The sequence below is a fragment of the Phycodurus eques genome, chromosome 1, assembly GCF_024500275.1.
Source record: "Phycodurus eques isolate BA_2022a chromosome 1, UOR_Pequ_1.1, whole genome shotgun sequence".
NCBI lineage: Eukaryota > Metazoa > Chordata > Actinopteri > Syngnathiformes > Syngnathidae > Phycodurus > Phycodurus eques.
In genome coordinates, this window is record NC_084525.1 from 3013983 (window position 1) to 3155000 (window position 141018).

General features: G+C 41.3%; 4 protein-coding genes across 10 annotated transcripts in view; all 4 read left to right on the forward strand.

Annotated features, from left to right (window-relative positions):
* Positions 1-1191: 1191 nt before the first annotated feature.
* Positions 1192-5993, forward strand: LOC133415414 (E3 ubiquitin-protein ligase TRIM13-like). Its single transcript, XM_061701856.1, has 3 exons — positions 1192-2018; positions 2619-2981; positions 5367-5993. The coding sequence occupies exons 2-3, from the start codon at positions 2622-2624 to the stop codon at positions 5415-5417; spliced, it is 411 nt and encodes a 136-aa protein (XP_061557840.1). The 5' UTR covers positions 1192-2018; positions 2619-2621; the 3' UTR covers positions 5418-5993.
* A 5196-nt stretch (positions 5994-11189) lies between these two features.
* On the forward strand, positions 11190-18271 carry LOC133400184 (E3 ubiquitin-protein ligase TRIM39-like). The gene is made up of 4 exons (XM_061672596.1): positions 11190-11805; positions 12667-12806; positions 16796-16963; positions 17173-18271. Exons 1-4 carry the CDS (start codon positions 11332-11334, stop codon positions 17879-17881), a joined length of 1491 nt encoding a protein of 496 aa, XP_061528580.1. The 5' UTR covers positions 11190-11331; the 3' UTR covers positions 17882-18271.
* Positions 18272-18364: 93 nt separating this feature from the next.
* LOC133400191 (MICOS complex subunit mic25a-like) lies at positions 18365-57501 on the forward strand. 6 transcript variants are annotated; one of them, XM_061672626.1, is made up of 9 exons: positions 21818-22052; positions 22419-22491; positions 22987-23107; positions 23778-23916; positions 35112-35195; positions 39277-39347; positions 47414-47549; positions 47925-47976; positions 48075-49756. In XM_061672626.1, the coding sequence occupies exons 1-8, from the start codon at positions 21951-21953 to the stop codon at positions 47934-47936; spliced, it is 738 nt and encodes a 245-aa protein (XP_061528610.1). In that variant the 5' UTR covers positions 21818-21950; the 3' UTR covers positions 47937-47976; positions 48075-49756. The 6 variants fall into 6 exon arrangements, with proteins under 6 accessions (XP_061528618.1, XP_061528636.1, XP_061528610.1 ...); XM_061672617.1 differs by lacking the exon at positions 48075-49756 and adding an exon at positions 56917-57501 and having other exon boundaries at positions 21819-22052; XM_061672634.1 differs by lacking the exons at positions 21818-22052; positions 47925-47976; positions 48075-49756 and adding exons at positions 18365-18820; positions 56917-57501.
* A 59499-nt stretch (positions 57502-117000) lies between these two features.
* Positions 117001-141018, forward strand: part of LOC133400220 (plexin-A1-like) — a 187461-nt gene continuing 163443 nt past the window's right edge. The window contains exons 1-2 of one of the 2 annotated variants that reach the window (XM_061672672.1): positions 117001-118179; positions 139583-139765. In XM_061672672.1, the coding sequence (XP_061528656.1) occupies positions 117016-118179; positions 139583-139765 (1347 nt within the window). In that variant the 5' untranslated portion in view covers positions 117001-117015. Of the gene's footprint in view, positions 118180-139581; positions 139766-141018 lie in introns of those variants that run through there. The other variant, XM_061672665.1, reaches the window with a different exon arrangement.

Here is a 141018-nt window from a genome sequence, read left to right on the forward strand (position 1 = left end):
CATCCCTCACCGTTGGTGTCCACCAACGGGTTCTGGGATGGCCGCCACGACAGGCACCAACCACCTTAGCCACAGCTCCGGTCGGCCGCCTCAGCAATGGAGGTGCGGAACATGGTGCACTCGGACTCGATGTCCGCCGCCTCCCCCGGAACATGAGCAAAGTTCTGCAAGTGGCGGGAGTTGAAACTCCTTCTGACAGGAGATTCCGCCAGACGTTCCCGCCAGACCCTCACAATACGTTTGGGCCTGCCACGCATCTTCCCCCACCATCGGAGCCAGCTCACCACCAGGTGGTGATCAGTTGACAGCTCCGCCCCTCTCTTCACGCGAGTGTCCAAGACATGCGGCCGCAAGTCCGATGACACGACCACAAAGTCGATCATCAAACGCCGACCTCGGGTGTCCTGGTGCCAAGTGCACGTGTGGACACCCTTATGCCTGAACATGGTGTTCGTTATGGACAATCCATGGTGAGCACAAAAGTCTAATAACAGAACACCACTCGGGTTCTGATCGGAGGGGCCGTTCCTCCCAATCACGTCCTTCCAGGTCTCAGTGTCATTGCCCACGTGAGCATTGAAGTCCCCCAGCAGAACGATGGCTGTGCCCGGCCGGGCCCCATGGGTGAAGGCCTGGCCACCAGGCGCTCGCCTTCGAGCCCCACCTCCAGGCCTGGCTCCAGAGGATGGCCCCGGTGACCGGCGTCCGGGCAAGGGAAACCTCGATCCACTTATATTTTTCATCATAAGAGTCTTTTAGCCGTGCTTTGTCTGGTCCCTCACCGACGGGCCTGTTTGCCATGGCTTGAAGCCCCAGACAACTTAGCTCCGAGGATCATTGGGACACACAAACCCCTCCACCACGATAAGGTGCCACCAAATATTAAATGTTATACACTTTGTTCATTTAATAATGTCTTTTCCGATTCTTTTGCTCACTTGAAATGTGGGTGGCTTCAAACAAAAGGTGCACTGACCTGAGTTGATTAACACATGTAGATATAAATACCATGAAACGAAAGCTGGAATTCTGAACTTTTATCTCATATTCACCTGTTGATCTGAAACCCAAATGTCTTCAGTATACACCAAAAACAAAGGAATTGACCTTGCCGTTCCAATACTTTTGGAGGGGACTGTATCCTCTCGCTCAAAGCCATTTTAGTGCACAGAGGATCCAGAGGGAGTACAATTCGTCTTGAAAGAACCGAAATCTGTGTTGCATATTTTTTACCGTGATGGTGCAGTGGATTTCCCGTAGCTCAGGAAAGGAATGTTGTTATTCTTGGTGTACAAGTACATGTAATGTCTATCAAATGACAACATAGGGTAAGTGGCATTTTCATTTTCTTGTTGGGCTTACATGCAGCCTTGCCTGGACAGTCTCAGAACAAAGCCTGCTGCTGGTGGTGGAATAGGAAGAGTCCCAGTGGGTTATAGAAGGGCGACCTAGGACGAGATATCAGCACTCTTTAGCAAAAGACCCTTTTCTGCACCTTCCGTCATGAGTTTTTCCATGCAAAATGAGCTCAGTTGTCCTATCTACCTTCAGTTCTACTTGGACCCCGTGGTCCTCCCTTGCGGCCACAACTTCTGTCAGGTCTGCATCTTTCAGCTGCCTTGTGTCAACCGTCGAGACCTTCAAGTTCCTGGGAATTACAATCTCTCAGGACCTGAAGTGGGCGAACAACATCAACTCCGTCCTCAAAAAGGCCCAGCAGAGGATGTACTTCCTGCGGCTTCTGAGAAAGCACGGCCTGCCACCGGAGCTGCTGAGACAGTTCTACACAGCGGTCATCGAATCGGTCCTGTGTTCTTCCATCACAGTCTGGTTTGGTGCTGCTACAAAAAAGGACAAACTCCGACTGCAACGGACAATCAAAACTGCTGAAAGGATTGTCGGTACCCCCCTACCCACCATTGAGGACTTGCACGCTGCCAGAACTAAGACAAGGGCGTGCAAAATCCTCTCGGACCGTCTGCACCCCGGTCACCAGCTCTTCCAGCTCCTTCCCTCAGGTAGGCGCTACCGATCAACGCTAACTAGAACTAGTAGACATTCCAACAGCTTCTTCCCTCTTGCGATCAACTTCTTAAACACCTAACCTATAATTCCATTACAACAAGCTGGCAATTTTTTGACTTGAGTTCGTTGTCACATTTCTGTGGGGCCAATTATTTATTACTTGTGCACTCACTGTAGTTGTCTCGCCATGCTGCACTATTTGCATATACCGGCCACTCGTGCCAGAGTAGCATCTGCTCCATTTGCACACTGATTGAGGAGTATCTGTAACATTTGCACAACCGACATTGTCCCAGATGATCGCACTACTTGTCACTTTAAACCGCATACACTCCTTGAAGTCTCAGCGCCCTTTGCACAATGGTCATTGCACCGGACTATTGCAATATTAGTCGTTCGAACTGCTCTAAGTGCTAGAGGACTCTGCATCTTTTTGCACAATTGTTTTTTGTCAATGTCTTTATGTCCCCAAAGTGTTCTGTAAATTGACTGTTTGTTGTACTAGAGCGGCTCCAACTACCGGAGACAAATTCCTTGTGTGTTTTGGACATACTTGGCAAATAAAGATGATTCTGATTCTGATTCTGATTCAGACCATGGAGAGCACCGATCAGGCCCTGATATGCCCGGAGTGTCGTCAGGGGTTTCAGGGCGTTGAGTCCCTACAGAAGAACTTGAAACTAGGTAGCATCATCAACAGCTACAGAGCAACTTCATCAAAGTACGACGCTCAACCGGAGAACCGGCAGAATTCAAACCACCATTCTGCGGTGAAGGCATCGCAGACGCGGAACGAGTGCGACATCCACTGTCGTCCCCTTGAGTACTTTGGCTCCACCGACATGAGCTTGCTGTGCTCCAAGTGTTTCACGGAGGGCCGACACCAGCACCATGACGTTCTCACCTTCACCCTTGCTGAGGGGGAGATGAGGCATGCCCTGGAGGTTCGCAGCAAGGTTGATCTCTCGGTTTCATATTTGTCACATTGTTACGTTTCTGGATCTTTTTTTTTTTCATCAGCTAAATTCAGAATCGATATTTTTTTTATGATTACCTATTAGACCCCTCAATTATTAAGCTTCAGTTGTTTGGTGCATTGTCAGTGAACTGCACTTTAAAACGCAAATGTTATATGTAATAAGGTTTTGTCAATAATACAAACAAATATTAGCCCTTAAGAGGCTCTTTCTACAAACATACTATTATAATTTATTTTAGGTCATGTAACAATCAACATTTATACCAAAATTTGATGAAATAAATAAATAACAGGCAGACTGGTGGCATAGTGGTTACCATGTGGGTTATCTCCCAGATTCCAAAAACCTGCATGTGGGGCTCAAGAGTCTAATTTGTCCATAGGTGCAAATTTGAGTGCGAATGATCGTTTGTCTAATGTATACTATATGTGCAGTGTATTTAACTGCAGACCGGTCAAATTCAATAAATAAATGCACAAATTCGTATATACACACATGCATACATATTTCCTCGAGACAAAATGGAGTGCAAATAGAGCTCTACAGTGCAGTGAAGCAAATAAAATGAGTTACAGTAGCAGATAGTCATAATGAGGTGATTATTTTGCAATTACGATACTATAGGATGCGGAGAGGGAGAAATATGCAAATAGTCTAGAATGACGAAAGTCAAACTGTCTGATGTTAGAGGGGATCTGTATGTGTGGAAGCTAAAGTGTCACTCGTGAAATTTAGTGTTTGCTGCCATCTTTCTTTGACTAAGATGCACGAGTGACAAGTGATGTCACTTCTCACAAGTTAATTGTGCTCTTGGTTGAAGCCAGTAAATCCTACAACCCAAACCAGTTGTTCTTTCCCCCCTGTATTTGTAACAGGAATATCAAAACCAAGACAGTCTGCCGTGACTCGGTGTCATGTGACTGACATGGATTAAATGTGCATGCGCAGGTGGTTTCCAACAGACTGCAGATGACTAAGAAAGATTAAGGAAAAGCAGGAACTTTCAGATGCTCGCGGAGACAAACTGGTTAACAAGGCCGAAGTCCGACAATAACGGCGGAAGTCATGGCTGGACTGTTGAACGGGTAACATAGCAGACAAAAAAAAAAAACCCAACAAAAACAGGTTTTGTCGTAGCCAAGGGAACAAAAACAAGCCGTACAAACTTGGATTCAAAGATAAACCGCGCATGCATGTTTTCACCATCCATATATTTGTGTTGGCTTGCGAATGTAGTTTCTTTTCAATATATTACCGCAGGTTTCTCAACCTTTAGTGTACCTGTAAAGAAAAATCTCACAGCACACTGCCATACAAATCCCTCACAAAAGGTATATACTCTATACTGAAATAATGATCTTGTCTTCTTTTGTTGGTTGTATGTGACATGCTCTTTACCATTAAGTGCACTCTATGTATGCTGACATTAATGCTGTGGTAATTCTTGATATAATTGTGTACAATTAAAATTTGGGGGGTTTTCGAAGTCCCTGCAGAAGGGCAAGGGGAATGTTGATCTTTTTGGCTCGTGCTTTACCATAAGCAGTGGTGTGCATCCAGGGCCTGCCACGTCTTCCCTGCTCGCCTCAACACGATCAGAAGCGCTGACCTACATTTACAACTTAAACAAAATGATATTAATGTATTTGCAACAGTCTATTACTCAAATTTCATAGCCATTCTCTCGTCTGCCCAGTTTCCAGTAGTGTGTATATGAGATGTTTATTTTTTTCCAAGCGATCAAATTTCACATTCACCACCCTTGGCTTTCGTGGAGGCTTTGAGTGACATCTGCGTTTTTCCGTCCCCTGATTGGTTGAGCTAAATTGAGTCGCTCGAGCTAAAGGAAGTTGAATCTCAAGACTCCGGAGGATCAGCGTGGTTTTCGTCCTGGCCGTGGAACAGTGGACCAGCTCGACACCCTCGGCAGCGCCCTGGAGTTCGTCAAATCCGGGGTTATAATAGTTTGAGATTTTCCATTTTAGTTCGGTTTTATCTTGTTTTGACTTTTCTTTTTCAAATTCAGTTAGTTTTAATTAGGTTTTTCGATCCACCAAAATAGATAGATAGACAGGGACAATTTGATTCTTGAATGAACAATGTATTTAAGCGATGAAAGGGATGCTAGATTCCTCGATCCACCCAAAAATGAATGCGTGATTCCTTGGCCCAAGGGCCACTCCTCCACAAAGTTTTGTGGGGATTTGATTGCCGGTTTTAACTGGTTATCTGACTAACTAACTGCAACTAAGACATCACCTCCAGCTCTCACACTTAGCTGATGTGGAAACAATCCTGTAAACCTGCGCATCGTTATTGTATCACGTTCCCTGCTGACACTCGAGTTCTCCTTGTGTTCAGGTACTGCGAGAGATTGCACAAGCTTCTGGAGGAGGAGCAAGGCCAGCGTAGAAGGAGGTGGCAGCTGGTCATGTGCAACCAGGGCTTTTCCGATGGCAAGCACGCGTGGGTGGGTGGTGGTGGTGGTGGTGGGCCCCCGAAAGCATGTGGTCGCTGGGGCTGTGTTACAAGAGCATCCACCGCCGCGGCAAACACAGCCGACTGGGTCACAACTCGGTGTCCTGGCGGCTCCAGTGGAAAAGCGGCAAACTGACAGTCTGCGATGCTTCGTCCAACGTAGTCCTGCGTGAAATGAGCAAGCAGCCGCTGAAGATTGAGCTGGCGTTGGATTATGAAGGTGGCACGTTGATGTTCCACAGCATTCATGGCCAAAGGGAGCATCTTTACACAATCAAGACTGAGTTTAAAGAGATGGTTTACCCAGCTTTCAGCACCCGCTCCGGCACGCCAGACTCATGGATCACACGCCACTGTGGCCTGTCAGCATCTGCTTGTGTTGAATAAGCCCTCATACTAAATGAATCTGGGTGTCAATTTATTAAAATTGCCGCCAAATGAACAATACTTGTCATTTATATCTTACATTCACCAGTTTGACGAAATACTCGTACTCCAAAATATATTTTATACTCCATATACCGCGGCTGCGATATGTGTCACAGCAGCGAAGGAAAAACAATTTTGATGATTTTGCAGCCTTAGCATAACAGCATCACTTATCTTGAGCATTCTTATCACATAGTTTGTTTACAAACGTATTATTCAGTTATGTTGATGACTGTTTTGTATTGATTCATGCAGATTTTTGTTTTATTTTCAAAAAAAATGGAAATAATCGATTGATATAGCAGTGCTTTATTTTCATTTTTTCTTCTCGTTTGTAGTGTGAACATGAATTGTGATTTTTGAAGACAAAGAAACCATAGTGATGATATTTGTGTGTTAAATAATTATAAATAGAACAATGACAAAATAAACCAAGTTAATACACTCACCGACAATAATTACATAACATAATCAATGTATGACTGGCTGTGATTTGCCATGGCATTTTCATTTTGTCTTTATTAGGATCTTTACTGGTAAAGCCCATGCTGCCATGTTGAAGTGAAAAAAAATGACAAAAATATATCCATTTTTTTTTTTTATTTCTTTGAACAAAATATTTTACAGACTGACATTTCGATACACGTTTTAAAATTTCAATCCCCATTCTACCTTTATACATCTTGCTTTTTTAAAACTTGTGATGATAGTAGATCTTGGCAACCCAATCCCATCTGTCACGCACTCTGTCATTGGGCAGGACACGATCATCATAAAGTTAGTAATAAATAATAATTTATTTATATATAATAAAGTTAGAGGGCGAGTCAGCTGTGTACCAATAAATAGGTGTGCTACTAAATCCAGAAAACCGGCCGCCATTTTCTTTCCATTTTGCTGTGCCGGATTTACTTGGATTTAGCACTTGGATTTAGTGGAGGTCCAACAAACTCGTCTTTTCTCATTGTTTCGTGGAAGATAAACCTTATTTTTAATCCCTTTACGCCTTTGTCTTCCTCAATTTTCGGCATCCAAAATCACACATTCATAGAATTCGGATATGATCGATATGGCCGTGATGAACTGCAATATTATTCTTGTTTTTTTGTGACGTTTAAAGTCAATCTGACGATGCGTTTGGTCTCGGTGTGGCATGAGATGGCTCGTGCGGACTCAGCCATCGAAAAATCTGAAAATAAACATCACATTTTCGTCTCAACTAATAAGAAACATACAGGCATTTTTCTACCAGAGTCAATTTTTCGGTTACACTTTTCTTATTGGTTTACATTGATTTCCAGACAAGTAAATTTGGGATTTGCAACATAAAAAGTGGCATAAAATCCTTAATCCTTATCCGAGTTTGTCGCGCATCGGTAATGAATCAGACTAATGAATCTTCATCAGTATAGCTTGAACCGCTATAACGCTGAATCTTTCGCAAGACTTGTCGCAGTAACGTCAAATAGCGCTGTGCTGAGAGTTTTTGAGGGAAATCCATGGAGGAATAGCAAACTTGGAAAGGATTCAGAACGCTCCCAGCTTGTTTGAAGTACAAAGTGTGGAAGAAATTTGGATTTGATATGAATAACGGAGTATTGGATAAACGCAGCACCATATGCAACGATTGTAAAACTGTGTGGCATGGGGAAACAGGCGAGGGGGAGGCTAGCACAGCTAGCACAAAGACACGGACGGACAAAGACACTAATACGAGACTTCTTCGAGCCAAAACTCACCCAAAACTCGGTGAGACCAAAGGTAATAACAGCCTCAATAACCCGGTTTATTGCAAAATTATATGATATTTAGTTGTTTCGTTTGATCATTTAACTCGTTCACTGTCAGCCTTTCCGGTTAACATGGATATTTGACTTCTAAAGCCGTCAATGGCAGTGAATCTGTTTTAATATTACATATTATTATTAATATGAATGTGTTTTAATATAACATATTATTCAATGTGTTATTAATGCTATCTAGAAAATAATGTGGGCTTGCTACGTATGATGATGTTTACACCCACATGACTCTCTGTGTCAGTCATGTGATCAATCCAAGGTGTATCTTCTTGCCCTAAGACAAAGTCAGTCAATTCCGATACAGCCATGACTCCCCCTGCGATCGGCAAGTGACCAGTACAGGGTTTACATCCATCCATCCACTGCTTATCCTCACTAGGGTTGCAGGCATGCTGGAGCCCATCCCAACTATCTACGGGCGAGAGGTGGGGTACACCCTGAACTGGCCAATCGCAGGGCACATACTGTATAAACAAACAACCAGTCACACTCACATTCGCACCTACGGGTAATTTAGAGTCTTCAATTCACCTAACAACATCAGCACGCAAACTCCACGCAAGTAGGGCCGGGATTTGAAACCCGATCCTCAGAACTCTGAGGCAGATGTGTTAACCAGTCGGCACACCGTGCCGCTCAGGGTACACATATATTCTGCACTTCGCTCATTGTAATTAAAAAATGAATAAATAAATCCAAACCACAAAGACAATATTGTTTTCTGATATTAAGAATGTTGTTGCAGCTTCTTTTGGTCTAATTCATTTTGTCAGACAGGTCCTATTGAAATGGTTTTTTCGATTGGACATGTCTGGGTGTAATCAGGCTTGGGTGTGGTCAGTGAAAATAAACACAGCTTTCCAAAATACGTGCGAAGCCACAGTTAATTCATGATTTAACAAGGGGACCAATTAGCTTTGGTAGGTAGCTTTGGATTTGGTTAATAAATAAAATCACTAAAACTGGATTTTATCTTCAGTTGGGTTATCCTTATCTGATATTTACATGAGTTTGATGATCTTAAACATTCAAGTGGGGAAACTGCAAAAAAAAACCCAAAAAACATCAATAAATATTTTAGAGGGGGCAAATAGTTTTTCACAGCACTGTATATTTTTTTTTTTTTTTTTCTTCTGAAGGAAGACGGCAGTTCTGATGCATTGTTCAATATGTACTGTTAGATATGTTTTATTTCCCAGTGCTTTTGGCTCTTTTTAACACCGGTCCATGTCTTGGTTTGTGTAGCATTCACACTTGACCTGAAGTGAACCAGAACACACCAGAGATCTCAAACGGTCTCTGTCAACTTGTTTGGTGTGCGCCAGGGTGAAAAATGTTTTTTGCATTCACACTTGATCAAAATGAACAATCAAAACAATGACACCAGAATTCCTTTAAACTGAACCAAACCTGACCAAGTGTGATACCATCAGCCATGCTTGATTTTCTCGTTTGACAGTAGAGATCCTTGTCAACATCATGTCCTTCATCTGGTAGCCATTTAGACATCATCACATAAAACTAAAGTTTTTATTCGTAAGATTTTCCGCTGACAGTGACTGCTGACAGGCTTTCAGGCAACTCCACAATGAAAACAAGAAGGGTTTCTCCCTGCTGTGTTTACACTCAACATGAGTCATTTGGTACATGTGATTCAACTGTGTGTACTAAAGCAGGTTCCCGCATTTACTGTGAGCTCAATTCTGAGCAACACATAAACATTTGCAAGAGTTGCACTATAGAAGCATTTAACTCATATTACATTATTGGGGAACAACTTTCTCGATCAGCAATATTCAAAGATGAAAAACGCATACTGCAACCCAATCAGCAATCAACATTTGGATATGTAATGTAGCAAATAATCATGAACTTAGAATTTTATGGCTGCAACACGTTCCAAAAAAGCTGGGACAGGGTCATGTTTACCACTGTCTTACGTCACCTTTTCTTTTAACAACATTCAATAAACGTTTGGGAACGGAGGACACTCATTGTTGAAGCTTTGTCGGTGGAATTCTTTCCCATTCTTGCTTGATGTACAGCGTCAGCTGTTCAACAGTCCGGGGTCTCCGTTGTCGAATTTTACGCTACATAATGCACCACATGTTTTCAATGGGAGACAGGTCTGGACTGCAGCCAGGCCAGTCTAGTAGCCGCACTCTTTTACTACGAAGCCACACTATTGTAACACGTGCAGAATGTGGTTTGGCATTGTCTTGCTGAAATAAGCAGGGGCGTCCGTGAAAAACACGTTGCTTGGACGGCAGCATATGTTTCTCCAAAACCTGTATATCCCTTTCAGCATTAATGGTGCCTTCACAGATGTGTAAGGTACCTATGCCATTGGCACTAACACAGCCGCATACCAGCACAGATGCTGGCTTTTGAACTTTGCGTCCATAGCAGTCCGGATGGTTCTTTTCCTCTTTGGCCCGGAGGACACGACGTCCACAATTTCCAAAAACAATTTGAAATGTGGACTTGTCGGACCACAGAACACTTTTCCACTTTGCATTAGTCCATCTTAGATGAGCTCGGGCCGAGAGAAACCGGCGGCGTTTCTGGGTGTTGTTGAAAAATGGCTTTTGCTTCGCATAGTAGAGTTTCAATTTGCACTTACGGGTGTAGCGCCGAACTGTATTTACTGATGTTGGTTTTCTGAAGTGTTCCTGAGCCCATGTGGTGATATCCTTTACACATTGATGTCGGTTTTTGATGCAGTGCCGCCTGAGGGATCGAAGGTCACGGGCATTCAATGTTGGTTTTCGGTCTCGCTGCTTACATGCAGTGATTTCTCCAGATTCTCTGAACCTTTTGATGATATTATGGACCGTAGATGATGAAATCCCTACATTTCTTACAATTGTACGTTGAGGAACATTGTCCTTAAACTGTTCGACTATTTTCTCACGCACTTGTTCACAAAAAGGTGAACCTCGCCCCATCTTTGCGTGTGATTGACTGAGCAATTCAGGGAAGCTCCTTTTCTACCCAATCATGGCACCCACCTGTTCTCAATTAGCCTGTTCAGCTGTGGGATGTTCCAAACAGGTGTTTGATGAGCATTCCTCAACCTTTTCAGTCTTTTTTGCCACCTGTCCCAGCTTTTTTGGAACGTGTTGCAGCCATAAAATTCTAAGTTAATAATTATTTGCGAAAAACAATCAAGTTCATCAGTTTGAACATTAAATATCTTGTCTTTGTAGTCTATTCAATTAAATAAAGGTTGAGCGTGATTTGCAAATCATTGTATTCTGTTTTTATTTATGTTTAACACAACGTCCCAATTTCATTGGAATTGGGATTGTATGATCTACATCCAGGTTATTTTAGTGCACAGAGGAGCCAGAGTGAGTACAATGACTGTTGCAAGAACCTTAATCTGTCTTGCATATTTTTACCATAAACAGCCCTCATGGTGCAGTGTATTTCCCGTAGCTCAGGATTGGAATGTTGTTCTTCTTGGTGCGTACGTGCACGTACTGCCTATCAAATGACAAAGTCGGGTTAGTGGCATTTGGATTTTCTTGTTGGACTTACATGCAGCCTAAAGGGCGACCGAGGACGAGAAATCAGCAATTATTTGTAAAAGACCCGGCTCCCCACCATCCATCATGAGTTATTCTATGCGAGAAGAGCTCAGTTGTCCTATCTGCCTTCAGCTCTTCTTGGACCCCGTGGTCCTCCCTTGCGGCCACAACTACTGTCAGGTCTGCATCTTACAGACCATGGACGTCACCGATAAGGTCCTCCAATGCCCGGAGTGTCGCAAGGAATTTCAGGGTATTGATTCCCTACAGAAGAACTTCAAACTAGGTAGCATCATCAACGGCTACATAGCCACTTCATCAATATACACCGCTCAGCCGGAGAACCGGCAGAATTCAGTCGACCATTCTGCGGACGAGGCATCGCAGTCAGGGAATCAGTGCGAAATTCACCATTCTCCCCTTGTGTATTTTTGCTCCACCGACATGAACTTACTGTGCTCCAAGTGTTTCATGGAGGGGCAACACCAGAACCATGATCTTCTCACCTTCAGCGTTGCTGAGGGGGAGATGAGGCATGCCCTGGAGGCCCGCAGCAAGGTAAATCTCTTGGATTCATATTTGGCACATTGTTACGTTTCTGGATCATTTTGTCAAAAATCAAGACGTTTTTTTCATCAGCTAAAGTCAGGTTGTTTTTAATTAATTCATTAATTATTAAAAAATTATATTAGACCCCTGAATTATTAAGCTTAGTCGTTTGGTATCATGTCAGTGAGCTGCACGTCAGAGACAAATGTTACATGTAAAAAGGTTTTGTCAATGGATAAGTAATAAAAACAAATAAATAACAGGCAGACCAGTCGTAGTAATAGTTAGTTAGTATTTTATTTAATTAGTAGTAATAGTTATCATGTGAGTTTTCTCCGGGTCCTTCGGCTTCCTCCTACATTCCAAAAATGTATGTTGGGCTCATTGAAGACTCTAAATTGCCCGTAGGTGCAACTGTGAGTGTGAATCATTATTTGACTAATCTATACTGTATGTGCACTGTGTTTGACTGCCGACCAGGTAAACAACCAAATAAATAAAGAAATATATATTCCCTGAAGTAAACATACATTAGTAGTAGTAGTATAGTCCAGTGCAGAAAAGAAAATCTTTCAATGCAGCGGGTATTGTAATAACAATATTATTATCTAGTAATTACTACACTATAAAATAGTACTGGCAGTACAGGATGTGGAAAGGGGCAAATATGCAAATACTATTGAATGACAAACATCATTTCTAATGTTAGAAGGGATTTCTACGCATGGAAAACTTCAGCGTCACTTGTGAATTTGAGTGCACACTGGTACTTTTCTGGGAGAGTTACGTGATCAGGAAGGAATGCATGAGGGACAAGTGGAATGTCTCCGTGGAATGTGACTAACACATGGATTAAATGTACACATGCAGGTGGTTTCCAACAGGCTGCAGATGACTGATTTCCTCGTCGAGAGGGTAAAGGAGCAGCAGGGTCGCTCTGAAGCTATTGGAGACAAACTGGTTAACAAGGCCATCACAACGGTGGAAGTCATGGCTGGACTGGTGGATGGGTAATGTAGCAGACAAAACAAACAAAAAAAAACATACACACGCTGAAGTTTTGTTGTAACAAGTGAACAAAAACAAGCCATACACACAAAGATACATTATTTGTAGGAAATTTTCACAACAGTTGAGTGAAATTGGATCATTACCCACAATACACCTGGTGAGCTCTCACGGCACACTAAATGTGTTGCAGCACAGTTGTTGTTGCTGTGTTACAAGCAAGATTCTCTTGCTACTCAAATGGTCATACAGTTTTTTGGTTTGTTGTAATAAATCAGTGTGTGACATGTTCTTTATTTATTACTAAGTTATATGATCATGTACATAAATGCTTTTGTATTTTTGGATATAATTTAATAATAATAATAATGATCATTTTGACTCATGCTTTATGAAAACTAATTATAACTAACCCTAATTCTGTAGCGGAAAGGCTGTGACCTTCTCAAATGAATGTCATCAGACTACTGATTTATGGTCCAGCTCAAGTACAATCGTAGACGGAGATAACCTGATTTGTAAATTTCAAGCACTTCAATTAAACTGGGAAAAAAACAAAACTAACTCCTGGGGCATTGCAACACATCATAATTATATTAATTACATATCAGTGTTGTATGCTTTCCCATTTAATACCTTTCCAACCCATACCGTTATTATTACATTTTGAAGTTGAAGTTAATTAGGGTTGTGTAATGATCTCTGTTTTGGTTTGGGTTTCCTGTGTTCCATGTTTGTCGTGCGCTCATTAGGTTGTTGTGTCCACCTGTCCTCGGCTACCTTGTGTCGACCAATCAGCTCTCTCCAGCCACGCGTGTCTTGTCCAGGTGTCCCTCGTTGTCTCGTCAATCTGTTCGTATTTAGTTCCCTGGTTTCTTGTTTTGGGTTTACTCAAGTGTTTCTTTGTTACTTTGTGTTTAGATTTTGGACTCTGTTAATTTTGCATTTAGACTTTTTCGTGATCCTTGTTTTCCTTTGTTTTTTTTTGGAATTAAATATCATTTTTTTATATACTCCTGCACTACTGCGTTGCTTCCCTGCTTCCCTGCACTTGGGTCCTCCATGTTTTTGCCTTGCCTACCTCGCCTTCGACCAAACCCCAAACGTGACAGGTTGCTTGCTAAAAAACCTGATATTGCAACTAAAAAGCCTGAAAGCTTAACCAATAGATGAAAAAAGAATATAATGATACACCAAAAAAATGCAAACTCTTACCTCATGAATTTATCTTCTTTCTGGTGAAAACATCTTACTGTACTTATTTTAAGATACTACTTATTTTTCTACATTTTTAGCAAGACAAAAACTTTCAAGACTTGTTTTAAGATCACACAAAATCTTATTGTCAGAATCTTATTCAGTCAGTTTGTAATTATTTAGGGACAAATGTCTTGTTTTAATATTTATTTTTATTTGTTTCGGGAATGTAATTCCCCCCCCCCATTGTATAACGCTCTTTTGTTTTTTTTTTGCTTGAGTTGAATTTGTTTTTTTGGCACTAATGTCATTTAGATCACGTCATGTGTTATCAGGACGATTATTTTCACTTTGTGCCTTCAAACTTGAAGAGCAAGACGAGCCAGTGTCTGTTACATATAAAAAATGCGTGTGTTAGTCATTTCTTTGTCACGTCGCTCGTCTGCATTTCATTCTGCTGATATAACTTTTGTTGTTTTCTACTGTAATGCTTGTCAGCATTCTAGAAGTGCCTGCTACCAGTCACAATGAAATTATTGTTTTCTGATGTATATTATTATCATTATTATTATTACTACTACTACGACACTGAAAAAATGTCTTACCAAGAATATTTGTCTTATTTCTAGTCAAAACTAATTAAAATAAGACTCATCACGTAAATAGTAACTTGTTTTTTAATGGCTTTCACTTGTTTCAAGCAAATTTTTACTTGAAATAAGGAGCAGAAATATTGCCAGTGGTGTAAGAAAAAAACTGAATCCGTTGGCAACTTTTTTTTTGTACATATTTCAAGTAATCATTCGCTTGTAACAAGTGAAAATTGTTTAAATACAATAAACTTTTTGGGGTGATGAGCCTCTTTTTAATTGTAATTGGATTTGTTTTCGGAATTTTTGACTAGAAATATATTTGTTTTGTTTTTCAGTCTATTATCCATCCATCCATTTTCCATACCGCTTATCCTCACTGGGGTCGCGGGTGTGCTGGACAGCTGACACCCTGAACTGGTCGCCAGCCAATCGCAGAGCACATATAAACAAACAACAATTCCCACTCACATTCACACCTACGGGCAATTTAGAGTCTTCAATTAACCTACCATGCATGTTTTGGGGATGTGGGAGGAAACCGGAGTACCCGGACAAAACCCCCGCAGGCACGGGGAGAACATGCAAACTCCACACAGGCGGGCCTGGGATTTGAACCTGGGTCCTAACTAACTAACTACCTAACAAGCTAACTAAGACATCACCTCCAGCTCTCGTACTTGGCTAATGTGGTTGCCATCCTGTGCAACTACAACCCCAATTCCAATGAAGTTGGGACGTTGTGTTAAATATAAATAAAAACAAAATACAATGATTTTAAAATCATGTTCAACGTATATTTAATTGAATACACGACAAAGACAAGATATTTAATGTTCAAACTGATAAACGTTATTATTTTTAGAAAATAATCATTAACTTTGAATTTTATGACTGAAACACGTTCCAAAAAGCTGGGACAGGTGGCAAAAAAGACTGAGAAAGTTGAGGAATGCTCATCAAACACCTGTATGGAACATCCCACAGGTGAACAGGCTCATTGGGAACAGGCGGGTGCCATGATTGGGTAGAAAAGGAGCTTCCCTGAATTGCTCAGTCAATCACAAGCAAAGATGGGGCAAGCTTCACCTCTTTGTGAACAAGTGCGAGAGAAAATAGTCGAACAGTTTAAGGACAAGGTTCCTCAACGGACAATTGCAAGGAATTTAGGGATTTCCTCAACTATAGTCCATGCTATCATCAAAAGGGTTCAGAGAATCTGGAGAAATCACTGCATGTAAGCGGCAAGGCCGAAAACCAACATTGAATGCCCGTAACCTTCGATCTCTCAGGCGGCACTGCATCAAAAACCGACATCAATATGTAAAGGATATCACCACATGGGCTCAGGCTTCTCTGGGCCCGAGCTCATCTAAGATGGACGTTGTGTCCTCCGGGCCAAAGAAGAAAAGAACCATCCGGTCTGTTATGGATGCAAAGTTCAAAAGCCAGCATCTGTGATGGTATGGGGCTGTGTTAGTGCCAATGGCATGGGTAACTTACACATCTGTGAAGGCACCCTTAATGCTGAAAGGTACATACAGGTTTTGGAGAAACATATGCTGCCATCCAAGCAACGTGTTTTTCACGGACGCCCCTGCTTATTTCAGCAAGACAATGCCAAACCACATTCGGCACGTGTTATAACACCGTGGCTTTGTAGTAAAAGAGTGCTGGTACTGGCCTGAGACTGGCCTGCCTGCAGTCCAGACCTGTCTCCCATTGAAAACATGTGGCGCATTATGAAGCGTAAAATACGACAACCGAGAACTTGTTGAACAGCTGAAGCTGCACATCAAGCAATAATGGGAAAGAATTCCACCTACAAAGCTTCAACAAGTGTCCTGAGTGTCCTCAGTTCCCAAACGTTTATTGAATGTTGTTAAAAGAAAAGGTGACGTAAGACAGTGGTAAACATGACCCTGTCCCATCTTTTTTGGAATGTGTTGCAGCCATAACATTCGAAGTTAATGATTATTTGCTAAAACCAATCAAGTTTATCAGATTGAACATTAAATATCTTGTCTTTGTAGTGTGAAAAATGATTTGCAAATCATTGTGTTCAGTTTTTTTATTTAACACAACGTCCCAACTTCATTGGAATTGGAATTGTATTACAACAACTATTACTGCCCTATTCCAGTATTCAGAAACGTGTTCCTTGGCCGGCACTCAATTTTTCCTTATTTGGGTGGTGTGTTCAGGTACCGTGAGAGATTGCAAAAGCTCCTGGAGGCGGAGAAAGGCCAGCGTAGAAACAGCTGGGAGTTTGGTGTGGGCGCACTGGAGGAGCAACAGCAGCTGCTAGCGGAAGCCCAGCAAAGTGCAACCGAGGCCCTCAACTTGACCGACTCATGCAGCTTCATAAACCGGTCTGCTATTATTATTATGATGTTTTTGTAACAATACATATTCATAGCTACATTCGCCAGACAAACAAGTCTTGCCAGATCTCTGCATGACGAACTCAGGGTTGAAGCACAACGGGATACTTTTCTTTAAAAACAGAAACTCCTGTATTGCCTTCGATGAAACAAGAACGCTCTAATAAGCATTTTGTTTTTTGATCCATTCTCTGTAGGTTTAAGTTAATAGAGGAGAAGCTGAAGAAGGCTGCCACAGTCACCATTCCGTGCAACATCCCCGCAACGGCTCCCCTCAACACCAAGCAACTGCAGGAAGGCCTCAGGACCAAGGCCTTCCGAGCCGAAATGAACCGCCTCGCTGAGTTCCTTTGCATCCTCTTCAATCCCCTGGAGCTCACCTTCAACGTGTGCACAGCCCACCCCAACCTGCAACTGAGCACCGACCTGCACACGGCCAAGTACAGCGCCAGCAAGCAGACGTACGCTGATCAGAAGGAGCGCTTCACCAGTGCCCCGCAGGTCATGTGCAACCAGGGCTTTTCCAATGGCGAGCACGTGTGGGCGGTGGAGGTGGGCCCCGATAGCATGTGGTCGCTGGGGGTGTGTTACAAGAGCATCCCCCGCCGCGGCGACCACAGCCGACTGGGTCACAACTCGGTGTCCTGGCGGCTCCAGTGGAAAAGCGGCAAACTGACAGTGTGTAAGGCATCGTCCAACGTAGTCCTGCGTGAAATGAGAAAGCAGCCGCTGAAGATCGAGGTGGCGCTGGACTATGAGGGCGGCACGTTGATGTTCCACAGGATTAATGACCAAAGGGAGCATCTTTACACAATCAAGACTGAGTTTAAAGAGATGGTTTACCCAGCTTTCAGCATCCACTCCAGCACGCCAGACTCATGGATCACACTCCAGTGTGGCTTGTGAGCATATATGAGTTTGCTTTGATAAGCCCTTGAACAGAACAAATCTGGTCGGTCAATTTATTAAAATTGCTCCCAGATAAACAATACTTGGGATGTGAATTGTATATTGACTAATTTGACTCAATACTCATAACACAGCTACTGTATAAAATCATTCATTTGCTCCACTCAATTTGAGCATTCTAGTAGTTTGTTTACAAAGGCATTATTCGGTAACGTTAATGACTGTTTAGTAATCTTGATTAATGCCGATACAGATTAAAAAAAAATTAAATTGCTGATTGATACCACGCAGGAAATCAGTTATCTGTTTATTTTGTTTTTTTCCTTCAACATTGAAGTGTGAACGTGAATTGTGATTTTTGTATCCAAATAAATTATAGTGATGATATATGTCTTTAGTATCACTACTAATTACACAAGAAACCAAGGTTATACGCTCTCCTACAATAACTACATCACATACTTAATTAATTGCTGTCATAATGTGAGTGTGATTTGTCATATTTTCATGCGTGTTACTATGACTTTAAGAGAACTTTTCTGGTAAAGTCCAGGCTGCCATGTTGGAGTGTAAAAATGAGGCAATATTTTTTAAAATGTCTTTTTAGGTACACTAAAAATGAAATTCCGTGATATTTGGATACATATTTATATATTTTAAAGCCTACTCTCCCTTTATACGTCTTACTTTTTGTGCGTGTATAAACTTGTATAAGGGAGATGATAGTAGATTCTGGCAACCCGATCCCATCTGTCGTTGGGCAGGACGCGTTCATCATAATAAAGTTAGAAAGGCAAGAAAGCTGTTACTGTACATAATAAATATAGCATACGTACAACCGCTATTTGCGACATGGGCTCAGGAGAAAGTACGACGAGGAAAGTGTCTTTTGGTGTGGACGACGACGACAGAGTCAGGATTCTTCGCGGAGTCAAGGTGATGCTAATCAAGCTAGCGTTTGTTTGCCGAACCGCTATGCTAGCTTTATAGTCGAGTCGCCGAGTCGCTTTTTTCAGCCGCTCTGTTGCCAATGCACTTGTTTCATATGAGTTCGCTCAAACGGACGCGGGGTGAAATGAGTGTCCAACTAACGATGATGTTGATGCTAAAGGGAAGATAAATAGACGAGTCGCAGCTTTACGTACCCGAGAAGCCAGAGCGCCCTCGGAATAAGCAGCAATTTGGAGTATTGCTTGTTTTTTAATTTTTTTTATTATTAATACCGGGTGAGACTTTTATTTCACAGTATATGTATGCTCTTCTGATGAATTCGGCGCAGTTTCCATTTCACATTAAAACTAAAACCCCCTGTTTCAATGTATTATTAGAATAAATACTAGCTAGCAGCAATGTTAGTTTTTATACTTTAGTGTTACCTTTAAATTAAACACCCATTCGTGTTTTATGTTATTTCTTCTTTTTGTTTTATTTTATTACATCCAGGGTTGACATAAATGGCTATAAAAGGAACGCAGTTTATTTCTGCTGTTGGCTTCTGACAGCGGTGCCTTAATTCCCTTGCAATGAAGTGTCGGAATTTTGTCAACAATTCCAACAACAAGTCAACAACAAGCACATAAGGTGGCTTTGGTGCAGCTTATACACAGTGCTAGGAGAATTCAAACTCAGTTTAATGACGTGTGCAACTGATTGTATAATCACATCAAATGAAGTACAAGACTTTAGAAGCATATAAAACTGTTCTATATGCATACTGATTTTGGTTTAATGGTGGACTAGCGGTTGGCGCCAACGTTTATTCACTACCGTTACAATTCATGTTAAATGGGAGTCAGCGCACACCTGTCAACAAAGTGCCACATCCCCATATTTAAGAGGGTGTGCACACTTGTGCAACCACATGATCTCAGTTTATTTGTACATCTCCTCTTGAAAAAATATATTTTTTTCAATTAAGTTGTACAGGTTGTTGGTCACGGCGGCACGGTGGTCGACTGGTTAGAGCGTCAGCCTCACAGTTCTGAGGACCCGGGTTCAATCCCTGGCCCCGCCTGTGTGGAGTTTGCATGTTCTCCCCGTGCCTGCGTGGGTTTTCTCCGGGCTCTCCGGTTTCCTCCCACATCCCAAAAACATGCATGAATTGGAGACTCTAAATTGCCCGTAGGCATGACTGTGAGTGCGAATGGTTGTTTGTTCCTATGTGCCTTGCGATTGGCTGGCAGCCAGTTCAGGGTGTACCCCGCCTCCTGCCCGATGACAGCTGGGATAGGCTCCAGCACCCCCGCGACCCTAGTGAGGAGAAGCGGCTCAGAAAATGGATGGATGGATGGAGGTTGTTGGTCACATTAATGATAGACTTTTTTCTTTTTTTTCCCAAATGATTTACAACCGGCGGCACGGTGGACGACTGGTTAGAGTGTCAGCCTCACAGTTCTGAGGACCGGTGTTCAATCCCCGCCCCCGCCTGTGTGGAGTTTGCATGTTCTCCCCGTCCCTGTGTGGGTTTTCTCTGGGCACTCCGGTTTCCTCCCACATCCCAAAAACATGCATGAATTGGAGACTCTAAAATTGCCCGTAGGTGTGAATGTGAGTGCGAATGGTTGTTTGTTTGTATGTGCCCTGCGATTGGCTGGCAACCAGTTCAGGGTGTACCCCGCCTCCTGCCCGATGATAGCTGGGATAGGCTCCAGCACGCCCGCGACCCTAGTGAGGAGAAGCGGCTCAGAAAATGGATGGACGGACAGATGGATGGATGATTTACAACCTCACTTCCAATGAAGTTGGGACGTTGTGTTAAACATAAATAAAAACAGAATACAATAAAAATACTCTAATTGTCATTCTTTCACCATGAAATTTGATGACTTTTCCTAAAGTGACCAACAAGACCCAAAATAGTGAAAATACACAAAAAATAAAAAGATATTTTAAAATGTCCTTCTTTTGTACAGGTGCTACAAAATTTGTGTCCCTTAAGGCTGTTCTCAGTCAAATTTGAACCGCGTCTACTAAAAGTGTGAAAAAAATAAAAAATAAAGAAAATGGTAATGATGGAACCTTGAAACTGATACTGTACATGTCGTCATGCTTTTGAAAATTTTTTATTTATTTATTTTATTTTTTTTACATCACTGATATAGGCCTATATGGTGTTTTTATATATATATATATATATATATATATATATGGGTACGGAAAGTATTCAGACCCCCTTAAAATTTTCACTTTTTTTTTTACATTGCAGCCATTTGCCAAAATCATTTGTTAATCTCTCCCCCCCCACATTAATGTACGTACACAGAACCCCATATTGACAGAAAAAAACAATTAGATTTTTGCAGATTTATTAAAAAAGAAAAACTGAAATATCACACTATAAGTATTCAGACCCTTTGCTCAGTATTTAGTAGAAGCACCCTTTTGAGCTTATACAGCCATGAGTCTTTTTAGGAATGATGCAACAAGTTTTTCACACCTGGATTTGGGGATCCACTGCCATTCCTCCTTGCAGATCCACTCCAGTTCTGTCAGGTTGGATGCTGAATGTTGGTGGACAGCAATTTTCAGGTCTCTACAGAGATGCTCAATTGGGTTTAAGGCAGGGCTCTGGGTGGGCCATTCAAGAACAGTCTCGGAGTTGTTCTGAAGCCAGTCCTTTGTTATTTTAGATGTGTGCTTAGGGTCATTGCCTTGTTTGAAGGTGAACCTTCGGCCCAGTCTGAGGTCCTGAGCACTCTGGAGAAGGTTTTCGCCCAGGATATCCCTGAATTTGGCCGCATACATATTTCCTTCGATTGCAAACAGTGGTCCTGGCCCTGCAGCTGAGAAAGCCCCCCACAGCATGATGCTGCCACCGCTTATATATATTGTTTATATTACAAAAGGTGGCATTTGAACAGGGGTTGTAGACTTTTTACATTCACTCTGTTGGGTTAATTGAAGACTGTAAATTGTCAATACGGGTGAATGTGAGTGTAAATGGTTGTTATATCTGATGTGGGACTGGCTGGCAACCAGTGCAGGGTGTACCTTGCCTCTTGGCCAAATTAAGCCGGGATAGGCTCCTGCCTACCATCGACCCAAATGAGGACAGGCGCTTTTGAAAATGGATGAGACTTGTCGGACACATCAGGGGACTCGTCTACAGCCAAGCCAAGAGATAATGCCTGACGGATGGATGGCTTCATCTAGATCACACCTTGGCAAAGTATGGCCCTTCCACAGTCTCTCACTGGCCCTAGCAAAGTCTTCATAAAGTAACATTTTTATTTGTAATGTATATGTATTTTGTATTATAAATGTGCTTTGATTTTGAAAGGGATTTACCCCGATAAGGATTTGGGAGTCCCAAATAGTAGTGGCCAATATGAGTTAGTGATAGATACTCACACTTTTAAAATATAGAAAAAATGATATACGCGTTCAACATCATTTTTGTGTTGATTAAACAATGATTTTATTTTTCATTTATAGCTGCGTGTTGCTCATCGCAAAAAAACCTTTTGCTCTTTGAGCTGTGTTTTTTTTTTTTTTTTTTCCTCTAATTAAACTTGCGTTCCACTCTTTGGTCTAGCTTTCAGAAGATGTTCTCCAGAGGATGAGGGGCGTGGCCAACATTCCTCCACAGCGTACACAGAGAGACACAGGTAATGTTGCACCCCACTGTGGGTCTGGGTGATTTGTAAACACGCTAACATTTTAACTGTTTGACAATTTACAAATGAGTTCTCCCGGTCCATATGTCTCTTGTAAGATAATGCCGCACCACCTCAGCGCTCTCACAGTCTTTTCCCATGTTGAGTTGAACAGGTACTACCGGTATATCATCTGAAAAGGTTACGTGTGATGGACCTTGACCCTGTGATTGCGTTCCACACTGACTGTGCCACATTGTTTAGTGCAAGTAGTGTCTCAGCGGGGGACATGCTTTGAATTACAGAAGCCACAAAAAAAAAAAATCAATAAAAAAAATATGCTTAACGTGAAGGTGACTTTGCTCTTTCCATCCTGTTCCATTGTTTGCATTTTTGTACTACATTGTATATTCAGAGTGATACCATTAGTTAATCATTGATTACACGAAAATATTTTTTTTTCAGCCGTCAACCTTCTATTTGCTATCAACTCTCTTTTTAATTCAGGTGCCTCTTTAAGGGCCAGCTCCAGCAGCCAACCCCAGCAGAACCCGCAGCACCGGGGCCAGTCAAGCACCCAGTCCAACACTAACAAAACAACTGCTCAAGTCAAGAAAGAACAGCAGAAGTTAGTATCAATTATTAATATCCATTATCCCTTACTGTTGTTTTTGGCAGCTCTTAATTTCAGGTTGATGCCATTTAGTGGCTCGCGTGTCTGTTTTTCCAAATCTCTTTATCTTTTTTTTAATTTTTTTTTTTATATATAAACATGCCTGCCTATTTCTAGTTAGAGAAATGAAACGTACATTTTGTCGCAGTGGAAAGGTAATCACTATTTGCAGTCCGATTACTAGTGAGTCTCAGTTCCCTAATCCAAAAAGCTATAAATTAGTATGATTTTGTTATTGCATCTTGAATATTCTAAATATGTTCTCTAATCTAAAGACCTGAATAAAAGTAAGACCTATATTAGAAGAATAACTCTCTTTGACATCTCAAAGGAAAAAAAGAAATATTGTTGCTATTTTCATTTTCTCCTTATGCACTAGTGAGGCTCTGTTTCGAGTCACAAATGCTTTATTGTTTCTTTACTTTGTGATAAGAATACTAAATATTTGAAATTTTTTTGGCTTTGAAATGCTGTCACGTACACAATCTGCCATGTGGTCTATGCTGCCCTCTTGAGGAAGCCAACGTTGGAGGCGTTGTATTTTGCAGCAGGAAGGCACTGGCAATCAGACTTTATAGGGGGCCAGCGGGCAATGAAAGCATGATTATGCATGTCTTTTTTCCAGGACTGATCGCCAGCATAGCATACTGAGGGAGGAGTTGGACCAGAAAAGAGAGGCAGAGAAAGGGAAGGAGGAGATGATTAAGGCAATGAGTCGGGACAGACAACAGACACGCCAGGAGGCTGAGAAGGCCAAACAGTTGGTATATAAGCACACAAACACGGACACTTGCACACACACAGTTATTTTATGATTGTGGCCCTAACTGAAGTCATCAAAATGTATCCCTTAACTGATTTGGGGGAAAAAAATGGAGTGCATTGTTTTTGGTCGGTGTAAAACCACAAGGGCTCACTATAGACCAAAGAACTGCAACAGTCACCTGTTTAGAAATAAGTCTGACATTGAAAGAAAAAAAAAAAAGTCACTGATTGTGTAGTGGTACATTGCATTTTAGCACTTTGATTTTTGAAAAAACAGCTTGCGCATAAAAAAATTACGTCAATCCCAGCAACCACCAAGCCTGGGTAAAATCATCAAATTTGAATATTGTGGAAAACAAAATTTCTTTCAGTAATTCAATTAAAAAAAGTGAAACTCGTATATTACTGCTGATCCACTACACACAGAGTGACATATTTAAAAAAAAAAACATATAATCATGATGATTATAGCTTCAAATTCACCACGTCAAGAAATTAGAGCACTATTATATATATAAAAAAAGACTTCATTTCATTTAATTATTTCCTTCTCATTTAATAAAAAAAAAACAATCCGAGCTAAAAGCATATTAATACTGTTACTACTGTAAATACTATGGTGACTGTTTGTGATGCCCCCTGTCCAATATAACTATTATGGAATTTGAGTTGTTTGTGTTTGAAAGCTACGGCCATCTTTGGCAATATCTTATTGGGGATGGATAACACCATGAAATGATGTTCATGCAGTTTAGTTTGTATTATTTATTGATTACTGATACATTTGGTATAAATTTGTATTTTTTTAATATACAATTTATTCATGTTAGTGGCATGTAGAACTGATGTGGTCCTGGAATTGATTTCTTTTCAATCTCCTTTTTGGAGATTTTGACACTCGCCCAAGGTGACGCTCTGGGTTACATTTGTAATTCCGTTTAAATCCCCTTTCTGCCTCCTTACCCTCTTTTCATCATTTCCACCCATCTTCCCTCCTTGCATCTGCAACCTGCTTCACAGTTTCTGCTGTTTCCTGGCATTCTGCTATAGTTCACTCCCACCTTCCCCTTTACTGTATCGCTTCCAGTCTTTAACCCTTTCCATCCCAACCGATCGCCGCATGCCTCCTGCTCTGGAGACTGCATTATCAGCGCCAGTGCAAGTGGTAAATTGCACCCCAGAGTTTCCTGGAGTCAGAGATAGGAGTGGTGTGGCGGTGTTTTGGTTGGAAGGAGAAACGAGACCTTGTTTTACACGCCAGCTGTGGCCTATTTCATGTGACTCTTCTCTTCTTGCACCTGCTTCCCTCCCTTTGATAAGGCATGCTGTAGTGGATGCCTTATCTTCACTCCAGCATTCTCCCGCTGTTAATAGAAAGTCACTAGAGGGACATAGCGAGCACAACAACTGGTCCAACAAGACTGGACGTGCTGATGCCAAAGGCGCCTTGTAATTACTCTCTCCTGTGCTATGAATACTTATATGCACATGCAATTCAAGTGTGTGCCAGCTTTGCGCTCACTCACTTGGAACTCAAATTAGATTATTTTCCTATTATCGCGTCAAGAGACCGTAGTGGCTCAGCATTCACACGCTGTGAATGCTCAAGCAGGTAAAGGTGCATTGCTTTTACCTTTTTAATTGCTTTTTTTAATGTGTGATTATTTTAACATAATGGTCAATTATGAACGCATCGACATGCCTTATTGTTGTTCAATAATATTTAGGACAGGGGTATATGCACTGTATGTGTTTCAACAATGGTTTTTAGTTCATCATAATTAAGCTTGGCTGTCACGTGACAAATTAAAGATAAATTCCAGTTCCTACAAGCCCAGGAGATTGTTTTAAATTTATTGTTGTTGTTTTTTTTTTTTTATATATATATTTATATCTGAATTATGTAAAGATCCACTATGTTTTGGTTTCAATGCTGAAGTAGTAATTGATAAATGATCAATTGATATTTAGGAATTCTATCGATTTGTATGGGTTTAACTGTTAATTGTACATTGTCATTACTTTGTCAAACCTATCCTTGCATATCGCTGGCATTGGGGGGAAATCTCGCATCGCTTTTCAGGAAACCCCAAAAACGGCATGTTTGTTGAGCCATTAACATTGCATTGCCAAAGAGAGCATACCATTTTCAACACTTTACACATTGACATAACCCACATGGGGACTGACCAACAGTATCGATTTGTGGAAAAATATTAAAATGACCAAATTTTTTCATAGGCGACTTCGGTCGACGCCAGCAATATGCTTGAATTGTGTCTTTAAAGTTTATGCAATTACTCACTGACAAATTTAAGAACACAATATTCCTGCCTCACCAAAATGTAATGGGTTCCTGCGTGTTCCATGCCCCCATTAAGTAATTTTAGTTTTTAATCCTGCAGAAAAAATGTTAGGTAAAGTTCAAATAATGAATATGGGGTGTCCCGATCTGATCTTTGAGATCGGAAATCGGTCCGATGTCTGCAACAAAACAAGGATCGGCTCGGACTGGATCTAAGATATCCGATTTTACCACGGTTATACAAGCAGTCCATTCCACTTCTATCCAGCAGCGCCGGGATGGCATGCAGGGTCCCACGTGATCACAAAAACAGATTATATTATAGTAGCAAGGAGTAAGAGTGAATGTTGCTTGCTTAAAGTCGTTTATTGACAATCCAGTTGAAGTTCACATCGACCAGACATAACAAAATTACACCTATTGAATGTTCACATACATCAAAGAATTTGTGTCTTTCTTCGTTTTTGTTCAGAAAAATCGCTAACGAGCTAGCGAAAGTTAGCATTGAACTTGGGCCACTTATAGCTCTTAAAAGTAATGAGTGTTGGTCCACAAACGCTGTATAAACACATACAAACAGATAATTTAACAATATTTCAGGCATATATTCTTGAAACTGTGAATAACCAGAGGTGGGTAGAGTAGCCAAATATTGTACTCAAGTAAGAGTACTGTTACTTTAGAATAATATGACTCAAGTAAATAATATGACTCAAGTAAAACTAAAAAGTAGTCCTCCAAATATTTACTTGAGTAAGAAAGTACTTTGTCAAAAAAGAGTAACTCGTGAGTAACTTCTGATTTAAAAAAAAAAAAAAAAAAAAAAAAAGAGTGGAGAAAAAAAAAAAGGATAATGAGAATCCATACACAACTGCTACCATTTCAATTTTAAACTGCTCAAAAACCAACAACACATGCATTCTGCCCCACAGAAACATTATTCACTTAAATGATTTCATGAAGAAGCTGTTTCCTGACCAGACTTATTGATAGTGTGTGTTTGTGTGTGCGCACCTGCGTGTGTGCGTGCGAGAGAAACATTTGTACCTTACGGCAAGGTGTTTTCTCAAGTTAGAAGTGGGCTGAAACATCCACGTTTGGGCAGTCACAATTTAAGACTACGCCACATGAGTGTTTTTCGGAGTCTGTAAACACTCGCGGGGCTGTCACTTTGATTGGCCCACGAAGGGGTTGTGTGCGGTCATGTGACGGCCTTGTGTTGTCTGATCGGTAAATTGGAGACAACTGACGCTGGTGATCACGTCGGATTGGGCGCAGCGGCGCCCTATGCGGACGTCGAAAATGACGTCTAAAAATAGATCGCGCACGCAATATTTGATGAATAAAAGTAGTAATTATAATGGAGGTAAAGTACTGATTCTTCTTTACTTAATTACTCAAGTAAAAAGTATGGTTCGTTGAAAGTAATCTCAGTACAATTTTATCCAAAATGTTCCTTGAGTAAATGTAGCACGTTACTACCCGCCTCTGATAATAACAATATTTGATCGTGACTTCTTCTGCTTTCTTTTTTACTGAAAGTGTGTATCTCATTGCGTGCAACACACTGCCCCTCAGAAGTCAAGATGTGCACAGCAGTTCCTTAACCATTGGTTCATAATAAATGGGTTGGATCGGGACCTATACTGTATCCCATCATCGAAATGGGAAACAGAGAAACAAAAGTAAACAAAATTAATCACTGTTTTTTGCTTATAAACTAGTGAACTCGCCACTTCCTTGTAGGTGACACTAGATGGCAACAAAGCCATCCCTGACAGAGTAAAAGTCTTGTCAGTGACTGATGCCGCAGTGGTTTGTACTGTCGTCGAATGGCAAAAAAGGTTCATGTCTTTCAGTGTGGAGTTTGTAGTTTCCCATTACGCTTATGTGGGCTCAATCTGGATATTTACTCCCACAGTTCGAAAACATGCATGTTTGGTTTATTTGTCTGTAGGACTGAATGGTTAATAGTCTCTATGTGTCAGCCCTTCGACTATCTATCTATAATTCTCGCACATTGTCAGTGAGGACAGACCCTCCCCAACCGCCCCAGACACACACACACACACACACACACGACACACAATTGACCCTGAGCAGGATGAGCCAAATGGATTTATGGATGGATGTCTTCTGCTCCTGCTTTCGTCTTGTTCGACATGCGGAATATGAAGTTAAATTCCAAGTGTGAAATTCTCTTTTGGACAGCTTCGGCCAAATGTTTGCTTAGCCCCGTGATAATCCAATCTACCTAATCTCTCTAACAACTATGACCCTTGTTATCATTTTGGCTTTAGAAACTAGATGCAGAGTGACACAATGACGTGGAACATCCATTTTCTGAGCTGCTTCTCCTCACTAGGGTCGCGGGCGTGCTGGAGCCTATCACAGCTATCATCGGGCAGGAGGCGGGGTACACCCTGAACTGGTTGCCAGCCAATCGCAGGGCACATAGAAACAAACAACCATTCGCACTCACAGTCACAGTCATGCCTACGGGCAATTTAGAGTTTTCAATTAACGTGCATGTTTTTGGGATGTGGGAGGTGACCGGAGAAAACCCACGCAGGCACGGGGAGAACATGCAAACTCCACACAGGCGGGGCCGGGGTTTGAACCCCGCTCCTCAGAACTGTGAGGCTGACGCTCTAACCAGTCGGCCCACCGTGCCGCCTGACGTGGAACACTTGATTCTAATGTAGTAATCAAGACAATCATCACTGAAATAACTTGTAACCGATTTTTAAATATATACACACACGCACACACCGTATATAGTTATACATAGATCTTCAGATTGTCTTGTTTTATTTCAGTGACTAATTATTTTGGTTCAATGTAGAAATGTTTAGCAGTGTTAGCCTTGGCATTCTCCTTGCTGCATGCAACACCACTACCAGAGTTAACTTCAGCTCTACAGATGCCGTGTCTGGTGTGCAGGCGAAGTGTGTTGAGAACTTCTCACATGTCACATCACATGTCAAAAGGGAAACAGGAGGCATCTATTTTATTGAAGCGGCTGCACCTGGTGATGAATTGGGACACGGCATGTCTTAGATCAGAGGCTTCTGTTTTAATGAATATGAACGTTTAACTTGCTCTCTTGTCCGTCAATCTGTTAGTGAAGCTGCACTGGTAAATTGAACCAGATGTTTTCTTTGATTGCACTCACCTACCTGCCTTGTTTACACTTAATGACATGTCGTCAGCTGGAGATCCGGCAGCAACGTCGCATCTATCAGACTCGGGGAGTACATTCAGACTTTGGTAATGGGTGTGAAAGAAACCGCTGTGTACACGCTCTGAGAAAAGCGAACGGTTGCAGATGGGGACGAGCTTCATTACCGTGCTACATATTAGCTGGTGAATTGCCCCATGTTTTATCATGTACGCCTCCAACTGCTTATTTAGTCAGACATATTGCATCTCTGTGATTTTAAGCAATTGAAATGAGTGAAAACAAGTTAAATGTGTGCGTTCTCTTGAATTTCAATTGATTTTCCAATCTTCAGGCAAGGGTTATTGCTGGAAGAGTATGCTGGCTCATGCTTTAAATTTAACATGTTATTTGGCGCCTTAAGTATAAGTTTTATTCCATTTAGGTACAATCACCAAGGAAATAAAGTAGCAGGAAAGAGCAGATGGAATGAGGGAGAAACAACAGGTAAATACGAGAAAAGGACTTACAAAGATAGAGGAAAAAGGTATGAAGCACTGGGAAGAAAAATGAGAGTCTTGGGGCGATAACAGAGGCTATAGTGGAGGGGAAAACTGTGAACAAAGAAGCAGACAGGAGAGGAAGAGGACTGAGGTGCTGATAAGACAACACCTGTATCGGTAATTGTAATCTGCAGGAACTGATATGGTTCTGCATGTTAAGATATTACGCTCGCAGTGTGCATGCGTGTGTGCAGATGGCAGCATCGTGCGAACGCCATATAATAAGTGAAGCTCTAACCAGGTTAGCGTTTGACTTGTTACACTAATTGATCAGTGTTAGTTACAGAGAGAGCAATTTTTTTGACACTTCTGTCTGATATCCAAATGTAATCATTATTTTGTCTTCCACAAGATGTCCTGCGATCATAGAAAGTATTAATTTAATTTAAAAAAACATAATTTCCCCCAAATTAAGGCCATAATTATTATTAAAAGTAATGCTAATACTTAAATGCAAAATTCAAATGTCAGACAGAACATGGTATTTATATATTTCCTTTGGATATGTGGAAAGAGAAATGTTTAATAGTTTCATTTCATTTTATTTGTTGAATGTAGAAACGGTAGATTTTGCTAGTGCTGCTACCTGAAGACTGCAGTTGCTTCAAAAAATCTGGCTTTAAACATCCTTAAAAAAATGACACTAAGGCCACAACACAGAATTCAGACGTCTTAAAAATGTCAAAGATGGAGTGCTATGCTATTGCTATACTGTATTTCTTTTGGAAAGAAAAGACAAATATTTAATGTTTCATTTTGAGTTCAGGTCAGGTAGATTTCCGTTAATGCTGCTACCTGAAAACTGCAATTACTTCTGAAATCAAGACCGTAATTATCCCGAAAAAGCACTCAATCGTCCTTAAAAATTCCACTAATGCTTAAAAGCAAAATTCTAACATCTTCAAAGTGGCACACACAGAAAATGCTATTTCAATGGTTAATCGCCAACTAATTTAATCTCAAATTAATTAACAATGATTGTTGATAATCAATTAATCGTTTAGAGACCTTGTTTAACTCAAAATTGTCCAAATCCTCTGAATTTCAGCCTCTCAAAAGTAATTATCAGTAATTATAGTCATTATAATACAGCAGCTTACTGTTATAATAGTAAAACAGCCTGATTATCTTTGTTTTATCCAAATAAAACATTTGCAACCATCTTTATACTTTGGAAAACAATTAAACCCATTTAACCTATTTTCTGACATCATAATCAATCATAAGCAGTTTATTTTTGTGCATTTTCTGCACTGTCAATTTTAAACAATGCCCTGTTTTTGAATAAAGGGATGACAATTTCAATGTTTTTTTACTCCCGATTCATCGATAAATCGAAAAAAAGGGGGTTAATCGACAGATTAGTCGATTAATAATCGTTAGTTGCAGCCATAGTTTCATTTTGTTAAGTGTAGATATTGTATATTTCTGTAGTGCTGCTCCTTGGAAGGTGCAATTACTGTTAAAATGTTTCATTAAATACAAGTGTATGGTATTTTAAAAATATTGCAAAATTTCGGACTATATCGCCAATTCCTAGTGGTCTCAGCTAGTGAATGAGAGGTCTGAAATTTGATTGAAATGCCCTTAAAAGCGAAGTTTTAAATATGGCTTAAATGTGCAGATACCCTCCTTTAAGCATTGTCTGTATAGCAAATGCTAACATTCTCTCTCTACATTGAACACAACTGTAATTAAGGCCTGAGCACAAGGCAGTGCAAAGGGTCCAAACTTTTATTCTTTATGGGGGTGCCTCAACATTCGCCAGAACTCACCATCTTTGGCAGGTGAACATATGCTGGTGAAAATGTGTCTTCTTTTGAGGGTCCCAAATACCAACCCCACAAAATTCACACCAAAGTGCCCCCTGAAAAATTTGACAAATGTTTTTCCCCTGACACCAGTTATCATTTCGAGGGTTCCGGAAAAAGTGAGTGAATTGTCGCTGCTTGGAGCTTTAATTATTAATATTTGTTGTTCTACATTGTTGCCCATCCGTAGACATCAAAATGTATGCTGTACAGTACCTTTAGCCACGTTTAGTTTGCGCTAAAAATCAGCTCTTTCTTCATATCATGGTACCAGAGCACTGCATTACGTCATTAAAGCTTAAACAAGCAAACTGAGATTATGGCGCCATTATCTTACTCTTGGCAATAATTTGTAATTATTAAAACGCAGCAGATGTTCTGAGTACCAGACATGATAAAAAGAAGCAAAGCTTTTAGCAGATTCTTTATTGAGACAATTTGCACTCATATTTAAAGTGCATTATTGTCCTGGGGGAGCAGTCATTGTATAATGGGTCAGACTATTAATGACAAAAAGAGGAGCCGTAAATAATAATAGTAAAAAAATGAATGGCCCCGATTGTCCTTCTTCCATCGCTTTGTAGCTGCCTGGTCGTAATTACCAGTCCAATTATTATTGAGTGCTAATTTATTGTCTTGCTGGAAGCTACGTGGTAAATAAACCCAGCAGAGTAAGTAATGAGAAGGGGGAGAACGGGGGAAACGGGCAAACAGACTGCTGCTTTTATCAGATGGTAAAACCATACAGGGTACACACACTGCCCGCTGGGAAGTAGGAAGTGGATATTCAGATTTATTTTGTACTCATATCACATTGCAAGTTCTGTATTCATTGTTTGTGTGTTGTGCGGATGGTCCATTAGACCAATTGTCTCCGGATTTTACGGACTCTGCGCTTGTCAAAATTGCACTCGTACACCATAGGGTGATATTCTTACGTGACTTGGCACCGTCGCATCGCTTCAGTCAACTTTCTGTTGAGATCTTGGCTCTATGGAGAGACGGGAACTGTTGTTCGACTCCAAATATCTTTGTCGAAAAAAAAGCTTGAATTCCGAAATGCGTGACCTTAAGAGGCATACGTATTTAAAGGATCCAGACATCACACCATACATATTTTGCTCTTTCAACACTAAGGTTAACCTGCACTTTGCTATATCAATGTACTGTAGTTTCAGTGATATTCAACCCTTGATTGCAGTTAAGTTATTCCCATGTACAGTAGTTTGTCGAAATCCTTTCCTTCTCCTTAAAACACAATGTGTCACTATTTGGGTGTCTTTTGACTTGTGTGCAATGTGATGTGGTGTGTGTTGAGTCTTGCCTGGTTGCCTCTTATCTAGCGTAGACTTGCATACCCCTGCAGGGACAACAGGGGAGTCGTATGATTCGCTCTCATTTTCCTCTCTGGCTGCAAATTAAATCTGGACAAACACAGTCGGCATACAAATAGGAAGAGCAAGTGTGCTTACTTTTATTTGAAGGCACTCTCTTGTAACTCAAACTTTCCAAGCATAAACTCCCATCTTTAATATTGAACTGACGCACAAACTCATGTAATCCCTATTTTTCACGTATACCCGCTGCAGCTCGTCTGTGACGCATAAACTACATCTGAATCTTTTTTTTCTCCTTGCCTCAGTTTGTTTATGCTACACATATCTGATTTGATTTGGTGTTCAGCAGCCCTGATAATTATGATGAATCTTCCTCCTAGTGTGTCTATGTGTGTTTCTGCAGCCTGATACTTACACAGTGCTGTTAGTCCTACCTTAAAAAAATCAGGGCATGCACATGGATGTTGTGATATAGTTTACAAAGGTTAGGATCAAATGTTACTGTTCTTTCTAGGGATAAACCTAAAGGTATTGTTTTTGCGCAAACCATTAAAGGCAAAGTCTGTTGCTTAATTGGAAGCCCTTTTTCAGTGTGACATGGAAATTTTAATTCATTTTGTTTCATTGGTTGCTTGTCCACTCTAAAAAACTCATTATTTACTGTACTAAATTCTGAATTAACAATCTATACCTAAACACATGGACTGTTTTAAATACATTATATGTACAACATGTACAGAATAAAATACTTTACATTATTTTATGATGAAGAGGAACCTCTTGATATAAGTGACTGAGGTTTTTCTACTACTGATATTTTGCAGTTGAGCTATACATACACAAACAAAGCACCTAAAAATGTGTACAGTCTGATTTACTAAAGGTTTGCGTGTGCAAATCCAGGTGCAAACTTGATTGCTCTCACAAGCAGATTTGAAGGCTGACAAACCGGGCGCACACATAATTGTTCATTTCTCGCTTTTTGGGAGGAGTTTGCAATGTGATCTATCAACCCTGAGATGAATTGTGATGGCTGAGTTTGCATCTTTAAATACCTTGTCTGAAATGCAAGTGTGAATAGCATTGATTTGCTAAACCATGATGAGTTGGCACAGGATAAATTAGAGGCAAAAGGGAGAATGGATCTTTCCCGCTTATGTCAAGATTTTTTAAATCGCCAGAAACCCCCAAAAATATATAGCTATCATAACATTTTGTCAATTGAGCAATGCAGTTTTTTTTAAGGGCAGTCACCTCTGACAAAATTCTTCATTTCTACATTTCATTGCATCTGGGTCATTTCAGCGCAATGTGACAATGGTCTGGTTTTGCCCACCACCAGAGCAGTTTTTGGGGTGTGCTGCCCTGAGTTTAAAACACAATGTTATGGAGGATTTGCACTCCGGATCAGTTAAATCAAACAAAACATGGCATTTATTCATGCCGCAGCTGTCTTCACAAAGATTAACAGAGGAATAATTTTCTTTTCTGTAACTCTGTAATGTTTGTTTGTCTTCCAGTAATGCGTACAATTCCATCACTTCTAATGTTATTTTGCACTTGTGGTGCTCTCCCAAATATTCCATTGTGAACACGCAATTTAGTCCCCGCTATTTGGGATCTTAGTACATCAGGCCCTTCATGATACTAAAAAGAAATCTGACGTTACAAAGCGCGAGAGTCAGCAGTTTCTCTTTATTTTTACCCTTAGAAAGCATGACGACTGCATCCCAATAATCAGAGCAATGAATTACAATGCACGATAGATCATCACTCAAAACAGCATTTCATTATACTTTTTCAGTTTTCACAGTTTCATACTTCTAATCAAACTGTTAACTCTGAAGAACATTTTTCATATCGAGACTTTGGGTTTTGTTTGAACTTGTTAATTAAGGATACTGTAGACCTGACAAATCAACCTTGTAACGCCATGTTTTTAATCCGCATTTGTGTGTGCGTGTGTGCGTGGGTGCTTGCGTGCGTGCGTGCGTGCGTGCGTGCGTACACTCTCGCAGAGTCAAGAGCTTCAGAAGAAAGAGTTACGACTGAAAGCGTTGGATGCTTTCTATAAGGAGCAGGTGGCACTACTGGAGAAGAGGGTAAACAAACACACACTATTCAAAGGATTCAAAGGTGTCACTTTTACAATCTCTGTAGCAGCAGAGGCTAAATTGTGAACCGCTATGTATATTCAGTGGAAAAAAAAAATTCTGTTAAAACAAACACACACAATGGATGTTTCTGCAAATGTGAAAGATCAGAGATTTTAGTAACAGTCAGCCTCTGCGGGGAGTCATTTTATTTGTGTTCATTCCCTTTCAACTGTCTGACATTTGCTGGGCAGAAAAAAGGTGTAGTCTCATTGAAGTCTCAGCCTCACCAGGTGCCAACCAATAAGAACCTTTGTATGGCCTTTCCTGGGCAAGCAATTCCTCCAGGTCCCACATGGAAAAGTCATTTTTAAAACATTTTCAGTAGAAGTCTACATGCCTGTGTTCAAATGCCAGGTTTTTGTGATGCAAGAAAAGGAGCTCAAGATAGATCTGTTCAGAACGTTTTCCATCATAAATGTGCCATATAACCTGAAGAACTTAATTGAAAAATGAACAGAAATATTTGAAGGGGGAATAAAAAAAACATAATAACCTGGTTAGATAATTATGCACACCCTCAAACCCATACTTTGATGCAACACGTTTGGCTTTTTGTGTGGGAGACTATCACTGAGGCACATATTTGTCCACTCTTCTTTGCAAAAATGTTACAAATCTGTCAGATTGCGAGGGCATCTCCTGCACACAGACCTCGTCAGATCAGCTCACAGATGGTCAATTGGATTCAGTTCTGGACTCTGGCTGGGCCATTCCAAAACCTCAATCTTCTTCTGGTGAAACCATTCTGATTCTCATGCTGAAAGATGAAGTTCCTCTCCATACAGGAAAGAGCATATCTGAATGGATGTCTTTATGTTTTATGATTTTTTATTATTTTTTTTAAATTGTTTTTTTGCGACAGTGGCCTCTTGGAAAAGTAATTTCAGCCCTCTGTATGTTCCACATATATTGAGGACTGACAATAAAATGCTACACTGCCATGCTATGCAAGATCTGGAGGTTTTGTGCCAACACTGACAAGTATTTGGAACTGTTCATAATCCTCCTCCTTGATTAAAGCCCCAGTTCCAGTTTCAGATAAACCCCCCCAAGCATGATGATGCCATCACCATGCTTTACTGTAGTTATGACGTTGTTTTGGTTATGAGCAGTGCTGTGTTTCTGCCAAACATACCTATTGAAATTATGGCAAAAAGATGTTCAACGTTGGTTTTATGGAACCATAACACACTTTCCCACTTTAGTTTAGCCAGGTTTGGATGTTATGCTTTTTAAGATGAGGCTTCATTGCCCAGAATATGTACTGAACAGCCAGTACTTGCCAGAAATTCATCAATTTTGGAGGAATTTCCAGCTCTTGGTAATGTCCCTGTTGTGCCATATTTTCTCCACGTAATGATGACTATTTTCACTGTGTTGCATGGTATATTTAATGCCTTGTAAATTATTTTGTATCCTTCTCTTGACTGATCCCTCTGATGCTTTGGAAGCTCTGTGCAGACAATGGCATGTGCTGTAAGCTATAACTTTTTAAAAATGTCAGGAAAAAGCCTACTAGAACAGCTGAATGTTATTTTGAGTTAATTAGGGATAGTTTAAATGGTGGCAGGTGTGTGCTTACGCCCCTTTATTTGAATTTGAATGTGATTGCTTAATTGTTAACACAGCCACATCTCAAGTCCTTAGAAGTACGCACACAACTTGATCTCAGCTATTTTTCTTTCTCCTTTGACCTTTTTACATCACAAAGACCTGGCATTTGAACAGGGGTGTGTAGACTTCATATTCACCAACTATTTGATTCTCCCCACGAGATGAAATCATTTCAAAGACTGGTGCTAGGGATCGTGGCCCAAGAGTTTTATGCTCGCCTGTCCATCCATTATTAGGGTTGGAAGTACTTAATGTCATCCCTTTCCCACTATATGCATTCAACCACCTGAAACCCTTTTTACTTATTTGTAGACATTACATTTGGACTTTGCTCTCTCGAACAGATTTTCATTCTCTTTTATGGTCAAGTAAAAAGAGGACATTAATACTTATACAAAAAAGAAAAATAGTGAGTTACTTAAAATGAAAATCATGATGTACATATTCTAGTCTGTGCTAAGGGAGCTGCATTCTCTGCCAGCTGATTTAGGTAGAAAGGTATGGTCCACCGTAGACTGCATGCAGGATTTGCACACACCAGACAACCATTAAAATTCACAGTCACTCAAATGAGCACACAACAATGAGCATATGTTGATGCTTTGACCGAATGAACTGAAGAACCTACAAGCAAACATTGGGTTAGTCCAAGTAGTAGTTAAGTAGGTTTTTTTTTTCTTTTTTTTTTTTCTTTCTCCCCTACATTCGAACCACCAAGGTCAAACGCAATCCATTTTGATACGCAGGTTGCCTCTAAATCAAAAAACAAGCAGGACAGACGTGTGTGCATTGTTTCTGTCGCGATGGTCTCGATACACTGCAAGTAACTTCTGTTTCTGTACTGTATGACTATCATCATCAAATTACCCCCCAAACACGGAGAAAAAGCGAAATGTCGAAGTCTCACACAATATGGGGAGGCCTTGTGGTCTGCATTGCATTAGTTTGTGGATTTTTGCAACTGTAGAGGTATATTTTTCATGAAAATGTTGATTTCTGATTTGTACGATATCCGGGACTGTTGACTTTAGAAGTTGCACTGTATTTGGTTAATTCTAAAGTTGGCATGCACTATCACAATCCCAATGAGAAGGAAGTCTTTGGCACGTGATCTTGGTGTCAGATGCGCACTATTTATGAAAGTCTCATTAGCGACAGGTTTGGTATACAGAGGCCCTAGAAGACTGGCAGGCTGGCATATGGGCGCTCCAAGCTGTGTTTGCTGTCAGGCCTCGGATGTTTGTTGATAGACCTCTCAGCGGGCGCAGCTATGAAGGACAGAAAGACGTAGAGAGCGAGCGCGTCTGCATTTTTCCATGCATTGTATAATCAGGTGCGCTGTGTGCGTACTGTACAAATGTGTGAATTTCAGTTTCTGTGTGCAGGGCTCAGTGTGCTTGCTTTACTGCGCCCACATAACGCTGTGGTTGAGTCTGTTTGACTTTGCAAAATGTTCTCATGACCGGAGTTCAGCTGTACTGAATCAAAAATGATCTCAGCCTACTGCAGCTTTGCTTATATTGATATTATATGACTAGTTTTAGTCATGTATTACCTAGTTTGGAATGCCAGACACATTTCTAAATAAAGATTCTAATGAGATTTTAGATTTTTTTTGTTTTTGTTTTTTGTGCTCTACCTCTCGCATATAATACTTTCAAAAGATCTCTCATTTTTTGCTTCCATCCTTCTCAGCTGGTATAGTTTATTGGTTAATTAAATATTTGGAGAGGATGCTGGATGTGTGCAGGCTTAAGCTCGGAAGATCAGCAGAGAGAGGCTGCAGTTGTTGTGGATTAGCGCTGTTTTAGTTTTCTTTTTTCCACCGGCGCACTGCCCAATTCTCCTTTACTTAGTGCGAAATTTGTTTTAAAAAACCAAATCATTTGTCTCATGCATTTATCTTACCTTGATTAAAGTGTAAGAGACTAATGACTGATTTCATGTTTGGAATTGGATTTTCAAAAATACAAGCGACAGGGAAGACTTAACATGCCAAAAACGGATGATTATTCTATTGTGCTGCAAAGTTTGTATCAGCACTCCTCACAAGCTCTGAATACTAATGCTAGCACAGACTCTAGTGCTAACACAACATATAGTAAAAGGTATCTTGGCTGGTCCAACAATATTACAGACCACTACAGCAGGTGATTTAGGATCAACACAGCAACAGCAGGATGCTGTTTTCCCACATTGCCAACCAGTGTACCATTAGAGTGATTTTGAAGCTGCTGCTATGCTACATATTTCAAGTAATGCACAGTGTTAGATTTTCTAGTAATACTTTTGTGAAAGTTTGGAGGCTGTGTAATGTTCCCATGTCTCAGTTAAAAATTTAAAAACCAAACTTTTACGAACAATTTAGTCTACCTGACCTTGTAAAATGATAATTTTGTTTCTGTCTCTGTAGAATTTGGAAATGTACGAACAGAGCAAGGAAAAATTCCACCGAGCTGCAGCCAATACAGAATCAAACGTGAGGTAAGACACACGCGTGTGTACGCGCACACAATTTCACTTTCCATATTAAACCCCCAGGGCTCTGACACACATACACACATCGACCACGCACAGCAGGCTAATAAGCAGTAATAGATAAGGATCTGTTCTTTTCCTCATTTTGTAACCAGTTAAATGCCCACATTCTCCAGAGCAAACCTGACTAATATGATAAGTGTTTTAATTGGCAACTTTAATTAAGCAGAGTTAAAACAATACGCTCACTCCCTGTGGTCAGTGTGTCTCACAGTGGACCTTTTAATGAGCCACAGCCTGGGAAAGGCTCACTAATTCAAACTACTTGCAGTCACAGTAGGGACCAGGCTTGTGCTCGCAGTTCAAGTTTGTGTCAAAACACCAATATTGCTTTCTAGTAACAAATCACTGTGACTACCAAAGAACTTCTAAGGTTGAACACACTCCATTCTAAAAGGTTGTCTGACCTTTGATGTGCGTAATCTCATCATCCATCCTTCCATTTTCTATACCACTTGGCCTCACTAGGGTCAGGGTACACTCTGGACTTGTTGCGAGAGATATACATACATAATATTTATATATATATACACACATATATATATATACACACATATATATATATATATATATATATATATATATATATATATATATATATATATATATACACACACACACACACACACACACACACACATATACACACACACACACAGTGGTGTGAAAAAGCGTTTACCCCCTACTGATTTCTTAACTTAAATATCGGTCAAAGACAAAACAAGTAAACACAAAATGCAGTTTTAAAATGTTTTTTATTATTGAGGGAGAAAAAAAATCAAAACCTACACGGCGCTTTCTTGCCCCCTAAACCTACTACCTGGTTGGGCCACCCGTAGCAGCAACAAGGCCAATCAAGCGTTTGCGATAACTTACAATGAGTTTCTTACAACACGGTAGAGGAATTTTGGCTTACTCATCTTTGCAGAATTGTTGTAATTCAGCCACATAGGAGGGTTTTTGAGCATGAACTGCCTCTTTAAAGTCATGCCACAGCATCTCAATAGGAGTCAGGTCAGGACCCTCCAAGGTCTTCATTTTGTTTTTCTTGCGAGGTGGACTTGCTGGTGTGTTTTGGATCATTGTCCTGCTGCAGCTTGAGGTCACAGATGGTCGGATGTCCTCCTCCAGGATTTTTTTGGTAGACAGCAGAATTCATGGGTCCATTTATCACAGCAATTCTTCCAGGTTCTGAAGCAGCAAAACAGCCCCAGACCATCACACTACCACCACCATATTTTACTGTTGGTATGATATTATTTTTCTGAAATGCAGTGTTACTTTTACGCCAGATGTAATGGAACACACACCATCCAAAATGTTCAACTTTTGTCTCGTCAGACCACTCGGGGATCATGAAGATGTCTTCTGGTGAAATTGAGACGAGCCTTAATGTTCCGTTTGCTCAGCAGTGGTTTTCGTCTTGGAACTCTGCCGTGCAGGCCATTTCTGCCCAGTCTTTCTTATGGTGGAGTCATGAACACTGACCTTAACTGAGTCAAGTGAGGTCTGCAGTAGTGATTTGGGTACTTCCCCACCACCGTTGTGGTGCCCTTTTTCACTGATGGAAAATGTTGATCAGCTACGAATGCTACTTCAAGAAATCGTGATACGTATCGAGTCGTGACCTTGGTGTATCATTATAGCCCTATTAACATAACATCCTCAGATCTTAGAAATGACTTGACTTACAGAAATGACAGTAAATAATTTAATAACCTCTAGGCCTCACTACTACCAATAAGCTACTGTCTTATTGGTAGTAGTGGACTTACACTCTCAAACTAACAAGATGCGCTTCACTCTTAAGCACAAAGAGGATAAACACTCAAATGGGTAAATGTTCAACCTGTCATGTAGGACCTGCATTAAAACTTATTTTAAATGATACAATAGAATGGTTTATCTCTGTTATCAGCATTTTACTAATAAAAACAGTACATTTACATTTAAAGCAAGCTGAACATTTCTATTGTGAGCTGCTGCTTAACACCAGGTGAGCTTGACCTCCAGGGAATAGTGTGCTGTAATACCACTAATCCTCAGATTGTTTGGGTGAGGGGTATGAACATGTACGTTAATGGAAAGGTGCAAGCAGGGTATGGTATGTTTTATCAGAAAAGCTAAGAGAAGTAAATGGTTAAATAATTACAGTCGAGGCTTTTAAGGTTAAACAAAGTGTGCTCAACTCATTTCTCTAATTGCAACTTCCTAGGTCCTCGCTCCTCTGTTTATATGCTAGAGCCTCCCACTAGAAATTCCATTGAGAAGATGAGGAGATTGACAGAGGAGCTAGGCGGGAGAAGGTAGGAACATTTGAGCAAAATGAGACAATTGCTCCTATCGAATAAAGATGACGTCACGTCACAAATAAGCCGTCCCCGTGGCTGAATTATTACAACCACCAAAACTGTCCATTTTATGGGATGAAAGTCAAATATAGTCTATCCATCCATCCATCCATTTTCAACACCGCTTATCCTATTTTAGGGTCGCGGGATGCTGGAGCCTATCCCAGCTGACTTCGGGCGAAAGGCGGACTACACCCTGAACTGGTCGCCAGTCAGTCGCAGGGCACATATAGACACAGACAACCATTCGCACTCACATTCACACAGTCACTGAGTGGGAACTGAACCCACGCTGCCTGCACCAAAGTCAGGCGAGTGTACCACTACACCAACAGTGACCTCAAATATAATCTATATATATATAAACTATAGTAGACTACTATAGTAGTACTATAGTAGAATATAGTTATATTTCGGGCTGAGCTAGGAGCAGCTTGAAAGCCTACTGCAGAGACATTTCGGTGTATAACTTTTCTATTATCCCAAAGCTTGGGCTCGTGGGACATAGCATTTATTATGCTCCCCTTTTCCCCTTAGCGCTGAGAACTCCGCAATCCCCTCTCGTATCGGAGAAGCTTTCTGACATCACCGCGACGCCGCTCCAGAATAGAATCGTTTTCCTATAGAGTGCGCGTCACATCATCCGCCCTCTACACTTGCAGCGCCGCGACAAGGCATTCCGTGGTCACACCCGCTCAGTACATATACAATGAATGGGAAAGTCGACGCCGGCTTGTGCGTTGCCAAGTGCGGTATGAAAACGTCTTGAAAATTATGTTGGCTTCTTTTCTAGCCAGTATTTTAGCGTCTTCTCTTGAGATTTGGCGAGGTAGGCGCATTAGTCATTGAGTGGCTTGAACAAAAAGCATATAACAAATAATGTTTATAGTCAAAAGGAATCAAGTTAAATGCAGTGAGAAATGCGGTTTGGAGCTGATAAGAGTATTTTATTAATCAGTCACATAACTGTTCTAAACAACCTTTGTGTAGCTGTGATGTGTTTTGTGTCTTTCACCATTTTTTAATTTGCAACTCTCTTCATTTTTCATTTTCATTTCTCTTTGTCTCCCTAAGCACTTCTATGCGGTCCACAAGTCTGAGGCCTCTGTGTTCTGTCCGCCTCCACCATTACCGCCAGAGATTAAAAGTAACAGGGCAGCGCTGTTAATTAAGTTTCTAATCTTACTGTTTATATTTTGGCAGATCAGTCACAGAGAACATACAATATATACAGCAAGAACTTCCGCATTTACGGCTTGACAGGCTGACAGTGAATGTGCTTCACGTGTCGTTCCAACTAAAAGGCACTTCTTTCAAGGCTCCATGATAAATCTTCCAAAGTGTATGGTACATGTGATTAGTGCTTGTATCTATTTAATTCAAATTTGTTTCACGTTGGAGTCATTGATGGTAGACTGACGTTACGATGCCTGACTTCTGTGCAGGCGGTGTCGTTTCCCACTCAGTGACATTGTGAATATAAGTGAAAATGGAGAATGTGCACTGTGATTGGTGACAAGTCTAGGGTGAAATCTGGCTTTTGCCTGAAGTCAGCTGGGATAGGCTCCACCTCCCCTAAACCCTAAACAGGGTAAGCTGTATATAAAATGAATGGATAGTATATCATTGCTTAATTAGACACAAGAGTGGGGTGAGGTGCAAAAGTTGGTAACATGAATTTAACCAATTGTTTGATACTAACCAATACCCAATCCAATATATGTAGTATGGAGTATAACCTCCTTCCGCATTCGGCAAATGGATAAAAGCATTTCCTTCTCGCTCGGGTGAATGGTGACGGGGGCTGTGACATAGCACCCAAGGGAACTTTAAACATCTACAGTGTCTTTATTTATTTATTTATTTATTTATTTATTTTAAACACAAGATGACACCACAGAGCCACCAAAGATAACTATAGTCGATATTCGCTTCATTTGTGTTTACATATGACTTATGATGTTTGTTTAAATGAATTATATACAGTGCATAATTCCATTACAATAAGCTGGCAATTTTTTGACTTGAGTTTGTTGTCACATTTGTGTGGGGCCAATTATGTATTACTCGTGCACTCACTGTAGTTGTCTCGCCATGCTGCACTATTTGCATATACTGGCCACTCATGCCAGAGTAGCATCTGCTCCATTTGCACACTGATTGAGGAGAATCTGTAACATTTGCACAACCGACATTGTCCCAGATGATCGCGCGACTCGTCACTTTAAACCGCATACACTCCTTGAAGTCTCAGCGCCCTTTGCACATTGGTCATTGCACCGGACTATTGCAATATTAGTCATTCGAACTGCTCTAAGTGCTAGAGGACTCTGCATCTTTTTGCACAATTGTTTTTTGTCAATGTCTTTATGTCTCCAAAGTGTTCTGCAAATTGACTGTCTGTTGTACTAGAGCGGCTCCAACTACCGGAGACAAATTCCTTGTGTGTTTTGGACATACTTGGCAAATAAAGATGATTCTGATTCAGATTCTGCATGTATTACCTTTTGTCTGAAGAGACCAGCCATAAAGAAAACACAATTTTAGCAAGTTCGGCTTCCAACAATCATGTCAACAAACCATAGTCATGCTCGTTAGCGTAGCATGAACGGGAAGTCGGCAATCCCGTTTTCCGGCCTTCATCGTCACGTGACGTTCCCCACATAGCGGATTAGTATGCCATAAAATGCAATACTGGAACATATTAATACAGTACAACTCTTATCTGTTTTATTTGCTACTAGTCATGTTGCTGTGAAATCCTGATTCTCAAAAGTAAGCCCAAATTGCAAGCAAAACAACGTCCATCAGATGATGTCAGCACAGCGGCGTTAAAGTTGTCTCCAGATTTGTGCAACATTTAGATCTAATAGTGATCTAAGGTGAAAGCCAAACTAGAACATTGGTGCTATTGTTTTACAACCACATATTGTTGAAAATTTTGGTGATGAAGATACCAAAATAAAACCAGGGGGAATGATTTCAGAGTGAGCGTTTGATGACGATGGACCCACCAAATGTAGGTGATTTGACGATTAAAATAAAATGCAGCGTCATTGATGGAACTTGTTGATAGCACAAGCTGCATATATATATATATGTTAATGATCAACACACTCTTCAGTACATTCAGTACAAGTTAAAATAACATCAGCTTGAAAAGCCCACCGATGCCAGAAGGAAATGATCAGGGACAATCTGGTTCATGCCGTGTGTGAAATGGAGCCCTTGGACAGCCTTCGGGTTGCTGTAGCTTGTAGACACAGCTTTAGCATCTCTGTTGCTGGAGCCATTTTATCTTCAGACGCCATTATTAATAAGCTCCCTCTCCTATCAGGAGGCTTTGGCTTCACTGATGAAGGCCATTTATTTCAAATTAAAGGACAGCTACTTATCTTTGGCAGCTTCGTCCCTTGCAAGAGATAAAGATGGTGCTTTGGCGTCTTCCTTTTTGTTGCTAATGTGATGTGTGAAAAGTGAGAGGAAAGTAAGAAAACAGTGCGAACAAAAAAAAAAAACCTCAAGATTAAACAGAACAAAGATAGGCCATCATCTTAAAAAAAAAAAAAAATTGTGTGGGGGGAGGGGGGGGTGGACCACAGACGGACGCCTCGTCTTTTATCTTTTATCTCGCTTCCTTCTGGTCTGTCTTCATTTTCCTCTCTAAGCAATATCACTAGCAAACACTTGCCAAAGTTACCTTGAAAAGGTAAAGGTTACCTTGAAAAGGTAACTTAGTTCACTGATTATTTGAGCCTAAAAGTAACTTAGTTACTGTTCAGATTACTTGATTTCAAAAGTAACTAGGTTAGAGTACAAATCTCCTTTTAGTTACTTTCCGCAGCTGCCAAGCGGCAGGAATCTCACTTATCCACAATGCAAAAAGAGCATTAGCTTAACCGTACGGACCCATTACTTGGGAATATATGCTGCACAGGTTACAGAATGATGTCATCAGCATGAACCAATAACTTCAATATTTGTGTAGTTGAAGCCACATTCAACAAGCTACTTAGTGCAGACTTGACATGACAAAAACCTGTAAACAAGCGCACCATTTTCAAGTACACTTCTCGAAAGACTCTTACTGATAGATCGACCGATTGTGGCAACCCTGCATACAGTATTGTTCGAGTTCTGTGGTTTCCGATTCTGTGGGGGTACATGAAGGCAACTGTGTGTGTGTGTGTGTGGCTGGGCGTGCGTGCATGTACGTAAACGTAAGAGCGTGGCAGTTAGATGTTTTGCTCGGGGGAAACGTAATGTTGTTTTAAAACCCTGTTTGTGGCCAACGATACTCATTTTATATGCATTATAGAGTTGCTGCTCGCGTTTCCTGATTCCATCCCGCAGCAACGCACACACACACACACAACCACACACTTATTGACTCAATAGTAACTATTACTGGATTGATGAAGTAACTGTAATCTGATTACTTTCATGGATACACATTGCTCAAAATGGCATCACTGCTGGTGAATTGATGAACTTAACTGTTGTGTGGTTGAAGATATAATGTACATTGCACGCATGGACATGGATATGGTGTAATTATAATGCTTGGGCCAGCCTTTGGATATGAAACTAAAGGAACCTTCAATTTGTTTTCCAATTAAATTTGGAGTTAAACACTCTTCACAGTGTTGCGGTATGTTTGCACTAATTGGACGTGTGGGCATGTCGGGTGTGTGTATGTTCGCCGACCATGCACTGTATAGGATGCACATGGGCTGTGCGACTGCTGTGTGTGTACACTACAAGTGCATAACTTGTTTTCTGCTTCAATCAGTCAGTCTCCATTAGAAGGACGCACCCGGGCAGTAAGCCTGTCATAGTTAACAATCACACAGATAGATGAGCTAAAACCAATTATTATAGAACCCACATAGCTAATTAAGCGTGGCTAATTCAATCTCTCAAAGCACAGTTTTTCTGCTGTATTTGATCAGAATGATCCTTTCCTCTCAATTAAATGTGATTTAGCACTAATTGCATGATTTGCAGTGAAGCACATACCATCCACACCATCAGTTGCTAAAATGGGTTGCCGTGGGCGTAAACGACATTTTCTTTTCATCTTTGTTCAACCTCAATTTATAAAGTACTTGCTTCAGCACAACTGATTTTTTTTTTCTTTTCTTTTTGTCCATAACATATGACACAAAAGAATCACAAAAATGTAATCAATGCGAGTGAAATGAAACGTTGAAATTCATGTCCCGTGAAGACGGGGGCTGAGACCTATTGTACTCTAAAAAGGTGTGTAACACATAACGAAAAATAACCATTCAAATATTAAATATTAAAATAAAATATAAATACAGATGTAATACCATACACACTAATTTTATCGCCAAATTTCTATTAAAAGGCAACGATTAGCTTACCAAAATACAGTTTGGGTCTGCCAACCCTGATCAGGCTTGAAACGGTGGTACCTTAAAGTGTGACAATTCGGGTCAGCTGTTTTAGGATCCTATAATGGAAACTATGGGAAAATGCTACTACCAAGTGAAATTAAAGGTGAATACATGAATATACAATATAAAGGTGTATGGTATGTATGAGGAATGGATTTGTACATGCCAGGGAATGATTTAAAAGCAATACTCCTGATTATTTAGAATTATAACAATGTTTGTCTTATGTTTGTCGCAGGTCTCGGAGTACCGACGCCGTATGTCCTGACCTGCAGGCTCAGATATTATCATGCTACAAGATGAATGGACAGCAAACTTTAAGATGTTCAGAGCTGGCCAAAGAATACATGCAATGTATCAATGCAGCAAAGAGGGTAAGCAGCACGTCGTAAAATGTTGCGTTTAGGATGAAAATCCTCAATTATCTGATTAAATATTCGGTCAAATCGCCACGGACATTCCAAATATTAGATAATTGTTTTCGTACGTATATAAATTAATTCATTTATGTTATTAACTCTCTTCTAAAGATAAATGTGCCTCATTATTTCAATACATATATATATATATATATATATATATATATTTTTTAATTCCAAATTAACGATGGAAATTAAAGAATAAAAAAACTGAAATTTTGGAGACTTTCAATTTAGGTTGGACACTGAAAATAAGTGTATGTATGTATGTATGTATAAAGTAAAAACAATCCATGTTTTCCAGTTTCCTGAATTTATATTTTTCTGAAGTTCTTTTTGTAGATACACACTCAAAATAATTGGACTGGAAATGAAGATAGAGGTGAGATCCAAAAATAAGCAATTGACATTAATGTTGTAGCATTAGTATATAATTGCAATTCTACATACCGTACATATGCCTTTGTGTGACGCTTCCAGTCTCTCTTTTGCAACCTGCTGATTACACTCTGCGAAACTTTAAGCTCCCTCTGAGAACATCACGTGCGAAGCCTTGCAATGGTGAGGTACTGTTGATGAATTGTTTGGTGTTGTTTTGGTCCTGAGGACAAAATGTGAACAGCGTGATGAAGAGGACTTTTAAATACCAATTCTAATTAAGCCACTAAATGTATCTGTCGAGTCATGGATCAAACACCTGTTGTGAATTTTGCCATTAAGCCCATTGTTAGCGAAGAGTAAGTTGTGTGAAGTTGAACATTCAAAAGTTCAAGGTCAAATAAACTCACCTGTAAAGGTTATAGCGCACTTTAGGGCCATCCTGAATTTTCACTCAAAAGCTGACTATTACTAACTTTTGTGAGTAGTGTATGCTGTATGTACTAAAGCCAAATGTTTTTGTATTATATTCAGTTATAAGTTTGATTTGAAGCACTCAAAGTTAAATATACCCTTTGAGTGCTTCTTTTTAGCTTTTCACATTGCTCATTTGGAGCCAGGGTTGTATTATTCAAAGGAGCAGCTAGATACACGCGTCACTGCCTGTGCTTGAAGTTCATAAAAAGAGGGAATATGTAAAGAAAAAGAGATAAGACCGAATATTGAACAGTTGCTTTTTCAAAATGTACTGTATCTAGTGGAGGTATTTGAATTTGAATGTGTCCAAACATAGCGAAGCCGTTCTGTTTGCTCAGCGACACGAATATGTCCCCTCGATAAACTATATAGCCCAAAGTATTTGGCCACCTGATCACCTGCAGGAATTGTGCCATCTGCGTCATTCTTTGTAGCACCACCTTTCGCTGCAATTACAGCTGCAAGTCTTTTGGGGTATGTCTCAAGCAGTTGAGCACATCTAGACACTGAAATATGTGCCTATTCTTTGGAAAGGAGCTCAAACTCAGCCAGATTGGATGCACAGCATCTGTGAACAGCAATTTTCAAGTCTCGCCACGGATGCGCAATGGGATTTAGGGCTGGACTTTGACTGAGCCATTCTATCACATTAATATCCTTTGATCCACACCATTCCATTGAAGCGTTGGCTTTATGTACAGGGTCATTTTATTGCTGGAAGATGAACCTCCTTCCTGGTCTCAAGTCTTTTGCAACCTCCAACAGGTTCTTCCAAGATTGCCCTGGATTGTATTTAGCTCCATCCAACTTCCCATCAACTCTGTTGAAGAAAAGCATCCCCACAGCACCACCCCCGTGTTTCACAGTGGGGGGTGGGGTGTTTAGGGTTTGCATTTCGGCCCAAGAAATTCAACATTGATCTCAACTGACCAAAGCACCTTCTTCCACATGTTTGCAGTGTCCCCTACATGGCTTTTGGCAAAATGCAAACGGGACTTCTTATGCCTTCCTTTCCACAATGGCTTTCTTCTTGCCACTCTTCGGTAAAGGTACCATTTGTGGAGACAGATTCTGCCACCTGAGCTGTGGATTTCTGCAGCTCCTCCACAGTGACCATTGGCCTCTTGGCTGCTTCTCTAATGCCTAGATCAGACTACAGGATTTTAGTCCCGATATTGGCCCGATTTGCTATCGCGGGCGATTTCCAAGATCGAGCCCGACAGTTTGTCGGGAACGACAAAACATCTCGAAGTGTGACAAAATCCACGACCAACGATTTGGCCCTATGACGGCAAAATGAAAAGTCTAGCAAGTGTGATTTTTTTTAATTAATTAATTAATTTCTTTATTTTTTGGGGGGGAGGGGGGGGGGTATCTTCCGTGTAGTGTGACATATCAGCGACAACTCTCCGACAGCGCACCTTGATCTCGACCGATAGGATTGCGTAATGTGACCAGCGCATCATCTCCCATGCTTGCCGTTGTCAACATTTATTCACATGCACAAACCAATGTTTACCAAAGCTTTAAAGCATGAGTCGACGGAACGCCGCCATGCTTACGTACAAGCGTATGTGCTAGCACTAGCTTGCTAGGCTACATATCGTTTTGTTGCCTGCTATCGTATTAACATACCTCTAGCAATCCTTGAATGGACGTTCTCTCTCGAACACCAGTGACGAACACCACGCGTTTTTCCTCATTTTGTCCCCCCCACACTCACTCACATGCACAGACACTGAAATAATAAATTGAGGCGGCGCATTGATGTTGTCGTCGCCATAGTAACGAGTGTATCCGGTCACATTAACCGGTGAAACGTTTTCTGCTTCCACCTCTCCAACATGATTTGACAAGTTAAAGCCCAGTGATCGTAAAAGACGGGATACGGTGCTATCGGCATAAATGTCGTGTAGTGTTGCCAACTTGTCTGCCCGAGAAACGGCAAGATTTGATGGCAGTAGTGTGACCTAGTGCAATCGGGAAAGACCAAATTTGTCTTGTAGTGTGATCCAGGCACAACTAGTGCACTCCTCCCTTGCTCTGTCAGTTTAGGTGCAAGGCCGTGTCTTGGTAGGTTTGCAGTTCTGCCGTACCTTTTCCATTTCTGGATGATAGATTGAATGGCGTTCCTAAATATGTTCACAGCTTGACATATTTTTCATAACCCAACCCTGCTATAAACGTCTGCACAACTATATCTCTCACCTGTCTGGTGAGTTCCTTGGTGTTCATGATGCTGTTGTTCACTTGTTCTCTAACAAACCGCTGAGGCCGTCACAAAACACATGTATTCATACTGAGAATAAATTTCCCACAGGTGGACTCTGTTTACTTCTGAAGGCAGCTGATTGTATTTAGGGGTATCAGAGTGCAAGGGGCTGTATACAAATGCACACCACACTTTTCAGATTCATATTCGCGTAAAATTTTGAAAACCGTCTGTCTTTTACGTTCCACTTCATAATTATGTGCAAATTTGTGTTGGTCTGTCACATAAAATGCGAACAAGATACATTCAAGTTTGTGATTGTAAGTTCACAAAATGTGAAAAAGTTTAAAGGGTATGAATACTTTTTCAAGGCACTGTGTTTTCTTGTGTTTGAAACTCCCACACAAGCAGTTTTTTTTTTTATCAGCTTCACAGCAGGGTAAGAGACAAGTCTGCACATCGCGGTGGTCTTTCTTCAGTGACACTACAACCTGTACAAAATGATGCTTGTGTATGTACTGTATACTAAATCACACAGACCCTGTAGAGATGGATGACACAGACAAGCTCTTCTAGTCATTATCCTCAGGGAGGCTGAGCTTGACATCCATTGGTGATGTATAACTCAAACGCACCATCCAGTCACTCAGCGGGATTCTCCGAGCAGTTATCTGCATCCCGACATGCAAACGAATGGACCACGCTTTCATCTGCAGAGTCTGTTGCTGTTCTGGAGTCATTTAGGGCCAAACTCATCAGATCAGATGCAGATCAGTGTCAGTTGCTTGGCTCACACTGAAGATGGAGGGAAGAAAGAACAGACAGACTCCTAAATGTTACAGATGCACAGACGAGACTTACAAAAAAAGTTGGTATTTTAAAATGCAGTAATTTCAACAAAGACAAGAAAATACCTACCCAAAGTACAAATATGTGATTGTCATTTGAATAAAAAACTGTAACCGTACAAATACAACATCTTGTATGTCCACACGAAAATAATAAGATAGATTTAAATTGCCAAATGATCAGAATTCATGCTTGCTGTCTACTACATTACGTTTTTGCTGCTTGCTAAGTTGATTTGTTGTGCAGTTACCAACATTATGTAAAAACTAAAAGAATCCGCAAAATTGCGGTTTATCATTACAAAACTAGATGACGAATATATAGTCTACCCTAGGATTCTATGCCATAGATTAGTTGTCCCAGCAATTAAACTTTGTTTCCTGACAGCCATGCTATGGTACCGTATGTTGTGGGAGGACTTGATTGGCCACATTTGTCAGCTACCATGCTGTTAGACATTTCTCTGTTGACTCTGCCACGTTGCAAAAAAGGACAGTCATTTATTTGTGTTAGTTTTTTACTCTTGTGATCTACTGAATGTTTCTGGTCTTTTCAGTCAATAATTGTTGTATGCAGCAATGGCTAACAGTTGGGCAAATATTCATTCATCTTCCGTACCGCTTATCCTCACGAGCGTCGCGGGCGTGCTGGAGCCCATCCCAGCTCACTGCGGGCAGGAGGCGGTGTACACCCTGAACTGGTCGCCAGCCAATCGCAGGGCACATTGAAACAAACCATTTGCATTCACATTCACACTTGCGGACAATTTAGACTCTTCAATTAACCTATCGTGCATGTTTTTGGGATGTGGGAGGAAACTGGAGGACCCGGAGAAAAGCCACGCAGGCACGGTGAGAACATGCAAACTCCACGCAGGCGAGGCCGGACTTGAACCCAGGTCGTCAGAACTGTGGGCAGATGTTCTAACCAGTTGACCACCGTGCCGCCTGAGCAAATATTGACTTTGCAATTGCAATGAAATCCTATTAAAAAAAAAACATGCGACATAACACATAAGATGCTGAGGGAGCATACCGAGCGATACCGCTAAAAGTGGCTTCTCTTTATGAGACGTACTATGTTTAAAATTTAGATTTCTTGCTGTGTGGAAACCAGAGTATACCGGAAAAGTTAAAATACTTCAATCAAGTGCTGGTAGTTCCACTTTCATAACAAACACCTTCTGTTTTTGCTGATATCCTTTTTAATATTTCTTTATGTCCTACTTCAGTACATGCTGACTTTTACCAAACAACCACTGCGTGAATCTAATAATAATACGTATTTTCTTTTTTTTAACACATATTTGATCGTCTTTTTTTTTTTTTGGGCTGCAAGAATCGTGCTGTTACTGAGATCACGTGAGCATGGCTAGTGTGCTTCGCAATAATGAAGCCATGAAATGAAAAGATTAAGAATACAAAATGGGATTGAAATAAGGGACAAACAGGTGTGAAATGCAATGAAAACTGGTTAGCGGAAAAAACATAATGATTGCACCGAGAGAGAGATACGTGTGTTCATGACATGTCTAAAGTAGAATCAATTAAATAGAGGAAAATGTAAGCTAGAAAACACCACAGAATTGAAGAAACAACAGGGAGGAAGTAGTAGTGCACATGAGAGAAAATGATAGAAAGTCGAATGGTTGACAGCTGGGGGCATAAAGCGCCAGGCAGAACGGGAAAATTGAACGTTGACATCACATTTGCCAAAATCTGCAGATAAATGGTGCTGTGCTAGCAAAACGTGATCAAACATGGAAGGCGTATGTGAAAGTTAAACTGGCTCTGCTTTATGTCACATCACTCGCTCGATATGTCATAGCTTGATGCCGCCATGGAAATAAGCTTCGTTACTCAGAGAGGAACTGTGGTAGTGCATGCGGAAGTCTGGAGTGGCAGAGGAGTATGTTAGAATAATACAGGACTTGTACGAGGGCAGCAGAACAGTGGTGAGGTGTGCTGTAGGTGTGGCAGATGAATTTAATGTGGAGCTGGCACTGCATCAGGGATCAGCCCTAAGCCCCTTCCTGTTTGCAGTGGTGATGGACAGGCTGACAGATGAGGTTAGACTGGAATCCCCGCGGCCCATGATGTTTGCAGATGACGTGATCTGCAGTGGAAGCAGGGAGCAGGTGGAGGAACAGTTAGAAAGATGGAGGCATGCAGTGGAAAGAGGAGGAATGAAGATTAGCCGAAGTAAAACAGAATATATGTGCATGAGTGAGACGGGTGGTGGGGGAAGTCTGAGGCTTCAGGGAGAAGAGATAGCAAGGCTGGAGGACTTGAAATACTTGGGGTCAACAGTCCAGAGCAATAGTGAGTGTGGTCCGGAAGTGAAGAAACGGCTCCAAACAGGTTGGAACGGGTGGAGGAAGGTGTCAGGTGTGTTATGTGACAGAAGAGTCTCTGCTCGGATGAAGGGCAAAGTTTATAAAACAGTGGTGAGGCCAGCCATGATGGACGGATTAGAGACAGTGGCACTGAAGAGACGACAGGCAGCAGCGCTGGAGGTGGCGGAAATGAAGATGTTGAGGTTCGCTCTCGGAGTGATCCGGTTGGATGAAATTAGAAATGAGCTACTCAGAGGGACAGCCGAGGTTCAATGTTTTGGAGACAAAGTTAGAGAGAGCAGACTCGGATGGTTTGGACACGTCCAGAGGAGAAATAGTGAGTATATTGGTAGAAGGATGGTGAGGATGGAGCTGCCAGGGAAGAGAGCGAGAGGAAGACCAAAGAGAAGGTGGATGGATGTCGTGAGGGAAGACGTGAGGGCAGTTGGTGTTCGAGAGAAGGATGCAGGAGATAGGCTTACGTGGAAAAGGACGACGCGCCGTTGCGACCCCTAAAGGGACGAGCCCAAAGGAAAAGAAGATTCATGATGGTGCACGACGTGCTGCCTGCTGCTATGCCTCATTGAACTCAGGAAGAAGAAAGAAAGTTGCGCACAAGTGGCTGAAGGAGAGCATTTGGAAAAGATATGAGCTTAAATTTTGTCAGGATTTTCTGTTCGCAGATTCTTATTAAGAGAAGGTGACTTTTCACAGTAGTATTTATAATGCAATTTCGTGGTCCCCCATTCCAGCTGCTGGTGGAGGGCGGTGGTGGCCCACTGTCGCTCCTCGGGCCTGCTTCCTCCTCTTCTCTCCGGTCCTGGCGTCCGGCTGCAGTTCGCAGGGGGACCTGCTGTGGGTTTTTTGTCCCTGCCTGGTCTCGGGGTCGGGTACCTGGTGCTGGCTGTAGTGGGAGGGGCTTCCTTTATATTTATATAATACATATATTTATATATATGTAGAAGATAAATGTTTGTAAGGAGTAATAAAACTCCACGATCTAGCGGGGATGGAAAGGATGAACCACAATACTGCAGGAAACACTGCAAATTTAGCAAGCCAAATTTTATAGACATTTTGAAAACTGCACGTTATTCTAAATGCGCATTCACTAGTTTCCAGAAAACGCATATGGTAATATCATCCGTATAATGAATCAAGGGAAAGTGGAAACCCTTCATCCATGCCAGTAAATGTAAACATCTGTTTTGTACCCAAAGACCCTGTTGACGCTGGAAAATGACTATTAGGACATTGGAAGACGTCTTTACGTAGACAACATATTGCAAATATGTTCTGACATGTGCCACAACGTGTACCCTTCTTTGACTCGTAAATAAAATATGCCTACCTTCATCATTTTATCCCTCTGTTGTGATACGTGCAGAGCCTTTATTCTTTTTCATTTTCCATTCTCTTTATCAGCCAACATTCTTTCTGTCCCCATCCACCATTATCCCTCCACTTTTCTTCCTCTTTTCTGTTCGGCCTTTTGTTGCTCTGCCGCGTGCTATCAAACGACCAAATCTTGAGCCTCTTTCATCAAGCTCGTGGAGACACATCGTGGTTTCCAACCAAGAAACAAAAGAGTTCAGGGCTGTGGAGACATGGAGGGGAGGGTACTCAAAATTACCTCCATAGGGAGACATTTTTGTACACCTCACAGAGTGAACCTTGACCTTTCCAGCAGTCTGCGATTGACCTCCTTCGACATTGTCCAACGGGGCGCCCCGATAACAATTCAACATGCGCTTGCATTGTGTTCCATAGAAATCCTCATCGCTCGTTCCGTCTGCGTTTTGCCACGTCCACGTTCACGCACTCGAAGCCCCCCAGCTGGGATAAGAGAGGGTTGACAGCGTGGGGGGGGGTTTCAACGTTTTTTTGTTGCATCCAAGCCGCTGCATTATCAAAGCCGGTCCATTTTCTACCCGCCATCTCTTTACAAGTCCCTTTGCCACTCATTTCATCTCCCTCTCATTTTTTTATGCCTCTTTTGTCATCACACCCTGGTTCAAATCTGTATTCCCAAAGAGATCAATTTCTTTTTCTTCTCTAGTCTCCAGTCGATAAATAAACAAATACCGTTGCAATATTCTTGCCTTTCATAGCTGTTTTGAAGACTTTTATCAGAAACTTTAAAATTGGTTCTGTGGTGCTTTCCAATAGTTTGTCTTTCTACAAAAGCTCACTCATATTTAGCATTTTTCAGATTGATTTTTCCAGCGTTTTGTCTCGTGAAATGATCGTCTCGCCCTCTATCGAACAGATATTTTATTGAATTTATTTTTTTTAAATAAAGTTTTTGGAGTTGGCCATGCAAGTTGCAACTGTAAAATACTATAAAACTGAAGGTTTCTTCTTCATTGGCAAACTAAAAGTTGTCTAGTAACTGTCCGCAAAATGTGTTTTGTAATAGTTAAACAATGTTTCGAGGTCATGTGTAAGCCAAATGGGATTTCTTTCTTCGCGTGTATACACTTACAGCATGCAACTTGCGCCGTTGAGTCATAGTGTGAATGCTCCGTGCCCTTTTCAAGCACAGCAAACTTCATTGGGAGTGCTCGGATGGAAGAGGTGGACTCTAGCACGACGTGCAGTGTAGTCAATGTGATTGTTCTACCCGCCAGTTATATACTGTATTATAACTGCTACCTCATACCATTTTTTTTATTAGGATAAACCCCTGGAGATGTCTCATCTCGTTTTTGACGGGCTCCCATAAAGTATTACGGCCACACACAAAACGTTGCTCGGAGTCAAAAATAATTAGAAGAAAGTTGCTAATTGTATGCCTTTTTTCAGCTTTCATTTGTAGGAATTCAACTGTGCTTCAGCACAGTATTGGAAAACGCAATGCAGTTTAATGTTTGTGTAATATGTAAAAATGATCGGAGATTTCTGTTTTCCTTTATAATGCAAAGGCATTTTTATACAGTGTATCCAAGTTTATATTTTTGCTCTGTTGACATTTTTGCATTAATTATGAATCCACCCAGTGATATGCAGCATAGCAGATCAAGAGATTTTTTTTACCTCATTCTCAATGACTTTTCCTCGTTTTCTTTTAGAACTACCTGGTCAACCATGGATGAAGAAGGCGAATGGAAGCTTTTCTGACTAAGAGCATCATCTACTGTCGCAAGCTTGTGTTGAATTATGGAAGATTTAAGTTGCTGTTAGCATGGCTTGTTGTTTATTGTTCTTTTATACTATTTATCTACAGTACCATCCATTGACATCCGGCTATAATTGTGCACTGCTCCATTTTACACAGAACGAAAAAAAGAGTCAATAGTGGGTTTGCGGTCGGGCTCAATAGACCTTCAAAGCAATCTTTTACCAGATCGGTAGCAGCTGTTTGCCCTATTGAAAGGGTTAAGTTGCATTCATGACTCTTTCATGCGCACATGAATGTCAACTTCAGTTTGCGTCCAGATTTCTGCTGTTTGTGTAGCGATTTAAAATAAATAAATACATTTAAAAAAGATGAATGATTGGGGATTGTACTCAGCATTATTATTCAGACGGGTCACTTTCAAGATTTGTGTTTTTCTGTTTCCTGTAGGATGTTTGGTTCATCATGGCCGTGACTTGAGTACACCAGGCCTGCATTGTATACCGTTATTTGATTTTATTAAACTCTTCCTGGTTTATTCCGGCATTGTCTGTATTCAGTTGCTTAACAGAATCCACGCTAGAAAGCCGTAGTTGTACAATGAGATGAAATCGCCGATTCAATGTCACATGCTGGCATTGTCGACTGTTTTTTCGGGCTAGTTTGAAATGATTGCCATTAAAAAAAAAAAAAAAAGCTTCTGCTCTTGTCAGCTGCACTATAATGTGTACTGTATCGATTTCTTCCACCTTACAAATCGTAAATAGTTTTTCGGGATAAAGACGAGCGCGTGCACTGCCGAGGTTGATCCATAGTGTCCAATTGAATGCGAGTGTCGTACATTTGAAACTCTCAGGGTGAACACAATCCTTTTCAGAGCAACGGTCAACTTATGATAATTATGTATTGAAGCAGTGTTCGAAAGCTTATATTAACTCGACAGGTAATTGTAACATTCGTAACTGTCAAGTGTACAAGTGTATAGAGTAACCACTATTGGGACCCAGAATAAGATCGAAAGTGTTGTAACACACTGGAGTCTCCACTGCCACGACTGTGAGTTTACGTCTTCTTGAGATTGGTAAGATTGTTTTCAAAAATGTGCTAAAATGAGAGGGCTGTTTGACATTAGCTACTAATACAAATTAACACCTTCTATCATATCCATCTGCCTTTATATTTGCTTGTAGCAATATAAAACGTAATAAGGTATCATTCCTACTACCATACTAACTGAACTTCAATACAGCTAGAAATCCTCCTGCGGTTCCTTGTCCTTGTCGTACAGGTCAAATGTTTAAAAATAAAATAAAAAATCATCTATCTTTAAGAAGAACCCTGGAAATGCACAGATTGTATGAAGTTCTTCCTCCTCAATGATTCATTGAAATTAGTTGCTCGTAATCCTGCTCAGTAAGTAAAAGAAAGTGGTGAAAGTGTCCTTGATGGAGGTAACAATAATCGTGCTTTTTTATACAACTTCTATCAACCTATGTGTCTTAACACAACAGCACAAAATAGTGAATTAGATTTTTGCTGTTGAAGGCACTTAAGAAGAAAAGCTCACTGAAATTGTACTCAAATGTATGTTCTAATACTGTAAAACGTCACCTTGTCGCAAATGTCTGCCACTTCAGAGGCCCACTCTATGTAGGAAACAGCCGGAGTAAGCAAAGCAAATGTATTTATATAGCGCATTTGATACACAAGGTGACTCAATATGCTTTACGTGATTAAAAGCATTTAAAAACAAAAGGAAAAAAAACTGCTTAGAAACATTTCAAATAAAAATACAATTAAAACAGCAAGTTTACTTTTGGCTTTTTAAAGGGTAAAGATGCCCTTCATAATTTGTACATCATAATTGAGTTAAAATATATAATAGAATGGTGTGACTTGTTAATGATGTTTACATTTATTTTAATGACCGATGCCACTAAAGGTACAGTATATTACCCGAAGAATACAATGAACACGACCAAAATGCTAGCTGATTCCATAATACGTTATGTCCTATTTAACATGCCGAACGTTAATTGCAGTCCCAGTGATTTTGGTGAATATCATGAAAACCTCGGAAAAAAATCTCTAGATATCTCAAATAAGGTCTCGTATTAAACTCTTTTGAGCTATTTTTGTTCTCATCATTATATTTGTCCAAACAAAAGTACCTTTAGTTGTACCAGGCATTAAAAATGCACAAGAAACTGCAGAAACAAGGGCGGTCTAATCATTTTTTGCCCCCCATGACTGTACAAAGTCTCGTGGCACTGGTGGAGAAAAAAGCTCCAGCAGCTGCCACTAGTAGGACACGGATGGCATAAAATCACTGTCGCTTTAGCTCTTGGCTAACGTTTTCGAGGTGAAATCACGAGCATGGCCTCTCTTTCCAGGCAGTTGACACCTTTAAGAACGCGCCACCTGTGCGGAGGTGAGTACTCCTCTCCTTGATTGACTTTACACAAGACATTTTCACTCAAGTGGCTACATGTCCTTCCTCTCTCCTCGCCGTGGTTATTGTAATTGGTTTGCAGTTCGAGCTCATTTTCCCACGAACGTACGGACATTTCTTCATAAGAGATGTCAGCGCGGCCTTGGCAGGAGTGCAGGCATGCGGATGTTGCTACGGCAACAGCAGCAAGCGATGGGCTGCGGGTAAAGTGATGAAGATGATTAGCAACCAGTCCATGGTGTGGTCTACCTTTTACCCAAAATCGGCTGCATAGAACAAGCTCTTAATAGAAAATGGACGGATAGTTTTGCCCAACCTTTTCTGTCTGCTCCCTGAATGATCTACCGACTAACCTTAACGCAAATGGTAAATGAGCTCTTCTACTTTGGCGAACACTCAAAAGCGCTTTAGCCCTCAAGGACGTCATCAAACCCGACACCTTTCGGGTGGAAAGACGACCACTTGCACCTGAGCCGCGCCGTCTCTTAATGGTCAATAACGTGAGAGTAAGGTTGGCTGCGAGAATATTTTTACATAATGAAGAGGAAACGTTGGTTATAAATACTGTATTACAATATAATATAGAATGGTGGAAAGAGAACGGAGCAAGGTTTCCTAGGCTGGAAAAGTTAGGTGTCAAAATGTAATTTTTAGCCCTTTCCCTGAAAAAACAAACCAAACCAAACCTGTAAAACTTTGCTGCACTTCAAAACATTTTTTTTTCCTCCTGCTTGGCCTCATTCACGTCGAGATGGAGTTTATGCTAAGATGACTTTGGGCGAGAGGCGGGGTACCTCATGGACTGGTAGCCAGCCAATTGCAGGTCCCATAGGCTAAGGTAGAGACAGGCAACCTTTTCGCCGATGGACAATTCAGCCTTCAACATGCATGGAATGTGGGTGCAAACTGAAATTCCCCCCCCCCCCAAATTCCACACAGGAAGGCCAGAGTTCAACATACTGAAGAAAACCCATGGACAGGAAATGTATATTTGTTATGTCGTGTGTGGGGGGAAAAGTAACATTCTGCAACAAGGCAAACTCTCTTTGTCTTCTGAGAAATCCAAGCCTCTCTTAGCAAAACGCTCCACTGCATCACAGCCAGTCAGGCTTGCATATTTGTGTGTGCGCGCGCGCTCTGCGGAAGCCACACACTCTCTCCAGTCCGTAACCCTGATTAAAGACTTCCACTTCTCTAATGCCATTAGAAGGGATGAGAAAAAGAGAGGCGTTTTAGGGAATGGTCAGCCTGCTTAACCTCCACCGTTGTGCAGCAAGAGAGCAATTTAATCCCTGTGTCGTAGCCCGGATTAGTGCTCCATTTTATCACCGCTGAGTCTTTTCTCTGTACCTTGCTGTCATTTTTTTCTTCCCTCCCTCCCTCCCCCCGTCCCTCCTCATCCCTCCCTTTCATCAGCTGCTCTTTCTTCTTTCTGTAATGCTTCTTCTGGTACTCAGTGGCTTAATGCTCGATAATGCCGTGGCTTCCCTTTATCTGTCTATTGTCATTACTCGTTCTTCAGGACAATACGCTCTTATTGTGAAGGTTCTGTCAAGCTGAAATTGTGCTGCTGTGTGTGCAAAAGGGGGGAGGCGGGCAACATCCGTTTTCCATGTCCATGTATTGTCGATTATGAAGCAGATTTGGATTCAGAAAAGGAGGATGGTTTTGTTTTGAGGGTATTTTACAGGTAGGGGTCAGCTGTTTAGGGTGCAGGAAACATGTAAGATTCAAGCATCTTAGCACCGAAATACATTTGAACCGTTTTGCGCTTCCCTGATCCTTTATTTTCTTTCTCTTTAAATAATGGTATACAGGGCTGACAAGTTCTGCCACAACCTCAGAAACTACCTGTAAAATACCCTCAAAAGCTTTGCTACAAAATGTGGCGACCTTGCGAGCACAACTATGTTTATTTCAAAACCATCTTTGTGATAAAGCATAAAGTCAAGGATTTGTTTTCAGAAGCGGTCATGTGTCTCACGAGAATAGACCTTCCCCTGTGCTGAGCCGCTACATAATCGGATCTCCGCATTCAGAACCAAAACAAAATCTGTACTTAGCTGACCTTGACACTGAGCAGAAAGTGGCGCAAACAATCGCGATTCACGCTGCTGAATCAACTTCAGTCATCTGGGCATTATGAAAAGAAATGTTATTATTTTATTCGTGAATATTTTCTTTGCAATTTTGCAACGCCAGCGAAGCTCCATATAAAAACAATGTTGTGCTAGTAGTAGTCGTCGTAGTAGTATACTAGTAGAGGGGCTTTCTTACCCAAACAACCAAACAACACGGGCCATGTCATTTGTTAATTTTAGAATGTGCCCTTGGTCGCTAAAACAAGGGTGGCGCAAATGGCCCAATCGTTCCTCCCAATGACCCCCTTCCAGGTCTCACTGTCATTGCCCACGTGAGCATTGACGTTCCCCACTAGAACGGGAGCGCTCTCCAGCACCCCCTCCAAGGACTCCAAAAAGGGTGGGTACTCTGAACTGCTGTTTGGTGCATAGGCACAAATAACAGTCAGGACCCGTCCCCCCCACCCGAAGGCGGAGGGAGGCTACCCTCTCGTCCACTGCGGTGAACCCCAACGTACAGGCGCCGAGCCGGGGAGCAATAAGTATACCCGCACCTGCTCGGCGCCTCTCACCGTGGGCGACTCCAGAGTGGAAGAGAGTCCAACCCCTCTCGAGAGGACTGCTACCAGAGCCCAAGCTGTGCGTGGAGGCGAGTCCGACGATATCTAGTCGGAACTTCTCGAGCTCGCACACCAGCTCGGGCTCCTTCCCTGCCAGAGAGGTGACATTCCACGTCCCTAAAGCCAGCTTGTGTAGCCGGGGATCGGATCGCCAAGGTCCCCGCCTTCGGCCACCGCCGACCCCTATGGCCCCCTCCCACAGGTGGGGAGATCACGGGTAGGGGGACCCACGTCACCCACTCGCCTCACCTCCAGGCCTGGCTCCAGAGGGGGGCCCCGGTGACCCGCATCCGGGCAAGGGAAACCTAGATCCATTTAATGTATTGTTCATAGTTTGGGGAGCCGTGCTTTGTCTGGTCCCTCACCTAGGACCTGTTTGCCATGGGTGACCCTACCAGGGGCTTGAAGCCCCAGACAAATTAGCTCCTAGGATCATTGGGACACACAAACCCCTCCACCACGATAGGGTGACTGCTCAAGGAGAGGGTCTTGAGGTTACACAGGAATTAAAAGCACCTGACAATCGAAGCTACTTTTGAGCCCCCTGGAAATGGAAGTACTCCGCATTAAATGACTGCAATTCTCCTAAATGGTAAATGTAATATTATTGTGAATCCCTTTAAAAGAAAGCTGAAAGCCTTCACTTACGTCACATCTTTTGATTGTTTTATTTTACATGTAAAAAAGGTGTCATTGGCCAAATATTGTTTTGACTGAACTGCATGATCCCGCATTTGTGTGTTAACTTTGGTCTCTCGCTAAATGTTTCCTTCTTTGTGCTGTACAGCTGCAGGGAACGATGCCGCGTGATGCTGGCCTCGTGTGAGCTCGAGGAGGTTCTAATGTCGTGGCTGATCAATGGAAGACCGGCCTTGTCCCTTCGTACGCGAGGTTTTAAAACCGTGGCAGGGGAGGTCAAAATCAGATACTGGAGATGAAGAGCCGCTGTCTAGGTCTCGCCGCCCCGCAGATATGCCTCAAGAGTTCCTCTCTATTTCGTTTTAATGCTTTATGATAGTTGCTGCGGAATTCATATTTTTCAAGGCGACACCGTTCATGTCTGACGCCTGCTACGGAGGCTAACAAATGCTCAATGTCAACAACTCTTTGAGATGTCCATCATCGTGTGTCTGGCTCCAGCGGGCATGGCCGCAACCTTGACTCGTGCAATATTTCTGTTGAGAGTGCGACCCAGTATGCACTTCATCCTCGCGAGCAGCACTCTGCTAAAGATGTTCTGACAACGTGTTGGGAAACACACAACGCGGGTTTTATGTTGGCGATATTGACGAGCTCAGAGGGGCTGTCAGCTCTCTTCGACATCCATCTACGAAGTGACCGCGAAAGTTTATGTCTTTTGAGAGAAGGGACATCAATGATGGCGACTTCGCAGAGACAAAAAAGGTGAAACACAAAGTGGAGCCTGACGGAATTTACTATCAATTGCAACAAAAACTGTTTATTTACTAAAACGTGCCGTTTTGGGGGTTTTTTTTTGGGAGACGGGGGGTCTCCTGAAAAGTGATCGTTTTGGGGATGCGAGGTTTCTGCCCAACGCCAGGGATATAGACAAATAATCGTTCCGGCGCCATGTCTCCGGAATCTCATTGGCCGCCCTCGCGTCCAGCAGATCGTGCTCTGATTTGCTGTGGGTCAAGTCCATCAATCCACACGCATACAAGAAACACTGTCTAATTTTCAGTTTGTGCTTTCCGAATACTCCAACAATGCTAAGCTCAGCCCAGGAGAACTGATCTCTGGTCAGTGTAGCGTTTACCAATGTGAGCTCCGGAGCGTTGCCGAGTTTTCATTTGTGTGACAGTCTCAAATGTTGTTGTTGTTGTTTTTTCTTCTGTGGACTGGGCTTCAATTTAAATTGTCCTTTTTGAATATGTACACAGAGAAATATGCAAATCTGATTTTGGGTTCCCAGAAGTTAAAAGGTCATTGGCTTGTGACCAGTTCAGGGTGTAAACTTGCCTCTCGCCCAAAGTCGGCCGCGACAGGCTTTCAGCTCCCCTTGCCCTGAATGAGGACAAAGTTAAACGCAATAGAAAATGGATGGAATGAAACAATCACACCTTGCCAGCGCCTGATTGCAGCCGTTGGAATAGAATGTGGAATCTAATGCTACATGCATGTTTATGCAGTTCTGATTGCAACAACAGCTTTAGTTTTGGGGGGGGGGGGGGGGGGAATTGCTGAGCATTACAATTGATGTTTTGAAATGTAAATATAATTCTGCTATGCATTGGTGAAGGCTATAAGACGCCTTGAGCATTTATTTTACACATTTTGATCACCCAGCAGGTTTGCTATGACTTGGTCACAAAATATCCTGAACATGACGCTGAAAGATTCACACTCACATTCACACCGATGGACAATTTGAAGTCTGCAGTGCGTGTTTTTTTTTGTTTTTTTTGAATGCGGAGGGAGCTGGATTACCTGTAAAAAAAACTAACAAAACAAAAAACAAGTATGGGGAGAACATGCGAGTCAAGATTCAAATCTGTAATCACGCTACTGTGAGGCAGATGCACTAAGCACATCTAACATCCCCATGCCTTTGTTTTTATTGTATTATATTTCATTTTAATGGCTCTGCCAATGTGTATTTTGCGGAGAGGGAAGAGAAAACGGATCAATACTCTTCTGTGAATATAGCAATGAGACAAATACATTGTACTGTGCAGTATAAATAACTAATAACATCTACTCGTATGAATCAACTTTAGCATGCTATGTGCAACTTGTAAAAACACATATTTTATACATTTAGGATGCCAACAAGCCTACTGGGTCACATTATTAGAGGATTAGATGAATATAGCCACTGCTCACCTGCAAACTAAAAATGTATTATTAACAATGAGCCGGGGGCAAAACATCAATTTATTTTCTCGGATCCCGTCTGAGGCTGAAAATGCCCCCTGGACATCATTATTTACCCAGCCATAGCCACACTGCATTTTTTATATGGCTCCATCCACAGGTTTGGAGCCAAACTCAACCTAATGATGCGTGGCACAATTCCTGGTTTGCCTCTCTCTCCGCTCCAGTGATTGACACACACACACTTGACACCAAGAGGAAGAACACTCCCGCCAGTCATCCTCCAACTATGCAGAGGCAAAAGGGTGCGCATTTTTACTTTTTGATATTCTCTTCACAATACTGAACAAAAATATAAACGCAACACTTTTGTTTTTGCTCCCATTGTTCCTGAGCTGGACTCAAAGAGGCGGCACGGTGGCCGACTGGTTAGAGCGTCAGGCTCACAATTCTGAGGACCCGGGTTCAATCCCCGGCCCCGACTGTGTGGAGTTTGCATCTTCTCCCCATCTTCTCTGCGTGGGTTTTCTCCGGACACTCCGGTTTCCTCCCACATCCCAAAAACATGCATGAATTGGAGACTCCAAATTGCCCGTAGGCATGACTGTGAGTGCGAATGTTTGTATGTGCCCCGCGATTGGCTGGCAACCAGTTCAGGGTGCACCCCGCCTCCTGCCCGATGACAGCTGGGATTGGCGACCCGCGTGAGGAGAAGCGGATCAGAAAATGGATGGATGGACTCAAAGATGTAAAACTTTTTCTACATACACAAAAGGCAATTGCCCTCAAATATCTTTCACAAATCAGTCTAAATCTGTGTTAGTGAGAATTTCTACCTTTGTTGAGATAATCCATCCCACCTCACAGGTGTGCCATATCAAAATGCTGATTAGACAGCATGATTATTGCACAGGTGTGCCTTAGGCTGTCCGCAATAAAAGGCCACTCTGAAATGCGCAGTTTTATCACACAGCACAATGCCACAGACGTTCCGAGGCGGCGTACCACCATAAATTTGGTAGTACAGTGACAGTTAAGCAGTGCTAATTATATTAATATTGATTATATTACACTGGAACCTAGTGTGTATATAAGGTCAAACACAATCTATCACAGGATGCCGGTCGACTTCAGAATACTTTCCCGGGTCACCATTGTAAAAGCATTAACTGCAGTCAGTGTTTTAAGTATCATTTTAACCATTTTTAACTATCGCACAAGTGTAAAAACAAGTAATCACTGTCTTAACTTTAATGACGAATGACAAAGGTGTAATGTGAAGGTGAATGGTGTGCAAAATAGATGCATCAAATTGTTTCATCTTCTTATACACATTTAAAAAAAAAAAAAAAAAACTTTTTCAACACGAGTGTGGATGTGTACGATGATGTCGGAGCCAATCGCAAACGGCGTGACGCTCACGGACGCCCCTGAACATTTCGGTCAGGTCGCAACTAATCTTCATGAAGTGCCCGCTGCCTTCAACTCGCTCGGCTGCTGTTCCAAATGTTGAACTGCAAGTGAATCGCCCCATAACAGCACAGACATTAAAGTCAGTATTGAGACCAGAACTCACTCTAACTTCGGGTTAACCTTAGCTTACCTGTGTTTATGTTTTCTTTTTGCTAAAGTTCCACGTTGTCCCCACCGTCCGTTTCAGTGAGTTGAAGACTGCAGAATTTGAACACTGCAGTGTTTTCTTTTGCATGTTGTGGTTAAGGAAGCCCAATTTAATTAACCGTAGGTAAGCAGACTTGTACCTGCAAATACACCGAGAATGCCCGCGCTCATGTGATCTTGGAAGCTAAGCGGAGTCGGTCGTGGTTAGTACTTGGATGGGTAACCACATGGGAATCCAGGTGCTGTGGTAGACCAGTCACCTGCTCCTGTGACAAACAAAAAACTCTTTCAATCTATCTAAGCGGACTTGTGTTGTCAATGACTTGCAATTTTTCACTATTTGCTGCAGGCCTTGGTTCCTAACCCTCACGAAGAGCAAGGATTCACTGTATATATATATATATATATATATATTTTTTTTTTAATCACAATAGAATAGATTTTTAACCGAAAAGTGTAACAAAATGTTTTTGCCATGTAAAAAAAAATCAAATAAAATAATTGTAGTAGCGAGACCATGAGTGCATCTGCTCACAATCCGGCAGGACGAGTATTTGTTGGGGACAATAGAGGGCAGTCTTGCTCTCACTTTCACCTCGGAAATGGACACACTTAAAGTTAAAGTACCAGTATGACAGAATTATTGTAACAGTCTCAAACTAAGACTAAAAAGAGAAAAACAAATACACTGACAACAACACACCATCCGCTGGGGCTTAAGTGTGTACACGAAACAATACACACATGGAGGTTTGTAATGGAAGACAGCGCTGTCAACTCCCATCCGGCTATTAAAGTGGACCCTGAGCCCCCCAACCACATAGCTAATGGAGCCTTGATTGGCAGGTAGAGACATGGAGGCTATCACTGTGACTCACCCACTCACAGTGTTTGTGCGCGTGCATGTTTGTGTGTCAGTGTCCGTGGCAACAGGTGGAAGAGAGCAAAACGAGAAGTGGCAGACAAACAGGCTGAATGGGGTTGTGCGTGTTACATATAGTGAGTAACCCCGCGGTGTGATCGACCTCATGCATCCATTCAAGAGAAGCCACGATGAACAACAGCAGCAGTCACTCCAGAAAAAGAGCTTCTTATAGTCAAAATATACAACCTATGATAATTCCACGATGGTATTTTGTATTCTTTTACATTTGAATAGCTTTTTTTTCTCTCGCCCTTTTGCAAGAGGCGATCAATCCAAATTTAAAACCGATCGTTGTTTCTATGCCGCTCGTTGTGTACAGACTCAATTGTCTTTTGTGCAACACGTTGCGATTGCTTTAATGGGAGAAACCTTTTGTATGTAAAATGTACACGGCCTGTAAATATTTTCCTCTGAATCATCCAAATGGATTCCAAGCATTTTTGAAAAGAGATCCTATTATTTCAATATTTTCCTTTGATAACACTGGGGAACAATTTGAAAAAAAAAAAAAAAAAAACTAATTCTGTTGAGTTCGATTTGTATGCTGATTAAAACTAAAATTGACGCGCTGATTCCAAAATTGGAGTCAGTTTTTTTTTTCTTCTAGCACGTCAAGTTTATTTCTCCACAGCTTACCCTCCAGATAAGCAAAACGCCACTGATTAGCTGTAGCAAGACTTGCCAGCTGATTACGATTGGACTAATCTACAGCTACGTGGCAACTTGTTTGTGCGGTGAGAGGTGTGTGCAGCTCCCAATAGGTCAGTACTATCAAAAGAAAGCTAACATAGTAGGAATTAAGAGGATTTGTGCTATATGCTTTGTAAAACACAATAGTGTTAAATAAACATTGCAGTCATGCCTGGTTTTTTTGTGTATTTCTTTTCCTATTTCATTGTATGTCAATATTTGAAAAGTTTTATATAGCAAGCACATATCTGTTAAGAACAGTATTTTTCATATTTTTTAAGAAAACCCGGGTGTACGGCGCATTAATAGGCTCCAGCACTCCCGCGAGGAGAAGCGGCTCAGGAAACGGATGGATGGAAAAACTTGACGTGATAGAGAAAAACTGAGATCAGTTTGGGATTCCGCACCCAAAAATTAGTTAAAAACAGCTGTCAGACCAAACTCAACAAAAAATTGTGTTCCCCAGTGTAATGTATATTATCGCCGCATACTAATTATGTTCTCAAGTGCCTTACCTGTTTAAATATAAAAGGGGGGGGGGGGAAATACATATATGATTATTATAGACAAAGTGTAAGAGCAGATGTGACTTAGAGCTGTCGTTGTTCATGTGATGTACATGTTTGAAAAGGGGGCGGGGCTGCAGCTTTAAGGCCACTTTGAAGCCGCCGCCCTAATAGATGATGTCACAACAGAAGTTGTTTTAGCCCCAGGAAACAGGCCGGCTGCCTGTTTGGATCACTGCTGATTCACCAGGTGACATTTAAGCCAAAGGTGACCGGAAGGAAAACAAGGGAGATTCGCCATGCGTTGAACTCAAGAAAGGTCAGCAAAAAAAGAAGCGCGAGGCTGCTCAGGTTAATACTGAGAGAGTGCACAGGCTAGCTTGAATTGGTCTCAACATTGCTACGTGGTGGGGATACGTACATACACGTTTTGCTTCATGACGTGTTACGGATGAGCGGAATCACGATCGTCTTGATTTGCCAAGTATGTCCAAAAAAACACGCAAGGAATTTGTCTCCGGTAGTTGGAGCCGCTCTAGTACGACAACAGACAGGCAATTGACAGAACACTTTGGAGACAGAAAGACATTGACAAAAAACAGTCACTGAGCAGTAAAGGGTTGCTCGTTATCTGGTAATGCCGGTACAATTATTATTTTTTTAATAATTTTTTTTGATGACTCTTTTCGTTTCGTTTGAGTTTGTGTTGTGTTGAGTTTGGCGGCCTGCTGAGGTTGAGCACGTTTCTCCTCTGGCTACTACTGTGGTGGCATTACAAAACAAATAGCTAAACACAAGGGAATCATGAGATTTGCTGTAGTCTCAGGTGCCTTATTTTTCTGGCTATTTTATTTTATTTTTTGCCCTCCCCTGCTCCCGGTTTGCCGCACAAGGTTGAGCGTCACTCTGCCACAAAATGAGGGCATTGTTCCAGAAAGGGAAAGCTGGCTTTGCGAAGAGGATTACGTCTTGGTGTGGAGCTGTGGGATTCGGTTCCTTCTGGTTTATGAGCTGGTCACCGAGCTGCAACACTACGCTTTATGATTGTTTCCAGAGAAAGACCTCTGAGGGGAAAAGTCGTGCTAAAGGAAGCAAGTAGGATTATAAAATGTTTAACAAAAGCAGAAGTGAACTAAAACTTCAGTTTACAAAAAAAAAAACAAAAAAAAAACTCGGTAGCAAATTATGGTGTGAATGATGTACAGTAATATAGAAAGTGATGGCTATTTCAATATTTCAATTTCATTGACTGCTAATGCGGAAAATAGGAATCAACAAATTGATTGTTGATTTTTTAAAATACTATTTTTGACTCCCACTCCCACAGAGGTTGCTCCCACTCCCACTCCATTCCCGAATGAGTGGTTAAAAAATTCCCGCCCAATCCCGATTAAAAAAAAAAAAAAAAAAAAATATATATATATATATATATATATATATAAATAAAACATCCTATCCTGAGTTTGGAAAAAAGAAAAAAAAATCCCACTCCCACAGAGATTGATCCCTATTATGAGCCAAAATTTTACAGAATCCCACTTTTTTATTTATTTTTACTCCCAGTCAATCCTGCTCTGTTTTTCTTCCTCGGTGTAAAATATGCAGTACATGTCTCCCTTAGTCACCCAAATAAATACATTGAATTAATGGAATGATCTGGAAACAAAACATATGTCTATTAATAAAAGCCGTATCAGTTTAGCTTCGATGCTGAGAGGAATTCCATTTGATTAAAAATAAAATAAAAGTGTATCATGGTTTCTACTCCCGTCAACTCCTCTCCATTCGTGGTGACTTTATTTCCATAGTTTCCGCCCCGCCCACTCCCGATGACATCTACTCCCGCTCCTGCCCAATCCCGTGATCGATTGTGAAATTCACTCCCATTTTGCGGTAATCCCGCGGGACCCACGAATCCCGAATCATGTCAGTTTCTAGTCTGTGCGGATGAAGAATCCAGCTGATGTTATGGTCTTCTTTAGACGGCAAACTAGTTGAGATAAAAAATTCAAGAATGAAGAATTCCTCTGTCAGTGGCAGAGTGGTACACTCCGTTTTGCGTCAAATGCTTCAAGACATTATTAATTAGCAATCAATTCCACATAATTGACTGATTTCTTAATGATCAATTACTCCATTATGTCTCTCCATGATACAAAGCCAGGAGTTGCAGTCTTTCGTTAGATGCAATAAACAACATTATTGCTCTTGTTGCAAAAAAAAAAAAAAAAAAAAAAAAAAATCATCATTTTTGAAATTTAAATTTTTGCTGATTTCTTGGTGCGGCTGCCACAATGCAACCAGATATGGACAATAAGTCACCTTTTTCAAACATCACAAGCATAATCAATCAGAAAACGTGAGTATTTCTTTCTGAAATATTGCAAAATAATACACTGCAAAAATATACTGAAGTAAATGATGTGTATTTGACTGGCTGACCGGTTGGCTGGAGTGCTGCTTTATTCATCCGCTTACCTCGCCGGCCTGTCAGCGCTTTGAGTGGGGCTGCTTCAGGTACTGTACTCTGCTGACACTGATGCTTGCGCCATGCACGTCCCATCCACTCAGGCTGAAAACCCAACCTGGCATTTTCCTGGAGCTGGATGGGAGACAGGAGCGATGGAGCTCCCCCCTCTCTTGACAGGGCGCCTCAATGCTTTACTTGGCACACAAGCGGTGGCCGTAAAAATGGTGAGGGACTAACAGTGTTTAGAAACAGTCACCGAGAAATGTTCAAACTAGCGTTGCTTTAATTGTGCCTAGCGTCGGAGGGTGGCTTGGTTTTGATTCACAACTGACATTTCGACAACACCTGCTTGCCTTAGTTACTGTCGCTTAAGTCCAACAGGCTTTCGTACCCAACGTGCCACTTTCACTGTCCACACGTGAAGAAATAATGAAACATTTCAATAATTTACTGACAGAATCAGGCAAAAGGGGTTTACAGTATACCTTAATACAATCATTCAGAGTAACAGGCTTGGAGTACTTGCAGCAGTGTGGCAGCCCAGAATGTGAAGAAAAACGCAAGTAGCGACAATACAAATGTATTTTATTTTAACTTGCGGAGGCAGCAATTCTATCAGCAAGCCGCCAAATTATACTTGTCAATTAGTGTTTGCCTTGCGACTTCACATCGGTGAAGGTACTGGAAATGCTTTTGCTTCTGGGAGTCAGAAATTCAAAAGAATGAAGCAATTTCCCACTGATTGTTGGTAGATCACATTCCCTTGGAAGTATAAAATGCTCATGCAAATCTCATTGAGAGAGTTCCCTTTTGGATGCAAATTCCTGGATCTTTATATTTCATGCCTTTTGCAGTACAGTTCAACAGTGACTTTTCCGTGGATCAAAGCAAAAAAGGGCCATCGCCACCCCCATCGAACAGGGCTTTGAACACTCAGGAAAAAGCTTAATCCCTGGTACCGGTTCTTTCTCACTGAAAGAGTTGGATGGAAAAATGATCAATGCTAGCATGGTCTTATCATATCTGCTGGACAGAACTCAATCTCAAGTCATTTAGCTTCAGTCCAAACCCTTTTTTTCTCTGCCACCTTCATGTTCATCTCCTCTCCAGACAAATGTCCTCACCTCACCCTCGTTTTCTCAATCTTTCCATTTCCTGTCTTCTCTCCTACATTCTTGCTCTCAGAGCACACTATCTCTCTTTCGTGTTAATCGTGGCTTCTCCTTCTCGCCACGGGGGAAATCTCCATCATAACGCCGCTCTTCATCTGGAATTAATGCGGAGTGTCGCGGAAGGATTGTGAGAGTCGAAGAACGGTTATTGTGGGCGTTATACTGAATGGCCACAGAGAGGGCGAATGCTACCTGTGGCCTGGATTCCTGGAACTGCAGTATTGTTGAAAAGTGAGGGATTAAGTTTGGGAAAGCATTACTAGGGTTGTAACATACAGGTGTGTGTGAAAATGTGGGAAAGTATTAGATTTAAGTTTTACACAATGGATTGACGGGGCGAATAACATGAGTGGATCGCGTTTATGTTTTAAAATGAAAAGGGTGGTCAAGGTAGATGAAAGTAGAGTCTTATAATTTTAGGGTCTCCTTTCATCTCATATGTTGGTATGTACAACATATTCTGTCTCTGTAGAACAGATTGCTCAATTATAAACGAAGTACCGTAATTTCTCGTGTATAATGCGCATTTTTCTACCCCCAAAAATGGTCCAAAGTCAATAGTGCGCATTATACATGGGTATAGGAGAAAATGAAAAAGATTTTCACATTTTATAAATGTATGCCGCCATATAGAGGTTATGAAAAAGCTGTACACTTTCATTCTAGTATGCAACCAAGAGGTTTTACAACCAAGGTGGCAACTACACTTTCATCTCAATATGACAGGGATACATATGACTGCATATATGTACAATTGTGCTCATAAGTTTACATACCCATGCAGAATTTGTGAAATATTGTCTTGTTTAGTTTTTAAATTACGACTGATGACTGAACAACAACCATTATTAATTTCTTTGTTAGGTTTTGTTTCATGATAATGCTTTTCTGGAATGCTCGACAGTTTAATTAGAATTCCATTAAAATACAATTGAATGTCTTTCGCCTGGTCCTTCATGTTTTCTTAAAAGTGTTTTACACATCTTACTAATTCTGCCTGGGTAATCAAACATGAGCACAACTGTGTGTTTTCTCATTTACTAAATAAAAGTAGGGCTGTGAATGGGTAGAAGCAAAATCATGCATTGTAAAACGGCATTATACATGGGTAGAAGGGTTTTCCAGAATTTTGAGGTCAACTTTGGGGGTGCGCATTATACTTGGGTGCGTATTATACACGAGAAATTACGGTACATGCTTTCCCATGCATTCTTTTAATAGCACGTAACTACCAGTCATGTAGATCAACACAATGACTTGGATTCTTTCCCCTGGTCACTGGCCACTTGTTGCTTGACAGATTTCAAAGTACGTCAACATGGACAAAGGTTTTAGGACACGGACATTGGTACATTCTTCTGCACCACTTGTCAAGGCTAGTCTTCTTTCTTGTGGGACATTATGAGCATTGGCGGTTGGAACTCGCAAAAATAGATTCCTGAGATTTTGGTCAAATGTCGAATTGGCCAACTTCAAACATTCCACTCTTTGACTTGCTTCGTTTCCTGAAGTCCCAATTGTCTTTCACAGTCCTTCCGCACCCATCACCATTCATACACCCACTGAGCATACTTCCATCCTTTCCTCATCTTCCTCATGTGTAAAAAGGGCAAGCCTGTCACAATGCTTTAGCCACAACGCATTGTTTTCTCTGAAGCACAAGCCGGGCCAGCTGACCTTGACGCTGCACTCGCTGTCAGGAGGGAAAGTCCTCCAACAAAGATCCAACAGTGGCCGACATGACAGTTTTGGAAAGTTCTGATTGTTCGTATCATTCTTTTCATATCCCACAATAAAAAATATACAATCAAGCAGGAAAAGACAAAATCTCTCAATGACTGTTAAATCATTTATGTAAATGGATTTGATAACTGAGTCTTCCAAACGCGCGCCAAACATGTCATTATGACACTAGCCAGACAGCTAAAAGACAAACGTGTGTTGTAGAGAAATGCTGGAGAAACGAAAGCTAGCTTGATATATTTCACTAATAATGTTAGGGAAATTAAGGGAATATAATGCTTTTGAAGTGCTACATTCTGGATCCTTACGTGCCGAAGGTCGTACAATTGGGGAACCGACTAAAATCTTCATGGACGACGTCATGTAAAATGTCGGCATATCCCTCAATTCTTTAGCCAACTTCAAAAGACCAGAGATTTACCACTTTTGCTTTGCTTTATCTTTTTGCGATACTTTGTCGTCGGGGATAAATCTTTTGAAATATTTCCCCAAATTGGAGGTTGACGAGCATCCTCGAATGGATTGTGTTCAATGACAATTTTCCAAAAACCTTATCTTTGTGAAGGTTTTGAGCTCCAGAATGGCCACATATTTAACTGTGAAATTTAACATGAAAATAAAAATGTGAGTGTTTTCATTTTTTAAAGGATTGTGTTCATTTGGGATGTTGGGGCTATAGGTGAAATAAAAAAAATGCACTCTAACATTTGTAGGTGAACTTAGCTGACCTTCTCTAAACTTTTGAATGCACGTCTATCTGTTCAGTGTTTCCATACTTTTGCACTACTTGCTGTTCTCTAACAAAGAGGTGAATGGCAAATTTCAAAACAGGAGTTTGAGCCGTGAATCGACCGACACATTTCCAAGGATGTCAACCTCTATGCCTTTCTGTGACTCTTCCAGTCCCTCTGTATTTCTATTGCAACGTGCTGATGACACCGCAACACTTGAAGGACAGTGGCCGCTTCCCTTTGAGAACATTCTTTTCTGTGCCTTGCAATGTTGAGGTACTCGTGATCAATTCTTATTTGTAAATACCCATTCTAATCCAACAATGACATTTATTGGGTTTAGCGTTCATTTTGCGTTTAGCTCCGTGAACAGCAAGTTGTGCAAAAAGCACTGAAATACTGAACTGTTTGGACTTAAGCACTCAAGAGAAGATCCAATTGGTATCCTCTGTAAAGGTTATAGGGCATCTTGAAATTTCACCCGAAAGCAAAATATCCCAAAGTTTAAAAAAAAACAAAAAAAAAAGTGTAAAATGAAAATGAAGAATCCATCCGTGATGGGAAACAAGACCGCACGTGTAAGTTCTGTCCAGTGTGCGACTGATTCAGCGAAGCGGGCCGCAGTGTGGCGTGAGCCGCAGCTCAAATCAAGCTTGTCCTTGTTAAATTGCGTAAGAGGCTGAAGTGCCTTTTGGGTAAATTAAGTCCCTCTGTCTCGCCGCAGCTGACTGACACAATCCTTCGCCGCCTCGTTCACACTCAATCCTCGGACTCTCTTTCTGTGGCCTCCTTCAGGCACTTTTTTGCCCAAATGCTGTCCTTTCCCTCCCTTCCGGAACAATGTGTACTCGCAACGAGCCAAGCAGGGGCTGTCTTGGCCCGCCTGCTTGCTGTGATAGTACGGGCTTTAATGAAAACACAGTTTGAGGGATGAGAATTGAATTTCATACTTGGACGCGTCGACACTACATGTGGTTCTCTTTAATAAAGACAGGAGAGAGAGAGAGAGACTGAGAGAGAGAGAGAGAGAGAGAGAGAGAGAGAGAGAGAGAGAGAGCGCTGCCACTTGGCCAGCAGAAGATCTGCTGAGGCTTTTCTCATTGCTGCTCCCATTCTTGCTTTCTTAAGCTCGGCTGTGTGCTTGTTGTTCCGCGGACGGAGGCGGGGCTTGTCCATGAGGGGGCAATTCCGCACCTGTTCCAGCTCACCCTGACTGTTCTTCCGATTCCAAACGAGTCTCTCTCATTGATTTTGCTCTATCCCTGTCTGGTATCCTGCAGTCATCAAATGAATAACTTTTACAAAGTTTGCTCGATTTTACAGCAATACAAAGCGTTGGTATAGTTATTGGCTCTACAACGAAGGCAAACTTGACTCTGCCCGTTTCTCGTAACTCACTTGCGTTGTCATATGTTACTATTAAATTTGTTGTAATGGCCAATACTGAATCAATTGTACCAATCACCAAAAACATAAATGGATGTACCTCCTTGTCAGCTGCATTCTAAGAAAAGAGAAAACATCAATTTCCCCAAGCATGTTCGGTGGGATAAAGTACATGTCAAACGTGTTCATGCTCGTGTTGGTTGGATTGCTGAGGGTGGGGGTGGGTGCTTCTAGTTTTTCTTGGAGGAAATCGGCTCAAAAGAAAGGAAAAGCGTACGTGAAACTAAATAAATATAGTCACATACAAAGGTGATGAGCGAAAAATCTTTTTTTTCGAATGTATTTTTTATTTTTTATTTTTCTTTAATTGACCCCAGCCCGAGTTTTCCAAAAGGTGAGTTTCAAAAACGTAAAATGCAGCTTACATGTAGACCCACGGCCAAACCGTTATTTTCGAATATTCGTGTTCAAGTGGAACTGGCTTTAAAAATAAAAAGTACTTTGCGATAGCTGCTGTCATGATTTAGAGGGTTTAGAGGGAAGAAGTACAGATTTTCATTACAATACTCATTTCATTAAGATATTTTCTTTTATTTTGAAGCAGTTATCTTTGATCGTGTTAAAAAAGAAATGAAATGATGAAATACGATTGAATAAAATGAAACATAATTCTTAATTATATTCATATTAAATAAATACATATAATATAATAAATATGTATTTATATTAAAATAAATAATGTGAACCAATAATATGTAGATTATTATTAATAATAATATAATTATTAATTATGAAAGAATGCAAAAATAATAATCATTAAACAATGGAACCAAATAGTAATGTGACACAAAACCAGAATATTGTTCTTTGTGCCGCAGAAGAAGAAGTCCAATTTTTTATCAGCATTTTCCCATACATATTTGTGTCCAAACTCCATCTGGTCTGCGAAAAGGATGATGATATTTTTCTAAAGTTGATGAAGCCGCACTTTTGTCCTTCTACACAGGGAGCGATCCATTTAGTTCGGCTGCTGAGAAAACAGCGAGTGGACGTTTGTCAAAGGAACTTGAGCATTTCCCTTATCTCCATCCCAAAATGGAGAGGGACTCCAAGAGATTTTGAGAAAGAGAGCGAGCGGGAAGAGAGGTAGCTGTCGACAAATTGCAAATGCTCCCTCGCAGCTCTGACTGACAGAGCAATCGTCTTGCTTGCACATCTTCAGGCGACGCCTGGCTGACTGTTGTTAATTGAAATGTAATTGGAGGAGAGCGTGTTGGTGGGATGGCCGCGATCCGCACATCTTATCCACGTCAGAGCAATTAATAACACATTCGCTCCTTTACTTGTCTCTCCACTTCATCTCCACTAATATTTCCAATGGGCATGACGACTTAGAACGGGGGGAAGAACTAACGGGAAAGGGATTATTCCAAAAAAAGGAAGCCAGGGGCAAAGCATGGAATTGGGGAAAAATATTCATTCCTGTGGCGTATTTGCTATAATTATATTGGTCGAAATCGCACGGCGGTTTGTCTTTCATTTATTGTACAGGGAACAGATAAGGTTTAGATTGCATTCTTATTTCAAATGTAGGAATAGAAACATTCCTCTTAGTTAAACGTTCTAACGAGAATGTAGTTGCATTTCTCACAAAAACAAATACCCTATTCACAGTATTCAATAATATTCGTATATTACGACATGTATGTCTCAAGGTGTGTGCTATTTTGTTTATTCGAGACTTTCCTTTGTGACCCTAAAACCAAGGTACAGACCGATCTTAGTTTTTTTGGGCAAATCTGATATTTGATAACTAGATAGATCAATGGAAATTCTGCCGCTATGTAAGGAAAGGCATACATTGCGTCTTTCAAACCGCCGCTGTCAGCTGTCCAGCTAATCATCGGAGAACATTAAGTGTCAATGTCTCATCGTGAAGCATTGAAGAATGCCCAGCAAGGGCGAATGAGTGGGATTAATCACTGTGAATAACTACGATCAGGTTGAAGTATCGCATTGGTATTACCGTAATTTCTCTTGTACAATGCGGAATTCCCCCCCCCCCCCCCCCCCCCCCAAAAAAAAAAAAATTCATGATTCAATAGTGCGTCTTTTACTGTACATAGGTATAATAAAAGTTGAAATATTCCTTCATGACATAAGGTGTATTATTAGGTATGTGCTTTAGAAAAGAAAGAAAATAATAATTTTGTTTTCAAACTATGTGACTAAAATGGGATAAACACACAGGGTCTTTTAACATTCACATTATTACAACTATTTATGGGATTAGGGGACTAACTGACATAAAACAGCGTTTTAACAACTATACAACGGCGCTAGGCATGCCGGGAAATCCGCCACGACGACGACGTCGACGATAACGTCATCGTTAAAACATGGGTGTGTGCGCGTTTTACAGGGGTAGAAGCTTTCTTGGTTTCGATGGTCAACTTTGGGGGTGCGCATTATACTCGAGTGTATATACTATACATGTGCAGAAGCGCTGTACAAGTGAAAGCCCATTTGCTATTTTCATTTTAGGTGGAATTACACATTTCGAAAGGGGCGGATTAGAAATTGTGCGTTAAAAACACGACATTGTGAGACATGTCTTCATTTCCTTTTACCAGTGCATGCAGGCAGCGCATTGTATGAAGTCAGAAATGGTCATAACTTTTTTTTAGGTTGTCATCAGACAGCAACGGTAGTTTTGTTACCAGACTAAAACCAATTACGTGACCTCCAGAACTCCTCTGGTGGCCTGTGTATAATCTGTATAACCTGATTATGTTGATTTTAAGGTTTTGAAATGTATAATGTCACAGTACCTGGAGCATCATGTTGCTCGTGGTATTAATTGCACATTTGTTTGAATACACTTCCTATGATTTCCCTATTTCTTCTGCTCGAGCCTTTCATTTGTTCCTCGTCTCTCCTCAAATCCTTCCCCCCACCTCCATCACCTCGCCTGTCTTTTATCGCCCCTTCCTCTTTAAATCAGTTTACCTGCCGTTTTGCTTTCATTTCCCTCCCTCTCTCCCTTTTTCTTTTTCTTTCTTTCGCTCATATCTGCTTTTCATAAAAGCCCAATCTTCTCTTTCTCTGTGTGTGCATGTATCCTATCTCCATCACCAGAGAGCCCCTCCCAACTCTGAATCACCCTCCATCTCCGGGTCTTGCCAGACATTTACACCTCCTCCTCGGTGCATTCTATTACAGCATCCCTATTACACAGCATCACTTTGCATTTAGATAACCATCGCCTCCCCACCCTAAATTGGTCCAGCGCAAGAGAAAAGGGGTGGGGGGGTTGGTTGGATAAAGAAAGAAAGGAAGCGGAGGATGTCATATCAAAGTTCATCCGAATCCTTTCCAGAGAAATAATTGCAGATGCAGAGCCTTGACACGCGAGGAAAAATCAGATGAAATGCACACCAGCAATTTCACTACAGGCAATTACGATCAACCGCAATGTTTTTTTTTTTTTTTTTTTTTTTTTTTTTAATTTGGTATTCACATTTTCATTTAATTTCTCCATAACCACCCCCAGCTGCGCCATCAACATCTTTAGCACCACAGCAATGCATTCATTAGTAAAGTAATCGTATACCACGGGAATAAACTATTTTCCTCAAATAGTGGCCTCCGCTCCAATCGACGCCGCGCCACATTTGGGCGCCAGGTGCCCAGGCCACTTGAATATATAAGCCTCTCCCCTTCTACCAGGTGGTGCAACCGGGTGGCTATAATGCATTTAGTGTATCCACGTTTCCGCATGGCAGAATATTCGCTATACTACACCCGATTTAGTTGGGGTTCGGCAGCTCAGCAGATAGCAGCAGTGGCGCCATTAATTGTGTGACGTCCGTGTGCAGATCAATTAAAAAAAATGAAAAACAAGAAACTCATCTTTTCTTTGCCATAAAGAAAGTTTGCCAGTTTTTGTGTCAATTATATATGTACATCGTGTTAATTTTCCCTATAAAACTCCAAAGGACTCAAATGTAACAGACACCATGTTAAGCACCATCCATCCATCCATCCATCCGCTTATCCTCACAAGGAACATGCCAACTCCACGCAGGCGGCGCCGGAGATTGAACCCCGGTCCTCCGAACTGCGAGGCAGACGCTCTAACCAGTCGTACACCGTGCCGCCCCATGTTAACCACGTGAAAGATAATACAAACTGAACACTTTAGTGTAAAGTGAAATATGAACAGTATTAAACGATTAAGTACAGTGAAAAGATGAGCCTGAGGAGTTTATCGCAACAAGAACTTTCTCTCAAGAAGTAAGACGAACTGTGGAAGACACTGGGATGGTGGCAATGTTTGCCCTAATATATATATATATATATATATATATATATATAAAGCACGTCAGACAATGAGAGAGTTTACTGTAGTTTTCTTCATACATTATGTCGTCTAAACAGTTGGTGCACCGCTGTTATTTTTCGTGTAAAAACAACAAAACACACGCACACGCGTCTACACACTTATTCAAAGGTCGAAAGACCACATCTCATTGTAGAATTACGAGTTAAGAGCTTCCTCCTGCTGATTATTAAGGGCTGAGCTTTAATTACGGATGCATCCAGAAGAGAGACAAGTGGGGATTTAGAAAGAAGACTGTCCTTTCATCCGTGTGTGTGTGCGCGTGCGTGCCCGCGAGCCACGCATGCGCACCTTTTTGTTAGATGTGCGATAGAGATCAAGCAGGGACAAAACAAGAGTTCAGACGCCTGCTTGCCCTTTAAGCTGCAACACGCGCACAAAAAAGAAGCATAGTTGGCTGTCTTGGTTCTGTTCCAATCATCTGCTCGTGCTTTTTTTCCTCTCTTCCCATCATTGCTGCTTGTGTCGGCAATGGCGGGTGGGTTGGGGGCATTTTCTGTCATAGTGGACTTCAATGCCACAACCTCTGATTTTGTCACTGACCCCCCCCCAAAAAAGAGCTTTATATATTAGGTTTTGTGACAAATGCATCAAAAAGGCTTAACACAAAATTATAATTAATCTTGTGTCTGATTGTTTTTTTTGTTTTATTTAAAACCAAATTACCTGTTATTTTTTAAAGCCCGTTTGGAGTCGGGGGGGATTTTTAATCACGATTTGGCATCAACAGACGTTTGTGTGATGAAATGAACGTTGTTCAACTTTCATCTCATGACCAAAATGATCCTGATTATCAGTATTATCTCAGTGTTACTGAGAGACTTGTGAACAGACGACAAAAAACACAAAAATATTTAGAAAAAGGAATCCTGTCTATTTTTTTGTTTCATTCGAAATTGTCAACAGCAGCAGCCAAAGTCAATTTTCACACATCCGAGACCCTACTAAATGTAGTTAAAATGCTGACAGTGATGTAATTAATAGCGCAGGGACTTTATTCAAACAGATTTCTTTGTCTTTTTCTAAAATACAAGTTCTTCATATTATAATTTGAACGTTCAACTTGTTTTACAATTCAGTTAAATTTTAGGCATACGGTCCATATTTCGACGTATATGCGAACATAAATAATCAAATTGAAAATTGAAAATGTATTTTCCAGCCGAATTTTGAGCTGACAGTATTCGCACCGGTTCCAAGCTGGCGACATGAACTTGGGCCCAGTGAGTGTTTGGAACACCACTTAAGATCTCAACATGGGCCACAAGTAATATCTCTTCATAACATTCTCCGAGCCCCTTGTTAAAAGAATAAAATGACTTCATTTGACGCGAGCATGCTTGTCTTAGGACCCACCCTTAGCATATATTGGTTCGACTCAAAATTGCGACAATTTGCTTGCAATATAATAAAATGACAAAATATCTCATTCCAGTAATTATTGGACTCATTCTGCTTTTGTCTCTGCAAAATAAATTTCACTTAATCGTTAAAAGAAAAAAAGATGATCGGCCGCATGGCAGCACTACTGTGAATACTTGTCTAATCATTCCCACGGTTAATATTCCAACACGGTGTTGTACAGTATTGCCTGCGGAACGTGTACAGTATTAACAAGGCGTTATTGTACTGGGACTTCCCTTAAGGAACGTGCGCGATCGAGAGTGAGCAGCAGGGCCTTAAGACTCTGACTTACCGGAACACGCTCTTCTCTGTGTATTTTCTTCTTTTTTTTTATTTTAGGGGGTGGAAAGGTCAGAGGATATGTGAGATCACCTGCAGCGTCGAGTGACTGCTACGTGAAAAATGCCAGCCCCCCTGCCCTTCGTTTGATGACGGAAACGACGCCACAACAAATGGCCCGTTACGCACAGTAAAGAATTGAATGAAATATATCATTGTCGTTTCAAGGTGCAGCTTGTAATGAATAAAACAGAGCACTCCGGCGACTGGGGATGTTTGCAAATGAGGCACACAGGTCACGCGCTCAGTAACGTGAGCAGCGCATCCCGCTTACCGCATCCTCCGCCTCCCGCCCAAAGTGGCGGAGAACTGCCGAGTCATCGGCAGGTCGGGCTCGGGCATCAAGATAATATTCTCACGGCGGCCTCAGAGGTCATCGCAGGGTCACAGAGCGGGCGAATCTTTCGTAAATTCAACACAAAACCAACGTGAAAACGGCGTAATATTTTGAGCAATGTACCGTGGTGCCTTGAACTATGAGTTTAATTCGTTCCGTGACCACACTCGTAAACCAAAACACTTTCCCCGTTGAAATAAATGGAAATGACGTTCATCTGTTGCAGCCCTTGTGCGTCTTCTGGTGTGGGCTCCTCGGCCACCAGGGGGCAATATAATACAGACATAGACACACACACACACAAAAGAAGTGTTTCACCAATGACTCAGTAAGTGTCACTAATAAGCATATTAGTGTTTTTTTTGTTGTTTTTTTGCAGAGGATAAAGAATATATGCCCGTGAGTATTGGTATATTATCTGTCTACATGTATTGCTACCATTGTTTTGTTCAAATATCTGTTGCTAAAGGTTTATAACCGTGTGACTATTAATGCTATTTCTTTTAGCCGATCTATGGCGTTTTGCATTGTGTGTTAGCATTAAGCTAGCGGAGATTCTGTGTTGTTGTTTTTAAGTACACGACGTGTTATTGCTGTCTTGTTTTAGGTTTGTTTTGACATGAATCAAAGCAAAAAAAAAAAATCAGCCCAGCGACGGCTTGTATCTTGAAAAAGTTGAGTCGCTCGTAAATCAAGGCACCGCTGTATTGTATTTTTAATGTAAATAGAAACAATTTATTGCTGGTTCAAACTGTTGCTGTCGTAAAAACCTTTACTAACCACATTGAACAGTCGTATATTAGTAATAATTAATATTTAAAGCAATAAACCACGCAACTCATGACCTGGTCGTAATGCAGAGGTGCGCATGCTTGCTACATCGATTGTTTTAACATTCATAATTGCCACGCAAAGTGTAAAATTGAGCCAGCCGCTCTACAACAAACACAATAGAACATTAATAAGAAGTGATGATGCATGTAGCAGCGAGCTAATCAGCCTGCGGCTAGCGACCGGTTGACGTTGACTCCGCTGCCTGAACGTCACTGACTCTTCCGCTTCCAAATATCTGAACTATGAATGCACATAAAGACTCCATGCGGCTCACCAGGTGGTACGTTACTCCTAATGCCGTTTTGTATTCAATACAGAGCAATCATTAAATTGGGAAATTTGCCTGTACAGCGTTGTCTCATCGCGCCTCCGTTTTCTATGGCGCTTATCCTCTTGCAGTTGCGGCGAGGTGAAGCCTATCACGGTTGATTTTGGGCGAAAAGCAGAATATAGCTTGGACTGGTTGCCAGGGCACAAATAGAAAACCAACCACTCGCATTCTCACCATCACTACGGGAGCTGAACCCACGCTGCCTTCACTAAAGTCTCGTGTGAGTGTCAGTGACTCTCATAACTCTCATTTTTTTGTTTTTTTCCCCCGCCTATTTTATCATGCAAGCAGCCGAGTGTGCAGTTATGATGGAGCCCTGTGAACTCTGCCTACCAACAAGCAGGCACGTGTTGGATTACATCCGTCAATGGATTTGGATTTCCCTGATGCATATTTAAGCATCTTGAGATGTGCTGGGTTTTTTTTTTTCTTCTTTTTATTATTTTTATATATATACAATACAAGTTTGAACCAGATTTAAAAAAAAAAAAAAAAAAAAAAAACGGGGGTCCATGAGTTCAATGCTGCCACCAACAGGCAACATTGCAAGGCGCGCCTGGTCATACGCTCTAACACAATTACGCCACCAGGGGGAGCCCCTCTCTCTCTCTCTGCCCCTCTCTCCCTTTCTCCCTCTCTCGTGCTCTGGATTATTGGATGTCTGAGTCTCACAGTCTGGCTCTCATACATGCTGGTTGCTGCTCTCCTGTGCGCAGGAAGCCGCGGAGCTGAGAGCTTTCGGACCGGTGCCGGTTCTGCAGCCGCCTGACATCTCGGCCGGGAATGTAAATGTCTGCGCCTCTCTTGCCACCGCGACGTCTTTCATGAGTTTTTGTCAAGGCACAAATAACGTTAAGGACTGTTGGAACCAGTAAGTACTCAACTTTTTTTTTTTTTATCTTGTAATTTTTATGTATCCGCGCTTGTTCCATCCATCCATGCATCTGAAGTGTACAGTACACGATGATTATTCATAATTCTCCGAACCTTTCCTGACTGTCGTGTTCTACTTATGTTGTCCGTTTTACAAAACAAAAAAACAAAAACAAAAAACAAACAAACAGACAGACAGACAGACCGGGTCTGTGCAGGAGGCATCCCTTTTCATTCTACGCATCAAAATGTGTTCGTTTGCGCGCATATGAAGACGCAAAAAAAAAACAAAAAACGAGTGATTCTGCTCAAGTTTGGGAGTTGGCTTCACCACATCATTGCAAAAAAAAAAAAAATAATAATAATAATAGTATATATATATATATATATATATATATATATATGCTTGGTTTGGTCTCGGACGTCTGCGCTCCAGTGCGGCCCCATTTCACAACGTTGCGCTATTGGAAATAAAGGAATGTGGCTGGATTTCCAGAAATGTTCGACTCCCCCCTTGCAAAGTCTCACCTCTCCACGCCTCCGCCCGCTGGCCACAGCATTAGGCACACCCGCACCGGTCTCGCGTGATCCAGTGCAAAAGCTGCATTAAAGAAAGATAACCGACTGCGTACTGAAATAATAATGCTGACTCCCCATTTGACGCCGTCAGTACGTAAATGATTTAACAACCTGTTTCTAATATTGGAATACCTCGCACGGGAGCCCAAATATTAGTAACACCACCGGGTGTGATGGAGTGCAAGCGACTTTAAGTGGCAGATGTGGTTAATAGGCTTCTTGAGATCACAGGTGGCAAACTCAAGGCCTGTGGGCCAAATCTGTCCCTTCATGTCATTTTGGAAAGCTTGGCACATCCCCCCCCCCCCCCCCCTTGACCTCAAAACTAGTTGCCCACCATAAACATTCTAATGATGAAATTCTGGGGGTAATTACTATTAGGGTTCTTGGATTCTGGTCAGTAAACAAAACGCTCCGCAGTCCGATGCTCAGCTTCTGGCTCGCGCACGACATGGCGTTAACATTTCCTTTTAAATGTCCTCAATTCTGTTCCGTTTGACACCAAAGAGAGGCAGCATTTTGTTGCCTTGCTGCGCCAAATGTGAACCTGCAAGGTAAGCTGCCACAATGGGTGTGCGCGAGCTTGTGCGCGCGCCTGTGCGTTTCTGACGCTCATCTCATTTTTGCTCGTCTTGCGTCTCTCCAGAGTGAACTTGTGAGGGTGTGCGATATCAGACGGTGGCGTAAGTGTACTGAACATCACCTGAGCATGCAAAGCGTTGCATAGTGACATCATGATTCTGATATCCTCCCTTGTTTTACTCGCAGTAGTGAGCTCAAAGTGAGTCAGGATCCGACTCTGACGCTGCGACTGCTTCTGGCTGCCCGTAACCTAATTACCGAATTTAGTCCCGGAGTCTTTATTATTAATTTGGTCCCACTCCTTTCTCGTAGTCTGTGCGTTAGGTACATTCTGAGTTCAAATCTCAAAAAGGGAGCTTCGAGGACGCCGTCTGTGGTCCCTGAAACACAAAATCAAATTCTTAAGCTTTAATGAAGACTAATTAATGTTTTTGGAACATTTTTTTCTCATGAGAATTTAGTAGGAGGAGCACTGAAATTAGAAAAAAAAAAAAAGATAAATAATACATGAAATAATATTAAATACAATTCATTTTTGGCTTAGCTGAAAAACTTTGATCCTATGCTGGAGAAGGTCGGTCCAAAGCTATTCGCCCTTAAAATTGCAATGTTCGTAATTGATGTATATTTGATACTGTACTGCAATAGTTATTTATTTATGTATATTTTATATTGTACTGCAATGCTGCGGAAGAGCCCGACTGGGGACTGGAGTTGAGAATTGGCACTGACTCTAAACTCTGTAGGCATCACATCAGCTGCAAGCTTGCAACTCTGTCAGATTGCGTTGTCCCTCTCCCAAAAAAAAAGCAGGAAATACAATGAATACCCGAACATATAATCATTGTAATTATGGCATATTTCTGGCACTTTTGTGGGCAAATGTAACATGTTTGCGGAGTGTTGGAGCGGGGTGACTCAATGAATCGATTATTCTTAAGGGGCGAGGAAAATCTCTCTGCAGCTTCACTTTCCACAGCTGACGTCATGTCGTTCGTCTTTCGAATGCGAAGAAATGGTGACCGAATCGGTTTCTTTCCCGCATGTTATCGACGACAAGTGCTGACTTTGTGGCATTAATGTTTCTATCTACGATGTTTATTGCTCGAGTGTTTATTATGATTAACGTGTAATTTGGAAGACCATCAACACTCAAGTTTCTTGGACTGCCCTGAGAATGGCTTTGAACAAGCACACAAGTTCAATATTGGCTCCTCGCCACCTGGCCTAGCAGGAACCTGCCTTGTTTGGACCAAAGCACCAACTGCTTCAGATTTGGTGTGTCTGTTGAAGGAGGAGCGGGGTCGGCGCTCTCCGCTGACAGTCGACCACGCAGAGCGGCTTCAGACTCGATAAAGCCGCGCTCGCGTGCGCTCCCCGCAACACGTCGAGGGATGCCATAGATGGGACGTTTTCAGATTTGACATTTAAACGCCGTGTGGGCTGCCGCGGTGGCAGCTGGCTCACTGCGCTCTTCTACTTTTGAGCTGAGATTGAAACCCACATGGCATTGCAAAACACCAGTTAAAAGTCCGAATTAGAACAAGATGTTAGGAAGACGTTATTCAAATTGAAACTTTTATCACCCGGTCTGAGTTGGCCGGTTCATCCCATTTAAATGTAGGCTAAAGAGGTTAGGATAAAGGACAGGATGGCCCTGGATTGAGACGTTAGTGGTGGAGCCAAGTTGAGTTAACCTCTGCAGACCTCTCATCTCGGGGCCCCGATTGCACAACGTGGTTTTCAACTCAAAACAAACAAAATGTGTTTGTTTGTTCGTGGTCGGGAATCTCAAACATTTCCAAACGGGTCTCAAAAGCGGCAGTTGTCGCCATTTCTGCGTGATCGCTTCAAACATTTTGTGTAAACGGTGGAACTGTCTCCAGCTACCTTAGAAGGACATTAGAGTATCATCATTTTTCAGGTCCACACTGATGGTAATGTTTTGACAAAGATGTCATCTTGGGAAAAAAACGTTTCAGAAACTCCAAGTGAAAATATCCCCGTTATCGAGTAGGTCGTTGCCATCTAAATGTAAGTTGTGTACGCTTGACGTAAAAAGTCGGACTCGAAATCCAAAACGTACAACCAGCAACGTGAACGCCATTGTGCCAAAGGCCTGCAACAACAAAAGCACCCCAGAACAATAGCCTGACAAGGCCCGACACTAAACACTATTTTACACCATAATATCGCTAAATAAATAATATTACCTGCTTTCTCTTCTAAATGTTACGAGGCCTACAAATATGGTGGTAGAGAACCACAGCATTAGTAAAATGTGTATTATATTGTCATTTACATCCTACGCTATTGCATCGACTTAACTTCTTGCTTCCTCTGTCTTTTTTTTTTTTAAACTTTTCCCTTGTGACAGTAACAACAAATCCCGACTTTAATGTGAAATAAACAGGAAAGAAGTGTGAGGGTAAAATAAAGTAGCGCAAGAGTGTAAAGGAGCTTTTTAAGTTCTTGCTACGATTTTGCTGGAAGGTCGAGCACATCAAACTGAGCGGCCTGATCGAAATAGTTTCTCTTGTAAGAGGAGACGGCGTGTGCCGACGTGACAGCTAAGTGCAAGACCGTTTTACTCACTTCCGAAACACAAATACCTCCCAAGATGAAACCATCCACTTGTAGGGGAACGTTTTGACATTAGCACCTGCTCTGAAGTCACATGAAGGGTGTGTAAACTGGTTGACACATTTCCTTGTTTTCGTGTGTGTTCGGATAATTCCGCTGTTGTTTAGTCAGCGATGAAAATATATATATATTTTTTTCATCCGCGGAGCATACAGCTTGTGCTGCGTCGTCCCAAAGGACCAATTTAGGCCTCGTGCTGCTGTGCAGTCTGAACAGTTGAGGCAGCGGAATAATCAGTGCAGCGTGCGCGCGCGTGTGTGTAAATGCTTGCGGAAACGACAGTACAGTATAGCGGGATACAATACAAGTTCTCTTTATAATTACTGCCCCGCTACATAATCCTTGACATTTCTTGGAAACACACACTTGGCCATCCCATTCTCCCTTTAATAATGTTCGTTTTCGTTGACACCGACGTATTAACAATACGTTTATTATTACTTTGTACAAATGCACTGCAGTATACTGAGAGCTGGGTCTTGTTCGTCGCGGTCTTAATGTTGTGGCTGTTTCAATTTTCATGTTTCTTTTCTCTATCAAGGCAACAATCGTACTCCTATTTAACATGAGGTTAGGTTGATACTTTATTGATCCCGACGGGAATAATCTAATGTTGAATTACTTCCGATCCAAGATAAGGTCACTAGGGCTTATTTATCCATGTCAGAGCAAGAACCCTACTTATTTTAAAGGATAGCCGATCGCTGATATTTACGGTAGAAGAGGTCATACAGCCAATGTTATACTTCATCTTAAGTTTTATTGGTCTTTTTGTCTGCGGGTGAGAAGAGAACCTGAAGTCATAATCTTTTAAGATGCATAAAACACCACAACGTCATTACATTTCACTTAGCATTGTTTTACCGTATGGCAAACTAATAATAGATGGATTGTTTTGAAAAACGACAACACGTTTAATGTGATAATTTTAGCAGCAACGTGCATGCGTCTGTATACGTCTGTCCTCTCTTCTTTATCGTCAAGCACAGGAATCCAAAAAAGTGAACGGAGAAGGCATCAGTACGACAAAGGGGCAACGTCGTTGAGGGAAACAAATGAGGTGAGAGATGAGGAAAGATGTGAGAAAGTGAAGGAAATGAGATAGGAGATGGGGGGGGGAGCATCTGTAAGCAGTGAGGCAAAGATGAGTGCGCTAAGAGGAGGGGAAGGAAGCACAGCGACAGTGAGCTTTGTTGAGTTAAGACTGCACAAACCCCTTCTTGTTCCTCTTCTTGTTGTGATAAGGACCTCTCGGGAAAGGGAGGACAAAAAGGTGAGGTGCAATGGAAAGGTTGACATTGGACGTGCATGCGTGATGACATCAAGTCCGCCTCCACAACACTGAAAGGAACGTTTAGAGATGTTTATTACGTGGTGTGCGTCAAACATTTGCAACATTAAGCTACTAAGATAAGCAACAACTCTCAAGATAAGTTTTGTTCATGTTTCGGACAAAAAAGAATTATTATCATCATTGTCATTATTGTGAATATTATCATTAATTGACAACTGTAAATTGCCCGTAGGTGTGAATGTGAGTGCGAATGGTTGTTTGTTTTCAATGGGAGACAGGTCTGGACTGCAGGCAGGCCAGTCTAGTACCGGCACTCTTTTACAACGAAGCCACGCTGTTGTAACACGTGCCGAATGTGGTTTGGCATTGTCTTGCTGAAATAAGCAGGGGTGTCCATGAAAAAGACTTTGCTTGGATGGCAGCATATATTTCTCTAAAACCTGTATGTACCTTTACGCATTAATGGTGCCTTCACAGATGTGTAAGTTACCCATGGCATTGGTACTAACACAGCCCCATACCATCACAGATGCTGGCTTTTGAACTTTGCGTCCATAGCAGTCCGGATGGTTCTTTTCCTCTTTGGCCCGCAGGATACGAAGTCCACAATTTCCCAAAACAATTTGAAATGGGGACTCGTCGGACCACAGAACACTTTTCCACTTTGCGTCAGTCCATCTTAGATGAGCTCGGGCCCAGAGAAGCCAGCGGTGTTTCTGGGTGTTGTTGATAAATGGCTTTTGCTTTGCATAGTAGAGTTTTAAATTGCACTTACGGATGTAGCACCAAACTGTATTTACTGACATTGGTTTTCTGAAGTATTCCTGAGCCCATGTGGTGATATCCTTTACACATTGGTGTCGGTTTTGCTGCATTGCCGCCTGAGGGATCGAAGGTCACGGGCATTCGATGTTGGTTTTCGGACTTGCAGCTTACATGCAGTGATTCCTCCAGATTCTCTGAACCGTCTGATGATTTTATGGACCGGAGATGATGAAATCCCTAAATTTGTTGCAATTGTACATTGAGGAACATTGTCGTTAAACTGTTCGACTATTTTCTCACACACTTGTTCACAAAGAGGTGAACCTCACCCCATCATTGCTTATGATTGACTGAGCAATTCAGGGAAGCCCCTTTTCTCCCCAATCATGGCACCCACCTGTTCCCAATTAGCCTGTTTACCTGTGGGATGTTCCAAACAGGTGTTTGATGAGCATTCCTCAACTTTCGCAGTCTTTTTTGCCACCTGTCCCAGCTTTTTTGGAACGTGTTGCAGCCATAAAATTCCAAGTTACTGATTATTTTCATGTTTATTAGTTTGAACATAAAATATCTTGTCTTTGTAGTGTATTCAATTAAATATAGACTGAACATGATTTGCAAATCCTTGTATTTTGTTTTTATTTATGTCAAGAGTATTTGAAATTTTGTCCAGATTTTAGTAAGAAGAAGAAGTTGACATACATGATTTGCTTTCGCCGGCCACACAAAATGATGTGGCGGGCCAGATCTGGCCACTTGAGTTTGACAATAGTACTTTAGTTAGTTACTGACTCAGTTAGCAAGCAGGATCAACAAAATGACTCAAAATGACTGTGGCCAGCACTGATCCGATGAGTTTTATTTTAGTTTTATCTTATTATTTTAAATGTATTTAATCCCCCTGTCAATCGTGCATGGATATGAAACGTTTTATTCCAAGTTACTTCCAATTATTTTTTGCTCGGAGAAATGTAACATCTCTGAACCCAAGCTGGCTGCACTGAACGACTACAACATCGGTGTCCAGCCAAGACTCTTATCCCTTAATTTCAACCCCAAAAGACCTTGATCAACACAAACGGAGCGAGCGCGAGTGCTTTTCTCACTTTGCAGTCGATGTTGTGTTTTAAACATCTGCGAAAGGCCTCCTGGCACGGGCCCACTTGGCTCAGTGTTGAGGATGAAATAAATGAAGGTATCATAACTGCTGAGTCAGAGAAAACTGTGACCCTCCCTCTGATCATCTCGCACACAAATTGAGGCTCACCTCATTTTGTTGAGTGCTCAAAATGTGTGTGTGTGGGTCGGTGAGAGAGAGAGCGCGAGAGAAAGAGAGGTGACTGTAAGGTTGCATCTGACTTTGAGGAACAGGATTAGTGAACCGTGCGGTGCATCCTCTCATCGCTCATGAAAAGTGGAGCGTGTGGGTTCAGTGTATTGCACAAGGACACACAAGAAGGTGCGCTCACAAACTCCCAGAAGCAGCTGACTTAAGCGTACAGGTTACTTCTATGTGTCCAAGTTGCTCAAATGTAGACACCGCTACACTAGTTGTTGAACATACCTTAATAAACTGACAACTAGCGATCCTCGCGATGAAACAACGTGAAGAGTTCGTACTGAGAAGCAACTAATGTATGGCCAGGCAGCACGACCGACGACTGGTTAGCACAGCGGACGACCGCTTGCGCACAGCGGATGATCGGTTAGCACAGCAGACCACCGGTTAGCACGGCGGACGGCTGGTTAGAACTGTGGACAACAGATTAGCCCGGCGGTCGACTGGTTAGCACGGCGGACTACCGGTTATATGTGTATATGTATGCTGTAATCTAGCTATCTGTCTGTCTGTCTGTCTGTCTGTCTGTCCGTCCATCCATCCATCTATCTATCTATCTATCTATCTGTCTATCTATCTGTCTGTGTATCTATCTATCTATCTATCTATCTATCTATCTATCTATCTATCTATCTATCTATCTATCTATCTATCTATCTATCTATCTATCTATCTATCTATCTAACTAACTAATCTGGTTATCCTAGCTAATCTATCTGTTGATTTTTTTTTTTTAAAAAAAAACATTTGTGTGGCCTCATCCTCAAAGTTCCTGTTCCTCTTTTCGGTATTGTGTGCAATTCTGTCACCTTCAAATTCCCATATGAGAGCAAGGATAAAGTGAAGGATATGGATGATGGAGCACATAAACGGTGTGCAGTTGATAGTAAATGCTTCCATTTCCCACCCCCCCCCGAAGCAAAGCGGAACAGCGCAGGGTCAGAAAAATGATGAAACGTATCCAATGCACCTTGAGGTTTTCGACTTGAAAGTATTGCGACTTGGACGTTAAAATTGGCCCATGTATCACTAACTTTACAAGCTGGTGACGCATAGGGAACCGTTGTGAGGGGACACGGACATGGCGCTTGCAAATGGTTCAGACATGGAATTGAATGTGTCAAGTGTCGTGGAAGTCCCAACACAAGCATTTTTTTTTTCTTAGTGCGACGAATGCATTCAATAATGTCTGCCTAATGGGGCCTTCTGTGATTTTCTTTTTGTTGTTGTTCCTCTCCCCATTTGTCTTTCTTATTCCTTTCTTCACAGTTATGGAATTGAGCGCTATTATTTGGTGTTGGATTTCCTCTTTTGTTTCTTTATTCTGTTTCCTGCTTTCCCAGTAGTATTTGTCTTATACTCCCTATAACCAACACAAGATGAAAGAATTGGGGGTTTACGTTTTACGTTTAGTTTTATTGCTCTCGCTCTTTCTCTTGAATTGAGCCCATAAGGACTTTTGGTAAGACTTCTGTTTCATGGTAGCACATGTTAAGTAATGGACCTCCATAGGATCCGCGCTGCCATGTCGGATTATTGTTACATATCAGAACCACGAACCCAATAGATTGTGAATACTGTACTGAGGTTTGATTAGTATCCATTAGTGCTCTACCAATCATTTAGAACAGCGCTTCAATCTCTTCAGGAGTATTGAGCTATCTATCTAGAATAAGAAAACTTCTCAAGTTCTTGGCACTTCTTTTCGAATCTGCTTCTTCTTTTTGCAATAAGTGTCGCCCGCCAAAAGAGACGCTAAACTAATAATTTTTTCCTTGTTGCTGTTTCCAAACGACTTTCATCGGTGGCTGTTCCTTTGCAGCGCGATCATTCTTGATTCGTGATTGGAATCTGACACAATTTGGATAAGATAGCAACAATGTCAATCTTTCACTGCTTTTTTCTCGAAGTCAGACCAGGAAGGCTTTTGATTTTGGATATGAGACTGAAGCGTTTCAGACTACTTGAACATCCTGTGCTTGTTTGTCCTGCATACATTTTGTGGATGTTTGTGTGCGCGCAGAGCAGCATCCTGATATGTGTATGTAACTTAGCGAAATTGTTGATGTGGCTATAATATGTGTTTGTGTGTGTAGCCATTGGGGCCAGTGGTTTGACTTTAAGCTTTCTTTTTTTCTGGTGAACATGTGGAAAGGGGCGGCACGGTGGACGACTGGCTAGATCGTCTGCCTCACAGTTCTGAGGACCGGGGTTCCATCCTCGGCCCCGCCTGTGTGGAGTTTGCATGAGTTTGACAATAGTCAACCCGTTCCGCGACCCTTGTGAGGATAAGTGGCTCAGAAAACTGGATGGATGGATGTGGAAACTTGAAAGCGAATTGTTTCAGCACATTTCATTTTTCCTGCTGGACTTGAATGGCTCCAGCAGGATTTCAAGCCGTGTTTTACTTCAGTAGTGTAGATATACCGTGGACGATCTCAAATTCCTTTCATAGCTATTTAAAAGGGTCACTTTTACTGCCACGCAAGCAGTCTTGATTTGGTTTCTGTGAATGTGAGCATTAATGGCTGTTGCTTGTAAAGTGCACTATAATGACAAGCATTTGTATTTGGCCATGACGCCCAAAGTGAAAATAGAATAAACTTTCAATAGTGCTTTCTAAGTTTCACATACAGACTTTCCTATTCATGTGGACTTGAAAAAACAACAAACTGTCCTCGTATGCATAGAATGCCATTAGTTGCCGCCCCCCAAGTAGGACACATTACACTGTATGCATCTTTCAGCATTAATGGTGCCTTCGCAGTTGTTCAAGTTACCCATGCCAGAAGCTGGCTTTTAAACTTTGGGCCGATAATAGTCTGGATGGTCCTTTCCCTCTTTGGCCCGGAGGACACGACTTCCATGATTTCCAAAAACAATTTGAGGTGTGGACTCCTGCACACTTTTCCAGTTTGCATCGGTCCACCTCAGATGAGCTCGGGCCCAGAGAAGCCCGGCGGTGTTTCTGGGTCTTGTTGAAAAAATGGCATTCACTTTGCCAAGTAGAGTTTTAACTTGCATTTGTGGATGTAGCAGCAGGCTGTCTTAACTCACAATGGTTTTATGAAGTGTGACTGAGCCCACATAGCAATATCCTTTCCACAATGATGCCAGTTTCTAATGCAGTGGCGCCTGAGGGATCGACGGTCACGGGCAGTCAATGTTGGTTTTCGGCCTTGCCACTTTCGTGCAGAGATTTCACCAGATTCTCTGAATCTTTTGACACTACGGACCATAGATGATGAAATCCCTGAATGCCTTGCTACTGTACATTGAGAAACGTCGTTCTTAAATTGTTGGACAATTTGCTCATGCAGTTGTTCGCCAAGTAGTCAACCTCGCCCATCCTCGCGTGTGAACAACTGATCCTTTCAGGAGGCCCAATCATGACACTCACTTGTTTGGAACATTCCGCAGGTTAACAGATTAATTGGAAACAGGTGTTTTTTGAGCATTCCTCAACTTTCCCAGGCTGCTGTTGCCCCTGTCCCAGCTTTTTTGGAATGTGTTGCAGGCTCAAAATGAGAGCATATTTTCAACAACAACAACAACAACAACAAAAAAACAATAACGTTCATCTGATTGAACAATAAATATATTGTCTTTGTAGTGTATTCAATTGAATATATTGAAAAGGATTTTCAAATCATTGTATTCTGTTTCTATTTAGGTTTTACACAACGTCACAACATCATTGGACTTGGGGTTTGTAGAAGGGCTTAAAATGCAGGGAAGGTGAGCACATGATGTGCATGCGTGTCAACCTGTTGTGTACCCTCAAACCTGCGCATGCGTTCTATGCATGAACATGACACATGTAATTGTGTTTGTGAATGACCTATAACTACCATGGGGCAGGCGAGCAGGCAGTTCCAGGGGATTACTCATGTGATTCTGTCTGCATGCTGATGCTCAGAAGTGCGAGAAGAAACGTTGCATTGGAGAAAGATGCAGAGCTTCGGAAATGACTGTGTACATGGCATGGCAGTTCAAACGGGTAAAAAGTGATGACGTGCCACTCAGTCTGCTATTTAAGAGTGTCTTAGTGGCTGGTGCGGTTGTAACTTTGTGCATAAAACATGCATCGTTGTGTGATGTTGTGACATTTATGCTCCGTGTATAAAGAAAAATAAACCAAATGTACTCTTTGCTTTTATCAAGCTCTGGATATCAATTTTATAGTGATGGGAAAAGTTGTATTACATACAGCTCCCTGACAGAAACACTGCCAATAATAGGAAGATTTTATCTTTTCATTTCAACATCTTATCAATCAAAAAAGGTTATATTTTTCTGCACAACCTTTTTTACATAATTGTCTAAATAGCAATCGATATTGAAAATCGTCCATCTGTCCGTTCCTGTGTACGTTCTGTTTCACTTTCTCCAGCAAACTAGTTGGAACTGTATTCATTTCACGAGCATCAACATGGTGACTCCACGTTGATTGTCTGAGCTGGAATTTCAACGCAGACAGCCTGCAGAACTTTCTAACAATCTTGTTTTTTTGCACTCCATTCGCTCCCCCCTTTCATTCTCATGACCATGTTTGGGTTCTGGAAATGATTACTGTGCCAGACGGACCAATCAGATAAGGCAGCAGTGACTGCAATGGGTCATGGGCAAGGGATCGGGGTCAAATTCCTCGCTCCCTGATTAAAACCACCCTTTGCAGTGTTTCATGGTAAACTGTCACAGCTGTGTGGGAGCGCGCGGAACCCAAGTGTTGCATTTGGAGGGTGATGTCACATTTGACTCATTTACTGTATTGTGTCCTTTACAATTGTTCCACAGAAACACGAAGAAAGGAGGTTTTGGGTGTGTCTTTTTCTATCAATGTTCTGTCACTATTGAATCTTTTTAGAATGGATTATCCTATAGATATTTCGCTGAGTACTCGAGTAAAAAAAAAACGCTAACATTCAGCTCACTCATACATCATGTTATTTGTATACTTTTAATAGCCTCTTAAAAATCACCTACAGACGCTCCTCTTTCTTTTTTGGCAATGTTTTTGACTGGTCTAACAGTGCGCAATGAAAGTCAGTGCAATAAACATGGACAGTGGCGCAAATTGGTTCTGGGCAGCACAAATGAGCTTTTATGAATATTTTTATTGCCTTGATGCAGACATTTTTGCGACGACAAATTTTTGTGGTCGACTTAGCTGATTTTTCTATTATTTATTTATAATTTTTTTCAGATTTTCAGGTTTTAGTGGATCTCGAGATACTGCGTGTCCAAATATCGGCTGTGGTGCTAAAACCCGCTAAACAAAGGGCTCTTTTAGCCAATCAGGAGACTAAAGAAAGTCATTTCTGGCAAAAGGCATAATGGCTACAATGATTATCAGAGTAAAAATGGACTTCTACAGATTGTGACGTGTTCCTGATTCAATCAAGATGCTAAAAATGCTAATGTCTATTTGTTTAAATATCAGTTTTTATCAGTGAACGGGCCATGGCTTTGCCTCATATGCAGCTGTCATCCTCTCGATGTCAAAAGTGACCTTGGGCAGTTGTAGGCTAAGCATGAACATGTACGGACGTATTTATGCAATTCCTGTTTCAATGTTTCTGGCACTTTCCTTCACACATGTTTTTCCCCCCCACATTTTGTGGCCAGGAAGGAGCCAGAACAAGGTTGGAGCACGTGCCTCCAGTTGACTTCATACACCGTGCTACCTTATACTGTATCAACTTCAGTGCAATTACACACAGAAACATTTCTATGTTGACGATGTGTGCACTTTTAAGCTCTCTTTAAAAGAAACGAGTCTGTGGTGAAAAGCTATATGGACTACAGTGACACATTGAAGGGGATTACCTCTCAAACGCAACGAGTATATCGACTCTCCCCAAACATCTGGTTCTGCGTGTGTGTGTGTGTGTGTGTGTGTGTGTGTGTGTACGTGTGTGTCATCCCGAAAGATTGGCGCTACCCTACTCCAGAAGTCCTTTAGGGAAATGAATTGGTCTGATGCTGAGAGGGGCCAGATTAACTGATTTTATCACCACAAATGGGACTTGTTTTCAGAATCTTAGGAGATTTCCTTCTCATTTCACTCACTCGCTCGCTCTCTCTCACTCACACACACACAAACACGCACACACCGTAAGCATGCATGACTGTGATTCTCCCTGTTTACACTCTGTCACCGTTTAACGATGCATCTTTTCAGACAGATGTTGCTAAATCGGCGTGTAACATCTGTCTTAGGCAACGGAAGTCTCTTGGCTATTTTCCCGTCATGCACAGCCGTGAGTCTGTTGCAGGTGGCAGACGATCCATGCGTAGTGGCGTTGACTGTGCCGCCTCTTAGGTCCCTAAATTAATGTTAGATAGTCAAGAGATGCACGACATTGCCAGCTTGACCTGACTGAACTTCGAGTTGAAAACTTTACTTCTCACTCAGAATGAGATCTGTTAAGCTTGCGAGAATAGAGTTATGCAATCTCACACGTCTTTCACAGTTGGGACTGCTACAATTGTGTGTGTGTGTGTGTGTGTGTGTGTATATATATATATATATATATATATATATATATATATATATATATATATATATATATATATATATATATATATATATATATATATATATATATATATATATATATTGTCGCGTATATGGGTAAAATAAAAATGTAATTAATTTAGGAGGAAAGAATGAGCTGGAAGAGACGCCTGCGCCACTTTCGGTTTGTCGTAATTTTAAATTACAGCTTTATAAATCAAGCTATTTTCTATATAAGAGGGGCACCACGTCGCTTTTTATATGGAGAAAATTTACGAGAAGCGACGAGAAACCTTTTTATCAGTCTCGTAATCTGAAGGTTGCTACACTTTAGAAAACTTTGATAAGCGTTCTAGACTTCCAGAGGTTTTTTTTCCTCGAACCCAAACGCAGACCCAACAATGCAGGGAGTGAATTTTATGGAAAATGTAATGGTCTAACATGGGGGGATCGACACGGGAAGAACACAGAAAAACACAAAACAAACATAGTACAGATGAACATTGGCAAAGGAAACTGACTTGTGATGTGAGATTGGTAGAAAGAGCATGTAGTGGATGCATCCAGATGGAGATTCCTGTTCTCGTTAATTTAAACCCAAATATGCACTAATCTGCACTTTTAGCAGACCGCAATGTTGGACTTACGTGTCTTGAACACGTTTGAGGCAGGCGGGTCAAGCTTCCGAGTGTTCTGCTGACCCGGTCCGCACCGGGAACAGGTGGATTTGGCGGCAAGGAAGAAGAAAAAAGGGGAAAAAAGGAGAATAGAAAGTTCCCAGGCAGGACGGCAGGAGCCCGGAGTGTCTCGGCTCGCAAGACGTTCGTAACGGGCGCGTTGTGCCCACTTCCGTTCCCTCGGTGTGAGCTCAGGCCCCCAAACAGGGTAGCTCAGAGCGCTTGCAGGATGCTCTGCAGTCGGGGATGCTCCGATGTGTCCTCGCCACCTCGCGGTGAGGTGGGCGTCCTGCCTGGACCATTTTGGTATTATTTAGTGGTTTAAAACCAGTGGAATAAAATAATGATTGGATTTAAGATAACGAGACCATTCTCCAGCTTTGCATTGTCCCACGCTCATCCTCTTTAATACCTGTAACGAATGTTTCAAATGTTGTGTGGTTGTTGAGAACACTACTATTTTCAATGTGGCATTTGCGTGGTGTGGAGTGAAACATTTCATCTGGTTCAGTTGACAACAGATTCGACATTAGACATTCAAGTTTGCAGCAAGACAGCCACAGTCATGTAAAGGTCTTCAAATATTCAGTCCCAGCCAAGTCCGGTACAGACTACGTTTCCTGAACCCGTGTCTGTAGTGCCGTTCTGTCGCCTGTGGGTGTCGCTGTTGCCTGTTCAAACTCCCAAGTGGCTCGGTACCCAACAGAGTGGAGGCGCCTTTGTCGGTGAAATCCTCCGGGCTGGCTGGCGGCGGCTAAGTTAATTAACTTCGCATCCTAGGGCGAACTCGGTATCTATGGTCTCTGCTTTGAAGCTCCGGGTGCTTGTAATTCACTCAGCGTCGGCATGCCAAAGCAAATGTCTGTGTCTTGTTTCTGTTGATTATGGCTGTTGATTCATTTAGCGTCCGTATGTGACGTTACGTCTCGCCACTCCGTGGCCGTCTATCTTTGTGGGAAGCGCGAGTCTCGCCGGAGACTGGGGTAAGAGGTGTCATCTTTTCATGGCGTGTCCGCTACAATATATATTGGTACACACTGTAGATGCTTGATACCAAATAACAGGTCAAGCTCGACCTCTTGAGCGCTGTCAGTCTTGCCATGTGACGATTCCCACATCCTGTGGGGTTTTGTCTCCCGGGTTGTAACTGACAGCATGTTTACAGTATTAGATTGCTGCTTTGGAGCAGACATGCTGGGAGACATTCTCAGTCGTGAGGCCTTTGGATGATCGTGAGGCGTTTGGATGATCTCACGGCCCCTCTGACCTTCAGGCCCAGGGGTGTTCCCTCCTCATGCCTGAAGGAAAACCATTTAACAGCAGAAATCCTGCACGAGCTGAAACCTTGTGTGACAAAATATTTGTTAAGCAGCAGTAGGTTTTTGCCAATAAATGGACGATATGACGTATGATGATGGTTCAGTGCGAGGCGGTATTTATTTTTTTTCTCGATTGCCCTTGGCATGAACCACAGAAGCCAGGAAACATCAGCATCACCTCTCGTGTGTTGCTTTTCCCCATCTGTTCATCAGCAAAATACAGATTTATGCTCAAATCCTCAGCTCACCTTGTTGCTGTTTTTCTGGACTATGATAGGATGACACAAAAGGGGGCCAAAGTATTAAGACTTGCCTTGTAATTCTTTATCTTACCAATTGTATGCTTCCAACTTTGTGGGAACAGTTCAGGGAAAGCACTGTTCTTTTCCAGGATGACAATGATCTAGCGCAAAAAGCAAGGTCCAGAAAGGCACTTTTGGATGAGTTTGGTGTGGAAGAACTTGAGAGCCCTGAACGAAACCCTATCAAACAAGTATCAACAAATATTGTTGTGGACGCAATGACAAAATGTGCACAGACCCAATCTTAGATGTTGTGAAAGGTCTCGTCAGAAGAGCGGAAGCTGTGAAAGCTATGAAGGTGAGGTTCAACTTGCGTTTCATTTCCTGTAGGTAAAATGACCAAATGGCCAAATACTTTTGTATCCAAAATGATTAAGAGTTCCTGGGAGATCTCCTTATAGCTACCAGGACAGCTAACTTATGCAGTTCATAATTTATGAAACCCATACAGCCTGCCAAATTCTGGACCACATTCCTGCCCCCCACCCAGCTGAATTATGGCTTTTAAGCATTTTCCTTAAAGTTTAAAACAGCAGTGCGTCAGCTATAGAAAATAAAAAGATGAGATGAATAAGTCTAAATTCTGGCCTGTTGTTATGATTAAACATTGATTGGCTTCAGAAATCAAATACACAATAGTTTGCCTGTATCCTGGTTACTTCACCTATGTTTTATTAAGAGTGACCTCGATAATAAAGGTACCTAAAGAAAGGAATGTTATTACAAGGATAAAGATGTGTCGATAAGAATGTGCTGTGTTTGTTTACTGCCGTGGACCAAAGTTGAACTCTTGAAGATTTATTGTCTCTACCCCTCCCTGTTATCTTCCTTATTTCTAACCTCACCTTGGCATTCAGAGCCTTGAGCGTTCATCTTATCAAGGTGTTTCATTACAAATAAGATACCGCATTACAGTGGTGGATGAATGTCTTGAATGAATGGAGCGGAACTTTAAATACAGCGGGCAGGGAAAGTATTCAGACCCCCTTAAAATATTCACTCTTTTTTTTTTTTTTTTAGATTGCAGCCATTTGCTAAAATCATTTTTTTTCCGCATTAATGTACACACAGCACCACATATTGACAGGAAAAAAACTGAATTGTTTAAATTTTTGCAGATTTATTACAAAAGAAAAACTGAAATATCACACCGCCATAAGTATTTAGACCCTTTCCTCAGTATTTAGTAGAGGCACCATTTTGAGCTAAGACAGCCGCCATGAGTCTTTTTGGGAATGATGCACCAAGTTTTTCACACCTGGATTTGGGGATCATCTGCCATTCCTCCTTGCAGATCCTCTCCACTTCTGTCAGGTTGGATGGTGAACGTTGGTGGGCAGCCATTTTCAGGTCTTTTATGAGATGCTCAATTGGGTTTAAGTCAGGGTTCTGGCTGGGCCATTCAAAAACAGTCATGGAGCTGTTCTGAAGCCACTCCTTCGGTATTTTAGCAGTGTGTTTAGGGGCATTGTCTTGTTTGAAGGTTAACCTTGGGCCCTGTCTGAGGTTCTGAGCACTCTGGAGAAGGTTTTCGTCCAGGATATCCCTGTACTTGGCCGCATTCATCTTTTCTTCGATTGCAACGAGTCGTCCTGTCCCTGGAGCTGAAAAACACCCCCACAGCATGATGCTGCCACCACCGTGCTTCACATTTGAGACTGTATTGGACAGGGGATGAGCAGTGCCTGGTTTTCTCCACACATGCCGCTTAGAATTAAGGCCAACAATTTCTATCTTGGTCTCATCAGACCAGAGAATCTTATTTCTCACCATCTTGGAGTCCTTCAGGGTGTTTTTTTTAGCAAACTCCATGCGGGCTTTCATGTGTCTCGCACTGAGGAGAGGCTTCCGTCGGGCCACTCTGCCATAAAGCCCCGACTGGTGGAGGGCTGCAGTGATGGTTGACTTTCTAGAATTTTCTCCCATCTCCCGACTGCATCTCTGGAGCTCAGCCACAGTCATCTTTGGGTTCTTCTTTACCTCTCTCACCAAGGCTCGTCTCCCCCGATTGCTCAGTTTGGCCGGTCGGCCAGCTCTACGAAGGGTTCTGGTGGTCCCAAATGTCTTCCATTTCAGGATTATGGAGGCCACTGTGCTCTTAGGAATCTTGAGTGCAGAAGAATTTTTTTTGTAACCTTGGTCAGATCTATGCCAGCAAATGGACAGCACCCGCGTTAAATATATGAGTGTCACGGCAAAGGGTCTAAATACTTATGGCTGTGTGATATTTCAGTTTTTCTTTTTTAATAAACCTGCAAAAATTTCAACAATTCTTTTTTTTTTTCCCCCTGTCAATGTGGGATGCTGTGTGTGTGTGTGTGTGTGTGTGTGTGTGTGTGTGTGTGTGTGTACATGAATGAGGGGAAAAAAAGAACTTCAAATGATTTTAGCAAATGGCTGCAATATAACAAAGTTTAAGGGGGTCTGAAAACTTTCCGTACCCACTGTAGAATGAAACTTCTACTCGTATAAGAGGGATACATGATTGAGTTTAATTAGCATTAATACAGTATGCAAGGTTAAGTACAGTGTAATGAAGAAAAATATTAATGCATAGAAAACATGAGCAGTAGAAATTCAAGTTTAAAATACATTTCTCAACAAGAAGTTCTATCTCGGGAATTTTGGAACCAAAATTTCTGCAGGAAGTAATGAAAAGTATTTCTTAAATAAAAATACAAAACATTTTGGGTTGTGGGTTATTTTATTTTTCAACCTTGGTTTATGTATGATTGCTATTTTAATCAAGTTCTGTCATTAAACAATAAAATCAATAAAATAATGTTGAATTATAGTACTGTATAATCACATTGCTTATGAGCCTCCCATCATCCCACACCACTTGAAAATGACCAGAATTCTGCGGCCTTCAAGGGGACATATTCGAGTAAAAGGAATTTTATAAAATAGTAGGTCAAATATCAAGTGTGAAGGAAACCAAGTTAGTCTTATATGAGCTGTGTCTTTTTGAAAATGTGTCTATAAGCAAGCCGTTTTACATTTTGGTCCGACTGGCGCCACAGGAGGGTATTTGTGTTCGGCAGCTGTATGTGCTGTATGCATGGATCCGACCACTAATTGCATCATTCATAGTCTACATATAATTTGTGGCTTGGTGCCAAATTGTCACCTCAGTGAGTGAATACGCAAGAGATATGTTTGCTGTGTAAATGGGCGCTTGGATTACTTTTTTTCAGAAATAAATTCAGATTTGGGTCTCAAAACTGTTCCGCCCTCGGTCGCCATGTTAACGGCTGCTGTTCACGTTGGCACGCCCTAAAGGAGAGGCGGGTGAGAAGTCGCTCATTTTCCTGATTTTATTATTATTATTATTATTATTTTTTTTTTTTAAGAATCCTGAACCTGCCTACTTTCATAAGAGCTGTAAAAATACATATGCTGTAATTCGAAACATGTCGTAGACAAGCTAAGACGGGTCAACTGCTTTAATTTGGCTTGAAATGTGTTGTTTCATGTATAAATGATTTTAATTATTTCCTGATTATACCTCAGTGACACTGTTGTAATATTTTGTCATTCGTCATAGGGAAATTACCTTTGTACTTTTGCTGGCCCACAGGGAGGTCAGAGGTCAGGTTCAATTGCGGGGGGCCTGAGAGACGAGAGGCGGGTTAGACCTTCTAAACCCCCCCCCCCCCCAAGGCAATGGCCTTGTATAATGTCAGCACTAACACTTGTTAATCAGAACCAGAGTCACCAAACCGCATCATCCAATCCAACTGCAAATGTTAGGGCCATAGCATTCTGTCCTCTTCCTCTGTGACTCTAGCCTTGTGTCCACATGGCAAGTATGTGGCTCCAGCTTTTATTAGCAGTGGGATTACAGCATCGGAGCGAGGCGTGTTGTTCAGTTAGTGTCATGTAGCAGATATATTGTATGTTTGTAGTGTAGATGAGAGGTTGTTTGTGGTAAGTATGACGCATTTGTGAGAAACAACCACATCAGAAAATTTGCAACTTAATTGAATTATGGTGAATGACTTTTTTTTTTTTTTTTTTTTTTTTAAATGTATTGCCAAGACATCCGAATTGCATTTGCTTTGCACTATAGCAAATGATAAAAATGTGTCACCCACAAAAGATATGACCCTACATGCGATCTTAATATTTATAAAATGAATGCCATATTTCCTGATTGAGATTTATATACAATACGGTACAAACCAGATTTCTTTCTTCATCATATCACTTTCCTCACAAGAATGTTTGGTATTTTTGTACAAAAAAATTATATTCCGTGAGAAGAGGTCATTAGTTCAGCTTTTACTTCCAGGAATTTACATCTGGATCTGAGACAAAATTTAGAAGGTACCATTATTTGTAAGGAAAAAACTAAACTAACTAACTGTTCTTATCCAATCCATCAATTTTCTATTGCGCTTGGCCTCATCAAGGTTGAGGGTGAGATGGAGCCTATCCCAGATGACTTTGAGCATGAGGTGGGGTACACCCTGGACTAGTTGCCAGCCAATCGCAGAGAATAAATTATTAGGATAGCGTAAGAATTGGAAAAAGGTCTTAATATACATGGTGGGACATACGTTTCCATACATATTTTCTTCAACACATTGTTTTTTTAAATGTTTCGGATACCATAAAAAGATGCATCTGACAAAAGCCATTTTATGGAAATTCATGGCCCATCTCGGAGAATTAAACCTGTAATATAGAACTATTGATTCCCACCCATGACTGTAAACCAACTATTTGTGATCACAACAGGAAGTTGGAGGCCTTCCTCAATGCAGCAGCATTAGATTAGGACAATATCAGAATGATTTAGTGGGCTTTACCTAATGCACACATCCAAGAAATGTGAAGGTGGTTGGATTTAAGAGCAGCGAGGAACAAGAGGTGTGATAGGTTAAACACTCTGGATTTAGTCAATCTGATTTTAACATCGGCATGAACTTTAATAAGCACTTTCATTTATATTAAAGATGCAAATGTAGCCTTTGCAAGGAGATTGATATGCATGAAGGAAAGTGTGTGTGTGTGTGTGTGTGTGTGTGCGTGCGTGCGTGCGTGCCAGGGTCCTCTGTTCATTAGCCCAGTGTAATTGTGTTAGCAGTGTTGCTTGCAGGCCGGGAAGAGAATATCTGTGTTTAAAGGTCACATCAGAGTAGCTATGACATACGAATAGATGACACATGCATTCAAACCCGGAGACATTGTCGCACGTGTGCACAAACACACACACACACACACACACACACACGCACTGCCCCTCCATGTGATGCAAATGAAGACATATTTGCCCAAATTTGTGAGGGTGAGTGTGTGTTGCGTATGCCTCATCTTGCCTGAAGGTATGCATATGTATTTGTGTGAATGTGTAGGTGTGCGAGGGCCCGATTGGAGCGACACTGTTTAATCAAGTGTAATATGGCTTGGCATCTGTGTTAAGGCAGCTGAAAGAGCAGTTACTTTATCTCCTGTGGAGTGTGTGTGTGTGCGTTTGTTGAATCCGTTGCCGTGTATGTGCTCAGCAGCATTTGATCATATAATCAGATGAATGCAGGATATGCTGAAGAAAGCTCTATGTTGACATACAGGCTTTGAAGAGAGATTAGAAATAAATAGCAACCTAAAGCGCTGCAAAGGTACATAAATAGATGACCTGCAGTTAAACGTCTGTTCGCCACATTGGAGGCGTGCGAGCGCTGAGCCACTTGATTCTTATTGAAAACAAAATTAAAATAATAATAATTTTTTTTAAAAAACATTCGGGTTTGTAAAACTGTTGACTTAATGCGGTAATGCAGGGTACTCATGATGAGGGCTGCTGACAAGAGCTCCTATTATTTTATTGTTACAAATGATTGTGTCAATACTGTGATCCTTTATTGATCGTCCCCTTGCAGGAAATTAACTTTTCCGGTCCGAATTTGTGCTTAACTATCAGAGTAGGTGCTGGAAGACTGGAAAAATGTCCCGCTTCAATAGCGTTCTTTTTGGCTGTCTTAGTGTGGCTAATAATTAATGATTAAAAAATAATACAGGGGGTCAGGAAACATCAATCCAACCATTTTCTTATAGCGCTTTTTCTCATTTAGGTCGCAAGTGAGCTGGAACCTGTCCCAGCTGACTTTGGGGATACACCCTGGACTTGTCACCAGCTAGCTAGAGTTTTTAATTAACATAAGATGCATGTTTTTTTTTTTATGGCTTTCACTATTGAATCTTTTTAAAATCGATTATCCTATCGACTGTTCCAACGAGTACTCGAATAATCGCATTTTATTATTATTATTATTATTTTTTTTTACTACTTTGATGCATTTTATTTTCATTTATGAGGGCTGGACTTCTATCCTTAAACTGCTTATGTTGGTACTGAGTGTATGGGATCAATTCTGTGTACAGAATTAACAGAATTAGCCAATGCTAAACAGTTAGAAATCATGATTAGCATTAGCGTGCTAGCGATTACCATTTTTACCATAACAGATATAATACTTAAAAATCTTAAAAATCACTTATAGACACTCCTCTGCCGTTTTTGGCAACGTTTAGCTCTGGCCCAACACTGCATCCCGTCTGCAACAAATGTATGTGCAGTAAATATGGACAATGGCCAAACATGGTTCCGTGTGGCACAAATTGGTTTCCGGTGGCGCAAATATGCTTTAATTCATATTTTCTTATTGCCTCGAGGCAGACATCTTTAAGTCAAACCATTTTTGCGCTGGACTTAGCCAAAGCTATAATATTAAAAGAGAATGTATAAGAAACTGTTTCTATCACGTGTAGTTAGACTGAAATTCTCTCAGTATCTGACACAAGATTGTTGAGGAGGCTGAGGTCAATTCTTTTTTTAAATAGCTTTATAACAAACGTAACAATAAGTCTCCTGCAGAGGTGATCACTTAATAGCGGTGCTACTTCTATCTTCTTGTACATATCCGTACATCATCCATTTTATAGCTGCAAGATTTTTATTGCTATTTGGATCACAACGTAGTGTAGATTGTCCTCATCCCGCTCACGTGATTTAATCTGATGTCGTAAAACCAGAAAGATATTGGTCGTTAAAAGCGGCTCGGCTCCAATGTCTCTCGGACCAGCCGTTGTCAAATTAGTGTGTTTACGTCTTCGCCCTCCTAATGGTGGCTGAACATTTGTACTAACAGCTCACTTTACAGCCAGCGCCGCTGCCACAATAAAACAGGCTTCTAATGCAGCTCAACTATAAAGATGGATGGGATACATTCCTAAAGTGTCCACATAGGAGGCACTTGATTTTCACAACATTTGGGATTTTTATTCAGCACTTTAGTCGGTGTGTGCTCTTTTTTTTTTAATTATTATTATTATTTTATTTTTAAATGTATTTTAAAAAAATGTACGAACACAGAAGCAGAGATTTTCCTAATTCAGACTTGGAATAATATGCTGTGCCATTTCTTCCACCCCTCTATCCCCAATCCCCTATCTGTCTCCCCCTACTCCAGCCTTCATTGCTCACTCCGTCTGATTTTCTTAAACTGCAAAATTGCTGTTCCGTGGTTGGGAGCCAGCTTCGATTATCTATGCCAAATTCCCTGATAAAGAAGTGTGGTTTTGGACTATTCAAGCACTTAAAGCCCTGCTAAATGGCTTTAGCTCCGGGGTCCCTGCTTTTGAGACTCTAGACACACACACACACACACACCTACACATTCACATGCACACACGCACGCACGTATGCAGACATGCACACACACACGCACTCATGAGTATGGTTACCCACACAAAATCCTTTCCACACTCCTCGTGGGTGCTAGTCCTGTTTTTAAGGTTGGTCGGCACATATTTAATGCACTCAGTTTTACATGTGTAATGTTTAAATTGGCAATAACTAATGCAATACTTTTAGCTTTGCCCCACGATTCCCCCGAAAGCTGTGATGTGTACCGTCTATAATGCGCACCCATGTATAATACGCACCCCCAAAGTTGACCTCAAAATTTGGGAAAACCCTTCTACCCATGTATGATGCATTTATACAACGCATGATTTTACTTCTACCCATATGATCAAAAATGAAGTATTTTTTTTCAAAGTATTATTTTGAAGTTAAGCACTTTATTTGAACATGTAATACTTTATTTACTTCCTCTTATTTTGAAATTCACAGCTCTACTTTTATGAAGTAAATGAGAAAACACACAGTTGTGCTCATATGTTTGATTAGCCAGGCATAATTTGTAAAATGGGTACAATTATTTAAAGAAAACATGAAGGGCTGGGTGAAATTGAATTTTATTTTAATGGGATTCAAATTAAATTAAGCATTTGTATTAAACAAAACATAACCATAAAGAAATTAATGATGGTTGTTGTTCAGCCATGTTTAAAAAAAAACAACAACTATATTTCACAAATTCTGCCAGGGTATGTAAACGTATGAGCACAACTGTATATACAGTATATGCAGTCATACGTACACCTGTCATATTGGAATGAAACTGTAGGCTACACCGTTCTCATAACCTTTAGGTGGCGGTGACATAGGAATGAAAGTGTACAGCTTTTTAATAACCTCTTGATGGCGGCCTTCATTTTATAAAATGGGAGAGTTTTTTAATTTCCCCCTATACCCATGTATAATGCACACTATTGCCTTTTGACAATTTTTTTTTGGGGGGGGGGGATGCGCATTATACACAAGAAAGTATGGTAATATACCTTTCAACCACTGTCATAGGCACACATGGACAGTGGTCATAGTTCAGGTTTTTAAGAGCGCAAGCCAAAATATCAAGCCCCTCACTTGTCATTTGGAAAATACATTTTTACGAAAACAAGTGCATGCGAAGCACTTTCTGAAGTACCAGTTGGTGGATAAAAATGTTTGTTACAACAAAGGGGCAGAAGCCCTAACGTGGACAAAAGTTGCTGTTGACATTTAGATTAAGGATGCAAACCACATCATCAGCTGCTCAACACCACTCATAAATCGTGTATTTAAAGTCTGAGGCAGCCGTTAGATTTGTTGTTTTAGCACAACTATAATGAGTGAATGCAGTTTATTCCAGAAACTGCCTGTATTTTAGTTAAAGTGAGCTGGAAATTATCTAAAAAAAAAAGTGGCAAAGGATTTGACAAAGAACACCCGTGTCAAAGTTATTCAAACTCTTTCTCAATGGCCAATGTTCAAATTTTTATTTATTTTACTGATTAAAATCCCTTAAGGGAAATTCAACTTAGTCTCGCCTGTATTTTTTGTATCATCTTACAGAGAACCAGATCAAACACTTTAAAAAATGAAAGGAGAGATTCAGAGTGAAAGAGGCGCACAAACAGTGCTGCACAACTTGAGATGGAGGTGCCCTGCTCAAGAGCACCTCGGCAGCAGCCAGCAAGCGGACTAGCATCTCTCCAACAACTAGTTGCCATTTTTGCACTGTGACCCTCTAGCACCAAAGCCCAAGGCTGTGCCAATGCTACGGCCGCTCAATGTGAACATATAGCAGATTAGAATACTCAATCTGATATTTGAGCAAACTGCTTCAGCATTCGGCAAAATAGGTGAAAGGATTCCTCCCGGCATGGGTAAATGGCAGAATTAAACTGGGACAAAGCACCCGAAGGAACTTTAAACGTCTACAATGTCCTTTGTTCAACACAAGGGGAATGGGAATGTAAATCCAGTGCGCAGTGCTAAAAGTCTACCTCACTTGTCAACGGCTCTTGCACGTATAATTGTGATACGTGTGAGCTAGGCTTGAACATAAGCATATTATATCTGTAAGGATTCAACTGTATCTGTTAAATCCTTAAAACCCTCTGCTGGTGGAGGTTTTGGAGACGGAACGAGCACATTGTTGAGGAGACCCGGTCAGATTACGAATAATTAGGGCTCAGCAACACAGCTCTGTGTGAATTAAAGATGACTGCACCTGTCATCATGGGTGTAAGTGAAGATTTTTATGGGTCTGGGAGGGTTTTGACTACTTAATCGGTGTCGACATATCATCTAAGTGCAGTATATGTAAGCCTCTACAGCGCAGGTGTCAAAACTCAAGGCCACACGGGCTAGATCCGGCCCTCCACGTAATTTGACTTGGTCTCGCCACAGGTTTTTCCTTGACTTCTGTTCAACACCACTTATCCATCTTAAAAATAATCATGATCAAATGCAGGGGCAATTATGGAATGTGATCGGGCGATATATTTATGGAATGTGATCGGGCGATATATATATATACATATTTGGTCAAGGACAAAAAGTGTAACTTAAACGCACTCTAGCCACACACCTTGTCTGTAAACAAACTCAGTGCAGCTCTGCTTCTGACTAGGGAAAATAATGGCTGTTTCATTTTAGACTTAAAACCTCTAAGATAAGCCGTTTTTTCCATGTTGTTCTCTTACTGTACCGTGATTTCTGGCGTACGGTGACACTCCTAGTATTTTAGGTGTTTTCACTCTTATAACCAGCTCCCTGAGGGCCACCATAACTACAATGTGGCTCGTGATAAAAACAAGTTCGAGAGCAGAGGTGTGAAACAAGCTACGTGTACGTGGGTCACATGGTAAACCGCTACTGTATTTGGTTGCCCCGTGCGATCCTGCAACTGTCCAGAGGATCTCTGCGCCACTTTGAGAAAACGCACCATTGTGTTGCAGCCGCGTTATACAGCAGCCCACGCCAACAAACACAGTCCTCACCCAATTCCCTTTATTACATCAAACAATAAAGGAGTTTCTTTTTTTGCGGATCCGGGTTATATTTGTAGCGTGGAGGTTATTTAAAAAGTTGAATTTGGTGCACATCTGACACAAGGGTGATCGCGTCACTTTTAGGGCAGATCTCGCTCTAGAATCCAAATTAGGATGTTTGATCCTAGCAAAAAAGGGGGCTGTATTCAATAGAGTGCCGTCGTATTTCCTTAAGATTTCTTCCTTCGTTACGAAATTATGAGACAACATAATTTCTTCAGTACTCCAGACAGCTGTAGTCATTGCTGATGAAACACAGAAAGGAATATTGCAAAGTAGATACTTAGTATGACAGTATGTATTTATTTTTAATTGCTCACTTTATCAACTATTCTTCCTGCTTTTAGCAATCACCTGTGGTCTGTATAGCAATACCAATCGTTATCAGTTAGATAAAATTGTATTCCCAGTATTAACGAACTATATAGAAGGGGTTCAAAAATGTTTTAGAAATTTATGAAATTTACAACATATTTGCAATTGACCCAATCTATATTTCTGATTCTGCTAGTTCCCATAAATCATCGCTTTCAGGTAGAACTTTAATATGTCCAAACGGTCAGGATCACTAGAGAGCAACAACATTAACTCTCTTCGACACTTTAAATGTCTGAGAGGTGTCGTATAACGCCACCTCTTCTTGTCACCTCAAGATTGAAGTCTGTACATTTTTCAGACAAAGACGAGTGAAAATGGCTTAGATACATTTGAGTAGGCATGTTTAGCTAAAATACGATACCTGTTATGCATTGCAGAGGGAAACCCGTTTATTTCAATTATGTTTGCTAGTTTGCGTTATTATTGCATCATTCATGGCTCTGTTTTTTTACGAATAAAGTTAGCAATTGATTACTGGGAGGTGTTTTGTTGATTTTGTTGCGCAAGAGATGATATCAATTTACGGTATAATACCCACTTTAAAGATGTGATAACTTAAGCGAGGTGGTGTTTGATTGGACTTTCTGAAACGCGGTGGTTTTGGAGGTGTCAGGATTCCGCCCGACAGCGATGATGGGACAGAGCCATCGTTAGTATAATCAGTTACATGGCTGCTTTTAATGTCAGCTGTCATCTTTTATATTCAATGTAGCTGATTCCCCGTCAAGGCCCCAAAGCTCTTGCGACTGACTGCCGACAGGTCCGGGGTTTAGTCTGCGTTTCGGCTTAAGTGAGCTGGGACTAGATTCAGCTCCCAACGTGACTCTCAACAGGATAAACAGGAAATAAAATGGATGGCTGGACAGACAAGTGCTCTATTTTTGCACAATGCCGGAATTCTCTCGAGAACAGACTCGTTCATCAAAAAGATCTTTATGTATAGGACATAAATAGAACAAGAGTTTCATTACAATTCTGTGTTGCATTATATTACCTCTGTTCAACATAATTTGTTTTGCGAATACTGTGACCATAAAATTAGCAGCCTGACAGATACAGTAAGTATATGGTCACTGACAGTGTAGTCTAATTCACTCATCTGACTTCCATGCAGGCAACATGATTCAGTTCCCACTCAGTGATGGTGTGAATGTTAGCGTGACAAGTTGTGTCTTTCTATGCGCCTCGTGATTGTCTGGCGACCACTGTAATGTGTCGTCCCCATTTTGCCCAACAGTCAGCTGGGATAGGCTTCAGCTCCTATGTGACCCTGAACAGTAGTGCTATAAGCGGTACCGAAAATGGATGGATGGATGGATGGATGGATGGATCAGTAGTATCTTTAAGCATGCTGGACAAAAGTACAAATGATATTACTCTCTTTTGCTGGAGGCTTGTGTGACCGTGTATCTATTCAACAAATTCCCCCCTCTATTCCTTCTCGCAACCAGAGAGCCAGAAGCGGAGGATGTGAGTCGACTCCATCCAGCCGTATTAGCAGCTAGTCAAAATGCCTTTTCAAAAATGGATTCCAAATAAAAATCTCCTCACGTTCGAGTGTCTGTACGCTTCCTGTGCCTGCTCTTGTATCCTCTCTGTTATCCTCATCTGGCCTGTGCTGTGACTTTAACTTTGATAGCATCTGCTGTAAAGTGCTTGGGGTTAAATATGAAACATCAGACTCATATTGAATACATATGCTATATATATATTTTTTAAACTGCATTAAAGTGAGAAGCCTGCGCAAGTAGCCCATGATGCATAAAGTGAACAGAGGGTTTCATATAACAGAACCATTGAGGCTTTGAGTGCCAGTTCTGTCTCAAGTGTCACTTATTTCTCATGCTGCTGATCGTGTGTTGCGAGATTAAGAGTACCTTCACGTGATTTACATTCCGAATGACCCAAAACACAGCAGTTGCTAAGAGGCAAATACAGTTCAATCCATGTAGGAATTTCACCTTCAAGCCACAACAGAATGGGCAAAATAATAAATCCCAATCCGTTAATGCTTCCTGTGACATTTTTTACTGTCGAAATGCTGATAAAGTTGCTTTGTGTTGATGAGTGCCTATACATGGACCGATATTTGTATATGTGTGCTAGTATAGTAAAGAAGATAAGATGGAGGCATGGTGTCCACCCACATGTTCACAGTGATTGCTGAAGGTAGGCAAGGGATGTGAGCTTCATGCTCAAAAAGTGCTTTGTATAAATTAGTTTAAGTGTTTGGCTAAGGTCAGAGACTTGCCGGCAGCTATTAATCAACACTGAACAAACTTCAAGTGTATCGAATGTGTCAGGTGAGCTGCTTTTTTAAAAAAAAATTTAACTTCCATTTTGGAGTCCAAATCAGAACCTCTGTTATACAGAATGTTAAACTGCAGTATCTTCTCAGTAGAAATCTCATTTAGCTTTGTAAAACAAATTGTTGTTCAAATAGTAACATTAACACTCATGCTATGGCTAACACAACATAAAAAACTCATTTGGGGTCGCAGTGGACAGCACAATGATTCCATTCTCCTTATTACAAGCCGGTGTACCATTAAAATCATTTTAAAGCTAACACTTTAACGATGCGTGACTGTTTTAAATGATACTAAAGAGCCAATACATTCATTATATTTAGTTGCTATATAATCTATGGGATGAAAGCACAATCAATAATAAGAATTATACTTCTTTGTTATTTAGAATAAATCAATACATGCAATTTGGATTTTTTTTTTGGCCCATTTTCTCTGCAACTCTCTTCGTAGGACTACATCTGTAAACTGTACACTTTTGGATTTGGTCTAATTTTGACATTTAAGAACAACTTTTAAATTAAAAACTTGTTTTGTTCCACTTCATAGACATTTCAGTTTCGTCTTCATCTTCTTGTCCCAGTTTTGTCAAACGATTCCTCACATCATCTTCTTCTGCACGTGTGCTCCGTTTTCACTTATTTATAGAATTAGTGAAGTACAAGATGATGAAAATAGCTGTCCTTTTGAATATTTTTCCAAACCAGCAATTCCCTTGTGTTCATCTTTTGTGAATGTGCAAAGACTAGTGGGTGATTATCACGCATATGTGTGTGTGTGTTTTCATGTGCGCGTGCGTTTCCGTGTATCCGTGTGCGTGTGTGGGCCGTGTCGTAATGTCCCATGTGCGTATGATTGGGTTGGTTGGTGTTGGAGGACCGTGAAGTCAGTGGGATCAGTGCGTGATTGTGAAAAGATGCTCCCGACCACATACTCTAAGTATGTGTAGTCTGCTCACATTTTGTCTGGGTGTGTGTCAGGGACACTAAACAGGGTCTGTATTGTTCTGATGGGATTGGCAACAGCGTGGTGCTCTGGAGCACTGTAATCATGACTGGGCGCGGGATGAAAGACACTATTGACAGAGTGAAGTGTCTGAAGGGAAGCGCGAGAGAGGAATGTGATGAAGTAGAGAATGGGAAGCAGCGAGTGGAAAAAAAAAAAAAGAAGAGATGTTACGCTTGAGAAGCGTTTACCTTGAGCACTTTATGAAATTATCTTTAGGGAGCAGGTTTGAAATAATTCTCAGCCAAATTTCTAGGAAGCGGTACAGTTCTATTCAGCTGACCGTGGTACGATCGGGTGTATGCGCAACCTACTTCCACATTTGGCAAAACGGGCCTAAGTATTGCCTCCCGGTTCAGGTGAATGGCAAAGGGGGCCGTGACAAAGCAACTCTACAGTTATGTCTTTTGTTTTTTTTTAAATATACTCAAGATGTCACCACGGAGCTACCAAAGGTTGCAATATTCGATGTTTAGGCTTCGTTCGTGTTTACATCTATCGTATCGTATTTGTATAAATAAGTGGTATACATGTATTTAACGTTTGTCAGTTGACACCAGCCATAAAGAAAACAAAGATTTAGCAAGTCGGGCTTCAAACAAGCAAGCCATCAAACCGTGGTCACGCTCGATAGCGTAGCATACAAAGGAAGTCAGCTATCTTGTTTCGATCACGAGACGTTCCGCATATAGCGGATTGTGAATGGTGAGGCCTGATGTACAGTAGCTGCGTTAGCTACTTCAGTCGTTTGGCATCATAGTTACCTGACAATTCAACTAAGAACAGCATGAAACGAAGTGCTGCGAGTGTACATGATCTTTAATCAAGAGTCAGAAATGACTTCATTTAATCAACGCCATAATCGGAATGAGTACGTTCTTTGTTCTTTCTATTCCACATTCAGATTCAGAGATTTTTTTTCTTTTTTAATGACCACACAGCCAAAAATGGTGCAATTCCTTATCTGTAAACCTCTGCATATACTGTACATTAGCTCGTCTTGTAAACACACAACCAAACACACAGTACAAAATATAAAAACAGTGTAACCTGTTAGACACCCTGTAAATATGCAGATTTGAAGAGAGTTAAACTAACTGTGGAGAGTTTATTGTCCTATTATAGTAAGGGAAAGCTGTTGTTGAAACAGGTTGTTCTGGTGGAGCGAGCTCAGTTGAAAGATGAGATGATCTTGGTGAGTGGACTCTTAGATCATTTGTTTTGGCTTGTTTTTTGTGTGTGTGTGACTAGTAAGTCCATTAATGCAATGATTTTTGAGGATCGGATGATGACTCGTCGAAGTAGTTTTTGTGCTTGGTGGTCAGAACTGTTATACCAGATGGTTATGGAGGACGTGAGACTGCTTTCTATGATGGCATAGAGGAGAAAGAAGAGGAGATGTAGTTTTGAGTTGAGTTTTTTTGATTGGCTGTTTTGAAGATGCTACCTGTACCAAGACCCTCACATAACCATACCATGCTTTGGCTGCTACTCAAGTAGAAGGAAACTAAAGAGAATTTTATGGTATGTTACGGTATGATATGGATTGTTTTGGTGCGAACATGTAGTTACTTAGAGTAGAAACTGGGCTTTAGAATGCTGCATCATTCATTGTGTTCTTTTCTTTGAGGCTAACAAATGTATCAGTTTGTTTAAAACTGTGTGAGTAGGACAGCTCATGATATTCTTTGACAATGATTATGCTTTGTTTCTCGTTCTCAGAGCTGGAGTCGGACAGAGTTGAAGAGCAGCCAAGAACGCATAAGAGCAGGACAGCCCCAGTTCTATAAACACCTGGAAGTGGATTCAACACCTGAAAGAGGCACAAGAAAATTCTAAAGCCTCCCTTCCCATCACAGTCATGCCTTCACCTCTCATCTTCACCATTTTCCTCTTCCTCCTCCCTCTGTCCATGACCTCCTCTTCCTCTCGCGTCCCCCCTCTCCTGTCTTTCTCCCCACCAGAAGGGGGGCTTACACATTTGGTGGTTCATAATAAATCTGGCGAGATTTACCTGGGCGCCGTCAACTGGATCTACAAGCTGTCGAGCAACCTCACCAAGCTACGAAGCCATGTTACTGGTCCTGTGACAGACAATCCTCGCTGTTACCCTCCGCCTGGCGTCCAGTCGTGCCCTCATGAGCTCGTGCAGACTCCCAATATCAATAAACTTCTGCTTCTTGATGATGCCCACAACCGCCTAATTGCCTGTGGGAGTACTTCCCAGGGAATTTGCCAGTTCCTTCGTCTGGATGATTTATTCAAACTCGGCGAGCCCCACCACCGTAAGGAGCATTATCTATCCAGTGTTGCTGAGGCAAGCACCATGTCTGGGGTAGTGATCTCCCCCGACGCTTTTGGCGGGGGTGGGAAACTTTTTGTTGGCACTCCCATTGATGGGAAGTCGGAGTACTTTCCAACTCTGTCGAGCCGCAAATTAATGTCCAACGAGGAGAATGCTGACATGTTCAGCTTTGTCTACCAGGATGAGTTTGTATCCTCGCAGCTGAAGATTCCATCAGACACGCTCTCCAAATTCCCGGCATTTGACATCTACTACATCTATGGCTTCAACAGTGAGCAGTTTGTCTATTATCTGACTTTACAACTTGACACCAAACTCACGTCACCTGATGCCGGCAGTGAGCAGTTTTTCACCTCGAAGATTGTTCGGCTTTGCGTGGACGATCCCAAGTTCTACTCCTACATTGAGTTCCCTATCGGCTGCACCAAGGATGGAGTGGAGTATCGCTTGATCCAGGATGCTTATTTGGCTCAACCGGGGTCCCGTTTGGCTCAATCGCTTGGTATTCAAGAGCACGAGGAGGTTCTTTTTGCTGTATTTGCCCAGGGCCAGAAGAACAGAACCAAGCCACCCAAGGAGACGGCTTTGTGTCTGTTCACAATGAGAGAGATAAAGGAGAAGATTAAAATAAGGATTCAGTCATGCTACAGTGGAGTAGGCACACTCTCCCTGCCCTGGTTGCTCAACAAGGAGCTGTCCTGCATCAACTCCGGTAAGTTTGTGATCCTGACTCTTTCAGCAATTTGTGTTTGCAGCTGTGTCCACATGTGTCTGTTTGATCAAGCTGTTTCTTAGTTCCTGTGTCGGCTCAGTAGAGGTCGTACAACACCAATGAAGTGGTCACGGCTCTAGGCGCAGTGTTTTAAACACTGTTTTTATGTAGTCATGCATTGTAAGTGCAAAACAAATCATAGAAATCTTCAACATTTTGCCCACTGTAAATGCTTAGAACAACAGTGGATATAAAAAGTCTACCACCACTGTTCAAATGCCAGGTTTTTGTGATATAATAAAATGAGACCAAAATAAGTTAAGACCTATAACCTGTACAACTCAATTGGAAAACAAAAAGTTAGAACTTTTGGCCTTAAGTCCAGATGTTATGTTTGGCACAAACACAACATTGTTCATAGTTAAAAAATACAAAATAAATAGGAAACACACCATTACCTACAGTGAACTGTGGTGAACTGCAGCATTATAAGCAGCCCCTGTTTTTTATTTATTTAGTTTTTTCCAGCTGGAGCTCAGGCCAGACTCAATTATGAACAGTTCCAAATACCAGTGTTAGTACAAAATTCTTCGGGCTTATGGTAGAAAAGAAAAATATCTCAGGAAACGCCTTTTAGTCTGTGCAATACTAGTATGTAAATTGCAATGGGAAATTCCCATTTTGACAAATTCAAAGAAAAGTATTACTTTCCCTTCTGGAATAAACAACAACACAAGTTTATATATAAAAACAGAATTTGGCTCATGATTGTAGATGTTGATTGAACTGTCTGTGCTACCCCCCCCCTCACTTTGGTGTAGTAATTTTAGTACAGGAGCAGAACCTTTGGCCATGAACGTTTTTAAAAGCCAAAGTAGTAGCCACCTTGATTTTTCTCAAAAACAACAGATGTGAACAACTTCAGTGTTATTTATTTTCCAATTTATCGTTTGTCCAGAAACAGACTGAAAGCAAAAACAAAGTCAACAAAAATAGCTTTTACTTTTCCTCCTGGCTTGAACCATCAAACACAATCGTGGCTACGATTGGTAAATATGCCCACTGATCCATTCCGGCAGTTTAATTTAACAATCATAGCCACAATTCAGTTTCATAGTTTACCCACAAGACATGCTTTACAATGTTATATCACATGTGGTCGTAAGGATCATTTTAGGTATTTTGAATGTTTTTTATTAGACTCTCTGGAGCCTACACAATATTTTTTGAATGGTTAAGGAGTGTGGTTGGACAGATTATTTTTTTATACAAAAGTCCTGAAAAAGCAATATAGTGAATCCTGGCTATTCACAGGGGGTAGGGATCAAGTCCTGTCGCAAGTAATGAACGCCACGCATTTTTCAAAAATAATTTCCTATATTTACAATTTAAACCCTAAATATACCCAAACTGCACATTGCTAACTCCTCTTACAACATTGCCCTTAAAAATAAATCGGAAGATTATTTGATTTTGAAAAAAATGCACCTGAAGTTTTCGGGACACTTGAATGCATGTTACCACTTCACAACCCATAAAAATATTATTATTTATAGAATATATTATTTGATTAGATTTTTGACTTCTCTTACATTGAAAACCATTACCTTTGTAGTATTTATATAGTTATACTATAGTTATAGTTATAGAGTTATATCGTTATTTATATAGTTAGGCACTTATTGTATCTTATGTTGCGCAGCAAGCCATTACCGGCTGATCACCTGTTAAATGCCTTCGCTGCCATAGCGATCTGGAACTTTCTTTGCATCATCTTGAGCAGCTTACCACTGTGCTTTGTCAACCCCACAAGGAGCCTCAACTCTTCTGGAATCTTTCATCACGCTGCTGTTCGCTGTCGAGCCGGCCGGTCGCCAAGGCGAGCTATTCCAGAAGGGGTTTTTTGGGTGGCATTTTAGTGTTATGCAAAGAGAATAGTTGAGTTTTTTAGCAAATATTTGTTAGGTTCTTCAGGAAATTTTGTGAGGAGGTGAGTTCTCGAACGGTGAATCGCAAATTGACGGGGGTTCACTGTACTGAAACACCTTATTCCTAATTTTTGTTCAATAACCTTGAAAGAATTTAATCAAAATCCTTAACCCAAACAGCATTAGCTTTTTTGTGTACATATACAGTAATAGTGTCTAACCAACTACAACTTGCACTTTCTTTATTCTAAATACTGTAAAATGTTAAACAGCCTCCTTGCACAGATTGTGTTTGAATTCCCAATTCCCGGCACTGTACCATCGAAAGGCGCGGGAAGGAAATTCACTCCACTGTCATCCATAGAAGGAATAATTCACCCAATCCACAATTTTTGCCGTCGGTTTGTCTTCTCCTTTCCTCATAGATGAGCATTATGAGTGCCCTGTATCCTCATGAATTATTCAACTGGTCTCACCTCCTGTTATTCAGTCGATTCTCCGTAACAGCCTGCTATAAATCTCTGAACGACTCTCCACCTCTCTGTCCCCATCTTCTTCTTCCTCCTTTGCTCGTCCTGCCCTCCCGTTCTCTTCAGTGTCTTCCAATCCATCCTCAGTATTTGCACGAAGATTTCTGTCATTTCGCCCGCAGTCCCATTCAACCATTGCCAGTTTTTGACCTCCCCAATTCATCCCTTAACCTCTTCTATCTTGAATATTGTAAACTTAAGCATCATTCATATCTCCAGTCCTGCTCCTTTTGTACGCCTCTCCCTCGTACCGCTGCCTCCGCAGCCCCCTCGCTCTTTCACCAACTCGCTCTGACCTCATCTTGACTTTCCGCTGAGTGATGAGGTAAAGAGTGACTTAGTGTGTAAGCCAGCGCTCGAATGTGATCTGAAAACACAACGCGACGAGAGAACAGCTGATGCAATGAAAGAGGGGAGTGGATTGATAGAGACTGATGGAGACTGAAAGGAAGTTGATAGAGAGGGATATCGAAGGGGAAGAGGGTACAAGTGCTGAATTATTGTTGAGATAGTGCGTAGAGAACAGGATGAGGGATTGAATGTAAAATAGGTGAGCATCTAAAGACTCCAAAAGAGAAGCGAAAGTAAAGATTCATATTATGCAGTTTTTGCCACAAAATAAAACAGTTCTCAGGTGTCTTTTTTTTTGGTGTATATCCTGTTTCATGCAAATGAGCCACTGCTTAAAGCGCCATCCTCTACTGCGGGGTGTGCCAACACCAGTACAGCTTTGCATTACTACAGGTATAGTGACGACTGAGATATGAATCCTTGGAGGAACATTGAAGTATCATTAACACAACAGAATGTTACTGAATGTTTAATTAGGAAATGTATTTCACGTTTTAATTCCTTTTTTATGTTGGTACGTAGGTAAAATCGTAATATGGTTCTGGTAAAAAACTAAAAATAAAAAAGAAATCACAGTCATACTATTTTTATATTGCTGTACCTGCAAACTGCAGTATCTTCGAATCATCTAAACATATGTACTGTATAATAGTTGTGTTTTTATGAGCTACACTTTTCGGTTGTTCAATGCAGAGAAACTCCTCGAGGCCTTCCTACCTGTATTCAAGAGCTACATCGAGCTGAAAGCGCTTTTTTATTTGCTGAGAAATCCCCCACTCTGCTGAACGTGGCACGTTCACTTCATCTGTTCAGAATATTCTCGCTGATTTCATTTACATTTGAAGAGCGTCATGGCTGACACAGGGCAATACAAGCTTTATATTTCTGTCACAAGCCCATTGGTAATGTGCTAGCAGCATGTGGCCTTGTAGTCTGAAGCGTTCTTGTGGGCTTGCAATTATGCAAATGAGCTTACAGTTACATGATTGTCCTTTATGGCCATCTGTCGTTTTGCCTGCAATCGATCAAGGTCGTGTCAGAGGCGCTCGCTCTGGGACGCGGCTGTGATGAATTTATCATCTTAAAGGCATGTTCAGTGTTTCCTGACGATAGCGCTAGCCTGACAGCTCGTTGCCTCTCTCGTCGTGTCAGGTGGAAACTTTCAAGCGGACCCATTTCGAGAGACGAGGTCGTGTTCAGTCAGACAAAACTCCTCCCTCTTCTCAACCTGGCAGCCATCAAATGTAATCAAGTTGTGCTGCACTTTTACTGCAAAGTGTCTCTTATTAGTGCCGATGATCAATTGGCAAATGTGTTGGTGCTACTAAGAGGTTGCGCTTCCAAATCAAGTATGAGTTAAAGTTCGAGCTGGGCCACATGGCCTAAAAATCGCGGTTTAAATTGAATCTCTTTATAGTAATGACATCGCAATTTAAAATTAAATTTAAGAACTATAAGGGAAGTATTTCTGAATGGGTTCTGTAGTCACCCCCCAACAAAGGTGACTTAATAATTTTAAAAAACAAAGATATAATGTATTTTATTTATAACATTCATTAAAACTCAGCACTTTATGGTGCAAAATACTGCAAACATAAACAAAATTAATATTTTAAAATAAAACCGTTAAACATTTTGTTTTCTCTAATGCAAATATATAAAGATCCATGGTGCACAGTCCGTAGTAGTCTTTTTTCCCACTCCCTATTGGAACTGAGTCAAAATCTCTGATGTAGGCCAAAGTTCAACTGTTTAACCGCAATACCACGCACCCCTAGTTACAGTATATAAATAGAGTATTGTGCAAAGTATTAAGGCACCACTGGCTTCGTCACAACCCCCCTGTTTACATTATGTCTTACATGCATTTGGAGGATATATTTCCTTGATAATGTTACAATGTGTTTCAGCTTTATCAGAATCAGAATCATCTTTATTTACCAAGTATGTCCAAAACACACAAGGAATTTGTCTCCGGTAGTTGGAGCTGCTCTAGTACAACAACAGACAATTGGCAGAGAATACTTTTGAGACATAAAGACATTGAAAAATCAGTCACTGAGCAATAAAAGGTTGCTAGTAATCTGGTAATGCCGGTACTATGTTTTTGTTTTTTGTTTTGTTTTTTTGACAATTGTGCAAAAAGATGCAGAGTCCTCTAGCAATTAGTGTAGTTTGAATGACTAATAGAGAAATAGTCCGGTGCAATGACCATTGTGCAAAGGGCGCCGAGACGAGACTTCAAGAAATGTATGCAGTTTAAAGTGACTAGTAGTGCGATAATCTGGATTGTGCAAATGTTGTAGATACTACTCAGTCGATTGTGCAAATGGTGCAGATGCTACTCAGGCACATGAGTGGCCAGTATTTTTAGTTCTGAGAACATCTTAAATGAATGTTATATAGATTTATATTTTACTTAAATGAGACAAACTAGTGATTCCTTTCCACAATTCAAAGCAGTTCCCAGTTCTGTGACATGCTTTTGTCAAAATAACCTAAGGATCGACAATTACAGCACGCTTTGTACTAGAGGTTGAACAACTATCGATTTTTTTTTCATAGACTATAATGTGATTAAAATCGAGTCGCTTAATCTACTGTATAACAGCATCATCTTCAGAACTGTACAGAGGTACACAGCCTTTTTTTTTTTGCGCCACGGACCAGTTTCATATAAAGACATTTTGAACAACAAGCATAGAAAGAAATACAACCCCAATCCCAATGAAGTTGGGACGTTTTGTTAAACATAAATAAAAACAGAATACAATGATTTGCAAATCATGAAGAGGGAGAGAAGAGGAAAGCACAGAGCCTAGAACTGAATGTGGGGACTTTGAATGTTGGGACTATGACAGGCAAATCTCGGGAGTTGACATGATGATTAGGAGAAAGGTTGATATATTGTGTGTCCAGGAGACCAGGAGGAAAGGCAGTAAGGCTAGAAGTTTAGGGGCAGGGTTTAAATTATTTTACCAGGGTGTGGATGGGAAGAGAAATGGAGTCGGGGTTATTTTAAAAGAAGAGTTAGCTAAGAATGTCTTGGAGGTGAAAGGAGCATCAGATCGATTGATGAGGCTGAAACTTGAAATCAGAATCAGAATCATCTTTATTTGCCAAGTATGTCCAAAAAACACACAAGGAATTTGTCTCCGGTAGTTGGAGCCGCTCGAGTACGACAACAGACAGTCAATTGACAGAGAACACTTTTGAGACATAAAGACATTGAGAACAACAGTCACTGAGGAATAAAGGGTTGCTAGTTATCTGGTAATGCCGGTATAATTTATTTTTTGACAATTGTGCAAAAAGATGCAAAGTCCTCGAGCACTTAGAGCAGTTCGAATGACTAATATTGCAATAGTCTGGTGCAATGACTATTGTGATTAGCGTTTATGCCCCACAGGTAGGATTTGACCCAGAAGTGAAAGAGAAATTCAGGAAGGAGTTAGGCGAAGTAGTTCTGAGCATCCCAGACAAAGAGAGTCGTGATTGGTGGAGATTGTAATGGACATGTTGGTGAAGGAAATAGGGGCGATGAAGGAGTGATGGGTAAGTACGGCATCAAGGAAAGGAACTTGGAGGGACACATGGTGGTAGACTTTGCAAAAAGGATGGAAATGGCTGTCGTGAACACTTTTTTCCCAGAAGAGGCACGAACATAAGGTGACCTACAAGAGCGGAGGTAGAAGCACGCAGGTGGATTACAGCTTGCACAGACGATGTAATCTGAAGGAGGTTACTGACTGTAAAGTAGTGGTAGGGGAGAGTGTGGCTAGACAGCATAGGATGGTGGTGTGTAAGATGACTCTGGTGGTGGGGAGGAAAATTTGAAAGACAAAGGCAGAGCAGAGAACCATGTGGTGGAAGCTGAGACAGGACAAGTGTTGTGCAGCTTTTCGGGAAGCAGTGAGACAGGCTCTCTGTGGACAGGAGGAGCTTCCAGAAGACTGGACCACTACAGCCAAGGTGATCAGTGAGGCAGGCAGGAGAGTACTTGGTGTATCTTCTGGCAGGAAAGGAGAGAAGGAGACTTGGTGGTGGGACCTCACATTACAGGAAATCGTACAAGGAAAAAGGTTAGCTAAGAAGAAGTGGGACAGGTGAAAGGAATACATTGATATGCGACATAGGGCAAAGGTAGAGGTGGCAAAGGCCAAACAAGGCATATGATGACATGTATGGCAGGTTGGACACTAAAGAAGGAGAAAATGATCTCTATAGGTTGGCCAGACAGAAGGATAGAGATGGGAAGGATGAGCAGCAGGTTAGGGTGATTAAGGATAGAGATGGAAATATGTTGACTGGTGCCAGTAGTGTGCTAGATCGATGGAAAGAATACTTTGAGGAGTTGATGAATGAGGAAAATGAGAGAGAAGGGAGAGTAGAAGAGGCAAGTGTGGTGGACCAGGAAGTAGCAATGACTAGTAAGGGGCAAGTTAGAAAGGCACTAAAGAGGATGAAAAATGGAAAGACAGTTGGTCCTGATGACATTCTTGTGGAGGTATGGAAGCATCTAGGAGAGGTGGCTATGGAGTATTTGACCAGCTTGTTCAATAGAATTCTAGTGCGTGAGAAGTTGCCTGAGGAATGGAGGAAAAGTGTGATGTGCCCATTTTTAAGAACAAGGGTGATGTGCAGAGCTGTGGGAACGATAGAGGAATAAAGTTGATGAGGCACACAATGAAGTTATGGGAAAGAGTAGTGGAGGCTAGACTCAGGACAGAAGTGCATTAACATTATGGTTTCATGCCGAGAAAGAGTACCACAGATGCATTATTTGCCTTAAGGATGCTGATGGAAAAGTACAGAATCATCAGAATCATCTTTATTTGCCAAGTATGTCCAAAACACACAAGGAATTTGTCTCCGCTAGTTGGAGCCGCTCTAGTACAACAGACAGTCAATTTACAGAACACTCTGGAGACATAAAGACATTGACAAAAAACAATTCGAATGACTAATATTGCAATAGTCCGGTGCAATGACCATTGTGCAAAGGGCGCTGAGACTTCAAGGAGTGTATGCGGTTTAAAGTGACGAGTAGTGCGATCATCTGGGACAATGTTGGTTGTGCAAATGTTACAGATACTCCTCAAACAGTGTGCAATGGAGCAGATGCTACTCTGGCATGAGTGGCCAGTATATACAAATAGTGCAGCAGGTCAGAAGGAGCTATATTGTGTCTTTGTAGATCTAGAGAAAGCCTATGACAGAGTACCCAGAGAGGAACTGTGGTACTGCATGCAGATGTCTGGAGTGGCAGAGAAGTATGTTAGAATAATACAGGACATGTACTAGGGCAGCAGAACAGTGGTGAGGTGTGCTGTAGGTGTGACAGAGGAATTTGAGGTGGAGGTGGGACTGCATCAGGGATCAGCCCTGAGCCCCTTCCTGTTTGCAGTGATGATGGATAGGCTGACATCCGCGTGGACCATGATGTTTTCAGATGACATTGTGATCTGCAGTGAAAGCAGGGAGCAGGTGGAGGAACAGTTAGAAAGATGGAGGCATGCACTGGAAAGCAGAGGAATGAAGATTAGCCGAAGTAAAACAGAATATATGTGCATGAATGAGACGGGTGGTGATGGAAGAGTGAGGCGACAGGGAGAAGAGATAGCAAGGGTGGATGACTTTAAATACTCGGGGTCAACAGTCCAGAGCAATGGTGAGTGTGGTCAGGAAGTGAAGACACGGGTCCAAGCAGGTTGGAACGGGTGGAGGAAGGTGTCAGGTGTGTTATGCGACAGAAGAGTCTCTGCTAGGATGAAGGGCGAAGTTTATAAAACAGTGGTGAGGCCAGCCATGATGTACGGATTAGAGACAGTGGCACTGAAGAGACAACAGGAAGCAGAGCTGGAGGTGGCGGAAATGAAGATGTTGAGGTTCGCTCTCGGAGTGACCAGGTTGGATATAATTAAAAATGAGCTCATCAGAGGGTTCGATGTTTTGGAGACAAAGTTAGAGATATCAGACTTCGATGGTTTGGACACGGAGTATATTGGTAGAAGGATGATGAGGATGGAGCTGCCAGTCTAGAGAGCTAGAGGAAGACCACAGAGAAGGTTGATGGATGTCATGAGGGAAGACATGAGGGCAGTTGGTGTTCGAGAGGAGGATGCAGGAGATAGGCTTAGATGGGAATGGATGACGCGCTGTGGCGACCCCTAATGGGACAAGCCGAAAGGAAAAGAAGAAGAACACATTCCCAAAAAAGCTGGGACAGGGTCATGTTTACCACTGTGTTACATCACCTTTTCTTTTAACAACGTTCAATAAACATTTGGGAACTGCAGACACTCATTGTTGAAGCTTTGTAGGTGGAATTCTTTCCCATTCTTGCTTGATGTAAAGCTGCATGGGTAACTTACACATCTGCGAAGGCACCATTAATGCTGAAAGGTACAAGCAGGTTTTGGAGAAACATATGCTGCCATCCAAGCAACATCTTTTTCATGGACGCCCCTTCTTATTTCAGCAAGACAATGCCAAACCACATTCTGCACGTGTTACAAATGTCTGGCTTCATAGTAAAAGAGTGTGGGTACTAGACTGGCCTGCCTGCAGTCCAGACCTGTCCCCCATTGAAAATGTGTGGCGCATTATGAAGCGTAAAATACGACAACGGAGACCCCGGACTGTTGAACAGTTCCCAAACGGTTATTGAATGTTTTTAAAAGAAAAGGTGATGTAAGACAGTGGTAAACATGACCCTGTCCCAGCTTTTTTGGAACGTGTTGCAGCCATAGAATTCCTAAGTTAATGATTATTTGCTAAAAACAATAAGGTTTCTCAGTTTGAACATTAAATAGCTTGTCTTTGTTCTGTATTCAATTAAATATAGGTTGAACATGATTTGCAAATCATTGTATTCTGTTTTTATTTATGTTTAACACAACGTCCCAACTTCATTGGAATTGGGGTTGTATTTCCACATACATTTTTAGCTGGTTGGCTAATACCCCATTAAAATAACCCATTTGATCTTAGCTGTCAATCTAGCTAATGTTGCTGTTCAGAGAGCCTCTACTTTTACGGTCTATCTAATATTGGTGGACCACCTACAACTTAATTTACTGTTCAGGATAGTTTACAAACACACGCAAATGATCTGACACGAGGTTCATGATTGTGTTTTGGTCTTAAAGAACATTTGACCATGCCTTTATCGCTCAATAAATGCACCCCTAACGACTTGTTTACCAGATGCCCTAAAAGTGAATTCCATTTCACAACTGTAGGGGGAGCCAAGCCACAAAAACAACCCAACTTTCTCCTCACCCCCAGGTCTCAGTGAATGTATTTTTATTTTTTTCCCCAAGCTATTTCAAAAAGCAGTAAGGCTCTGTCTTTCAGTTTTCAAGGGCAAATGAAGCGGGTGGCTCAAAGCATCGCTGTGTGAAGTAATGATGCTTGTGATGTATTCGTATTCCACTTCTGAGATTGAAACATCTCAGTGTCGTATTGTCTCCGTTTTGGAGGGCAGCCTGCTCTTGGAACTTCTTGCTGACTGCTCACTGAACATATTTTTGAAAAATGATTCATAAAAACACCTTCGTTTTACCATGAGATGATGATTATTCCCCCTCTAGTGAGCTGTAACACTTTTATTACACACACGGGACCTCCTTTTAATTAATTGTATCCATTCCATTACATGTTTGTGACCTCTCAAATTAATTAATGTTACCAGGAATGATTTAGGTTAGTCTCTCTAAAAGTGAGCTGACTATAACTGTATTTTTTGTTTTGTACAATGTCACTTTCACCGCAATCTATTTTATAGAGTTATACTAAATTGATAGAGATACTGTGCTTATACTTTGTTGATCATGTGAAGGGAATTAAGGTAGTAATTAGTAGGAAAGCATACATAAAGTTCCCACTAAGCGCTCTAATGTTCCGAGCTCAATACATAAACTGTGCTCTGCATGAATAATTCAACCCAAACAGATTTTTTGAAACATCTTGAGTGTCCTTTCCCTTTTTTCATTGCATACTAAGCTACAAAATAGTATTTTAAATGTGATTGAAATGGGATTTGTTAGTCGTACGAACCAATGAAAATAGAGCACATTTTTTATTTTAAAAAAAAAACATTTAAAAATTCACAAGAAACGAAAGCATCACTGAGTCAAATTATCGTCAACATTCTAAAAAAGAAATTGATGAGAAGCTGACTTTATAAAGTATACAAGCTAGAAAACCAATGGACTCTCCTGAAAAATGGCGTGCTGCAGCAACACATGCAGCGTGCTCCCCCCCAAATGGTTCCAAGTTTGATACAGATATACACGTTTCTAAAATATACTCTGCAATGCATTATTTTTCATACAAAATTTTAGTGAATGAATGCTTTCAACTGAGATTTTTATTGAGAGCATCTCAGCAAGTATATATATATTTTTTTAAAGAGGTAAATAGGCGCAGCAGTGACCTGGATGCACATTAGCAAAGTCCTGTCATGGTTCAAGGAGATTTTTGTCCCCTGAAATGTTTGGCGGGTTGCAAATTTAATATAGAGGTTCCTTCGAGTCGCTGCCTTAAATGGGTGTGGCTCAAACGGCTGGTCGGTCCCTTCTGCCTCCTCGTGTCGCCTCGTCATTTGCAAAAGAGGCCATTGTTGCGCTGCTGGAAGTTAAAGTGCTAGGTGACCTTCGAGGAGTTGTGGGCTGCCATCCAGCTCTACAGCTCTTTAAGCGGGCAGACCGGCTGCAACGTTATCCACTCAGAATGTCAAATGAGACCTATTCAGAAACTGCGATACTATCCTCTGTGTGTATGTGTATTTGGTAAGCGTTCTCTTTATCACTCTGTTGTGACTCTTCGAAAAAGGGCATTGTGGATGTCGGATGAACAAGCAAAAAAAAATAAAATAAATGCATCGGCCACTGTTTTATTGACTCTGGATTATTTTCCTTCTCTTCTACTTTTGTTATTAATATTCAGAGCTTTTAATCACTGCTGGCCAGGATTGCAGTACATTTTATGTGGCATTTTTGTATATACTGACTTACTGGCAGCTGAATAGTGTTTATGTGTATGAACGTGCATGTTGGTGTTTGTTTCCATTTGTTTACCTAATTTATAGGTAATTCTCAAAAGGAGGATTTATGAATAGCGCCTGCGAAGCAATTTTATTGAACAGTGTTGCTCATTGTTAACTCGTGCACATGACAGGAGAGATTAATGGCCATTTATTGGCTTACAAGAGCGTCAGCTTGTTGTGGATTTTGAGTTTAGGGCCACAGACAGACTGAAGTCTTTTTCTTTGGACATTGACCACAAATTCAAAATCTCTCTCTCGATAGTTAACTTGATAAACAAAAAGATGGTCTTAAATGTTTTAACTGCAAATGTTTGGTGTCTAATAAAGTGTATAATCGTTTATTGAAAGCAGTGTATGCACTGTTGGTGTTGGTATTTGTGCAGTCTTGTTTCATGAATAATGCGTGGCAATTGCAGTATAAAAATGGTATGCTGTTTCATATTAAGGAAGTTGCTTTACTCTGAATAGTTTTTAATAACTAACATCTTTTGAAAACAAAAAAAGATGATAGGAGGGATATTTGCGTGGTTTTTAGTATGCTGTGCCACACGTCTTGAGCATTTGTCACCGTTTTTATTCTTATTCCAGATCAAATGTTCATGTTTATTACTTGGCTAAATCCGAGCACCTATTGTGGAAGAATGTCATGGGCGAGGTCGCAATCAATGATGCCACGCCATTGCCCAAAGATCATTTCACAAACTCATTTTCCAAATAGACTACTCCAAAGCCCTCCAAAGCAGATTTCTATACTATTTTCCTTTATCATTTAGAAATGTAATTAATCCACTAATTGTTTGATGCTTTATAAACTGTCGTCCCGGGAAATAAGTACATTACGACGACAACAGTCCATGTGGCTTGTGTGCTTATAGCGGAAAATGTCCACAGCTGCATTGCTGCACCTGTGTGTTGAAATTTGCTGCGCACACTCCTCCGTGACAGCAGATTTGAGGCTCGCACTTTTGGGTGAGCTCCCGTAGTGGCCCGTTGTAATTGGATTAGGGCTGTCAGGAATGGCTTTAGTTGCGATTACACAGATTATGCTCTGCTGTGCTCGGATGGGCAACGTGACTTTAAGAGCGTCATCTGGTTTGTGTTACAGTACATAGAAAGAGCAATTTGGCTCAATTGAAGCTTTAATGCAAGATATAATGAACTGTCATTCTGTTTCTAGTCTTTGCATGAGAGAGGGTTTGGCTCCATTTCTGTGGTCTTAGTTTATTCCAAATGTGTTTGTCCACCCAAAACTCATCCAAGCATGCCTTTGAGGACCTCGATCTGTGCACGGGGGACAAAGTCATGCTAGAACAGAAAAAGATCTTTCATTAACTTTTACTCACAAACTGGGAAGCTTACAATTGTCCAATGTTATAGCCGCACTCTCTTGATTTAATTCATTCATTATGATGTATGATTTCCCACTACTTTTGTCCATATGATTTATTTTAAATTGATGTAGCTCTCAAGATGATCACCACACCTGTTTCCAGTCAAGAGAAAAAAGGGATTCAGTCAAAAACAAAGAGGATAAATGAAAACTAATTAAATATACAAACTAGGGATGGCTCGGTCACATTTTATTTTGCACCCGAGTCTCGAGTCTTTGATTTTAGCCCCAGTTGTTTTTGCCCTTTTGTGGACTGTTTGACCTGCAGTGTACCGGGTGACATTCCAAATATGCAAGGTTATTATCGCATTGCTGCAGCAAACCTAATGGCGGCCGAAGGCTTTTGCGCAGTACTGTATGTTGCTTACTGAGCAACTTTACGTCTGATAAAAAGTCACACATTTCATTGCATACAATTTACACAGAACAATGTTGTGTTAATGTAGGCTGTTTGGAAAGTCATTGTGCACTTATATTTTTATTAACAGACGTGTCAGTTCAGAAATCATACAGTATGTAGCGCTTGTATTCTATATTGAAACGTGTGTTTTTACAAATAAAAGTGCACATTGACAGGCCGAATGTGACTTTCCCAGCTTTTCTGCTGGCTAATTTGATTGGCACCATTATGGTATGATATTTACCGTAGTATTAGAATGCCCACGTTTGTAAATCGACTACTGTACCATTTATCAACTATACCGATAGGAGGTTATCGGCTGCTTTTTATATGCTAGCCCCGTGCGTGTATTGTGTAACATAGCCAAGTTGTGAGGTGCAGATAATCTTCCGCTATTAAGGCAGCCCTGGCTGCCAGATTCACATCCGTTTTTGGGATATGTGGAAGTCTAGTTGAAGCAGTGCGCTTTCATCTGTTTGACTCGACACGCTTCTCTTAGGCACACGTGATGCACACGCACAAATACACACACACACACACATGCATTAACATTTAAAAAGTGTGCGTGTGTGTTTAAGCAGCTCAAAGCCTCAAGTGCCCCCCATCTGTTAGACAGATGTTTAACATCCCTGCTGCACCCCCTGCCCTGTCACACATGTACAAACATAGACACACGCACACACACATTGCCCTCATTAACAACCAATTAAAGAGCAGATATTGGCTCACTGGGAAGAACCAAAGACCAACCAGTTCTGTTCTCAGCTGGCAGTGCCAGGTCACAGCAACTTGCTGGACACAAGCCAGACTATTATGGGGGCTTTTGTGGATCTGTGTGTGCGTGTTGTTGACTTCTTTACCCAAGGTTTGACAGTCCAACCTCTTCCCCAGTCGATTGTATATTAGAAAGGACACACAAACACATAATTGAAGGCATTATTCAACTCCACAAGTTCTGTTGTGTCAGCTATCTAGTGTCAGTTCAGCTCCCTCTTTAACATAAGCGTAATGTGCTTTATGCCACTTTTGACTGAGGAGAGTAGTAGGAATGCGGACTCAAATAACACACTGTAATTAATCGACACTTGATTTTTTTTGTTTTGTTTTTTGTTTTAGGCTTATGTTTGAAAACTATAAGAGTGAAGAGTGAACCTTAAGTTCAAAGAGAGGACTGTCAGAGAATTGATTTGTGGTGTGCAGTTCTGTTCTTATTGTATTATTATTGTCAAGTTGGTGATGACTTTGTCAAGATTGAGATGCATGTCACGCTTTCCTACCTGGCGTTAACCTCAGTTTCTTTCCTCTTTGCCGTCACCAGTTCCTTTCTGGGACGACTTCCCGTCTCATGAAATATGCTGATGTCTCAAACTTTGGATTTTGTAAGACTTTCAAACCATATATTTTTTTTTTCTCAAATGATTGGTCAAATTCCGAATTGTATGATCTCAGGGGTGTTTGACTTTAGAGGCAGGTACTTCACATAATAATATGTGTTTGTTTACTGATGCACATTTTCATTTAAAAAAAAAAAAAAAAAAACGATGAATCATGTAGATGGTGTACAACAATGGCCACAACAATAGATGTGGTATTTTACGGCCGGAAAACTACAGCAAGGTCAGCGCGGCAGGCAACTCTTAGAAGTAAATCGAAACGCTCTTTCCGCATTGAATCTAATTAGTGACCACGAGCTCACTGTTGACCCTCGGTCTTATTCCATGTTTCTCCTCCTCGTTTCCACTCCCCACCCCACTCTCACTCAATTTCTCGACACACATTCATCATTCAAGACTTTGGCAAAAGGGTCTCTGGATTGTGTGCGTTTGTGTCTTTTTGCATGTGTGTGTGAGAGATGCCAGGGGCTACACTGTGACTATGTACAGCAGAGGTCATGGGCAAGGACGACGCAGGGGACTCTGTCCTTGGATCACCCCTACAAATGGAACGAAAGGTGTTCGCGGTTGTCATGATGCTCTGTATGGCTAGAGCTAGAAATAATAATAGCACCGCGAGCCCAGGGGGACAGATGACATAATTTGGGGGGACGCTACAGTTTTTTTTTTTTTGACACATTAACAGTAGGAAAATGTCCTTCCCCTTTGGGCGAAGTTGGTCGTCAATTCAGTTCACATACAATTTGTGAGTAAATATGAACATTATTATTGCCGCAAATAAAACCGCCCAAAATCTGTCAGCATCTCTTTGTCTTACTCGCTACAAAGCGATAACAACAACATGACTACTACATAAAATAAAATTGGTTACCTATTTCAACTAAATATTGTACTCCGGTTATAGCAGTGGTTTTGAATGCGGGGTCCTCTGATTCTCTGGGATGCGCAAAATAACTAGCAACAAATTATGATGTCGTATCATTTAAATAGATGGACCTATATCTATGTACGGGACAGGTGTGCCAATAAAACAACTAAAGGCTCTGATATACTGTATTTATTAGGTATCATCCCATAAATCTGAACATCCCTGCGTGTGCAAAACATTTTGAGTTTGTAATGATATATGAATATTTAATTAAATGGAAATAAATGTTTAAGTTCCGTTGGACGAAACTGGTCATGAATATTTAGATTGAAATACATAAAGAGATAATTCCTTTATTTCTGAGCGAAAAGGGAGAATACATTGTATTTTTTGTTTAATATAAAGTCGTTTTTAACAAAAGGCATATTACAGAAATAGTCACTTTTTTCAAGAACAAAAGTTTATTTATTTATAATGTGGTTGTAATATTTAGAGAATTGAGGTGTCTTTTCCAGAATAATAGGCGTAATATGAAGAGAATAAAGTTGGAATATTTCATTTAATAATATTATTACCTTATCTTGGAAATATAAGACTTTGTTTTCATAAGGTTATGAGATTTTATCCCGACAAAATAAATCTTGGTTTGTGAAAACAGTTGTATTTATTTATTTATTTGTATTTTTTGTTGTTGTTGTTGTTGACATAAAACAACTTTATTTGGACAACATTACAACTTTTTTCTCTGAAAATATGAATTTCGTATTGTAACTTGACAACTTTTATCTCAAAAATGTGCAACTTTTTATCCTGTTTAGGGGCACATAACATACTAATGTTTAATTGATGTGACAAACGTCGGATTATGAGGAAGTCACTGGAAACCGTTCTTCCCTGTCAGGGGTCCGTGGACCCAAAACGTTTGAGACCCTCTGGCTTACAGACAGTATACAGTGCAATTCTACACCACTGAAAACTACGCCACCGATTATAAATATATTGTTAAATTCTTACCTCTCTGCTAGATTCAGTCAAAACAGACGACCATTGCAGCTAAACATGATCTCTCTTCAGACCTGTACAAGCGGTTATAATATCGTGGCAAGCGGCTTATGCAAAGCTGGGCTGTAGGACAATAGTTAGCCTTTTATAGGTAGCTAGATTATCAGTCTATTCCGACAAGAAATACTCAGTTTGGTTTGGAATCAGTGGTTAACATCTATTGAATCTTTCCTTTCCACCTCAGGATGTTTTTGTTTTTCTGGTTCCACTCCAGTCTCATGACCAAGCCTGCTTGATAGCCGTTTAATTCTGACAATGGCCCGCTGTATTCACACATGGGCTCAGTAGGACATAACATAGACGTTGACCTATGAAGCTGGCGGGGTTAGGTCTGTTTTATGTCTGGTCCTCATAGTTCTCTTCACTACTTAGAAGTACAGGCAGATTCTTATCTGTCATCTCACAACATCAGGGAGGCGTTTTACTGTGCCAACTTCATTCTGGAGCATGACAATCACGCCAACAATGCTGCCAGTCCTACAGTACGATAATCAGTGTGAAAAACAACAAGGGTTCCTGCAACAGATGGTGCAAACCCCCTCTGAGCCTTGATCTCAACATTGTCCTGCCTGCCAGATTAGAGGAGGACTTTTGGCAAATGGGTGATTTTTGTGTGCCTTTGGACTCTTTGGAACAAGCATTGATAAAATAGCTTGAAGGATTCTCACATTACAGACATAGTTCATTCTACTGATTTCAAAGGTTCGTGCAGATGTCCTCGGAATCCTTTGGTTAGGTCGTTTCCTCTTATATACCGAGCAAACATTTTATTGACTCAAACATGACTCCTGACCAAGCTGAAAGTGAATGGATGACAGTTAAAAAAATAAATAAATAAATTAAAAACAACAATAAAAGAGGAGCAGTGGACGAAATAAAGAGATATTGTTTTAGCTCAAGTAGTGCAAGCTGAACACACAAGGAGCCTTCTATGTCCTGTCCCATGTCTAAGGTACTGGTTCAGGATGGGGGGGTTGAAGTCGACCCACAAATTGGCCCGGTTGTGCGGTTGTATCAGAGGAGTAAGCGGCAGATAGCGGTAAATTGTTAAGTTTCACACCTGAGACTTGGCACATCTCTTTGGGTTCTATGTATTTCCGCGACTGCTGTAAATCCGGCGCAGCGCGTGACGTAACTCTGCGTCACCGTTATGCGCCAATTTTCTGGAAAGGCACTGTGAACCGGGCTTCGGTGTCTCGGTCCGGTAATACCGGCGAGAGCAACAATACCGAAGCCGTTGCTGTGAAACTCGTTAGTACGTTATCACGGTCCCTAGATGCCACGTAAATGCCCTGAAGTGACGGCGTATAGGGATGCCGCAGAGGCAGCGCTTTGAGACGATACCACGACAACACAGCTGCATTGTTTTTCGGTCTGTGGTCTCACCGGTCGGAACCAATAGATTTGTTTTTGAAATCATACATTAAAAATGCACACTTTTGTTAGAAATTCAATTTGAATTGTAAGTTTGAATCTAATGAGTTATGGTGCCGCTATTAGGCTTTGTAGCCTAATGATGTAATAGTGACAGGCAAAGTGACAGTGGTCCAATGACATTTTGTGACACTTCCTCCAGTTATGGCATGCGTCACATGTAGAATTAGATTGAAAATAATGAAATTGGCCCTGGTGGCTGAAAGTGATGCAGCACGTGCTCTGTGAGTTACCGAAGGGCTAATGATGTAGCAGGCTGGCTGCAGGAATTACAACGTCTACAAGGCCCACAACTGCGAGCAGATGTCAGGTCTGTGTGAGGCCACATTTGTCTGCAGACACGTTGCCTGAATGCTCTGCTGTGCCTCAGTCGAAGCTGTTGACTCTATGGTAATGATGCAAGTCAGTCTAAACATAACAAACCATTAGCATCCTCAGTATGCCGGCCAAAGTGCTGGGAAGATGCCGATCGCACTCATGTGGATGTGTGCGCGGTCGTGTGAGTGAGCGCGACAGACACTGGGAATGCAGATTAATTTACATGTCTGGCTCCCTGCATAAATAAGTGCTGGGTAAAATGATTTTATATATGTGTATGCATAACTGTTTATCTGCTTCAGATGTGAGGTTTGGAAAAGAAGGCCTGTATTTACAGCTGCAGACTCTTTATTTGAAAACATATTTATGGGCTTGTTTAGACAAGTTCACAACATTCATTTATACATCTAACAATGTTTATTATTCTCTCTGGCAGCGTGGTATCAATTAGGCTTTACACGATCGGGATCATTGTGACCGATCAGCAAGTTTAAAAAAGAACCCCAAAAAAACGATCACACGGTGGAGCAATGTGTTTATTTACATGACTTGTACATTTATTGTTTATACTTGTGTACTGTGATGTGCTTCTCCTATTTAGTTTACGGATTTACTGATACTTCTATCGGAATTGGTATTAGTGCCCATAATGTACGTCTTTTTCGCGGACTCTGGTGGGGGGAAAAAAAAGAAAAGAAATGCTGCTACATAACACATTGACACCACTTTAGCAGCCTGGCAGGTAACTATGGTGCAGATGGGAAAGGAGACACATGTGGAGATGCTCTTTCCAACAAGAAGCAATGTCGGATTCCATTTTGCTCACTTTATTTCGGAGTTAACACAGAGGTAACATGGCAACCATATTCCCACTTATATATTCGAACTCTACGTTCTTCTGTGTCTCTTAGTTCTTCTTCTCCTCTTGTCTACTGTATGCACTACTTTTGAACAGTGCCCCCTAGTGTTCAGGCTGAGATACCACATAACTGAAAGACCTTGTGTAACAGACTACTTTAAAGTGAAATGCCTGGCAAGACTGTTGGAAAAACATGCAGTTGGATGTTTTCATGTCAGTAATGACAAGTTGTTTCTCAAAAAAGTGTCATATTAGAAGGAAACTTATGCCATGTTTAAAAACATTTGTGTTTTGTGTTTTTACCAAATATTTGATAAAAAATAAATCATATTTTCATCACAATTGCAGGATGTAAGTACTCAAATGTAAATAGATTCCCTGATACTCGGTCGGTAAAAAGTGGTTTCGGTGCATTTCTAATTTGGTCAATTTGGCATCTACTTGCACAGCAGAGCAGTTGTACACCACCACAGTTTACTACCACAATTTTAAACGTGTCGAGGACTATGGTTAATATCATAATCATATGTCATATCATAGCGATCCTCATATATCAATCATACCCCCTAGTGGCTGTGAGTAGGGATGACATCCGATCACTTTGATTGGATGCTTAGTCGGTGCTTGCGGTTGAGGCAGTGCTATAGTGGCATTATTCTTTTCTGTCATCGAGCTCAGAAGAAAAATACTGTGGTTGGAATGAAAAGCAATAGCAGTAGCTTTCCCATTCCAAATGTTTTTTTTTTGGACACACAATAGCATTCATGTGAACGCACACAGTGCCTCTCCTGCGATACCAGTTTCAACTCTGCGTTGAAAATTTCATTCTGCTTGAGTAGTTAATGCTGTGCCAGATGACCATAGCCCAAGTTGCATCCATCTATCCATTTTTCTGTCTACCGTGTTGCCCAGTCCAAATAGCAGCATCATACTGTATTTATTTTTTCCATTCCTCCTTGTTACTTATACACATCTTGCTATTTGACTTTTGCGGTGGTTGATGTGTGTGTGTGTGTGTGTGTGTGTGTGTGTGTGTATCCAATAGAACCACCAGAGTAAATCTTATTACCATTATATCACTGTTACGTTTGTGTCTTTCGTCCCCATGTAAACACTGATATCGTAGATTATGTTACTCAATTGAAATGCTATGCCTATTTTACACATGCACACATGGGTATTTGTACACGCACACACCCACACGCATAAAGTGACGCACACACACCGACACGTACACGCATTTTCAAGTAAATCAACTGTGACATACCATCGTACCTCCATATCGATGCAAATATACATGATTATAATATGCTAATTTGACCTACAATTTACTTCCTGTCATTTGCTCATGTGTTGATTATGTGTTCAAGGGTTGCCCCTTTATGTCATACGCTGCGTGATTGGTTGGTTTCTTATTCGAAACTACATTGTCAATGCAGTGGGCAAAGAAATCAATGCAACGTAAGGGAGTAATTTCTTGCCGATTGCTCGTTTGTTGTTTTGACATTTATACATCATCACTGACTGTTAAAACACTCAAAAGCAAGCTGGCCGGACTTTCGCCCCGATAATAAATCGCAAATATCATTTCCTGAACTTCTCCGTCAACACTTTAGGTTGATATAACCGACAACACCTATTAATTTCAGATCGCTTCTCACTAAATCTCCCATGTGTTGCCTTTGCTCCAAGTTCCATAAAATGCCGACGAAGTGCCGGCGAGACTGAAAGGCTCCTGCATCTTTTCAATTCATTTTAACGAGACAAGGGAGTTAAAAGCGTTCATGGAGTCGTTGATGTTTCTCTTTCTTTCTGTCCCACCTAGCCGTTGCAGATTGACGATCATTTCTGCGGCCATGACTTCAACCAGCCTCTAGGGGGCACCACCACCATCGAGGGCGTCCCACTGTACGTGGATAAGGACGACGGCATGACCTCTGTGGCGGCCTACGACTACCGTGGACACACCGTGGCGTTCATGGGCACTCGTGGTGGGCGTATGAAAAAGGTAGGCCCAGAAATACGGTACATTTAATCATTGGTTCCCAAAAACTGGGTCCCAGTTCAGTTTTTTGGGATCCTTGATTATTGGAAAATGCTTTAAGCTGTTATAATGCTCATCAAGCAGGCAGCCAATTTTAATTCATGTGTTATATTACAACGGAAATAAATGAATGACTGGTGTGTGTTTAGCGGGTGACAATCAGGCAGGAAAATGTCATTTTATCAGACGAGACTCGTGCGAAACTCGAAATTGTTCTTTGGAACTCTGCAAGGAGAGAGAAGCTTCCCCTGTGTAGGCTCATTCATTCCAAGCATTAATTTGTTCCAGTATCAATCAAACTCCTAAACAGCCACAAATGGGTCTGAGGGTTACCGGTATGTATCAGGAAATGAACGCATAAACCAGCCATTGCATTTTACCTATATTTATGATGACATGGTTTGGTATGATGATGTGAGGGGAATACTTCTGAAGATGCTGTTTTGAAATGTTTGTAGATGGTATGGAGGTTTATGTGTCGACAATTTCATGGGCGCAGGCGTCCATTGTTGGTCTGTATCTAATCCGCTACTGTCTCTTAAAGTGATGTCTTTTTACATTAGGTGTTGTTGTTGTGGTTTCCCGTGTATGTCATTCATGTGATTTGGCTTTTCCCCCTGTCGCCGAGACAAATGTCTCTCTGGAGGAGATCAATAAACGACGCTAACTTGCACTTTAACCTGGTTATGAAACAAATTGTTTAATACCAGCCCGACCCTGCATTAAATGAGGATTAAGCTATAGCAGTGCGTGGTACAAGTGATATTAGGGAAGATTTGCATGTAGTTATGTTGTCAAATCATGGTGCTTGGATGTGTAAGACCTATTAATACCGTTTAGTACTCTTGTTGCAAGATTGTTATCATGGAGAGTTTTTTTGAGCACCGCAGGTAAGTAGACCTATTTAAAGTATATGTGCATGTGTGTGATTTGTGCCTCTAAAGCTCCTCTCAATCGCAGGCAAGCAATGACTTTCCATTCTATTCGGCGTGCACGCAGCATGGTGTCTCGGAGTTTGTGTGCGTGTTGCTCCAATAACTCTGTTGAGTCGACATCATGTTGTGAGTGCCAATCAGCTGTTTTTTCTTCCTAGATCCAGCTGAGCTGCCGCTGTAATATCATATTCCCTGGCAGAACTAATCTATTTTGGGTGTCACAATACCTTGGAAAACATGTTGAATCAAACAGTCGCACGATACTTTAAATAATTGGAGATA

What these genes read in the sequence shown, in the direction of transcription:
- LOC133415414 (XM_061701856.1), top strand. Translation starts at nt 2,622, where the DNA reads ATGGAGAGCACCGATCAGGCCCTGATATGCCCGGAGTGTCGTCAGGGG. An exon ending in CCCTGGAGGTTCGCAGCAAG is followed by an intron (nt 2,982 to 5,366) that starts GTTGATCTCTCG and finishes CCTTGTGTTCAG; the next exon opens with GTACTGCGAGAGATTGCACA.
- LOC133400184 (XM_061672596.1), top strand. Translation starts at nt 11,332, where the DNA reads ATGAGTTATTCTATGCGAGAAGAGCTCAGTTGTCCTATCTGCCTTCAG. An exon ending in ATGGCTGGACTGGTGGATGG is followed by an intron (nt 12,807 to 16,795) that starts GTAATGTAGCAG and finishes TGGTGTGTTCAG; the next exon opens with GTACCGTGAGAGATTGCAAA. An exon ending in TCATGCAGCTTCATAAACCG is followed by an intron (nt 16,964 to 17,172) that starts GTCTGCTATTAT and finishes CATTCTCTGTAG; the next exon opens with GTTTAAGTTAATAGAGGAGA.
- LOC133400191 (XM_061672608.1), top strand. Translation starts at nt 21,951, where the DNA reads ATGGATGAGACTTGTCGGACACATCAGGGGACTCGTCTACAGCCAAGC. An exon ending in GCGTACACAGAGAGACACAG is followed by an intron (nt 22,492 to 22,986) that starts GTAATGTTGCAC and finishes TTTTTAATTCAG; the next exon opens with GTGCCTCTTTAAGGGCCAGC. An exon ending in GTATCAATGCAGCAAAGAGG is followed by an intron (nt 47,550 to 56,916) that starts GTAAGCAGCACG and finishes GTTTTCTTTTAG; the next exon opens with AACTACCTGGTCAACCATGG.